This window comes from Ictidomys tridecemlineatus, chromosome 7 (genome assembly GCF_052094955.1).
Source record: "Ictidomys tridecemlineatus isolate mIctTri1 chromosome 7, mIctTri1.hap1, whole genome shotgun sequence".
Lineage (NCBI taxonomy): Eukaryota > Metazoa > Chordata > Mammalia > Rodentia > Sciuridae > Ictidomys > Ictidomys tridecemlineatus.
In genome coordinates, this window is record NC_135483.1 from 78,397,604 (window position 1) to 78,541,782 (window position 144,179).

Consider the following 144,179-nt stretch of genomic DNA (forward strand, 5'->3'; position numbering starts at 1 on the left):
ATGGCTGAGGTTGCAAACCAAAGATTTTAAAACCACCATTTTGCCCAAATATGATTTTCTTTCAACAGCATTGGAAGCCCACTCATAGGAGAAAAAAAAAATATATATATATATATGAATGATTTTATATATCTCAGATTGAAAGTTTACAATTTGGGTATAGAGGAAAAACAGGAATGATAGGATTCTAAGAGTTTGGCTGAAGATGCTATACTATAAAGAGGACATGATTTCTGGACATTCACCTAGAATTACCTCTACCTCCTGGACACAGGGTTGAGTGACATTGCCTAGGCTCTGGTGATGCTCCTATGACTGAATTGTAAGTAATAATGTGTACCTATTATTTCTGAAATTTTCCATAATGCTCTCAACTATGCATTGTATTTTGTCTTTTTTCATTGTTTAGCTGAAGGATGAAGTGATGGAAATGGGTTCCCCAGATTTTCCTTTGACCCTCATGTATCACATGGGCATAGGAGAATTTGGTAGTCTGGACACACCAAGGGAGCAGACAAATTTCCCCCCAAAGAAATACACACAGAGCTCTCCATATCTAAATAACTACAGTGTTTAGATTGTAGATATTTACTAAATAGCACAGAGAGAAAATGGTTTGTCTCTTACTGCTACTATCAAAAATCAAATACAAAGTCTGGATTTCTACCTTAGCCTGGGTATAACAAGAACCTCTGACCCAGTAACAATGAGGGATCACAGAAAGCAAAGTATGGGATCAGGCTTTTTATCCCCACTGGGCAATAATGGTACCCTCTTTTCTCCACCATGCTATCCATGGATGCCATGCATAATAGCAATGAGGAAATTCTGTTTGACAGGCTGTTATCAGTGGAGACATCATGGGGGAAGAGCCACCATGCCTAGAAGAAAACTACACTCTACTGAAATAACAACCAGAGTCTCATAATATCCAAAATGTTTAGTGTAGATAGAAAATCAGTTACCAAAATGTACGGAATCACACACTACAAAAAAATCTCACCTTGAATGAAGAAAGACCATTAGTAGATGAGATGATTATTGACAAAATAAACTTATAGACTCAAGAAACTGATGGAACTCCAAGCAGTACCAACCTAAGAGATTCACACTAAGGCACCTTATATTTAAAATGAAAACAGAATACAAAGAAAAATCTTACAATAAGTGAGAGAAATGGCATCTTACTTATAAGGGGTAAAGAATTAGAAGGACAATACATATCCCATCAGAAAGCATGAAAACAAAAAGACATACAAAACTTTTCTTTTATTAATAGAACTTGTCACACATATGATTATCCTAAAAGAAAATTACCTCAATAGAAAGAAAATGATGTTTCTTAACCTTTTTGGGAAAATTATTGAAATTCCCATCAAATTTCTGTGCTCTCTTTTTCTAGAATAACACACAACTAATATATTTTACAGGCAATAAATAACACTCATGAGACTCCCCAATAATAACTAGCAGGTTCAAAAATCTCCGACCACTGAAATTTCTGAAATTATCTGACAAAACTCAATAATCTAAATCCTCACCTAAAGACTTTTTTTACAAGGATAAATTTATTAGAGAATTATTCCCTCATAATCACTTTAACATCGTATAGCTTATACATAGAATATGTCCAAAGATGGTCATGTCCTAATTCCTATAAACTACAACTATGTTACCATATATGGTCAAAGAGACTAGTCTGTATGATTACATTGGGGTTCCTGAGATGGGAGATTATTCTAAATTATCATGTAAGACCAGTATAAACATAATGGTTCTCTCAGCAGAAAGAGGGAAGCAGTCCAAGGAGATGTGACTGTGGATGCAGATGTCAGAATGCTCTGGCCATGTAATGCAAGCAGCCTCCAGAAGATATAAGAAGGGAAAAAAACAGATGGATTGTCCTCTGTAGCACCGGGAAGGAATGTGATTGCTCCCATGGGACAGCTTGATGTTAGTCCCATAAGAACCTTTTGGACTTTCATCCTCCAGACAGGTTAGATAGTAAATGTGTGCCATTTACATGAAGTTTATGACAAGTTTTATGAAAGCAATCAGAAAGAAATAAAAGCACAAGGAAGCTGCTCTCAGAATGCCATGTAAAATTGTCAGTGATGGAAGTTCATTTCTCTTTGCCTCCCACTACATTCATCTTCAGGGCTTGGCTCATATCAAAAGTCACTCCAATGCCTGTAGTTCCTGAATAGTCCCCTTTTTCCTTTATGCCAAAAATAGCCTCATGCTTCTGTATGTACCTGATAAGGCCTAGCTCACCCAAATCATCTCATCAATTTACCCTTCCAACATTAATGCAAACACCATTACCTGATTTGAAACACCCATCCTCATCTCTTCTTTCCCTTTCTATCCACTTTGTGTTTAGTTTCATCCCAGTACTTATTGTCAAAATTTATCATGTAAAAATGGCCTCATATAAACCAAAGATCATTGATTTACTCTTAGTAACTATTTATGAATTCTAAATTCTATACTCTTTTCAGCTAGAAGTATCTGGTCAATGAATCCTGGGTTTAAAATATGGTTAGCAATGTTTCTGGCTGTCTTTTGAACAACTAAAGACATTATGGGTACTGGACATGTAGTTCAATATTAGAGTATTTGCCTACAATGCTTAAAGACCTGAGTTTGATACCCAGTATCCTATAAAAATCAATCAGTCAATCACTGTGTTCTGGTTTAAGAAGCTGATGAAGTCACCCACAAGAAACAGAGAGTCAGTTTGATTGACTTTGATATTGAACTTACCTTCTTTTTTGTGTGATTATAGACTGCATTTTTCACATGAAAAAGAACATGTGGCCATTTTAAAAATTTGCTGGCTCATGTTGATAACCTTCTAATACTACTGGTCTTTCTAAGTCAGGTTTTTAAACAAGAGAATCATGTTCTTGTATTAAAACACACACAAAAGGCTTGACCAATTTTTAAAAGTGCTTTTTCCATGATGATTACTGGGATCCTTATGTTTTAAAGACCGACTAAGTCATTAAAAAATGAACAGATCTTGGGCTGGGGATGGGGCTCAAGTGGCAACGTGCTCGCCTGGCATGCGCGGGGCGCTGGGCTCGATCCTCAGCACCACATAAAATAAAATAAAGATGTTGTGTCCACCAAAAACTAAAAAATAAATATTAAAAAGTTCCCCCCTCCTCTCTCTCTTTTAAAAAATAAAAAATAAACAGATCCTTATTTACTGGTGCTAACTGAATATTCCACTCTGTTTAAGAGGAATATTCTGTGTTTAGGAACAGCAAGAAGAAAACTGTGGTTGAAGCAAAGGGTGGTAAAGTGTGGGGAGAAAGTAGGAAGCAGCAACATTCAAGAATGGGAAGTCTTCTGTGGGCCATATTGTGAGGAGACGTGACTCTTTAGTGAGGCAGAGATTACAGAAGATGAAGAGGCAGGTTTGGGGTGGAAGATACTAAATTTATAATTGAACATGTTAAATTTGAGGTCACTGTCAGATACCCAGAAGGAGAAATAAAGAAAAGTCATGAATTGGGCATATGTGAGTGCCATATTTATGGATGGATGAAGCCCAAATTTTCCTCCATCCAATACTAAAAGTAAAAATAGAGAATAAAAAAATGAAAGCTAAGGAAGTATTGCTACAAATCTTCATTTTAATCATACTCCAAAGGAAAGTGATGCAGAAAGACAAGATAATTGGCGAGGGTAGGTGGCTGACTTTCACACTTAGAAGGCTGCATGGTCTAGTATTTTTTTTTTTTTTGGTAACTTACTGTGGAAAATGAAATAACAGCTCTGGTTCCTGTAACAATTCTCTTACCAAATGCTGTGATGCTCTGTTATAGATACAGAAGCAAGACCAGATGCACCGGGCAAAAGGCTTGTAATTAAGAGCAGGAGTTTGTAATTACCTTCTCCTCTTGTGAGAGAAAAAGAATAATTAAACAGCCAAGTTAAAGCAGATGCTCACAAAGGGCTTCTGATTGTAAAGGAGAGTCCTAGAGTCATTTGTACTTTAACTCTTGACAATATCAGGGAATTATTCTTTTCCCCGAAGTATTCACTGTTTTGTGAAATAATTGCTTCGGTCCTGAAGTAATTGTGTAGGTTGGCTTCAAAAAACACAAAGCAACAAACACATATTAAATAACTACCAGATACAGGTATGCACTAAATTTTGGTGTTAATGTCACTCAGTTCTTGTCCTCAAGTAGTTCACAGTCTATTATAATTTAATTGTTATAGAAGCCAGTGAACAGTGTATAGTAATTGATGTTTAATAATTATTTTGTTTTGTTTTTCATTTTTCTTTTTACTATTCCTACTGGTTGGGCCATAGGTTTTGGCACCAGAGAAACTTAATCTTCATCATCTGGTGATTTTAAGTGACATCTGACTTGGGACTTGACAGAGATGAGTCAGTTAGGTTACACTGTTGAGGAAGGGTGTTCTTCACATAGAAAACAGAATGCTGAAAGACCATCAGAGAGAATTGGGGCTGGCCTTTGGGGAAAATAGAAGTCCAGTACAGCCTGGGAAATGTGTGTAGGAGGTATCTAGTCAGAGTGGAGTTTCAGTAATGATGCAGGTTACCAATGTTAGTAAGGTGGTAAATGGTTTACAAAAATAGACAACATCATTGCTCTCTTTGTAATCTAACTGCTTTGTATTGTGACTTTTCAGCATCTTTTATAAAGAAATGGAGTCTCTCCAATATGGCTTGAATCAAGTCTGACTTATTTTCTTACTCTGGGCAAAGAATAGAGGTGGAGAGCTTGTAACATTTCCAAGTCTAGGTTTTCCACAATTTTTTATTCCCCATAATGAGTCTGGCTGTCATCATGTGGAGGAAAACTGGACTCTTCCACTTAATGGTCAGCTAGCTGTCAGTTGACCACAGATGCAGGAGTGAGTCCCAGGCAAGATCCACTGGGCTTGGCCCAGATAGCAGAAATTCCTCCATGTGCCCAAGCCAATTTGTCGAAAACAGACTTCTGAGCTCAAGGTAGTTCTCTGCCACCTTGCTCCAGGGTGATTCATAATGGATTCATCATGGATCAAAGCAAGCTGGTGTGAATAGGAATAAGATTATGTTGAACACAGTAGGCCATGTTAAGTAATTTAAATGTTTTTGAATTTACAAGGCAAAGACATTAGGGTGCTTCTGATCAACTTTACTTTTAATAAGAGAATTTGGATAATTAGAAGTTAAGGCCAAAAGAATATCATTGAGGAGATAACTACAATAGACAAATGACAGTGAGAGAGTAGAAGCAGAGAAAGGAAAGAAAAAGGATAGATTCAGATATATTTTAAAGGAAAACAAGCAAGAATTAATAAATTACTATAAATATTTAGTGAGGAGAAAAAAAGAACTGGAGGATCTTTTAATGAATATTCACTGTGTGCTTATGAGTTTCTGAGAGTGAAAACATATTCACTGACAAGAGCTGACATATATCTACCATCATAGAATTATAGTATCCTGCTTGCTAACCAAAAATTCACAAGTACAAAATTACCATTGGAAAGTTCTTAGAGAAGAGGTGCCTCTGGTGCTTGTGGAAGCTGTCTGATACCAAAGAGTACCTAAAATTCTGTCCTGGGTTATAAGGAAACATTCTGTACATTGCCTATTGGGTATTTAAATTAAATTATTCTTTTCATTACAAGGCTGACTTGTGGCCAGAGAGCTTTCAAAAAAAATAAAATAGATCAAAAAAAGATGAATGATTTTTAGGTTTTATTACATTGATTAATTATACTTAGATTTTCATGAAATCATGTTTTATTTTTTGTCATACTTTATTGGGAAACCATAAGATGATCAGTAGATAGGTAGGTAGATAGATAGATGAGATTGTATTTATTATGGAATTACAAGAATTGACTCATATCACTATGAAGATTGTGATGTGAAAGATGGAGAACCAGGGAAAAGAGTGGTAAAACGAAGTTCAAGTCCAGAGTTCTTAAAACATGAGAGGCAAATGGTACCACTCTGAGTCGGAGACTAAAGCTTTGTGCTCCTGAGGTTCTGATGTACAGCCTGGTAAAATGTCTTACCTCGCTCTATTAGACAAAGCAAAATTCTCTTTCCTCTGCCTCTTTTTTCCATCCACAACCTCGTCTCAAGGAGTGGTGACTTCCCTTTTGGGTCAGGGAGGCTCTACACAGTCTACTGTGTCAAATGCCAATCTATTTCAGGGACGCCCTCAAAGACATACCATGAATAATGGTTTAGTAGCTATCTATAAATCCTTTAACTATGTCAAGGTGACATTTAAAATTAATCATTACATTATATTTTAGTAAAAGTTTCAATATAGTAAGAAGATATATAAACATTTAAACACCTAATAATAGAACACCAAAATAAATGAAAAAAATCTTTTAAAGTTGAATTGAGAAATAGTTCTACAATAATAGCTGAAAACTACAACACATCAATGTTACTAATAGAAAACTCACAATATTAATAAGAAGATAGATGATGTAAATATTACAAAAAGCCAACCAGATACCACAAAATATATTCGATCTAACAAAATCAGCAACATATTTATCTAAAGAACACACAGAACATTTTCCCAAATAGAATACATGTTAAACACAAAAATTAAGTCTCAAAAGATTAAAAAAGATGGAAAACATATAAGTTACTTTCTCCAACAATAATATGACATTAGAGATAAATAACAAAATAAAACATAAAACTCATAAAATTGGGGGAAATTATTCTTACACTCTTATTCAAATTCAAAAGAAAATTTAAAAAAAAAGAGAATAAAGAAAATGAACATATGGCATACTGAAATTAATGGAACACAGCAAAAGCAGGGCTAAAAAAAAGTGTATCCTTGTAAAAATTTACATTAAAAAAATAAAAGATTAGCCCCAGTGGCTCATGACTGTAATCCCAGTGGCTCCTGAGGTTGAGGCAGGAGGATTGTGAGTTCAAAGACAGCCTCAGCAAAAGCAAGGCACAAAGCAACTCAGTGAAACCCTGTCTCTAAATAAAATACAAAATAAAGCTGGGGATGTGGTGCCCCTGAGTTCAATCGAAGTATGCCCCAAAATAACTTAATTAACAAATAAATAAAATATCTAAAATCAACAACTGTACCATTTTAGGAGCTAGAAACCTAACAAACTAACCTAAGTCTAGCCAAAGGATATAAATAGTAACTATTAGGTTAAATATAAATAAAACATAGAATCAAAATTTCAAAATATAAAATTTTTAAAATATAATACTTCAAAAAATCAGTGAAACAAAAATTGTTTTTTTGAGAACATCAATGAAGTTGATATAGTTGAAAATTGACATTATTAACATCAGTAATGAAAATGAAGACATTATTATCAGTTCTAGTGAAATCAAAAAGATAAAATAAGATGGAAAAATGAACAATTGACCTTGGTGATCATAAACCCAAGACAGAGTTCTGACCACAATAATTCTAGATGTTCAAATCGCTAAAGATCAAAATTCTTAAAGTCTAAAATCTCCCAAACTCAAAAAGCTAGTAATTGCAATCCTTTATGATTAAAATCTTAAATGTTAGAATCCTAAAAGCCCAAATTTTCAAAACAATTCCCATGGGGAGAAGCTATAAAGCAGAAGTAGAAAACGAGAATCTGGAAACAGGTTGCTGTATTTTGGGTTGCTTGCAGGGGAGTTGCCAAACTATTCAACTATGGACTTTTAAGGCAAGTGTCATTCTTGCCTTAAAAAATAAATGCCATTGATCAGAGACTTTAAATATTTGTCAAGCTCAGTGACCTTCTGAGTCAACTTGAAACCTGCTGATTGATAGAGGCTTCTCTAAGTTTATAAAATTCATTTAATGTTGAGTCAGCCTTAGTTATGGATTTTGAATATTTAAGAAAATATACTTCTTATTTTTATAATTAAGTCTAACATAGAAAAACATGAACTCTTCAATTTAACTAAACACACACACACACAAAACTTGTCCCACTTAAAAAAAAATCCAATATGTGAAATTTACACCCCAATTTTATCTGAAAATTCTAAAACTGACCAGTTTAAAAAATATATGAGCATGACAGAATATGAAGACACACAACGGAATTGCTGTTTGATTTCAGTATTATTTATGCAAATTAGTGGTTTCTATATAAGTACATGAAGAATGAATTTCCACGTGCATCAAATACATAGAAGAATGGCAGAGAAGATGGGAAAATTTAATAGAGAATGTTCATGTTAGTATACATCAAACCGTAGAATAATTGCAATAAGATCAGCATCACATAGAAAATGAATGTAAATATATTCTCTGAGAAGAGCCATGCCCTTAAAGAAAAGAAAAAGCAAAGCAGATTTCAATAATGCTGTGATATCCAAAATATATGACAAGTAATGAAAGAACCAACTCTTGTTTATATCTATATAATTCCCCATAATGTTCAATTTTTCATATGCAGATTTTTTTTAGTTTATGTTATTTTTCTTTTGCTTACTTTAGTTTTGTTCTATTTTAAATTGTCAGCATTTTTTTCAATCCCCTATGATATCTATTTTATTTTTGTATCTTTCCCATTGCTGGAGGCAAAAATTATGTAATTCTGATTTGTTTTATGCTTTATTCTTTTACATTTGACTCTGAAAAAAGCAAAACAGTTATTGATTGTGATGCAAGAATTCAAAATATGGTTAACTGTTATGAAATTTGGCCAACTCTTTTGTACTGTTTCCAAAATGTTAATATATTCTGTATGTATTCAGAGGTGTTGAAACTTCCCCAATAAATGAAGAGATGTTCCCTTTGTACATCTGCTTTTTGTGAAAGATAAAATTCCAAGAGAGCTCAGCTTTTTGGGCAACTGCAGGTGTGGTGGTGACCCATTGCTGTTTTTTTATTTTAATAGTATTTGCTCATAATTTTTTATGATTTTTATATTTGTCTCCTGTTTGCATGTTCAAACTCCCCTCTAGTGTAGTGTGGGCATTGCAATTAAAGTAACTTTATGAGCTTTCTTTGGAGACATAATTCTTTCCCTTTGCTAAACAAACAGGAAGAAGTTTCAACTCCCTTGACCCTTTCTGCTTCACCAGGTCTTTCATGTGATTTTTTTTAAATCAACTGTATATGTAGTTTAACCTGTTGGCCCTACGCATAATCATTTTCTCAGGAGAAGCTGTGTAAGACTGATCCAAACTCATTATAACATAGTGTTTTACTAGTAACTTTGAGTATGAATCATGAAGACATAAATTTATAATTATTTTGAAATCTGAAGAATTCTTCTTTTATTTTTTATTTTTACTTTAGAATCTTACTTTATCTATGTTAAGGTTATCAATGGGATCACTCATATTTTTCAATTACTTTATATTTAAAATTTGTCATGTTTAATCTCTCAAGCTATTTTATAAGTGACTTGAGACATGAATATCTGAAGAAGAAAAACTTTCTTCATTTTTAAAACTGGTCAAACCACTTATTGAAGCATTCTAGAAACAAGAATAAAAAATTCTGTTTGAGCGTCAAAATTCCCTCTATGCAAGAATTCTTAGAAAACTAAATACACTTTTACCATACAATTCAGCAATCATGCTCATGGCTAATAACTCAAATGAGTTGAAAACATGCCCTCACAAAACCTGCATGCGTTTGTTTCTTGAAACTTTATTCAAAATTACCAAACCTTGGATGCAACCAAAATGTAGTTTAGTGGAAAATGGATGAATAAACTGTGGTACATCCAAACAATAGGATATTATCCAGTGCTAAAAGGAAACCAGTTATCAATCCTCAAAAAGAGAAGAATGTTAAATACATATTATTAAGTGAATGCAGTCAATCCACAAATCTAAATCATTAGCTGCTTGCAGTTAGTAGTGGAGAAAGGAGGGATGGCAGGGGATCTTAGGGCAACAAAATTGCGCTGCATGTTATCGTGATGGTGGATACATACCATTATATACCTGTCAGCTAAAAAAGAACACCCAAAATGAACTTTGTTCTGAACTATGTATGAACTTTGGATAAATAGAATGTGTTCATTGTAATTTTATTGGAAAACAATGTACCACTCCGTAAGGCATTTTGGGGGAGCCTGTGTAAAGCCTGGGACAGCAGATATATGGGAACTCTATATTTTGGTTAATGTTGCTGTGAACCTGAAAGTGCTCTAAGAAATAAACTCTGTTTTTAAAAAATCAAATATTGTTAAATTTGTGTTATCTTAAAGATCAAGCTGTACACTTCATAAACTATTTTCATTTAGTTAAATTATATTTTTAAAACTTTATATAATTAGATAGTTTGTACTGATGTCTTAATTTATACTTATTTTTTAAAGAGATAATGTCAGACTCTTTTTATAGGGAAGAATTTATAAAATCCCATTTTATCATTAAATTTTCCTAGAAAGAATAAAATAGTAAATTAATTAATTCCAATAGAGCCCATTGATCTTAGCCTATCTAACCCAATTAATGTGCTGTAGAAATACCAGTTGGGGAAATTTATTATAGTTTTAAGCCATTCTCCTTGGTGATAAAATAACTGACACTTCATGCTAATTGAATTTTTTGAATTTTTGGCTAGTGGATGAAGTGTGGCAGCAAACTGCCAACATCCATAGGCATTTTGTTGGAATTTCTTTTGGCTGGAAAGATTCATCTGAAATAAAAATATGATGAAAACATTGAGCATTCCTTTCCAAAATTAGACTCTTTGTCTACATGGATAAAGTTTTCGTTTTATGGCTTTATAAATAAAACTTGGTATTTTATTTTCTAGTACCTATTTATGTTGTTATTCTGATCAGAAACATGAATCCATTATTATTCTTTTTTCTTTTCACTCTATAAAATAATGTGATCATGAATACAAGATATGTGAATAAAAAATCTTATAAGCACTATTTTTATGGTATTAGCTTTGAATTTTAATGAAATAAAACAGTACTACATTCCAGTTCGTTTATTTTGTTTACTTATTCCTCAATTCTGTTCTTTTTGTGAAAATTGGTCACTTTTTGAGGTTTAGAAAATCTGTACATAATGTGGGGTTTTCTCATTAGAAAAAATTATACCATCAGCCCATAACATTTTTCTTCCTTTCTTTCCAAATTTGAAACTCATTAAAAAAAAGTGAAAACAGCTGAAGAATGTTTCCCAAAAAAATCAAATAATAAAAACATTTTAAAAAGAAGAGAGAAAATCCTTTTCTGATCCTTAAAGGTTTGTAAAAAGCAGGAAGATTGCCACACTAGACATCTTGTAAGTTACTGAATCTACCAGAGGAAACAATTTTTCTTAAATCTAACAATATCCTGCAAAGTCGTAGAAATACCAGAATGCTCAGTTTGCCTTTTGACCTGGGCATTCCAAAAAAACTTGCAAAATTTACCACTACACTGATTTATGATGGTTTCCAACAGCTGTACTTGCTTTAATCCTTTTTATGTAACCCAAAGGATACTAAACTGCAGATATTCATTTCTTGTTAGAAAAGCCCAAACTCATTCTCATTCAATGAAACACTGGTTTGTTGTAACTGAACAAGTGTTTCCCAGTTTGTAAATTATTTCTACACTTGAATAAAATTGTCTTTACTTATATTTTAAATATTGTTGGTGATATTCTCGTTTATACAAACCCAATGTCATTTTTTCTAGCCTTTTTGCTATTGCTAGTGTGTATATTTAGGATAATATTAAAAGGGTTTTGGACATGTTAGCCTTTTTCTTGACTTTAAAGGGAATAAGTGATTTTAAAATATGTGATCCCATTCATTTGTTTGCAATCTATGATTATAGCAGTAAGGTGCATTTAGAATTTAGTCATGTAAATAAGAAATCACAGTTATCTCTGAGTCTCCTTTTCTAACAAAGGAGAGAGAAAATGCAAATCATTTACATATGTGATGAAAAAGTAAATATCACAACAGACACTACAGAAGATAATTAGAAGTTATTTTGAAAACTTGTATTCTGGTAAAAATAGAAAATATCAAAGGCATCAACAAATTTCTAGATGTACATGAGTTGCCCAAAGTGAATCAGGATGATATACACAATTTAAACAGATCAACTTCAAACAAGGAAATAGAATGTACCATTAGAAGCCTACTAACCAAAAAAAGCCCAGGTCCAGATGAATACACAGCTGAGTTCTACAAGACCTATAAAGAAGAATGAATACTTATACTCTAAAAATTATTTCATAAAATAGAAAAAGAGGGAGTACTTCCAAACTCATTCTATGAGGCCAATACCACCCTGATTCAAAACTAGGCAAAGACATATCAAAGAAAGAAAACATCAAACCAATATCTCTAATGAACATAGATGCAAAAATATTCAATAAAATTCTGGCAAATCAAATACAAAAAATATTGTGCACGATGATTAAGTGGGATTCATCCCAGATATACATCGTTGGTTCAACATAAGAAAATCAATAAATGTAATTCAACACATAAATATTCTAAAAGATTAAGAAACATATGATCATCTCAATAGATGCAGAGAAAGCATTCAACAAAATACAGCACCCCTTCATGTTCAAAATAATAGAAAACTAGAGATAACAGGAGCATATCTCAACATCATAAAAGCTATCTATGCTTAATCCCAATCCAAAATCATTTTAAATGAAGAAAAATTGGAAGCATTTCCTCTAAAGACTAGAACAAGATATGGATGCACTCCTCTCTCACCACTTCTATTCAACATAGTTCTTGAAAGACTGGCAAGAGCAATTAGACAAATGAAATTAAAGGAATACAGATAAGGAAAGAAGAACTCAAACTAGCACTGTTTGCCAATGATAAGATTATATACCTAGAAGACTCAAAAATTCCACCAGAAAACTTCTAGAACTAGTAAATGAATTCAGCAAAGTAGCAGGATACAAAATCAACACCCATAAATCAAAGTCATTTCATTATTGGTGACAAATCCTCTGAAAGGGGAATGAGGAAAACTACCCCATTTACAATAGCCTCAAAAAAAAAAACCTTGGGAATCAACTTAATGAAAAAGAGTAAAGAGCACTCAAATGAAAATTATAAACACTAAAGAAAGAAATTAAAGACCCTAGAAGACAAAAAGGTCTCCCTTGTTCTTCGATATGCAGAATTAATATTGTCAAATTTAACCGTAATTACCAAAAGCACTATACAGATTTAATGCAATTCCAATCAGAATACCAATGATATTTCTCATAGAAGTAGAGAAAGCAGTCATTCAATTCATCTGGAAAAATAAGAGACCCAGAATAGCTAAAGCAATCCTTAGCAAGAAGAGTGAAGTAGATGGCATCTTTATACCAGACCTTAAACTATATTACAGAACAATAGTAATAAAAAAACAACATGGTATTGGCATCACAATAGACTGGTAGACCAATGTACAGAATACAGGACACAGAGACTAACCCACATAATTACAGTTATCTTATATATTAGGCAAAGGCACCAAAAACATACATTGAAGAAATAAATAGACTCTTCAACAACAAATGGTTCTGGGAAAACTGGAAATCCAGATGCAACAAAATGAAATTAAACCCCTATTTCTCACCATGCACAAAACTCAACTCTAAGTGGATCAAGGACCTAGGAATTAAAATAGGGACAGAAGAAAAAGTAGGTCCAAATTTTCATCATCTCAGAATAGGCCCCATATTTCTTAATAAGACTCCTATAGCACAAGAATTAAAATCAAGAATCAACAAATGGGATGGATTCAAACTAAAAAGCTTCTTTTCAGCAAAAGAAATAATCAGTAAGGTGAATAGAGAGCCAACATCTTGGGAGCAAATTTTGACCACTTGCACATCAAATATAACACTAATCTCTAGGGTATATAAAGAAGTCAAAGAGTTAAACACCAAAAATTAAAAAAAAAATTAAAAATATCTCAATCAGTAAATGGGCCAAGGACCTGAACAAACACTTCTGAGAAGACGATATACAATCAATCAACAAATACATTAAAAAAGTTCATCATCTCTAGCAATTAGAAAAATGCAAATCAAAACTACTCTAAGATTTCTTCCAACTTCAGTCAGAATGACAGTTATTAAGAATACAAACAGCAATAAGTCTTCATAAGGATGTGGGGAAAAAGACACACTCATACATTCCTGGTGGAACTGAAGATTGGTGCAGACAGTATGGCAAGCAGTATGTAGATTCCTTGGAAAGCTGGAAATGGAACCATCATTTAACCCAGCTATTCCTCTCCTCGAATGATACCCAAAGGACTTAAAAACAGCATACTACAGGGACACAGCCACATTAATGTTTATAGAAGCACAATTCACAGTAGCTAAATTGTGGAACCAACCTAGATGCCCCTCAGTAGATAAAATTATAAAGAAAATATGGCATATATACACAATGGAATATCACTCAGCAATAAAAGAGAATAAAATCATGGCATTTGCAGGTAAATGGATGGAGTTGAAGAAGATAATATTAAGTGAATTTAGCTAATCCCCAAGAAAACCAAAGGCTGAATGTTTTCTCTGATATAAGGAGGCTAATTAATAGTGGGGTTGGAGGGAGAGCATGGGAGAATTAAACAAACTCTAGATAGGGCAAAGAGGTGGGAGGAGGAGCAAGGGGCATGGGAGTAAAAAAAGTGATGGAATAAGATACATGTTATGACCCTAAATACATGTATGAAGACACTAATGGTGGGAATGTATTTTTTTTACCAGAGATACAAAAAAAAATCATACTCTATATGTGTAATTTGAATTATAATGCATTCGGTGTCATATATAACAAATTAGAATTTTAAAAAACCTTGTGTCTTCCTTAAAGAAACATATTTTTCCTTCCTCTAAATATATTTTCTCCCTTCTTCACTCCTTTCAAGGGAAGTAAATAAATCTCTTAACCACAACTTTGGGTAGGTCATCATGGAGCATACCAGCATACTCTTATATAAATAAATAAACTATTTTTTTCTTTTGTCAGTTTAATACACAGGCCTTCCAGTACAGAATCTAATAGCTTATAAGAAAACATTTCCTCCTTACCTAGTTTATGTTAACTTCAATTTTTGTCTACCTTCTTTATTCAATCATATAATAAATTATAACCTTTGAAGTTGAAATGAGGGTATTAAGGCTATCCATTTTTAATAATAGAAATGAGAAACTGTGCCCTGTTGCATTAATACTAACTCACTCGCCTTCAAATAATCTGGTATTTAAAGACATGCATCTGAAATTTAATTATGTAGTAGAAGATAGTTTGCTTGATTAACTTTAAGTAGGATAGAAAAAAGAATGTGACAAGAAAAGAAAGAGAGACTATGAGAAAAAAATGAAATAAATAGAAGGAAAGAGAGAAATACAACTCTGCATAAAAGGAAATTTCAGCAACTTTATAGACCTCATTAAAATACAAGAAAAGAAAATATCCAAAGCATACTGTACACAATTTAACACCAAAATCCTCATCAACATAAAAAATGTATGCAAGTAATTTAAAAAAAAAGATTGAAGTATTGCATATGAATCAATTTAAAGCTCTAATAATACTTATTGTTGTACTACACAGAGAAGTAAAAAAAAGTTTAAGGAAATTTTAAATGTAATGAGATTTATAGTATTTACACTAAGTAGTGTATGATGCATTTTAATTAAGATTTTACTTTATTTTTGTGTGTGGGTGATAGAATTACTGAACTGTTTGTATCATGATCTACTCTGTACTACAAAAAAAATGTTGCCTATAATTCTAAAATGCAAAGAACAAAACACCTGTACAAATTGAACACAGTGACTGCAGAAGACGAGAAATAAGCAGAAGTGCACTGCTCTGCAGCCCCAGATCAACTGATCCTGCTCTCTAAACAAAAACCAGAAAGAAGATGTATTCATCTGCTGAGGGAAGAAATATTCTATATATGTCTGTTAAGTCTAAATTATTGATTCTATTATTGAATTTTATAGTTTTTTGTTTAGTGTTTAGAAGATCTATCCTGTGTTGAAAGAAGTGTGTAAAGTTCCCCAGTATTATTGTGTTGTGGTCTATTTGATCCTGGAAATTGAGAAGGGTTTGTTTGATGTACATACCTGCTCCATTGTTTGGGGCACAAATATCCATGATTGCTATGTCTTGTTGATGTATGAATCCCTTAAGCAGTATGAAATGCCCTTCTTTATCCCTTCTGACTTATTTTGGCTTGAAGTCCACTTTATGTGATATGAGAATGGAAACACCTGATTGTTTATGCAGTCCATGTGAGTAATACATTTTTTCCCATCCTCTCAACTTTAGTCACTGAATGTCTTTTCCTATGAGATAAGTCTCTTGAAGACAATATATTATTGGGTTTCTTTTTTATGGTTTGTATCTCCATGACTTCTCAGAAAACACAAAATATAGAGATGCTACCCTGGATTCTATCCGATCATAATGGAATGAAATAAGAAATCAAAAACAAAATAAGAATAGAAGCTATTCCAAGACATGGAGACTAAATAATATGCTATTGAATGACAACAAATGGATAACAAAAGAAATCAGAGGAGAAATAAAAAAAGTCTTCAGGTAAATGAGAACAATGATACAACATATCAAAATCTCTGGGACACTGAAGGTAGTACTAAGAGAAAAGTTCATTGAATTGATCTCATTCATTAAAAGAATAAAAAGTAACAAATAAATGACCTAACATTACATCTCAAAGTTTTAGGAAAGAAAAAAAACCAAATCAACAAAAAAGTAGTAGAAGATAGGAAATAATTAAAATTAGAAATGAAATCAATGACTGTGAAACAAAAGGAACCAATCAAAAAATGATACAATGAAAAGTTGTTTCTTAAAAAATAAAATAAAATCTATGAACCCTTACCCATGCTAATGAAAAGAGAGAGAAAACTCAAATTACTAAAATTCATGATGAAAAAGGAAATATCACAACAGAAACAATTAAAATGTAGAAGATAATTAGAAACTATTTTGAAAATGTATACTCCAGTAACAGAAAATCTCCTAGACGTCAAAAAATTTCTAGAGACGTATGATGTACCCAAACTGAATCATGTGTACATACACAACTTAAACAAATCAATTTAAAGCATTGAAATAGAAGAGACACCATCAAAAGCAATACCAACCAAGAAAAGCCCAGGATCAGATGGATTCTCAGCTGAGTTCTATAAGACCTTCAAAGAAGAATCAAAATCAATACTCCTCAAATAATCATGAAATAGAAGAAGAGGGAACCCTTCCAAACTCATTCTATGAGGCTAGTATCATTCACATAACAAAACCAGGCAGAGACACATCAAGGAAAGAAAGCTTCAGACCAATATACCTGATGAACATAGATGCAAAAATTCTCAATACAATTTTGGCAAATTGCATACAAAAACATATTAAAAACATAGTGCACTATGATCAAGTGGGGGTTCATTCCAGGGATGCAAGACTGGTTCAACATGCAGAAATCAATAAATGCAATTCATCACATCAATAAATTCTACATTTAGAGGACCCCAAAAAATTCCACTAGAAAAATTCTAGAACCAATAAAGGAATTCAGTGAAGTAACAGGATATAAAAATTAATATCCATAAATCAAATGCATTTCTATATATCTGCAATCAATCCATTGAAAGAGAATATAGTAAAACTACCCCATTCACAAGCATATATATATATATATATATATATATATATATATATATATGAAATACCTAAGAATAAATCTAACAAAAGAGGTGAAAGACCTCTACAATTAAAACCACAGAACACTAAAGAAACATTGAAGAAGACCTTAGAAGTTGGAAAGATCTTCCATGGCCTTGGATAGACAGAATAAATGTTGTCAAAATGGTCATACTATTAAGAGCATTACACAGATTTAATGCATTTCCTATTAAAATTCCAATGTCATTCTTCATAGAAATAGAAAAAGCAATCATGAAATGCATTTGGAAAAAATAAGAGACTCAGAAATGCCAAAGCAATCCTTAGCAAGAAGAGTGAATCAAGAGGCATCACAATACCAGAGCTTAAACTACACTATAAAACTATCATAACAAAACCAGCATGGTATTGGCACCAAAATAGACATGTAGAACAATGGTAAAGAATAGAAGACACAGAGAAAAGTCACATAAATACAATTATCTCATACTAGACAAAGGAGCCAAAAATATACATTGGAGATGATAACCTCTAAAACAAATGGTACTGGGAAAAGTGGAAATCCATACATAGAAAATGAAATAATGAAATTAAACCCCTATCTCTCACCATGCATGAAACTCAACTCAAAGTGGATCAAGAATCTGGTAATTACAACAGAGACCCTGTGCCTAATAGAATAAAAATAGGCCCAAATCTTCATCATAACAGCTAGGAATGACTTCCTTAGCAAGACACCTAAACTCGCAAGAAATAATATCAAGAATTAATAAGTACGATGGATTCAAACTAAAAAGCTTCTTCTCAGCAAAGTGAAAGAGCTTACAGAATGGGAGAATATCTTTACCACTTGCACATCAGACAGAGCACTAATCTCTAGGAAATACAAAAACTGAAAAAAAAACTCAACACCAAAAGATAATAATAATCAAATCAATAAATGGGCAAAGGAACTAAACAGCTACTTCACAGAAGATGATATATTATTGATCAACAAATATATGAAAAAATATTCAACATCTCTAGAGATTAGAGAAATGCCAATTAAAACTACTCTAAGATTTCATCTCACTCCAGTCAGATTGGCAATCATCAAGAATACAATTACCAATAAATGTTGGTGAGGTTGTGGGCAGAAAGGTACAATTATATGTTGCTAGTACAACTACAAATTGGTGCAACAACTATGGAAAGCAGTATGGATATTCCTCATAAAACTTGGAAGGGAATCACCATTTGACCCAGCTATCCCATGCTTCAGTTTATATCCAAAGGGCTTAAAATCAGTGACGTACTACAGTGACACAGCCACATCAATGTTTATAGCAGCTCAATTCACAATCCTAGATGCACTTAAACAGATGAATGAATAAAAAAATGTGGTATATATGTATACACAATGGAACATTACTCAGCCTTAAAGAACAATTAAATTATGGCATTTGCGGGCCAATGGAGGGAGCTGGAAAATATCAGGCTAAGTGAAATAAGTCAAAACCCCCAAACCAAAAACTGAATGTTTTCTCTGATATGTGCATAATGATCTATAATAATGGGGGAAGCTAAGAAAGAACATAGAAACTTTGAATTGGGTAGAGGGGACTGAGCAGAGGGGAGGAGGAGTAGGGAAAGGAAGGATGATGGGATGAGACAGACATTATTATCTTATGTATATGTATGATTGCAACAATGATGTGACTCTGCATTCTGTACAGCTAGAGAAAAGAGAAGGTGTGCTTCATTTGTGTACAATAAACTGAAATGCATTCTGCTGTCATGTGTAACTAATTAGAACAAATCTTAAAAATTTTTAAAAACAAAGAAAAAATGAGATATTGGTATTAAAAAAGATTGGAAAACATGGTTTTAATGGACTTGAAAGTGGCTTTCTCTTTCTAAATTATATTATCAGATTCAACAACATTATTAGAAACTATGCTAGTAGTTATTTCAAACAAATGTACAATCCATGTTTTATGAATGTAATGAATTTATAAATACTGTTTTTCAATCTTTTATGAAAGAAAAGTTGATAAAATCAATGATTAATGAACACTTATAAAATACTTTTTTGTAATTTTTTTAATTTTTTATTCTTTTTTATTATTAGTTGTTCAAAACATTACAAAGCTTTTGACATATCATATTTCATACATTTGATTCAAGCAGATTATGAACTCCCATTTTTACCCTATATACATATTGCAGATTCACATCAGTTCCACATCCACTTTTTTACATACTGCCATACTAGTGTCTGTTGTATTCTGCTGCCCTTCCTATCCTTTACTATCCCCCTCCTTATAAAATACTTTTAAGAAAAATATCAAAACTAAGTCTGATTCAGCCTCTAGATTTAAGTCAATTTACAGAAAGAAAAATTAACTAAAGAAACATATAAAATGACATCATGAAAAAATAAGTGGGTCAGATCAAGACTGCAATTTTCAGAAAAAAATATGCTTCTGCTTATATATGAGTAATTATTTATCAATTAAGTGATATCATGTGTGAATTAGAAACTTATAAGTCCAAATTTTATAAAATGTTCTTAATGTATAAATGAAATAAAATTTGTCTAATGCTTTTAATTGTTGAAATGGTCTATTGAGCATATGAGGATTCATTATTTATGATATCTACTTTTGTCTCAGTTTTAAAATTTTTAATAAATAAAATGTTTAAATCCTATGAGAAAGACTTCTGTGTTCATTTTATTAATCTGTTTTATCCCATGACTCACTGGGTAACCTAACATCAAGGTAGAATCTCTTAGAGACAATGTTCCTCATCAGAAATACAGGCACTCTATTTCTCATTTTGCAAGAATTCTAGAAGCATTAAAAATATTGAAAATTAAACAATACATGCAATACTAAAAAATAAGTATAGGACCATTCACAAAGAGTTGAATCCAAGCCTACCTAAAAGAAAAATTAGTCTAATTTCTGCCAGAATGAATTCTATCAGTGGGAAATGTTCTTTATGAAGATTAACCTGAGCCTCACAAGTTCTTCAGTAAACAAAAACTTTTGAAAATTCACTAATTTATTTTTCAATAAATAATATGCCAACATGAATTTAGAATTAGCTTGAAGATTGATAAAAATTCCCATATATTTTCTATATTTTGAACATTGAAAAACATCTCTAACTCATGAAGCTACATTTACACAAACACCTGAGACAAATGTTTCTAATACCAGATAATATACTTTTTTGATAATTTCATGGGCATGCCCTTAGAAAAGTGACCTTCCAAGAGTACTATTGCAGGATATATTCACTAGAGTTAGGTGTAAATAATCCCTCCATACAAAATGATCTCTATTTCTGCATTACTAATTTGCCATACATGAATTCTAGATTTTTGATGATAGCACTCAGTTACCTAGTTGAGATAAGCCTATTTAATAATACTTAGTTGGATTCTTTTTTAAAAAAACATTATGAAGATGAATAATTCACAGCAAATTTATTCTTTAATCTGAGTATTCATGTATTTGTGCTGTGCTTCCTTGAATTATGTCACTTTGACATTTTTTCTAGGTTATAACAATATCATGCTCTCTACTATTTCTTCCCAGAAACTCATCTGAGTTCCTGACAATTACTGCAATGGAAATGAAGCTTAAGTGGGAAAATACTAAGCTGATTCTCTGTATGAAATATGCCTTTGCCTTACTTAGCATCTACCTCAATCCTGACTACTGAAGAATTAGCTGTTCTTTTCAGAACAGCTTCAGATTTGTTAAAAAATTTTCAAGGTAATAAAGAGTCTATAAATATCATTTATCCAGTTTCTTCTGTAACTAACGTTAGTATTTCTCACTTTTCCTACATTAGTGTGCCACAATTTCGTTCCACTTTAACTAAATATTATCAGAAGCTCTTGTTGTCAACATGATTTACCACTGTTAAAGCTGATATTGACCATTTGACTGAGGTTGGTTTGTCAGGGTTTTTTCCTCAGTGGAGTTATTCATTTGGATCCCTATTCAGAGTTTACTTTTTGGAAGAAACTCACTATACATTCTTGGCACTTAAGAGGTGAAGAGTTAGTATCCACCTCTTGAAGAGGAAATATGCAAAGTATGTATATAATTCTTCTTTGTGGGAGTTTTGGTTATCCTCTTTCTTTTGTTTACTTATTTAAAAATATTTATAGCATACATATCTATTTTATACTTTGAGCTATAATCTAATATTTTATATTTTGTTGATCAAATATTCTACTTTTATTATTGGGAGCCCCTTAAATTAGCTTGGGAGTCTTTTTGACTCATTTTTGTTTCTTTATTGCACTTTCTTAACATTTTGAGATTAGTGGATGCAGTGGTCTCCTCTTGCTTAATTTCTGTCTATTCTGAAATCAGTTCTTTTTCCAAGAAACCTTTGCTCTTTTCCTTTAATTTCTGGGAATAAGCTCTGTTTGATGTCACAGAGTATCATCTAATTCCTCTATACTGATGGAGCAATAAAATATGTGTTTGCTAACCTGTGTATATGAACATACCTATAAACATCGGTCTTTACCCATTTGTATTTTTGTTAAACTAAACATAAATTTTTACTGATATATGCAATTCTCATCTATTACTACATTTAGATTACTACCTCTGTTTGTGATCTTTCCTCCAACAGTGAGAATCCTGGCTCCTACCATTCACCTTTCATTTATTTAGTTCAATTCCTACATAGAAGTAGAATGGCTTCAATGTTCTTAACCTTTACCCGTATGGATAATAATTTGCTAATTGGAGTACCGAGATTAAAAACTTTCTTTTTCCTTTAGTGTACAGAAAACACTTAGTTTATAAGATACACATTTCTCTTACACCACTTTAACAAGGTTATTTCATATATTTCCAGTTAGATCAGATGCTTTATTCAAAGTATACATTACATCTTGGGATCACCTGATTTCTTCCTTTATTCTCTCCCTCTTTCTCTTTGGATTGCGTGTTCTCTCTCTCTCTCTCTGATATTCATGTTCACTTTTTTTTGCTATTAAATTTTATCAGTCTCCCTACATGTGCTATTTAAAATAACCAGTACTATCAAATATATATATATATATATATATATATATATATATATATATATATTTGATATATGTGTGTGTGTGTGTGTGTGTGTGTATTTTTTTTTTCTGTGCTGGGAATTAAACTTTGGAGTATTATAACACCAAACTATATCCCCAAAGTCACAGAGCACAGGCCTATCACTGAACTAAGCCAGCCATAACAGTCCTTGTGGTCACTCCAAAAATGTTGCTAATGTATTGCTCAAAGTAGCAAGGTGTGATTTTAATAGAAGGGATTAGAAAATGAATGATTAGAAAATGAAAAAAGCAGACACTCTCAAGGTCGAAACAGGAGAATGATGAGTTCCCTGCCTGCACCCCCAGTTATATTGGAAGATTCCAGCAGGAAAGTTTCTGGAGTCCTGCTCAGATCTGCCTCTTGAGTTTGGATGGACACCGTAGGAACTACATGAACTGCCTGGAGGAGTATGGTGTTCAGAGTGAGAGATTTTAATGTAATTGAGTCCTAATTGAGTCCTTATATTTTTGCCTCAATTTCTTGTCCCTTTAATTAGGTCATTACCCTTTAAATAGTTGTTAGCAAGCTTTATTTGTGAGGGTCTTTATGATTTGGTCACTAGAGTGATTAGGTGTTGGCACAGAGTTTCATAGTTTGGTGATATGGGAGAGTCCAGATCAACTGGTAGAGACTCACTTCATCTTAATACAACAGTTTTTCTTAAGGGAATGTAATTATGCCTGGGGGACATTTTGACATACCAAGTACCATGCTCCATCAGCTTGCTTGTCAAATTTCCTTGTGGTTATTAGCTTGGATGTCACCCATCCTGATCCTTATCCTGCTCATCCTTTCATAACTGAGTAGCTTCTTAATTCCCAAAGGTTTGTTTTTCTTATTTTGAGACAGGGACTTACTGAATTGCAGAGGATAGCCTATTGTAGAGGATACCCTATAACTTGTGATACTCACACCTCAGCCTCCTAAGAAGCTAGTATCAGAGGCATGTACCACTATGCCTGGCCCAAAGTTTCCTAAAAATTCCTGAACCTATGTCTCTACTCAGGAACATTTCAGTCCTATAAAACTTAAGCACGGAGGGGATCCAAGGTGGCAGAATATAGGAGATACTGTTTCTGGATGCTCTGTGAACTTAAACCAAAAAAGCAGTCAGTCAGGCGGCATTTCCACAAGGCCCCACTTAGACGGAATACAACATCTCAGAGCGGATGACAGGATCCCTATACAGTGAATTTTTGCAGAAACCACTAGAGCTGCAACCACCTACACAGAAATCAGAGTATCTCTGTTCCAGTAAGACTCTGGACTCCAGACCCGAAGCCCACAGAGCTAGCACACACATGGCTCTCAAGTGGTGTAGCAGAATCACCAAATCAGCTGCGCTCAGCTCCCACACAGGCCACAAGGCTGTATCTAGCCACAGCACAAGGCCATCCAAGCTCCCCGCACCTTACCATACACCCTAGAGCTGGAAACAGGCTGACTCCATCTTAGAAAAGCTTTCTCTCCATTTTTGGGTGGGTGTGGTTATCAGCGTAGACTTCCATTTGAACAGGTACCTGGTTTCCAACTTCCTCCTCCTCCCCCCTCCCCAGCTGAGATTACTTAGCACAGTGACTATCCAGCACAAAAACCACTCTCAACTGAATGATAGTGCAGTGGGACCAGGGCGCTGCCCACCTGGTGCAAGCCTGAGGGGTAGAGGTCCCACAGTTGGGACCTGATAAACTAAAGAGGGGAGGGGTCTAAAAACCTGGAGCAAAACAGAGGGACCAGGATTGGGAAGCTCCAGGCAAGAGAGAGAGGCAATGGGGGGGGGGGGGCGCACAAATCATCTCACTCTGGTTACCTACACTACCCTGAGGACAGACTCCAGCTTAAAGTAAACAGCTCCACCTACTGGAAGAGAAGAGAAGCAGGAAGCAAATGGAATTCTAAGAGTATTTTTTTTTTCCTTTTTATCCTTCTTCTTTCTCCTTTACACTCTGGCCCTCACCACCCCAACATATTTGAAACCAAGAACTTTACATGAAATAGAACTTTGAGAACTGAGTCACTTGAATAATATAGAGGAATTGCATAAGTTTCCCCCTTTTTAAATTCTTTTTTTCTTCTCTCTCTTTTTTCTCTTTCCCTTTTTTCTTCTCTTTCTTCTTCCTTCACCCTCCAAATTTTACTATTTTAACATCCTGCAATTTTCTAAATACATATGTATGTTTGTTTTTATGTACTGTACTGTCCTCTCACATACTTGTCTACTCTAAATTACCTCCTGTCTATTCCCTTGCTACTAACCCTCTTCATTAGAGTTCCCCTCAAATTTCCTAAGATATATTAACCCCATAGCCTCACATCTTTCCCCCTTAACATACCTTCCTATGCCCAACTCCCAGTTCACTATCCACCACCAGAAACTGTACACCTTTTATGAAACTACTGATTATATTTTAAATAATAATTGAATCCAACATTTCTGGACATTGAGACTAACTATAAATGTCTTAATGACAATAATTTGTTCAGAGGTGATGTCTGGTGATATTACAATCTGTTAAGATTGTCCTTCCCCACAGGAGGGATCTTGGAACCAAAAAAGAGCACTACAATATATAGGATAAAAACGATAACACACCAGTCCCACAGAGCGAGAAAGAAAGAAAAGTGAGCAACATGAAAAGACAAGGGAATAAAGTACCACAAACAATTCAAGACAACACATCATTAGAAGAATTGAAAGCTACAGCAGAAAAATGACAGTGAAAGATTTCAGTATATACATGATTAAAATGTTTTGATATCTCAAAGAAGACATTAGAGAACAAATACAGGCAATAAAAGATCACTTTGAAAATGAGCTACATACACTAATCCAAGAAGCAAGAGATCACCTCGACAGGGAGATAGAGGTTAAAAAAAAAAAAAGAAATCCTTGAAATAAAAGAAATAATAAACCAAATTAAAAACTTGAATGAGAGCATCACCAAGAGATTAGACCACTTGGAAGACAGCACATCATACAATGAAGATAAAGTATATCATCTTGAAAAGAACAAAGTAAGCACAGCAAAAATGATAAGGAACCACAGGCAGAACATCCAAGAAATATGGGATAGCATAAAAAGACCAAATTAAAAGTTACTGGGGATAAGGAAGGCATACAGGTCCAAACCAAAGGAATGAGCAATCTGTTCAATGAAATAATATCAGAAAACTTTCAAGACATGAAGAATGAAATGGAAATCCAAATCCAAGAAGCCTACAGGATGCCAAATGTGCAAAATCACAAGAGATCCACACAAAGACACATTATAATGAAAATTCCTGACATACAGAACATGAATAGAATTTTAAAAGCTACAAGAGAAAGGAATCAAATTACATACAGGGGTAAACCAATTAGCATAACAGCAGATTTTTCAACGTAGCCACAGAAAGCTAGAAGATCCTGGAACAAAATATTTCAAGCTCTGAAAGATAATGGGTGTCAATAAAGAATCTTGTATCCAGCAAAATGAAGCTTTAGATTTGAAGATGAAATAAATCCTTCCATGCTAAAAAAATGAAAAGAATTTACAATTAGAAAATCAACACTATAAAACATCCTTGGCAAAATATTTCATGAAGAGGAAAAGAAAATCAACAATGAAAACCAGCAGAAGGAGGTAATACACTAAAGGAAAAACTAATCAAATAGGAAAATCAAGTCAAGTTAAATAACAAAAATAAACAAATATGGCTGGAAATACACACCAGGTCTCAATAGTAACCCTAAATGTTAATGGCTTAAACTCACCAATCAAAAGACATAGGCTAGCAATTGAATTAAAATAAGATCCAACAATATACTGCCTACAGGAGACTTATCTGTTAGTAAAAGACATAATAATCATAAATATATGCCCCAAACAATGAAGAAGGTATGTTCATCAAACAAACTCTTCTCAAGTTCAAAAGTCAAATTGACCACAACACAATAATCATGGGTGACTTTAAGACACCTCTCTCACCACTGGATATATCTTCAAAAACAAAAGTTGAATTAAGAAACTATAGAGCTCAATGACACAATTAATAATTTAGACTTAACCGATATACATAGAATATTTCAGCCAGCATCAAGCAGATACACTTTCTTCTCAGTAGCAAATGAATCCTTTTCTAAAATAGACCAGATACTATGCCACAAAACAACTCTTAGCAAATACAAAAAAAGTAGAGGTATTACCATGTATTTTATCAGATAATAATGAAAAGAAATCGGAAATAAATGACAAAATAAAAATTACAAATTTCTGCATCACATGAAGACTGAACAATATGCTACTGAAAGAACAATGGGTTACAGAAGACATCAAGGAGGAGATTAAAAAAATTATTAGAAGTAAATGAGAACATAGACACAACGTATCGAAATCTCTCGGACACTATGAAAGCAGTAGTAAAAGGAAGATTCATTGCATGGAATTCATTCCTTAGAAGAAGAAAGAGTTAACAAATAAATGACCTCACACTACATCTAAAAGCCCTAGAGAAAGAAAAACAAAGCAGCAGCAAAATCAGAAGAAGGCAAGAAATAATAAAAATTAGAGCAGAAATCAATGAAATTGAAACAAAAGAAACAATTGAAAAAATTGACAAAACTAAAAGTTAATTCTTTGAAAAAATAAATAAAATTGACAGACCCTTAGCCACACTAATGAAGAAAAGGAGAGAGAGTACTCAAATCACCAGCATACATGATGAAAAAGGCAATATCACAACAGACACTACAGAAATACAGAAGATAATTAAAACTTATTTTGAAAATTTATACTCCAATAAAATGGAAGACATTGAAGGCATCAACAAATTTCTTAACTCACATGATCTGCCCAGGTTGAGTCTGGAAGATATACACAACTTAAACAGACCAATATCAAGTGAGAAAATAGAAGAAACAATCAAAAGACTACCAACCAAGAAAAGCCCGGGACCAGATGGATACACAGCCAAGTTCTACAAGACCTTTAAAGAAGAACTGATACCAGTAATCTTTAATTTATTTCAGGAAATGTAAAAAGAGGGAACACTTCCAAACTCATTCTATGAGGCCAATATCACCCTGGTACCAAAACCAGACAAAGACACTTCAATGAAAGAAAACCTTAGACCAATATCTCTAATAAACATAGATGCAAAATTCTCAATAAAATTCTGGCAAATAGAATACAAAACCATATCAAAAAGATTGTGCACCATGATCAAGTGGGGTTCATCCCAGGGACGCAAGGTTGGTTCAAAATACAGAAATCAGTAAATGTAATTCATCACATCAATAGACTTAAAGATAAGAATCATATGATCATCTCGATAGATGCAGAAAAAACATTTGACAAAATATAGAACCCCTTTATGTTCAAAACACTAGAAAAACTAGAGATAACACGAATGTATGTTAACATTGTAAAGGCTAGCTATGCTAAGCCTCAGGCCAACATCATTCTAAACGAAGAAGAAAAACTGAAGGCATTTCTTCTAAAATATGCAACAAGACAGGGATGCCCTCTCTCACTACTTCTATTCAACATAGAAACACTGGCCAGATTAATTAGACAAACAAAAGAAATTAAAGGGATATGTATAGGAAAAGAAGAACTTAAATTAGCACTATTGGCTGATGATATGATTCTATACTTAGAAGACCCAAAAACTCCACCAGAAAGCTTCTAGAACTAGTAAATGAATTCAGCAAACTAGCAGAATATAAAATCAATATCCATAAATCAAAGGCATTTCTGTATATCAATAACAAATACTCTGAGAAGGAAATGAGGAAAAATCCCATTCACAATGTTTTCAAAAAAAATAAAATATGTAAAATACTTGGGAATCAACTTAACAAAAGAAGTGAAAGATCTATACAATTAAAACTCAGAACCCTAAAAAAAGAAATCAAAGAAGACCTTAGAAGATGGAAGGATCTCCCTTGCTCTTGGATAGGCAGAATTAATATTATCAAAATGACCATACTACCAAAAGCACTATATAGATTTAATGCAATTCCAATCAAAATTCCAATGGCATTCCTCATAGAAATAGAAAAAGTAATCATGAAATTTTCCGGAAAAATAAGAGACCAAGAATAGCTAAAACGATCCTAAGCAGGAAGAGTAAAGCAAGTGGCATCACTATACCAGAACTTAAACTATACTACAGAGCAATAGTAACAAAAACAACATGGTATTGACAACAAAACAGGATGGTACAGAATAGAGGACACAGAGACTAACCCACAAAACTCCAATTATCTCATATTAGACAAAGGTGCCAAAAACATGCACTGGAGAAAAGATAGCATCTTCAACAACTGGTGCTAGGAAAACTGGAAATCCATATGCAATAAAATGAAATTAAACCCTTATCTCTTACCATGCACAAAACTCAACTCAAAATGAATCAAGGACCTATAAATTAAACCAGAGGCTCTGTGTCTAATAGAAGAAAAATTAGCCCTAATCTTCACCATGTGGGATTGGGCCTCAACTTCCTTAATAAGACTCATATATCACAAGAATTAAAACCAAAAATCAATAAATGGGATGAAATCAAACTAAAAAGTTTCTTTTCAGCAAAAGAAACAATCTGTGAGGTGAATAGAGAATCTACACCCCGGGAGCAAATTTGTACCCCTCAGACATCAGATAAGAGCACTAATTTCTAGGATATTTAAAGAACTCAAAAAGCTAAACACCCCCCTCCCCCCAAAAAATAACCCAACCAACAAATGGGCCAAGTACCTGAAGAGCAACTTCTCAGAAGAGAATATACGAGGTTCCAACATGGCGGCGGGTGCGGAGAGATCAAGTCTCTGACCTCTTCAGCTGTGCGAGCATAGGGAGTCGTAAACAATCTAAATTCTGTTTTCTCAGGATCACTAGGCAATGCTGAGCTGACTTGGATCTGGGGAGAACAGTCTGGACCTCTCAGAACACACACTGAGCCCGGATCGGCTGAATTCAAGCTCCCGTTCACCTGCTTCCCACAGACAAACAGCTGTGACTCAGCACTAATCCATCTGGCTGAAACAACTGGTCAGCCCTTCTGATCCTACGGAGGTAAATGACAACCGGGCCTTCATAAGTAGTGGCCACAGGTTTGAAACGGGGCTTGGGAGAGACAGTAAGGACCCACCTGTTGCATTGGTCACCCGGCAAAGGGAAACGAACTGTCGCCATTTGCAAGAGATATCACCATGGCAGAGAACTGACATTATCAGACTGCGGGGGAGGAGATAACTTCATTGAAACCTGTGGCTACAGGTGTGTAACCCCCTAGCCTTCCCTCTCCACACATCAGAGAAATGTTAAGGGCCCCTCCCAGCTCTCCCGTGAGCGCCATAGCCAGACCCAGGGAATCAGACGTGGAACGGGACCCAAGGCGCAGAACTCCCGGCTAGCGCTCCCACCAGTGCTGACAACTGAGGTCTCTTGCACCAGCTACTGGGGGCGTGGCTACCAGAGGACAAGCAAAATTCGCTGAGGATTCTCAGCCCCAAGCTCTACAAACTTAGGGTCTGAAAGAATGGCAAACAGAAAGAGTGTGCCCAGTCATTCATGAAAACAGGGCTCCCGGGAGCAGCAGACCTGGCATGTAGCCAGTATTGTGGTGAACGGCACCAGTGAGAGGGGCCTGGCTAGAGGAAAAGTGGGGAAGTGACTAGACACAAGAGGAGGCCCTAGGCACTCAGGATTGGAGACTCGCCCAGTCTGGGAGGAGGAGCTGCTGCACAGTGATTGGTTTTCATTTATTGACAGGAGAGGCTTGGCCTGGTGGGCACAGCGCCACCTATTGGAAGAGAAGTTAATCAAACTCTAAGACTGCATTTATTAGTTTCTTTTTTTTTTTTTGATTTGGGTTTTTTCATTTTCATTTTTCTTTCTTGCTATTTTTTAATTTTTTTTAATTTTTTTTCTTCTAATTTAAATTTATTATTATTATTATTATTTAATTTTTTTTCTTTTTTTATTTCCTATTTTTTCTTCTTTTGTCTTTTCATTTCTTTTCAATTTTATTATTCCCCCTTCCTTGAATTCTACCTGCTTACTCTCATTCTCTTTGGTGACTTCTTCCCTTCCCTTTTAATACCTTTCCTCCCAAGCATCAAATAAATTTATAGGAGTAAACAGTAACTCAGCAGTCAAACAGAACAAGAAGTAACATGTGCAGCTTGAAAAAGCAAGGAAGAAAAGAAGTACAAACAATGAAGGACAGCCTAAATATTCAGGAGGACCTAGAGTCATCATAAAAATGGTCATATAAAGAACTCAAGGAATACCTTAGACAAATGGAATGGAACCTTAAAGAGGATACGAGACAGCAAATTCAAGCAGCGAAAGAACACATTGAGAATGAATTACATAAACAGATAAAAGAAGAAGTTAAGCATCTTTATCAGGAGATAGAGATTATAAAAAAGAATCAAACAGTAATTCTAGAAATGAAGGAAACGGTAAACCAAATTAAAAACTCAATTGAGAGTATCACTAACAGAGTGGAGCAAGTAGAAGCCAGAATGTCAGATAATGAAGACAAAATATATCATCTTGAAAAGAGTCTAGCTAACTCAGAAAGGCTGGTAAAAATTGACGAGAAAAACATCCAAGAGTTATGGGATAACATAAAAAAACAAACTTATGAGTCATCAGGATAGAAGAAGGTACAGAGATTCAAACCAAGGGAATGAGTAACCTGCTGAATGAAATAATTACAGAAAACTTTCCAGAAATAAAAAAGGAAACAGATATACAAATTGAAGATGCATACAGGACACGGAGCACACAAAATCACAGTAGACCAATGCCAAGACACATTGTTATGAAGATATCCAATGTACAGAACAAATAGAAAATATTAAAAGCTATAAGAGAAAGGAGGCAGATTACATTTAGGGGTAAACCAATAAGGTTAACAATGGATTTTTCATCACAGACGCTGAAAGCAAGAAGGTCATGGAACAATGTATTTCAAACACTGAAAGACAATGGATGCCAACCAAGAATTCTGTATCCAGCAAAATTAAGCTTCAGGTATGACAACGAAATAAAAATCCTTCATGATAAACAAAAGTCAAAAGAATTTGCAGCCAGAAAACCAGCATTGCAAAGCATTTTGAGCAAAACACTACACGTGGAAGAAATGAAAAACAATAACCAAAACCATCAGTGGGAAGTGCCTCCGTAAAGACAGAGGATGAGGGGAAAGATAATCATGGAGAAACAAACTAAATTTTTTAAAAACAGGATAAATAATCAAACATGGCTGGCAGTACAAACCACATATCAATAGTAACTCTAAATGTTAATGGCTTAAACTCTCCAATAAAGCGACATAGGCTGGTATCATGGATTAAAAAAACAAACCCAACAATATGCTGCCTCCAGGAGACACATCTGATTGGAAAAGACATACTCAGGCTGAAGGTGAAAGGATGGGAAAAAATATACCACGCACATGGTCCTCGTAAGCAAGCAGGGGTGGCCATCCTCATATCGAGTAAAATTGACTTCAAGGCTAAGTTAATCAAAAGGGATAAGGAAGGACATTATATACTGTTAAAAGGAACCATTCACCAACAAGACATAACAATTATCAATATTTATGCACCAAATAATGGTGCTGTGACATTCATTAAACAAATTCTCCTCAAGTTCAAGAATCAAATAGACCGGATGGGTATACAGCGGAGCTTTACAAAACCTTTAAAGAAGAATTAATACCAATACTTTTCAAGTTATTTCAGGAAATAGAAAAAGAGGCAGCTCTTCCAAATTCATTCTATGAGGCCAACATCACCCTGATTCCGAAACCAGAGAAAGACACCTCAAAGAAAGAAAACTACAGACCAATATCTCTAATGAACCTAAATGCAAAAATCCTCAATAAAAATCTGGCGAATCGGATTCAAAAACATATCAAAAAAATTGTGCACCATGATCAAGTAGGATTCATTCCTAGGATGCAAGGCTGGTTCAATATACAGAAATCAATAAATGTTATTCACCACATCAATAGACTTAAAAATAAGAACCATATGATCATCTCGATAGATGCAGAAAAAGCATTTGACAAAGTACAGCATCACTTTATGTTTAAAACACTAGAAAAATTAGGGGAAACAGGAACTTACCTCAACATTGTAAAAGCTATCTATGCTAAGCCTCAGGCTAGCATCATTCTGAATGAAGAAAAATTGAAGGCATTCCCTCTAAAATCTGGAACAAGACAGGGATGCCCTCTATCACCACTTCTGTTCAACATAGTTCTTGAAACACTAGCCAGAGCAATTAGACAGATGAAAGAAATTAAAGGCATAAAAATAGGAAAAAAACGAACTTAAATTATCACTATTTGCGGAAGACATGATTCTATACCTAGAAGACCCAAAAAGGTCTACAAAGAAACTACTAGAACTAATAAATGAATTCAGCAAAGTGGCAGCATATAAAATCAACACGCATAAATCAAAGGCATTTCTGAACATCAGCAACAAAACTTCTGAAACGGAAATGAGGAAAAACACTCCATTCACAATATCCTCAAAAAAATAAAATAAAATACTTGGGAATTAACCTAACAAAAGAGGTGAAAGATTTATACAATGAAAACTACAGAACCCTAAAGAGAGAAGTAGAAGAAGATCTTAGAAGATAGAAAAATATACCCTGTTCATGGATAGGCAGAACTAACATTATCAAAATGGCGATATTACCAAAAGTTCTCTATAGGTTTAATGCAATGCCAATCAAAATCCCAATGGCATTTCTTGTAGAAATAGATAAAGCAATCATGAAATTCATATGGAAAAATAAAAGACCCAGAATAGCAAAAGCAATTCTAAGCAGGAAGTGTTAATCAGGCGGTATAGCGATACCAGATTTCAAACTATATTACAGAGCAATAGTGACAAAAACAACATGGTACTGTTACCAAAACAGGTGGGTGGACCAAAGGTATAGACTAGAGGACACAGAGACCAATCCACATAGTTACAACTATCTTATATTTGATAAAGGGGCTAAAAGCATGCAATGGAGGAAAGATAGCATCTTCAACAAATGGTTTTGGGGAAACTGGAAATTCATATGCAACAAAATGAAACTGAATCCCTTCCTCTCGCCATGCATAAAAGTTAACTCTAAATGAATCAAGGAGCTTGATATCAAATCAGAGACTCTGCATCTGATAGAAGAAAAATTTGGCTCTGATCTACATATTGTGGGGTCGGGCTCCAAATTCCTTAATAGGACACCCATAGCATAAGAGTTAATAACAAGAATCAACAAATGGGACTTACTTAAACTAAAAAGTTTTTTCTCAGCAAGAGAAACAATAAGAGAGGTAAATAGGGAGCCTACATCCTGGGAACAAATTTTTACTCCTCACACTTCAGATAGAGCCCTAATATCCAGAGTATACAAAGAACTCAAAAAATTAGACAATAAGATAACAAATAACCCAATCAACAAATGGGCCAAGGACCTGAACAGACACTTCTCTGAGGAGGATATACAATCAATCAACAAGTACATGAAAAAATGCTCACCATCTCTAGCAATCAGAGAAATGCAAATCAAAACCACCCTAAGATACCATCTCACTCCAGTAAGATTGGCAGCCACTATGAAGTCAAACAACAAGTGCTGGCAAGGATGTGGAGAAAAGGGTCCACTTGTACATTGCTGGTGGGACTTCAAATTGGTGCAGCCAATTTGGAAAGCAGTATGGAGATTCCTGAGAAAGCTGGGAATGGAACCACCATTTGACCCTGCTATTGCCCTTCTTGGACTATTCCCTGAAGACCTTAAAAGAGCATGCTACAGGGATACTGCCACATCAATGTTCATAGCAGTACAATTCACAATAGCTAGGCTGTGGAACCAACCCAGATGCCCTTCAATAGATGAATGGATAAAAAAAATGGCATTTATACACCATGGAATATTATGCAGCACTTAAAAATGACAAAATCATGGAATTTTCAGGAAAATGGATGGCACTAGAGCAGATTATACTTAGTGAAGCTAGCCAATCCCCCAAAAACAAATACCAAATGTCTTCTTTGATATAATGAGAGCAACTATGAATAGAGCAGGGAGGAAGAGCAGGAAGAAAAGATTAACATTAAACAGAGACATGAAATGGGAGGGAAAGGGAGAGAAAAGGGAAATTGCATGGAAATGAAGGGAGACCCTCATTGCTATACAAAATTACATATAAGAGGTTGCGAGGGGAATGGGAAAATAAACAAGGAGAGAAATGAATTACAGTAGATGGGGTAGAGAGAGAAGATGTGAGGGAAGGGGAGGGGGGATATTTGGGGATAGGAAAGGTAGCAGAATACAACAATTACTAATAGGGCATTATGTAAAATTGTGAATGTGTAACTGACATGATTCTGCAATCTGCATTTGGGGTAAACATTGTGAGTTCATAACCCACTTCAATCTAATGTATGAAATATGATATGTCAAGAGCTTTGTAATGTTGTGAATAACCAATAAAAAACCAGAATTTATTATTATAAAAAAAGAAGAGAATATACAATCAAATCAACAAATATATGAAAAAATGCTCATCATCTCTAGCAATCAGAGAAATTCAAATCAAACCCACTCTAAGATATCATCTCACTCCAGTAAGAATGGCAGCTATTATGAAGACAAACAATAATAAATGTTGGTGAGGATGTGGGGAAAAAGACACACTCATACATTGCTGTTGGGATTGCAAATTGGTGCAGCCAATTTGGAAAGCAGTATGGAGATGCCTTGGAAACCTGGGAATGGAACCACCATTTGACCCAGCTCTTCCTCTCCTTGGACTATACCCAAAGGACTTAAAAACAGCATACTACATTATACCCAAAGGACTTAAAAACAGCATACTACAGGAACACAGCCACATCAATGTTTATAGCAGCACAATTCACAATAGCTAAACTGTGGAGCCACCTAGATGCCCTTCAGTGGATAAATGGATAAAAAAAAATGTGGCATATATACACAATGGAATTTTACTCAGCATTAAAAAAAGAACAAAACCATGGAATTTAAAATGGATAGCATTGGAGAAGATAATGCTAAGTGAAGTCAGCCAATCCCAAAAAATGAATGTTTTTTAAAAACATTTTATTTTTATTTTTTGAAACTTTTTAGTTATATATGACAGTATAATCCATTCTGATATAATTATATAAGCATGTAATGTATCTTATTCCATTTAGTGCCCTATTCTTGAAGATGTAGCTGATGGTGAGATTCACTATGATGTCTTCATACAGATGCAGAGGGAAATTATGTCAGATTCATTCAATTGCCTTTCCTTTTCCTATTTCCTCCCCATTCTAACCTACTGAACTTTCATCCACTCCCCTTGCTTATTGTAGGTTAGTGTCCACATATCAGTGAAAATATGCAACCTTTGGCTTTGGGGGACTAGCTGATTTCACTTAGTGTGACAGTCACCAGATCCATCCATTTACTGGCAAATATTATAAAGTCATTCTTCCTTATGTCTGAGTAGCTCCACTGTGTATATATACCACATTTAATTTAATAAATCAAACTGGGCTGGAACTTACTACTTCAAATGAATCCTTTGCTCTTATAACATAGGAAATATGGGATAGAACCAGAGTCCATGAGGAGTTTAATACTCAGCCCTTGCAATTTATTGAGCCAATATCAAACTATCATCATATGTGAAAGGCACGGCAGAGTAAGAAATGCTTGAGACACATTCTGGAATAAAGTAACAGAACCTCCTCATCTCCATCCATAAAGTGAAGAGAAATTGGCAAAAATTTCAAAACAAAAAAAGTCTTTTTTGCAGCCCTTGAAAACAGGTTTGCAACGATGTTTGTTTAAGAAAAACAGTTGAACAATGAACTGTGGCCTTTACATTTTCCCATCTTCAATCCTAGTCTTTAGCTGTTCAATGAATTTTGAAAACAAAAAGCTCTTTTATTACAGCAGTGTCAGCTGGTAGCCTAGCAACCACTGAAAGGGGAGAGTGGGTCTCGACATCACCAAGGTCCAAGGACGATCACTGACCTGGGTGGCACTCTGTGAAGAGCTGCATTCTGGGTCTCCTCCCTCTCTGGCCTGACTCAGAGCTTGCTCTTTACAAATGACAATGTGTTTAAGGTGTTTGCTGAAGACACCATCAAAGTCATGCGATTCAGTCAGCCACCACAGTTTGGGTTAACAAGAAGCTGACAAACACTAAAAAAAAAAAAAGGTGAATTTAGGGGGGCTGTTAAAACCTCAACATGTTCTTGAAATGCAGATAATGAAACAGCAATTAAGTGATATATTACAAAATAAGTCTAGAAACGTCAAGAAACAAATGACAACCATAAAAACAGCAAAAACAACAATGTTTTAGTCAGCTTTTTTGCAGCTGTAACTAAAAGACTTGTCAAAAATAATTAGAGATGGAGAAATTTATTTGAGGGATCACAGTTCAAGAGGTCTCAGTCCATAGACAGTTGCCTCCATTCCTCAGGGTTTGAGGTGAGGCAGAACATCATGGTGAAACGGTGTGAAAGAAAGCAGATCAGAACACAAAGATCAAGAAGCAGAGATACGGCTCTGCTCAAAAAAGACGAATTATAAGCCAGGTGGGTGGCACATGCCTATAATCCCAGGGGCTCAGGAGGCTGAGGCAGGAGGATCATGAGTTCAAAGCCAGCCTCACAAATCACAAGGCACTAAGCAATTCAGTGAGACCCTGTCTCTAAATAAAATACAAAATAGGGCTGGTGGTGTGACTTAGTGGTTGAGTGCTCCTGAGTTCAAGCCCAGGTGTCCCCCCAAAAAAGGACAAAATATAAACCCTAAAGGCTGACCCCAGGAACCCAATTTTTCCACCATCAAACCACCTGCTTTCACTTACCACCCAGTTAATCCCTATCAATAGATTAATTCATTGATTGTCTTTCCTAACTGCTTCATTGCATCTCTAAACCCTTCTGTATTGTCTCATAAATGAGACTTTGGGGGATACCTCACATTGATATCAAAATAAACAAACCTCGTAGAGAAAGGGAAATCTTATTTATAATGTTATCTCACAATACAGTTTAAAATGCTCATTTTCAACAGAAATAAACTATGATATCCATGGAGAGAGCAAAGCATAGGCCATACATAGGAGAAACAAACAAATAATATAATCTGTCCCTAAATAATCTAAGATACCTCACTTATTAAAAAAGGCTGACACATGTTAGAAATATGCTCAAATAACTAAAACAAATATGCAAAACATTAGAAAAAAACTATGAGAATGTTATCTCATCAAACACATATTGGTCTCAAAGAGAAAGGAGCAAGATAAAGAAACAAGAAATATTTGAAAAACAAAAGTAGTCAACTTCCTAAATCTGATGGAAAAAAAGAATTCATGTTCAAGAAGCTTTAGGAATGCCAAGTAGGATATACTCAAAGAGATCCACAACTATGGTGGAGAGTTGTTATCAAAGTATCAACCAGAAAAGACAAAGAGAGAACCTTGAAAGTAGCATGGAAACAGAGACATACTGTATGGCTGAGATCTGCAGTAGGATTAACAGATGGTCTCTCACCAGAAACAGAGGCCACCAGAGTCCTCAAAGAAAAAGACTGGCTGGAGCTTCATATTCAGCCTTTAAACTGAAAAGGAAATGAAGCCATTTCACAATAAACAAAAAATTATACGATGTTTTAGTGATCGAACTGACATACAAAAGAGACATGTAGGTCTTTCAGGGAGTCATTAAGACTGATATTTAAAGACACTAGGTAGTAACTTGAACATATATGAAGAAATGAAAAGCAACAGTGAATTTATGTTCATAAAACAGTATGAAAATTAAAGACAGTATAAACATACTTTTGTTTGAAATTCTCAATATCCTCTCAGATATTGAAAACAGCTGCACAAAGCAGTTATTATAGAACTGTATTGATGGACTGATGAGTATAAAAACGTTATTTGTATCACAAAAATAATACAAAGATGAAGGTGGTCATAGGACTATATTGGTTGAGACTTCTAGTATACTATTGAAATTGTGCCTATTAGTCAAAACTGAATTATTTTAAGATAAAAATCATAATTCACATAGAAACCACTAGCAAACTAATAAAAAATATAAATAAGAAACAAGGATATTCTGTATAATCTAAGTTTAACTTGAGAAAGTAGAGTCATGAGAAAAAGAACGACCAATATTGAATATATTTTGAAGACATGTATAGATTAAAAATATCAAAATGAAAAGTACACATTTACATCAGTAAATGAACAATATATAAATAAACATTTTATTTGAAGGGAAGATATTGACAGATGTGTATTTTTAATTAACTTTTCTTTTTCTATAAGAGACATGCTTTTAATTTAAAAACACAACTATGTTGTAAATCAAATAATGGAAAAATCTATAGCATGAAAGTAACCAAAGAGAACTGTACAGTGATACCTACTACATTCTTTGAAAAAGTCAAAGTAAAATAAAACTTTTCTAGAGACAATAAGATACATTTATAATGGCAAAAGTATCAATGGTCAGTGAGACATAAAACTTACAAATCTTCCAAAATGTGTGGATACTTTGTACTTTTTAAAGAACTACTAGAACAGAGCAATACAAAAGTTCTATAGGAAACAATGAATTGAAATTAGAAATAAACAAGAAAATTTGGGAAATTTATTCAAAAAGTGAAATTAAGCAATATTTCAAAATAACTACTAAACCAAAGAAGATATCACAACATTGAATTATTGAACTGATTTTAGGGAATATTTAGTGAACATTGAACACTGAACTGATTTTAATCAGGCCAATTAAGCAAGAAAAATAAAGACATAATACCTTGATTGAAAAGTAAATGACACAATTTTTAATTGAAGATAATATAATCTTGTACACACAAAATTCTAAGAAGTCTGTGGAGATGAAAAAACACTCTAGGGCTGATATGCAAAGTCAATTGTATTTTTATTTATTAGTTATGAAAATCAGAAAATTAATTTAAGTAAGTTAATTCCTCTTAAATAACTTACTTAAATTAATTTAAGATTAAAAATCATAAACCCTCTAAAATAGCATCAAAAATTGTGAAATAACAATACAACTCTAAAATAAATTTAAGAATTATAGTCTGATATCTATAGAATATGGAATGAAATTAAAGAAGATAACTATATAGAAATGAAAGCACAAGTATATGAATTGTAAGCCTAAAGTTAAGATATTATTATTTCCTAACTTGAAGTACATATTTCATATTATTCCTATCAAAATCTGTTTCTCTTTTTTGGCAGAAAATAACAAGCTTATCTTAAAAATTATATGGAAATATATAGGATCCAAAAGAGCCAAAATAATCTTTAAAAAAATAACAGAGTTGGAAGGTACACACTTTTTTGCTTAAAAACAGTCCTAGCACAGTGGTGTACACCTGTAACCCCCGAGGCTTGAGAAACTGAGGCAGGAGGATCACGAGTTCAAAGCCAGCCTCAGCTAAGTGAGGTACTAAGCAACTCAGTGAGATCCTGTCTCTAAATAAAATATAAAACAGGGCTGGGATGTGGCTTAGTGGTCGAGTGCCCCTGAGTTCAATCCTTGGCACAAAAAACAAACAAACAAAAAACACCGAACTACACAGCTAAAGTAATCAAGAAAATGTGGTACTACAATTACAATTACAAATAAACTTTAATTTAGTGTAAATTGATTTTTAACAATGATGCTAAAGCAGTTCAGTGAAGGAATGCTGTTTCTAAGAAGTAGTATTGGTACAACTGAATATCTACATGAGAAAACCATGAAGTTGATTCTTACCTCACATCACAATCATGACCCCTATTATTTACACAAAAGAAATAAAACCAGCATACTCTATTGATATACACATACAAATGTTTGTAACAGAGTAATTCATAATAGCCAAGTTACAGAAACCATCAACAAATGGATAACATGTGTTCACACGCACACACACACACACACACACGAGTTTTACTCAGGTATAATGAAGAATAAAATTATGTCATTTGCTGGAAAATGTTTGGGACTAGAAAACATCAGGCTAAGTGAAATAAACCAGACTCAGAAAGTCAAGGACTGTATGTTTTCTTTCATGTGTGGAAGGTAGAGAATAAAACAGTGTTGGGTATTCATAGGAGAAAAATGAATTTGGACCTTACCATAATAAAAAAAATTAATTCAAGATGGATCATAAAATATAAGTACTAACTCCATAAAATTCATGTGTCAGCCATCTGCCAAGAAGTTTAAAGGACTGACACTTTTTATTCTGGTTCCAATAGAGATTAATAGATCAGCTTGCCACCATTGCAGAGGATGCCAATAGACACAGGACTCCTACATGTGGGAGTAAGTACTTCACTATTCAGCAAGCACCGTGAACTTCATCCAACTTGCCTTTAGCTCTCATGCAGATGGGCTAGGACAGAGGTCTGTACACACCCAAGTTGTGTAATAGGAGAAGAGACCCAAACTTAGGCCACATGGATTTATAATAGGGTGCAGAATTTATACCTGTCCTTTGCTCTGGCAAGAGACATTCTATCTTACAAATGTCCTTTGTAAGACACCTTTCTAATGATTTTCTAGAATGAGGAATAGAGAAATATGAGACCCAGGGAGAATTGTTTCTCAAAACCACCACGTCCATATTCCTGGAAGAATTGAGGCAAAAGGCTAATGTCACACTCCATTTTTGGACTCTTCATTTTATACAGTTTTCAATAAGCCTTGGCTAACATCTAACTTCTTATTGGCCTGAATTAATTAACAGGACAATGCCTATTGTAAAGAAGGCTGATAAAGGTCATTTTCTACAAGACACAGTGCCGCCTAAAAAATAATTGGAATTCTAAGGAAGGGGAGAGTAGATATTGGAAAAGCAACTAAGAGTGTCTACCTCTGAGTTTATATCTGTATTACCTCCTAAGGTGATTTCTATGGATATGGAATTTATATTTATCTTTTCCTCAAGCTAAAAAGCTGAATCTCTCGTTTGTATTATATTGTTCAATAGCATTCACTAAGTGTTTATTGACTAAGGCAATGTTTCGAGTAGTAAATTTTCTGTGGTCACAAAAAATGCAGAAAGAAATTTGAAGAGTATTTTAGCAAGACTTTCTCTTAATTTAAATGCTTTTAATTAACTAGAAGCACTTGTATAAAATCATCTTCTTCCTTATATTTTATTCTCGTCAAATAATGTCTCATTTCTTCCCTATTATGTTTTCACTTATTTCATATATTCATTAAAGAACTCAACTGAAGTAAGAAATCTATAGTTGTATGTAAAACAATATGTAAACTAGCAAACATTATCTTGGATGTATAGGCGTTTTATCACAATTACACAAATTATATGGATTCAAATTTGTATAATCATAGAGAATATAGCTCCCTATGTATCGTCAATCAGATTCAGCATAGAAAAAGAGAAAGAGAAATCCATGAAAATAGCTATAACATTACCTTACAAAACAATATTAAAGTTAAGATCCACATCAATGACTTTTCTAAGCCTTTATATACAGATATTGAGAGTTATTTTTATTTCTGCTTTTAGGATCTCATTCTGTTTTACATGATCAGGTGTTAATTTTATAACTGGGAAAAAAGTTATTTTGATTTTTAAAAATGATATGATACAATTATAAGCCCTAGAAGAGGAGCTAAAATATTGTTTCCCTTAATTGAAGGTATGGTGTCAGACAATATGCAAAAGGAAAAATAAATAAAGCGTAAGAACAAAGAATACATTTTTAAAAATGACCATTATTTAAATTCCAAGACTGTCTTTAAAAATATATACAAATGCAAATTGTTAACATTTGTAGTCATATATTGAGCTGTTTTATTTTTAAATGTATACATACTAAAGCCAATACTATATAAATATGAGCAAAATTATTATACAAATAAAAGACAAAATAAAGATCCTTTGCAACTATGAATGTACAGGCAAGGAACAGAAATTGAGATCTCAGAAGAAAATTACCTTGAGTTTTCACCAGTATCTACTGATGATTAATTCATTTATTTATGTTTATGTATAATAATCACTTATTTGCATTTTGGAACTTCCAATTTTTCGCACTTAACAATGACTATAAATACAAACCCCTCTACAACACTCTGGTCTCAAGGGTTCTCATTTCTTATCTTCTTGAAGCATGAAACAATGGAAATACAGAAATGAGAAAAAAAATTGTTTGGTATCAAAAAATCCATGCTCCTTTTCTTTGCAAACTGCATTTGTTTGATTTGACTCGATTTGTTATATTTGATATTCCAGGTTGTATAATTGATTCATGCTAGGAAATAAAATATGAGAAATGAAACACTTTGGAAGAGAAATATTTGACTTATGAAGTCATAATGGATTGAAGTAGTAAAATGTGCAGATGTATTCACAACACCTGCGACAGAATAATCTATAAACATCAGCAAACAAGATGAATCCTCCTTCCAGTCCTTGAAACCAAGCCCTCTTCTCTCCATGTCGGTAGCCTCCTTCTGCTCTCTCCATTGGTCATCCAATGTGCCTTTTTCTGGTTACTTTCCTTTAACATTATCCAGAATGTCTGCTTGTAACTACACTGTGTGACAAGACTGTAAATTGCAGCATTTTGCTTCCAACATAACAGAGACCTTGTCTCAAATCCTGATTGTCCGTGTGCCTGTTTCTCTTCCCAAGGTGTTCCCAGATTAACTTTCACTTCTTCATCTAACTGGAAAACAGAATGACATACAGAAAGGAAAGCACACATTTGAGGTTTTAGATACTGCCCAGTATAGTCAATTGGCTCAATACTGCCACAATGAAATACCTGGAGGAAACCATCTTTATCAACGACAAACAAAGACCTTATTAGAGTTGTCTGTGTGTGTCCTGAATAGTTGGGAATTTACCAATGCTTGAGCAAGTCTGTGTACTTAATTACTTTGGAAAGCACTATAGTGCTTTATTGTGATGATAAGGCTGCATAACACATCTTCCCAAAATTCATTGCCCAAAACCATTAAATTTTCTCATGCAAATATGTATTGACCAGAGTTCCATCTGGGATTAGATGGGCTAGGTTTGATTCCTAGATGCAGGTGAGGTCTGAGTACAGTCTCTCTCCCATAGTAGATGTGGTCTGTTTGATGTATGTTCTTCTCAGACTGGTGGCAGGTATGAGTAGATGGAGTCGTTCTTCTTATCGTATTTGTTAACATCCCTCCTGGAAAAGACCAAATCAAACATCCACGGGAAGAGGAAGTGTACTTCAGCTTGTTGGGGTTGAAGCAGCAAAGTCACCTGGAAAGGAAGATGGACACATGGCATGATTAAGGCTTTGTAACAATAATGCACTTAGCTTTAAGCATGGGCATATATAACAATTTTAAATCATACTTAACTGTACAATAGTTTACATACATATTTGTAAGAAAGGTGCTTTGGTATTTCTCCCTGAAACCATAATGCATTACAATTTTAGTAGCAATTACGTAAACAGATGTGCATGTAACTCACAGGTGGCAAGTTCTCCTGCACAGGCATTGACAACCATTTCATTTCAAATTTGAGTATCACCTGGCTTTTCCATGGTGATTGGCATCCACTTATCACTCTGTTCTGTGACATTACCTGATTACGTCTCTTAGACACTTTTTGTCCTGACATCTTTTCACATGAGTTACCAGAACAGGTATCTTAAAATCCCATTAGATTTTATGATTGCACAAGAGGGAAAAATCATCTTCTGAGAATTTGAAGACATTCATTTTGCTCCGACAGCTGTTCATCCCATCTTCCATGTCAGCGGCACATAGTTTATACAATCCATAAGGTAGATTGTAGTGGCATATATAATTGCACAATTAGAGAAAAGTTGTAATGACATATTGATAAATAATTGACAATTATTTGAATATTATGGAAACAATGTAGACATTTTAGCATTAAGTGCATGTTCCTCATTGTCTTATCATAGCTATGTATGCTAAATAGAAACAAATTAAAACAACTATTAGTTACCTTAATTCTCTTTTTTGTTATTTAATATTATTTTCCTTGAAAAATTTTAAATCATTTAATTTATTTGCTACTCTCTTAAAATCTATTGCATATCAGTTGTGCAAATCAGAGAGAAAAACCTTATAATAGTACATGTTATTTAAAAAGTGAATAATTTTATTTAGTGCTCCAATATCATAACAAATTTATTATGGATGACATTGAAATGTTCAAACTTTTTCATTTTTAAAGGAAACTTCAAATATCAAGCTAGTGAAAACAAGATTTTTGAAAAGAAAAAAATCTAAAGAGGCAGATTCAATGATTAAAAGATACACAATACAACAGCTGATAAAATATAAGATGCAATATCATTACACAAACCTCTCAGTAAATACCATTGCATACACGTCACTCACTCATGCAAAGTGGTGGTTATTCATATAAATAAAACCCACATTTATTAAATCACAGAGATCATGTAATGGGGGTGCCTCAGGGCTTTGTAGAAACAAATATGTACACAGAAAACTGTATAAGATAATTAAACACACACAATATATATATTAAGGAGATTTATAGCATATTAAGCAGGCCAGGTGTGAGGAGGGCAAACGTGAAATAAACCTGGGATCATAGCTTCACTATGTGTAACAATTTTATAAAACAACAAAACAATGTTTTGAGAATAATTCTCCCTAGTGAATCACACCAACTAATACAGAACAGATTAAATTCTACTATGATTCCTGTATATGCACAGGTGCTCATTAGTATCCTGAGCCTAGGGACACTTCATTTTGATCCAATACTATAAAAGAGAAGCCAGAGTCTATACCCTATAATTTATCATATTCTATTAAAATGCATACTTATGAATCAAATCAAGACATAAAAGATCATTAGTTTTGTTTTCTATTGCTTTAGTAACAAATTTTCACATACTTAGTACCTAAGAATAACAACCATTTATTAGCTCACTCTAGGCCAAAGTTATTCTGGTGCTTGAAACAGCTCTCCTTCCTCTTCTGGTTGTAGGAGTTCTGCGATGGCATTAAGTCTTATGCAGGTTAATCTTGTTACACTCATAGACTGCACAGATTGGGCATCTTCAGGAGTCTTTGTCTGCCTTTCAAACATAGGTGACATTACTTCTTCAGAATGAAAATCTGAACACAAGTACCCCTGAAAAGTAATTCAAATTATGAATTCTTTAACTTGTCAGATATTTCTTTTTAAAAAAAAATTTCATAGAAGAGGATTTATCATATGCTTTTAGGAAAATAATAAAAGCATAATGCTTTCTTTCCCCCTAGGGGTGAGTGAATAACAAATTTGGTTTAAAGGAGGTGCCAGAAATAATGGTAAGATAATTCCTGGGATTCTGGGAATCACATAAAATGAAGTGGATTTAATTTTCGTGAGCAGCATGTGAGAAAAGGGGAATGGTTCTATCAAAACTGTGATCTTGGGAATTTAATTTCAATTAAAATGATAAGCCTACAACTTTTACTATGACTGCTTTGTAGCCCCCGGTGTATCTTATTAAACAGAGAGAATGTAGTCAGGTGAACTAAAACCAAGATGGAAAGTGGGTGAGGAGAGAAAGGGAAGAAATCCCCACTTTCTATCCTCATCCATGGTCCCCCAATACTTATCAGCCTGCTTGGGGAGAAAGGCAGGAGAAGATTTAAATCAAACTGGAGGCTGAGTTTGAACTGAATTAGACTCTGAGTAATTAAATGTGATGGCTGAAAAATTATGGAAATTTCACAGGATGTAATTAAGGGCCAAGAAAGAGAGATTCAATATGCCATTAAAAAAATAATTAGGGCTATCCACTCAAAATAAATGATTAGGTAGATGGAGAGGGTGTGGGCAGTATGAAGGGGCTGGTGTTTTATTAGCATTAGGAAAGAAGGAAGCAAAGGAGGACTTGTATAGCTTTCATTTTGGAGGCAAGGGGGAAACACAGGTCTTTGGTTCTGGTTTGTAAACAGTCAAGATAAGTGTATGTGTGTGTGTGTGCGCGCGCCTGCACACGAGTGCCCGTGTGTAAAGAAAAAGGTAAAGAGAGAGGGAGAGAAAACATGTGACTACTCGGTTACTTATCTACCTATGTACATCAGAGATCTGCTACAAACAAAATGACACCCATGTCCAGCATCAGAACCCAGGATGAAATATTAAGTTTATAACTCATGAAAACATCTAGGTACTAGCTGTCTTCTTTTTATAGGTCTCTGATAAAAAGTAGAAATTAAGAATTTTAGAAATCTTAAAAACCTCTTTCCAGGTGCAGTGTCATCCCAGAGGTTTGGGAGGCTGACACAGGAGGATCCCAGGTTCAAAACCAGCCTCAGCAACAGCAAGGCACTATGCAACTCAGTGAGACTCTGTCTCTAAATAAAATACAAAATAGGGCTGGGGATGTGGCTCAGTGATTGAGTGTCCCTGAGTTCAATCCCCAGTACCCCCCAACCCTCTCCCCAACCACAAAAAAAAAAACAACAACCTCTTAACTTCAGAAGTTTAAAACCTTTGAAATTATACCATCATCATCATTTCAAATACTCAATCGGCACAACATAGCTGTAAGGGGATGTGGGTAGGTTGAATAGGTGTCCATTCTACATGAAGTGAAGACCTGCTGGGCACAGGATCCAGAGGCCAACAGCATCATTTCTGCTCAGATCACTAGCACTGTGACCTTGGTCAGGTTCCATGTCACTTCTAAAGTTTAATTTCTAAGATTCACGTGAAGATAAAACTAGTGTGACAAAAGATGCCTGTGATGCTGTGGTCACTCACAGACGCTGCCCTATTTAATGTTGTGTTTTATTGTGCAGCCTGTGCCTGGGTTTGAAGCCCACGGTGCTGTTAATGGGCTCCTTATGAAGGCCCTTCCACATGAATGTGGCCTAGACCTAGGGACTCTCTTCTGAAGCTTGTACAGTGTCAGAAATGCTGGATGCCCCCGACTTGATTCGATTATTGAATGGCTGTAACTTTTGCCTTGAGACCCACTTCACACTTTCATATAGTCTCTCAGCTACCAGGCCAAAAAGGAAGCACAGTGCCTTGAGAAGTGCCGACTTATGGAGAACCCAGGTGGGAAGAAACCAGAAGCCCCCCCTAACAGGTCAGTGAGGATCTGAGCCTGTCAGCAGTCATGTGCATGAGCACAGATACAGATCTGTCACCCCTGTCCAGTCTTGAGATCACTGCTACACCACCTGTGCCTTTGTAAGGGGTCCTATGAAGAATCCTTGATCCACAGGACCTTGCTAAAGAGTTGCTTTGCCAGTGGAAATGGTAAATGGTAAAGGTCTCTTGTTTTGACCCAGGTTTGGATGTCATTTATTACAAATTAATAAATAACATGTATAATCTTCAAATTCAAAGGGTATTATGCTTCCATAAAATGTGTATTGCAAATATGAGTATATAGATCAATTTTTGCTTATAGACAACAATAATTATAATCAAAAGTCAGATTTCTGAATAGTCTGGAGTATAGCACTACTTTCATAAAAAAGATGACAAATGTGTTTGCATAAAATTTCTCCATATTTTATGATTCCAAAGTCAGAGTGTACTTCACAGTGTGGAGGGAGACTACAGAATACTCAGATCACTGAGGGCCAGGAGGCCCTTTCATCCCTTCCTCAGCTTCTCTAGTACAAAGACACATGGTATTTTTTTTCTTTTTAATAGAGTGTTATGAAGTCTCCTGAGGAAGTTTAAGATGCTGATCTTTTGCAGTGCATGTTTCAAAGAAAGTTTATACTCTGAGATTCTTAAATTTTACTTCGTTTTTTGTAGAAATAACAATGATCAAATATCTTATTAAAGATAAAATTTTTTAAAAAGAGCAAATATCTCCAGGCATGGGGCTACATGCTGATAATGCCAGCAAGTTGGGAGGCTGGGGCAAGAGGATTGAAAGTTCCAGGTCAGCCTCAAAAACTTGCGGTGGCATTCAACAACTTAGTAAGAACCAGTCTTTAAAAAAATCAATAAATAAGAAATAAAAAAAGTAAGAAGGGCTAGAATGTAGCTCAATGCTAAAGTGTCTTGGGTTCAATCTCGAGTCAACCCCTGCCCCGCCCCGAAAAAAAAAGAATATTGTAAAGAAAATCAAGGACACACAAAAACAAGATGCAGAGACAAGAAAATAAGTGGCTGTTCCTCCAAGTTTATTTATCTCAAAAATTACATAGCTCGTTAGTGCCATGACTACATCATGGTTTAGTATACCTTTAATCCCCAGGTGCTAGATAACTGAGATCAAGTCCAGGCTAATTAAAACACAGAAGCATTTTTTTTCTCCAAGGACATCACCATGGAAACCAGATAGTGCACCTGTATAGTTATCTTACTACCTTCAAGGAGAAACTGCTGGGCGTTCCAACCTTGGGAAACAGAGTGCCTGTTACCCCCTGCGAGTTTGCTCACCAGAAGAACGCTTCCCTGTACATTTCCAAGGTCAGAATAGCTGCAGAATATATTTGTTGGCATATCAAAATGCTGTCAAAACATTGACAAGCATGGTTTCAGTAATTGTACTTCATTTTAAACTCAGGGATGGGGTGTAGCTCTGTGATACAGTGGACATACTCTAGGCCCTGGGGTTAATCCATTATACCAAAATTAAATAAATAAATGAGAGTCAATTCCCAGATCGATCACTTACTTATGGGCTATGACCTGAGTCAAGTTACTTAGCCTCTCTGGGTCTTGAAGCACTATCTGTCACATGAGAAAAATAAAAGTGTCCTCAGATGTCCCTTAGCGGTAGAGCACATGAAAGAGGCACTGAGTTCCATGCCCAGCACCACCACAAATACACAAATAAATTCAAATTACTCTCAGTATTTGTGAATGACAGACCCCTGGTGGTGCCAACCATGTCCTGGTGCTCACAGACACCTTCATATAGTCTTCTTTTTAATATGGGTGGTATGCATGATTTGCTTTTTTGTTTGTGTTTTAGTTTTCCTGTTATCGGAGATTGAATCTACCACTGTGCTATACACCCATCCCTTTTGATTTTATTTTGAAACCAGCACTCCCTAAATTGCTCAGGCTACCTTAAACTGTGATCCTTCGGCCTCAGCTTCTGAAGTAACAGGGACCACAGGCATGCAAAACCAATTCTAGCTTGTTATTTGCTTTTAATGAAAAAAAAATGTGGCACAAATGTCCCTTCCAGAATTACATTATTATGTCACAGTTTATCCTAGCAAATGGTCCTAAATATTTTATTGTTGGCTTGATATTGGAAAATCCCATGTTGCAAGGAGTTTTAGATACCCTCCAGGAACTGAGGGTGGCTTGGAACTGAGTGCTGACAAAAGAGAGTCCAAGTCACACTATGAAAAGGGATAAATTTTACCAGTGTGGGGATCTGTAAGCATGCTTCTCCAACTCGGCCTCCAGATGAGAATGCAACCTGGTCACACCCTGATTGCAGACCAATGAGGCCTAGAGCAGAGGCAAGACCTAAGTAGGCTTGGGTCCTGAGTCCAGGATACTAGGAGGTGATGAATGTGTGCTGTTTGAAGATTTATTTGTGGTCATTTGTTTTTGCAGCAGGAAAAAAACTAAGAGAAACTAAGTAGAAACTACACAGCAATGTACCTCTAAAGTATTTTTCTGTCTCTACATTATCACTTCTCAGTGATTTTGTCAAAGCAAACAATAGCTTCTAGATGTTCTATTTAAATATGCAGTTTTTAGATGTTCTTAAAAATGTTTTAAAAATCAAACTATTATGCATACTTTAAAAAAATGAATCAAATCCATGTATATTAAGCTTTTCTAGAGAAACAGAACCAATAGATTGTCTATTTACCTAACTACTTACCTGTTTCTCTATTTTTCTCTCATCTATTTATCTATCTTCTCTAATCTATCATAGCTATGCCTCTCTATCTCTCTCTTTTGTATTTATCTATCATATGCATCATTTATCTATCCATAGATTTACACAAGTATGAAGGTTAAGAAATTTCAAGATCTGCAGTTATCGTAACTGGATCTCAGAGGTAAGGGTATAAATTAGTTCTAGTCCGAATGCAGGAGAATATCAATGGTTAGTTCAGAAATCAGATCATCCAAGTTCTCTCTTACTCAAATATTTTGTTCTCTTCAAGTCCTCATTTGGAAAAGAAGCATTCACATTAGGGAGGGTATCTGCTTTATTTGATCTACTGACTCAAAAGTTTCTATTGCCAAGTGCAATTGGGGCACCCCTGTTACCCCAGAGCTTGTGAGACTGAGACAGGAGGATTGCCAGTAGAAGTCAGCCTTAGCAAATTAGTGATACCTTAAGCAGCTCAGGGAGACCCTGTCTCTAAAATGAAAGGGCTGGGATGTGGCTTAGTGGTTAAGCACCCTGGGTTCAATCCCCAGGACTCCTCCAAAAAATGTTACTGTCATTTAAAAGCACACTCACAGACACACCCAGAATGATGTTTACCAACACATATTAGGAACACCACTGCTTGTCCAACATGATGCATATAATTAATCATTACATCATCTCAAACAATTGAACATAATAAGAAGATAGTACACCTCTCTTTATAGCCAAGATTCATGATTAATTTTTCATTCTACTTTTTTTTTAATTTTTATTTTTTTTATTGGTTGTTCACAACATTACAAAGCTCTTGACATATCATATTTCATACATTAGATTGAAGTGGGTTATGAACTCCCAATTTTACCCCAAATGCAGATTGCAGAATCACGTCGGTTATACATACACAATTTTACATAATGCCCAATTAGTAACTGTTGTATTCTGCTACCTTTCCTATCCCCTACTATCCCCCCTCCCCTCCCCTCCCTTCTTCTCTCTCTACCCCATCTACTGTAATTCATTACTCTCCTTGTTTATTTTCCCATTCCCCTCACAACCTCTTATATGTAATTTTGTATAGCAATGAGATTTATAGTCTCGACATATTTTTCTACAATTCAAGCTTTTTTTTTCAAAATTACCATTGTAGGTTCAATGTTGTCTTTGATTTAAAAAACAACAACAACAACAACAAAGTGACATGAATATTGAAGGGAGATCCATAGAATAAGGAAAGGTACCAGAGGTGGGAGGAGGGGAGGGAAAGAGAAGGTAAAGAGGGAATAAAATTGCTAAAAATTCATTTTATATTGTGAGTAAAAACACATAACAATGAACTCCAGTATCATGTAAAAATTATTTTAAAAATTAAAAAGGAAAACCAGAAAGAGTTCATGTAATTTGAGTTGAAGGCCAGATATTTGTCTCTGTGTAATCCTGTAACAATGAACACATTCCCTAAACATACAAGCTCTTACTTCCTTACTTCAGCTCTAATCACCTACATTATTATTGTGAATAGCTGTTTATTGAACATCTATTTATTTCTGTAATACACCAGGGCTCTCTTAACATTCTTTTCGATCCCTAAAATAACTTCACAAAGATGAAGCTATTATTTTCATTTTATGGATGAAAAAAAAATGAGAGTTATTAGGAAATTTGTCCATCTATTAAGTGAAAGAATGGGAATTTGAGTCCCAAGTCTCTTTTTTATTAGTAGAAGAGTTCTCTTATAATTTTAATTAAAAGTATTTTAATAATCAAAGCATATTAAAAATGAAAATAATTATTTGTGTTTGTCCCTAGTTTTTATTCTTTAATGATGGATCATTCAATAACTACTTCAGGATCTAAGCCCAAATGAGACAAAAACCCCTACACATTAGTCAGAAATAATCTTTCTACTGTAAGGTTTCTCTTGGTTGACTGATAAGAAGAATAATAAAACCAATTTTTTCATGCTTTGAATTTAATAGTGTTAAATTGCAGCATTCAATACCCTTTATAATGTCTTTCAATTTACATTTTCTCACTACCAGTAATTTTATTCTCAAAATCTGTATCAAAAAGGAAAGAGAAAGAAGGGATTTAAAAATAAATCTGCATTTGTTCCGGATTTATATATTAATTCCAAAGGATCATAATGTTTCTCATTAGTGACTTACAAAGGTAGTAGAGCATCTACTTAAAACTCTTTTTAATTACTTCCATCTACAATATTAATTTAGCATAGATTATATAATGACAGTCACTGAATTGCTATGCACCCTATTTTGTAATTCAGATGCAATATATTGACTTAGTGAAGGTTAATGTTTGCTCAAGATTTCTAGATTTATCTCCACATTTTTTTTTATTTCAATTTAGAAATTCTGCCTTTCCATGCCCTTCGGTTACTCAATTACAGTGAGCAACGGTCTGGAACTGGCTTGAAGAGCTTTGGGAAGCTGATTGCTGGTATCTCCTCTCAACTTCTCACCTTCAGTGATGTCACATACCTCACTTGAAAACTTCATGGTGGTGTAGATAAACTGTAGAAAATGACAAATGGTGCAAATAGTTTTGATTTTTAGGTAAGACAGTTTACCAGCTTACTGCAGATTATAGTTCATGGGAAAAAAATAAAATAACACAAGCTACATTTTACTTATAAGAGAAGGAAATTCAGAAATTGACAACTCTAAGACATACTAAATTTGATGAACATATTAAAATACGTGCAATTTAGCATATTTTAGTTGAACGAGTGGTCTTCCAAGCCACTGCTATGAGAAAATTACAGAAAAATTTGGGCCTGATTATTGGTCATTTGGTAAAGAGAATCAGTTTCAATATTTGTTTGGTAGGCAACATGTCTATAATGCCAAAATTCAAGGCCAGATGTAGGTCTGTTTTGGTTTACCCAAACTTTTTACAATTTATTTCTAAAAGTTAATTTTTCCTCAGTCAAATTTTCCCAGTTTCACTTATCATCATAGGTATAGAAGGAGACAAAGGCCAAACCAAGAGATAAATACACCTCATCTCAAATTTTATTCAGTGACGATTTCAGTTTGCTTTTCAGTATCTGAAATGTGAGTTTATTCAGGATAAAGCAAATAATAGGTAACTGAGATGAAATAGTAAAATATTTTTACACAAGAAACAAAATACATGGCACTATTTTGACTAGTAATTGATTACAAGCTGTATGTATGCCAAGAATAGTTGAGTGGAGTTTCTCTGAATAGCTGAAAGAGATAAATGTTCATGGTGAAATGGAATGTGTTATCTACACTAGTTTGGCTGCTATCAATAAGTACTGAGGTTGCCTATTAGGGTCTTGGAACAATCATATTAGCAAATTAGCTCAATGCAGAGCCAAGCTCAGTTTGGACATGTATCTTCCTGGTTTTATTCTTTAATAATATGGAGTTCTTCAACTCTTATAGCAGCTAAATGGCAAAAGTCTTACTTCAACAGCCACTAATCTTGGATTGAATGTTTTAAGTACACATGCCCTCTAAATAATTCTTTTAGTAGCTTCACAGGTTTGCATTTTGTATGATATTTTACTGCATTTAAAATCTCATCTTGAGACAGAAAATGAGTCATTTAATTTTAATAGAATGAGGCCACAAAGGGCATCAACAATGAGTAATGTTTATCTTGAAAAATATTCTTCTTCCTATTAATTACCATAAGAAAAATGAAATGAATTCATCATATTGGAGTCTTCCTTGAGAATTAAATCCAAAATAAAAGTCCATCAAAGCACTGTATATTTGTGATTCACTATTCATCAATTTCATTCAGCTCATTAAACTTACAATAAACCAACAATCATTTCTAGCTCAAATGCAAGTACTAATAAATATTATACTTGAAGCTCTGGCAAACCATAAAGGGATAATACTCCAAATTAAAGGCAGCATTTGAGAAAAGCTAAATCATATCAAATTGCAGTTATTGACTTAAATGATCCATTGAAATGTTTAGGCAAGGTAGCTAGACTAATTGTCTCTGTGCTTCAGTACTTTATCAGCTCGGGGGAGTGCCTAAGTTTGGCAAACTAGAGTCAAAGGACACCATACTCCAGACCCCATGCCTGTTCAAGACATCTGACATGGGAGCACCCTCACTTCACACCACCTGGCTAGACATCTGGGGGTTTCGACTGAGCTTTTCAAATTTGATAATTCTCTAGAATGTTCCACAACTCAGAAAAAAACATGCTACAATTGTGTAGAGGCAAAAAAGTGTGACAACTTTCCTCATCCATCACAAGGGTCGTGGTTAAAAATACAAAAGACTGGTCAACAATAGAAAACCATAACACATTCACTTAATCAACTTCTTATGTGATAGGGGAGATTTCAGGAGTGAAGACCCCAAAACCTAAGGAAAACTGCCTACTTTTATGCTTAAACTGTCTGTGTGGCATTCCTTCCCCAACCCCAGGTATAGGACAGACATGCATAGAGAAGGAAAAGTTCAGAAAGAAGCTTCCTAGATATTTTTTTTTCTTTTTTCTGTTATTGATGATCAAACCCAGGGCTTCAGGCATGCTAGGTAAGTCCTTTACCATGGACCTTATACCCCCAGCTCTTTTTTTTATTTTTAGATAGGATCAAGCCCATGTTGGGCTTGAACTTGCAATCCTCCCAAGTAGTTGGAATTATAAGTGTGTAGCACCATGCCTGTCCATTCTAAATTCTATGACTTGCTTTCAGAGAAAAGGATTCTAGTTTTTAATGACTCACCTTGAAGAAGAGGAATTCTGGTTTCTATAACTTTTGAAATAGATTAAGACCTGAAAACACGTGAACATAAATAAACTAAAGAATAAAGTGTTTAAGTTGTTTTTCAGGAAATGTCTCAAGAATTTACTCAAGGACGGTTTGAAACCAACTTTTCAATATTGGACATATTGCAAGACAAGCTGGCTTACTTGGTCAATAAAATTTTGATGTTACAAACTCAAAAACCTCATGTGGAACATGATAACAACCTCCCCAAAAGAAACATGCAACTGGACAGAGGCCTAAGGACCATCTACCTGTTCTCACCATCCACCCACAAGTGATTTATCCCCTCTTTTTTCCAGTGAATTCCCCCAATACCAACAGAGAGGTATATTTGAGCTCCTTTTTAGCTCCTGGCCTTCTTGCCAGCTGACAGTACAATAAAACTTTCTTTGTGGAAACAAACAAACAAAAATGCCATGGTGTCGTGTGTTCTGTGTGCATCAGGCATGGAACCCCTCCTCATTAGTTTTGAGGGAGAAAGAGGGATGGGATGTATCTGTGTGCCCTCAACAAAACTAAAAATTTTCCTCTTATGATAATCCATAATATAATAAGCCATTCTGCTTCTAAACAGGGCACACTGTTTCTTTTTAACCCTCTGGAAACATTTGAATGAACACTCTAGCTTTACCTGCTTCTCGTCACTTGCTTTCAATACTGATCTCAGAAGTTACCTATCTCAACAGTAGAGACTTCTACAAGCTTTGTTACAGATAACACCTCTCATGTGTGGTCGCCTGGGAAATGAGAGTTTATGTTGTTTTCCTGAAATGTGGAAATAGTCTGTTCTAGCTCAAACAGATGAAACCACTGAAACTCCACTTGGGTCTTCACGAGAGTCTGACAGCTGACCTTTTGAGACTCAGGGGTCATGCTAACATCTCCATTTTCTGAACAGGTATTCTAAGAAGAGCCATAATTGTTCAAAATTGTTTTTTTAATTTCTTGTTATGTATTAATTAATATAGAATGGTGGGTTTCATTCTAGTATATTTCTATATAACTATAACATAATTCAATCAAAACCCCCACGCCCTCCCTTCTGTCTTCCCCATAATCCCCTTTCTTTATCCTTATGATCTCCCTTCTTCATTCATAATTTCCTCACAGGTTTTGGGTTTTTCTCTTGCCTCCACTTGTGAGTTAAAGCCTATAATTCTCGTCTTTCTGAATTTGCCTTATTTACTTAATATAATGATATATGATAGAACTCACTAAGATACAATAAGCTGTGATGATGTTTTATCAATTCCTAAACCATATACTAATATATAATAAAAATGAATTGAAAATGTTCTCTACACCTCTACAAACCAAAGAGAATAACAGGAGAGTACTAATATAGAATAGGCTAAAATTTTAAGTGATAAAGGAAAACTAATTTTTAAATATACAAAGCATAAAAACAAATGAGAAAGAAAAACAGGCAAAGAAGATGGGAGGGAAGAGAGACAAAAAATATAAAGCAAGATGAAAAAGAAATAAAATATAGAAAGTGAGATTATGAAAATTAGAAAGGAGAAAAGTATAGAATATATTTGTAATTAATGAATTTTTAAAAAGAAAAAAGTACATAAAATTGAATGAAAACATGGCTTATCTATTAATGAGGATTAACAAAACAAACAAGCCAACATAGAAAATGATTCAAGTGAAATCAAAGACTAACATTAGTAGGCAAAGATTCCTCCTTGCCAGGTTATTTCAGGTGGAGATACTTCCTAATCTTCCATATTTGGTATTTACTAGGTATTGGGGACAGAGCAAATTTTCAAGCCTTGGTGACATATTCTCTGAATGTCTGTGCACATGAAGGTAGTGACCAAATAACCAACTCTGCCCTGTGTATATGTGTGTGTGGTGGAGGGGCATTGTGTATTTATTTTTTTCCATGTGTAGATCAGCATTCTGTTTCAAAACTTATATTGAGGGCTGGGGATGTGGCTCAAGCGGTAGCGCGATCGCCTGGCATGCGTGCAGCCCGAGTTCAATCCTCAGCACCACATACCAACAAAGATGTTGTGTCCGCCGAGAACTAAAAAATAAATATTAAAAAATTCTCTCTCTCTCACTCTCCTCTCTCACTCTCTCTTTAAAAAAAAAAAAAAACTTATATTGAACTCAGGATCCAAAGTCTATCCATTGGAACCAAACCCTACCTAATTCAGGTGTAAACATAGGTATGTCTGATAGCATCATGGCAGGAGTAGGCATCATTGTGCTCTTTTCTGGCACTGAAGGGACAACCCTAGGGTGTCTGAGGTCTGATGGATGGGGGTAGAATACTCTACCATAGTGAGAAGCTTTCTGTACTGGTGGAAAGAAAAGTTAATCTCTGAGATAGTTACAGTGTTCTTACCCCACCCTTCTCCAGCTCCCCTAGAATCACTGCAGTGAGCCAAGGTGCAGAAGAGCCCACTGCTCACACAGAAAAGATGGTGTCAGGCTATGCTTTACCCAGTGGAAGGCTAAGAGAATCCCTCCTTGTGTGGGTAGAAGATGTTCATAATCCCAGGGCAGTTTCAGTGGACTGAAAGAGGTGCCAAGTACCCAGGCAATGGAGTACAAGCCACCCAGGTCCACTCTTGGTGGTCAGGAGGCTTTCAGCTAAGTGATGTCCATGTCACTGTATGTATTATTTAGTCGCCTTTCTGCAAAGATGTTCATCTGTGACAATAAAGGCCTCTAACTCCAAGAGACATAAGAATGCAAGAATTTATCTTTCCCAAGATCCTTCTCACCCACAAAGTCCAATTGACTTCACATGTACCAAAGCTCCAACTTATTAAAAGTATGGTATTTTTTCTGTTCATTGGAGTCACCCTAGCATAAAGTATATGCTAGAATAAAATATTAGATGTGAGAAGAGAGACCTACCATAAATGTAAAAAGTATTTCAATGTGTTAGGAAATTCAAGAATTTACTGTCAATTCCAGGAATCTTGGAAAAAGCTAAACTTCTCTTTGGGTAAAATTAATTATTCACTACATAGATTCCAAAGAATGAATCTAACTTTAAAACATTTCTTTTCAAAGCATCTAGAATTATCAGTAACTCAACATAAAATTGTCAAAAGTTTAGTTGGAATAAAGAAAGAAGGAAAATAACATTTCTATTTTTCACAAAAACAATATCTATCAAAATTATTCTCTAACTATCATCTATTTTTTTCTCATCATTTAATGTTTTTTTCCCTTTTTAGGTAATAAAAATTTCAAGGTTTGCTGTCCCATTAAAGTTTATCTATTAAATATTTTTTATTTCTTTCTGTCAACCTCATTTCTCATTGTTCTCCAATTTAATTACTTTTATTCATTCAATCTAATCTGTTAGTAAGCACAAATTTATATTATAAGCTTTCTAACTCACTATGACACAACAAGCTGTGTTTATAATTAAAGATGTTCTGTCAATTCCTAAAGCCACCTTCAGCCTTATCATCCCGGTGATAATACAGATCTTTCTTCAGGAAAATCACAATTTCCTTTCAAGGTGGCATCTGCCTGGAAAGTTAGGATTTGTCTGCATAAGATAGGAGGGTTCTGTGATTTTTACCTAATATGTGTTGACCATAATTTAAAAGATGGAATGTTCAGCCTTGAGGTTCTGATGCATAATAAAAATCCCAAGAGCTATGATTGCTACATAACAATGCAGAGTTGCTAGGAACAGTGTTGCATGCCTGAAATCCTAGGGTGTCAAGAAGTTGTGACAGGAAGATCACAAGTTTGAGGCCAGTCTCAACAACATAGTGAAATCCTCGGCATCTTAGCATGACCCTGTCTCAAAACAGAAAAATTTTAAAAATGACTGGTGATATATCTCAGTAGAAATCCCCAGTATATATATATTACTCCATCACATGCATATAAGTATATATATACACACACACATGCACACACATGCACACACAAAAACCTATAGTGCTTTCCCTTTAAAATCTGGTTTTATAATCATGGCAAATTATGATGTTTGCAAGATCTAGAACTTAGGTACATAAGGGTCATATTACCTTAGCAGCAAATCTCTTGAATTTCACTACCCTTTTAAAACTCCCTAAAAAGTATCATAGGGAAACCTGCAATTCCTCAGTTCCTCAACTCTTGTACTCATCACCCACTCTCTGGAATGAGCTACTCTGAATTAGCAGCCCAGTTCTGCCAGGTAGAGTGAGGATCTAAGATGGTTCTGGACAACATTCATATAATGACAAATGTGCCTAACCTGAAAAATAGTTGTGGCAAATTCTATGAATGCCCCAGCTACCATTCCCCCATGCTGGAGCTGCAAAATATTTCCTTCCTTTGATTCCCCTGATAGCCAAGAGAGAATTGTTTTCTTTTTTCTATCACTCCTCACAATGCTGTTGTGCAAGGTCACTTTCAAATGAGTCATGCCATGTCTTTGATCTCTGGTGTTTCTGTACTCATACACACCTCAGGCTTCTTAAAATTGGGGGATTCCTTTAAGTGATATATCACTCCACTATTTTAGTGCAGGGGAGTTATCACCTACCTGCACCACCGATGGTCCTAGCAGCACTGATTACCCTACCTCTTTTGAATGTCCAGATTTAATTCCCCCCTCCACCGAAAATTTTTCCCTCTCCCCATGCTGAGAAATCTGAATTCTTGGCTTTATGTCACAGAGCAACCAGGAAAGCAACCTTTTCTAGTTCACCATTTTGAAGGGTCCCTTTCTCTCTCTTCACTCTCCTTAGCTATATGCCTCTTGTTCACCTGATCCTGATGACACCTATGATTTGTTGCAAATGACAGTATTGTCTTACTTGTGTCTTTATTATGAACGGGATGTGTTCATCCTCTATCTCCTACTTCTATTTTTTTTTTCTCTTCCCACACAAACATTATATCATACACCAATTTTTTTCTATCTCTGTTCACAGCATAAAATTATAAGTCTGTTTGAAAACTTACAGTTTTGACTGGGGGCAATAATTGATCATATCATCTCTGTTTATTGTCACAATTAGCATAATTGATGCCAGAGTATGAACTATTTTATTTGATATCATAATCTGTTTCCATTGTTTCCTGTTAATATCTGTCTCCCCCTAAGATGTGAGGTATTGGAAACCTTCTGAGTCCCTATAAGTCCACAGGGTAAAGTCTCTACTGCCTCAAAACCATACTGTCAAAGGGACAGACACACAAACAACAAGAAAAATCAAGAGGAAAAAACACCTCAAACAAACCAATATATTTCAATAACAGAATCCATCAGCACCACAGTGGAAGGAATGACAGAGAATAAGTTTAGATGTTCAAAGTTAAATTAATCTGCAAGGTAGATAATAACATAAGGAAAAAAAATACAGGAAGCAAAAGAGAGAGAGAGATTCTTAAAAAAATAAAATAAAATACAGCAGAAATTCTCAAGATGAAGGAATAAAGAAATCAAATTAAAATTCATTGTAAGGCATCACCAGCAGACTAGACCAATTGGAAGACAAAGTTTCAGGCAATGAAGGCAAAATATATATCTTAGAGAAAAAGGTTAACTATGGGGAACAGATGTTAAGAGAACATGAACGAAAATTTCAAGAAACATGGGATAGCATGAGAAGACCAAACTTAAGATTTATTGGGATAGATGAATACTTGAAGATACAAAACAAAGGGATGTCTAATCTTTTCAATGAAATAATATTGGAAAATTTCCCAAATCTTAAGAATGAATGGAAAATTAAATAAAGGACCTCAAATACACAAAATTACAACAAACCCACACTAAGACACATAATTATAAAAATGCCCAACATACACAATGACAAAATTATAAAGGCTCCCAGAGTAAAATATCAGATTATTTTTAGAGAGGAACCAATCTGGATCTTGGCTGATTTCTCAACCTAGACCCTTAAAGCTAGAAGGTCATGGAATAGCATAACATATACCAATTTCTGAGAGAAATAGATGCCAAACAAAAATACTACAAAATTAAACTTCAGATTTGAAGATGAAATATAAAACTTCCACTATAAACAAAAGTTAAAAGAATTCACAAGTAGAAAGCCTGAAATACAGAAATTCTCAGCAAAATATTTCATAAAGAAGAAATGAAAACATGAATGAGAAAATAACAAAGAGAGGAACTACACCAAAGGAATAGTAAATCAAAGGGTAAACTAATTCAAATTAAAACCAGAAATAAACCCAAATGACAGAGAATAAAAAATATTTCTCAATAATAACATCAAATGTAAATGGCCTGAACTCATTCGTCAAAAGACATAGACTGGCAGATTGGAATAAGAAATAAGACCCAAAAATATGCTGTCTCCAAGTGATTCACCTTATAGGCAAAGACACCCACAGACTGAAGGTGAAAGTGTAGGAGGGAAAAAAAAGTGTCATTCACATGAATCTGGTAAACAAGCAGGGATTTCTATCTTATTATCAGATAAAGTGGTCTTCAAGTCAAAATTAGTCAGAAAAGACAAAGAAGAACAATTCATACCACTGAAGGGATTTATACATCAGCAGTATATAATAATCTTAAATTTTTGTGCCCCAAACAATGGAGCATCTACATACATCAAACAAACGCTTCAAAATTCAAGGATCGAATACAACACAACATAATACTGGTCGTTTTTAACACGTCTTTCTCACCACTCAATAGATCTTCAAAACAAAAATTAAATAAAGAAGCAACAGAACTAAAAAATACAATTAATGATTTAGATTTAACAAACATATATAGAATATTTCCTCTATCAATGACTGAATATACTTTCTTCTCAGCAGCACATAGAGCCTTTTCTAAAATAGACCATATCTCAGGCCACAGAGTAACTCTTAGCAAATATTTTTTAAAAAATAGAGATAATACCTTGCATTTTATCAGATCACAATAGAATAAAACTAGAAGTTAATGATAAAATTTAAAAATAGAAACTATTCTCACAACTAGAGACAATAAAATACTTAGAGGTAAATGAGAATAGCGACAAAGCATCAAAATCTCTGGGACACTATGAAGGCAGTTCAAAGAAGAAATTTCTTTGCATTGAACTCATTCATTGAAAGAATACAAAGTCATGAATTAAATAATCCCTAGAAAAAGAAGAGCCAATCGACACTAAAAGCATTGGAAGACAGGGAATAATTAAAATCAGAGCTAAAATTAATGAAATTGAAACAAAAAAAACAAATGTTTGACAAAAGAAAATGATGGTTATTTTAAAAATAAATAAAATTAATAAATTCTAGCCAGTCTAACAAGGAGAAAGAGAGAGAAATCTCAAATACTAAAATTTGCAATGACAAAGGAAATATAGCCATGGACACCACTGTAATGCAGGCAATGATGAGAAAATACTTTTAAAATCTATTCTCTAATAAAATGGAAAACACAAAGACATTGACAAATTTCTAGAGACAAATGAACCACTCAAATTGAATCAGGAGATCACTTCTGATACAGGAATAGCCCAGAAAACCAAATGTATAATCTTCCATACATTTAGAGATGATTACTAGGAAAAAAATTCAAAATGTTAAGTTGAAAATAGTTGGAAAATTTCTATATTACAATCTGCATTTTTCAAAAGAATTTGCTCCCTAAAAACAAAATTTTGTATGTTTTTTTATTTCAGTAACTGTAGTGAAGACTTAATGTTAACAGAGTCCTTAGCCAGAAGGGAGCTGACCTTGGGGAATCCTTATGTACTGTGTCCAGCCACTCACCCCAAATATGAATCAGAAAAAGTAGTGGTGAAGTAGGAAAAGAAGTTACTATTCAATATAGCTGTACGCCAAGATAAGAAAACTAGCATCCTCAGTTCCTCTTTCAGAAGCACTAACCTGAATTTCAGGTTTGAATAAGGAAGGGCACAAAAGTGAGAGAGGGCAAGAAGTCTGCATAGTCAAGCAGTCTTGGTTAATTTGTGATCTGATTGTCTCTCTGGTCAGCAGTAAGAAGTTGCTGCTCTTTGGGGTTAGTCTCAACTTCTGCCTCAGGATGTTTATCCATCAGATCTGTTATTCCTAGAATCTAAGGTGACTTCAGGGAATGACTCAGGAAAAAATATAGGCAGAAAGGCCAGATGTCATTAGTTCTTTAGGTTTAGGGAAATAACTAGAGACTTCAAGGCATCACTCCAGTGGTCTGGAGCAGGATGTTGTAAAAGCTTACAGTTGATAATCTGTTGATAATGTTCTTGTAATATCTCAGAATCATCTTAGTCTTATCTTGGTGCCTCTAGCCTTGAATGGAGAGGACTTCCAGCTATACCCAAGGTTTAAGTCTGCAAAATAGACAAATAAGAAATGAAGGCAGACATGCCAAGCTTCTATCCTGCCATTTTAATCAGCTTTTTGGCTGCTGTGACCAAAAGACCTGAGGAGAACAATTTTAGAAAGAAAAGTTTATTTGGAACTCACAGTTTCAGAGATCTCTGTCCACAGATGGCTCGATTTCCTTTGCTCTGGGACATAAGTGAGACAGAACATCACAGTAAAATAGTGTGGCAAAGGACAACAATTCATGATGTGGCACCAGGAAGCAGAGAGACACTCCCTCACTATGGACACCCGATAGGCATACGCCAGTAACCCACCTCCTCCAGCCCACCTGCGTATAGCTACCATCCAGTTAATCCCTATCAAGGATTAACACACTGATTAACACACTTCATCTCTGAACTTTCTTACACTGTCTTACAATGAGCTTTGGGGGGACACCTCACATCTAAACCATAATACCTGCTCTAACTACCCAATGGAAATCTGCAGGCTCAAGTGAAGCGTAAGGACTTTTAGCAAGAATAGCCCCTAAATTCTTGTTACTTCAGCACCTCCAGCATTTTGAAAAATAACTTTGAAGACACAAAATAAAAGCAAACGATAAAAGTAATAAATGTTCTTACCCAAGATGTGTGCAATGAGGATTTGATGTGGTTGCAGTAGGATGAAAGTGCTTGGAAAAATAAAACACCAAAATTTCATTTGATACCAGCTTTATTTTTAAAAAATATTTTCCACCTTTATTAAAAGTCTCTAAAGTTTCAGGAAAAAATGTTTTTGAAGTAAGGTGATATTTATCATTACTATCAATTCAAAGGAAAAATACAATCTCAAGTTTTAATTATAATTATGTTCCCATTATATCAAATAGAACTGGACCTCTACAAACTGATAGACAACACAGTTAAATAATATCCAGAATATTTCAAGGAAAAATATACTCAATTTAAATAAATTAGCATTTAGGGGTTTTAAATCCAATGGAAGATATTATAATTTCTTTTTTCTTTCATTGTATAACTGAGTAATTTTCTTTCAAAATTTCTGAATAATTCATCCTCTGGATATAATGATGTACTATTCCATTTGCAAAGCAAAAACTAAATTATTGCAAGTCATTATGTGAAACAAATACAACTCATGATGAAATCACAAAACAACTTCACTTTGGTTCCTTTAACTATATTTTCTGGTTATAGTACTTACTGACTTGCCCCTGGATAAAATCTAGGGCAATTTTCATTACTTTTTGTTCTTTAAAGGTAATAAAAGTTTGTCCAGGCAGTAAAAATTATATGTAGTTAAAGATGATAATAATGTTAAATTACATGAAAGTCACTGTTCTGCTCTATATTCTTTTGAAGGCATCAGAAAGAGATATTTTTTTTTCCTGGTGCAATATTCTCCATTAGCTAGTAGCAGGCTTTAAGAAACTGACATATATTAATAATGGATTGGTCTTCCCTAGCACTTTTTTTTTTTGGATTTTTCAGAGCTCATAGCTTTTGCCACCACTATCATTTGCATTCCGTAAGTAGAGGTGAAAACTCTCTCCTCTAATTGTTCACCCATGTTATGTTCTGTAATAAGAAACCTCAAATCGAAGAGGATTAATATATAAAGAGACAGACTATAATATATATGAAAGATCCTAAAATAGTCTCTTCTCCTAGCTCTACTACCAGAGGAGCTTGATGTGTTTTTCTTAGGTATGGATTATAAATCTGCTCTTGCTACACATCTATACAAACTGTCCAATGTGAACCAACTGCAGCTTTCTCTCTAAGCCTCAGATACACTCATGGAATTCCTATTAATTTATGTTTTGTATATGGAACCACAGAATGACCCACAGCGCTCTCTCTCTCTCTCTCTCTCTCTCTCTCTCTCTCTCTCTTTCCACTTAGTTCATACTCTTCTTTCTTGTCCTAAGTAAATGTACAAATATGATTTTATTTCCTCAAACTCAGAAGTTCTGCATGGTGGATCCAAACACCTCTTTGGAATGAGGTTTTTATCATTGGAGAATTAGCCAAGCCCAAGTACATTTTCTAAGTAATCTCAGATTTGGGACACAGATCGTGTACTTAGAATAACGTATTTTTATCCTGTTTGAATTGTTTGATAGAAAAGATTCTTATAACTGAAAATAGGTCTCTTCAGTATAACTCAGAATAAAACAGGTTTGCAAATAACTAAGCAAATTTCATTGAGTATCTAATCTTTGCTAAGCATGAAACTACTTGCTGGGAAGCTAAAAATTGTTGCTAGTATCAACAACTTTGTACAACACCAGGGGGGAATTGAAAACAATGATGGCACTGGATGTGAGGGTAAAAGTGGAAAGTACAAATGGGAGATGATACTAGATTTAGATAGGAATGCAATCCTACTAACTGGATCAAAACTGGTTAGCACTGCCCCCTCAATAAAAGGCTAGCATTTCTCCTTCCATTATCACTTCCAAAACCAATTCATCACAACTAACCAACTTTGCATTTCTTGAATAAACTTCATTTAATTAGTACATGCAATCCTTTCAATATATTGCTGTATTAGGTCTGCTCTCTTTAAAACATATTCTCAGAGGGAGAATATTTCCCTTTCTCCATCTTCTGTACTTTTTTCTTTCTTTCCATCCTTCCAAATCTACCATTCATCAACCTTTTTCTCCTTCCTCCTCATCTCAGTTTGAAAATTCTTGGTGGCTTTAGAAATACAAGTTTTGATCAAGACAAATAAAATTTGTGCACCACCTCCTTCTAGGTTCTGGAAGAGTGTAAGCTACGTGCTATTTCTTCATTAAATTTGTGAAAGAACTCTTTGGTGAAAATATTGAGGCCTTAATTTTTCATTAAATGAGGATTTTTATTTTGTTTTAATTTAAAAAGTCAATGTTTTTACTTGTTATAGCAAAATTTGCTTTTGTTGTTTTTACTTCTACTGCTGGGTACATTTTAAATTTCGAAATTTAAATTTTATCACTGTCATCAAATTGATTTGTGAAAAACTGCTCACAAGATCTTTTTATTACTTTCTTCAGGTCTAAAGTTTGCATAGTGGTACTTAGTTTTTATTCATGGTAGTAGTAATGTTTGCTTTGGCTCCTTTTACCTTGATAAGTCTTAATAAAGGTTTATCAATGTTATTAATAATTTCATAAAACAAGCCTGGCAAGTTAGCTCCTGCCTGTAACCCAGCTGGCTGGGAGGCTGAGGCAGGAGGATGGCAAGTGCAAGGCCAGTCTGGACAAGTTAGCAAGACCCTGTCTCAAGGATGTGACTCAGTGGTACAGCACCCTAAATCTAGTCCCCAAGATTGGGGGAAAAAACAAAAACCAAAAAAACCTCTAGCTTTGTTGATTTTGTGTATTTACATGATGTTTCTTTTGTATTTATTGCGTTTTAAATTTTCTTTAAATTTTTTGCTCTTTCTTGCTTCTTGATATTGACTGTCATCAATTTTCACTTTTCTTTATGTTCAATTTGTACGCTTAAAGAAATTCATTTCCTCTAAAATTTTCTTTGATCATGTTCCATGTATTTTCATATATTCTTCTCTTATTCAGTTCAAAATTCTCATTTTTTATTATGATTATATTTGTTGTTATTCATAGCCTATTTAGAATTAGTGTGCTTAATTTTTAGATTTGGAGATGTTTTAGTATTCTTTTTGTTGATTTCTAGTTAATGCCACTCTGATCAAAGAACATTCTGACTGTGAATTAAATCATCCAATTGTACTTGAAATAAATGTGCATTCCACAGTATATTTTCAACAATTATGTCAATTAGATCAAGTCAGCTCATCACATTGCTCAGTTCTCTGATGATCTTAAAGATAATTTTCCTTGCTTGCTGCATCTGTTACAGAGAAAGTATGTTAAAACCTCCAAATGTTATTTGTTTAGTTCTCATTTTTTTGACAATGTTGGATTCATTTGTGCCGAAAATACTTTATCAATTACCTACAAATTTAGGAATATATGTCTTCCTATTGCATCAATTCTATCAACATGAATTATAATACTTTATTTCTAGCACTATTAGTAATATTAAACATAAATTTTGTTTTATCCATGATGAGTCAGATCACATTTTTTTTCTGCTGAGTTCTTACATGGTAGAGGGCTAAGGAAAATATTCAAGATCTTTCCTGCCCATTTGCCTTCTGTGACCTTTGCACACCCTTGATAAAACATCTAAAGAATGTGGGTTTGGCTCACTCAGGAGTCCTAACTCAGAATCATTCTCTGATCACAAGGCTATCCCTCCCTCCCTTCGGGGATCTGTCCAGACCTGGGGGAATGAAGTGTCTTTGAGGGGAATCTCACAAATTGTGAGAATGGTGCTTTCTTTGTTCTGACTTGCATTTAAAGAGCCCCACTGGGAATAAGCTTTTGAAGTCTCACTGTAGAGAGCAGAGTGTGTTCTGCCCAGGTCTTCCCTGTCAAGACCCTGAAAAGCTACCCCAGAACTCCACAGCTACATTACTTCAGGTTTTGATGTTTCCTTGATCTCGTGGTATATTTTCTTGTCTTTCTCTCTTGCCTCTTTCACTTTTGTTTTTGCTTTCGCTTTAATATTATCACAAAAATAAATGCTACCTTTGTAGAGAGTATCTTTATCTCGTCTATCAAATCCAACCTGCCAATGTCAGCAGCTGCAAACCTATGTAACATGTTAACATGGCACATGGGATCTATTTCCTACCTTTACAGATTCAACAAATTTGTACTCTTATCTTTAAATTGTGTCTCTTTTTAATTGTGATTTCTTATTGCAATTAACATGATAATGGGTCCTTGCTGGGATAAACACTGGATAGTGCCTAAAATAGCTTGTTGTTCCAAGTGGTGAGATAAAAAGCACTCCAAAGAAGGTGATGATGAGGGACATGGAGACTGGGAAACTGGCCACTTCCCTGTTCTCCTCTCCACTTAGTTGAGGATCAAAGCAGAATGGCTTTGGTTGTAAAGTAAAAGAATGGACCCTTCAACCATCTGAAGAAATCCATCTGTGCCGTGGGCATGCCCCCTGTCCTGAATAGTCCCCCTTCCTGTAGGCACTGTGTGATCCTACATTTTGTCCTAGCTTGCTGCCGCCACGGTGTTCATGAGTGATCAAAGGTCCAAATCCTCTCCATATTGTTATTCCTCTGGCTTAGGAAATAGTGCCCTGGGGCCTCTGCAGCAATGGGTTCCCCATTTTAAATTCTGACAAGTTTTTGACTTTGAATTATAATGTTTTATCTAATAATACTTAATATACCACATCTTTTTTTTTTACACCATTTCTTATTCGCTTCTTGTGCTGATTTTGTCTTTTTAATACAATGCTTTATACTGTTATAACTGTTCTTATTTTTCAATGATGGTGGCATGATTTTGAAAAACAAGTAAGAGCCTGCTTCAGGAAGGGAGGCAAGCTCCAATCACTTGGGTTTTCTCACAGGCAGACAGAAGAGTCAGAGAACTTTCAAATGATGTCCAGTCTCTCTGGTACTATTCTTCTTTCTGGTTTTGTTTGTTTATTTTCTAATTGTCTTGCCTTTAAGAATGTGTAGCATCTTTAGTTATTATACCAAACATAATGTATAGAATTCTTGAAATTCCAGAGAACATATCTCACCCTCTTCCCTTTGGCACCGACATAAAAGGGTGGATAAACTTCACAATTAGAAATTGACATAGGGCAGGATCAGGGGCCCATTCCCATAAGATAGAGACAGCCTTTGTGGTATCCTGTTTCAGAGCTTGGTCTCTGGCTTTGATGGCATGTCTGAAGCTCCCTCAACAGGAGAGCCTGTGGGAGACTGAGCCACGAGTTCAGAAGCTCCAGCTGTTCTCTGGCCTCCCATAAAGAGTAGCTTAAAATGTAACAAGTCTCTGTTAGAGATTAAGTTTTTCTCTGAGCACATGATCAGGTTTCATTGTATTTAATTCTTACATTTAGGAGATTTCCATTCCAGCTCCCCAGAATCCTGCAGAACCTTCTGCACTCAGCAAGTGTTCTGGGGAAATTGTCCCAGGTGCTAAACCCTGGCAAGTTTTGAATTTGTTAATACCCACCACCTTCACTGAAAACACTTTTCTGAGTTCTCTTTCTTCCAGGAGAACTTTTCTGTCTTATTTGAATATAATTGTTCTCAACCAGAATAAGAAAATGTCTACAAGAGAAAAATTGTCAAATATTACTAAGTTATTGAATTTTAGTTCACCAATCTTTATTTTTCAAGACTATGAAATCATTACAATGTGACTTTACATTTTAACTCACTTCTCCTATGTATTGTAGCAAGAGCCTTAGTCGGCTATGGCCTGCTAAGTCTGACACAGAGGAATTAGTAAAATTTTAAAGCTGTGTCTACATGGATAACTCAGTTTAACATCAGTGATTTTGCCTGATCTCCACTCAAGTCACATTTTTAATTTATAATCCACAGTAAGATATCTGGCTCCTCAAAATATCAAACCTAATCCTTGTTAATGATATTCAAATAACCCATCCATATCACTAAAATCAACCATTCTATCAATCCAAAATGCTGGGTGAACTTTGCAGTTTGACTATGGAGATATAGTCAAAATTATGTGGATAATTATATGGTTTGACTTTCTCACTTAATTTGCAGGTTGTTTAAATAACTGCAAGTAGAGAAAGACTTGTAGGTTCTAGTCATCATTATTTCTTTTCAACAGTTCATAAACAAAATTTGTCTCTGGTTGCCGTAATTAGGAGAAAATAAAGCAAGTATAAACAGGATTTAATCAGATATTCTCAAAGTATCCAACAGTACTATAGGAAGAGAAAAAAATATTTAGATTTCACTATGTACTAAAAACACACTCACTGATACACATTTAAGAGAATCATCATCCACCTTTGGAGCTTTCCATCATAATTTTTTCCCCTGTGTAGCAAAAGTTCCTCAGAAGCTCACTGAATTACTCTCTTTATTAATAACACTCAGAGCAGTGCATGTTTTTCCAAGGACAGAGATACATCTTCCTAGCTACACAGTGACGGTCCCTCTATGCTTGACCATCAGGTCATTTCAGGATTCTTTTGTCAAGAGACTACTAGGCAAGAATACCTGTCATCACCCTCACAGGCATAGTTGACCCTGGTCATCAGGAGAACATGGATCTTAGATTAGATATTGAGGGCAGAAATAAACACACATGGAGACTATATGGTCCATAGATTGTTCATACTCTTCAGTTCACATTTGAAAGGAAGTGTAAAAGTGAAGCAATCACACTCTAAGAAAACATAATGACAGCGTCTCAAATCTTAGGGATGAGGGTTCAGATCCTTCAATAAATAAGTCTTTCTCAACCAGCAGAAAAGATAGTTGAGGATGAAGTGAACCTAGAACACTGACAGTGGAGACAGAAGATGAATGTCATCAAGACAAACTATAAGAATGGGACCATAAGTCATATCACAGAAAGTCTTCTCATGGTGGACTGCAGCTCTTCCAGAGGAAGAAGATTCTCTGTGAAGCCAGTGAATGCAAGCTGCAAGGTGGCAGACTACAACGTGTATTGCCTTCAAAGATTTCTGCTGGAGCTTTGACTGCTGAGGACGCCCCATTGAGACACTGCTTAGAATCATTCTGCTTGAAAGGGTACTGTGCCTCATACAGATCATGCTCCTCTCCAGGGACAGGCAATATCCAATGACTGATCCAAAGAATGTGTTTTTCCTCCACTCAAGATAATTCTTAAAGACCATGCTGGCTCCACCTTGTTGTAAGACCAACTGGGTCTCTACTCAACTCCATCACAGTTCCACATGGTGTCTGACTGATGAAGTTCTATATTTTTCCTATAATTTCCTATTAAACTTCCAACCTCTAAACCTCTGCCTTAGAATCTGATTTCCAGAAATCTGACCTTAACATGATATTAGCAGAAAGAAATGCTATTACGTGGTCAGAAGGAGGTCCTTTAGCTAGCTTTTTCTAAAAGGAATCAAGGGAGCCCTTCTAAAAGATCTCGTGTAAAAACAGGTGTATACTGAGGTTGCAAAACCAGGACCGTGAAAGAAGACATCCCAGGCAGGAAGACCAGAAATAGAATCCATGAGGATCCTAGATCCTATTGTGATTAGGAAGTGATAAGAAGAGTAGCAGGAGAGAAACCCTAGTGTGTGAATAGAGAGAAAGGGGCCCAGGCTGGAGAGGCCTGAGATAGGGTGGGTTTTGTATCCCTATGACGCTGAATAGGAGCGATTCATGCCAAGAACTCAGAGTATCCGGAATTGGCAAAAATATATCCTCCGTCAGAAACCTTCTCTTCATAATAAAAGAATCTGTGGCATTCTAATACTATGGACCAAAGTGATGGATATTAGTGTTTTCTTCAGGGTCCAGAACATGTGAGGGCAAGGCCTATGATTCATCTTGCATATTTCTGGATTTGTTTCTGACTCCCCAAATATACACAGGGAGAAAGGTTACTGAGGATGCATGCTTCATGCAGTAGTTCAAACATGGATATCAAAGAGAAAGAAGGACCACCAGATTAGAATTCTAGGAGCTTTGGAAGAGACTGGAGTAAAGTTACAGATTGATTACGACCTTTATTCTTGAGAATTTACAGAAAAACAAATTGCATAAACAATATTATATATGCAAATGTTCGTGCAATTTGTATACATGTGTATATTAAAATAAACAATTGTGTGTGTGTATGGATTAGAAAAAAAATTTATCACCTTGCTTGAATTACTGAGCTTTCTATGAGCTTCTAGAGTCCTCTAGTGATTTCTATTTCTCTTTTTATTCCTTACAGTAAGGAAAAGCAGTAGTTTCTACACTGGCAAAAAGAAATCAAAAGGAAGCAAAATTCAAAACCAAAATAATTTGCCTTTCAATTTGCACAAGATTCCTTCCAACTTCTGATGGCAGGGAACAGCTGGTAAGCCTTGTTCTTGGCACAGAGCCAAGTCACCACTGCTGCCATTCCTCATCTAAATAGTAGTAACAGGGAGTGGGGAATGCAGACTTGCTGCCAAAGATTGCTTGTCAGAGATAATCTGAGAACACAAGAATGCTCAGCCTGCTACATTTCATTACTCCAGATGATGTTTAACTGTAAATTGGAGCTCACACTGACCCTCTGGTAATGAGATCCCTCTGGATCTGAGAGCCTCTGGGTCTTTTTTGCCTATTTGCATGTGTATTTGTTTCTAGTATGTAACCCTGGCTGCCACAGAGATGCACTCCTGGTGGCCCAGGGTCAAACTGCAAACACTGAATTATGTAAATGTAAAAGTATATGATATTTATATGTATTATATATTGCATGTTTATATTTCATACTGTGTATTGTATATTACATATAATCAGTACAAATACACATACATATACAGTGAGGAGAGTGTTAGTGGAAGATCATGTTTATATTATCTAAAACAGTTTCTTTCAACAACAATATAATAGCTTTCCTGATGTAAGATTATAATGCTAAAAAACTCTTCTTTTAAAAGCTCACTTGTACTTTTGCAAATATTTCTCTTTCAAAAACCGTGGATACTTTATGTGTTAGGCAAACGATAATATAATTTCTGGCTTCCTGGGAAATCACAGAGCTTCGCCCTAGCTCTGCCATTGTGTTCTCTCAGAGGGGTTATTAGAAGTCAAGAAAATACATTCTTAAAACGATCACCAAATCCTTTCCCCAGAAACACTGAAATTTAAATTGTCAGGAGAGAAAAAGATAAATTCTTTTCAATGCACAGCAAATAAATAACATTAAACATTATAAACCCATGTTTCAAAGCAGTTCAAGATTTCCAACCAGATAATAGACCCAGCAAAATCGTTATGATAATGTCAACAATGAAATTATCCATGATGCTTCATTCATTTACAATTATCATTATAGAACAAACCCCAAATATTTCTCTCTGTGTGCTACATTTTCAAATTGTCTCCTAAATGTTTCTTTGGATGTTTTCAATAGGGAAAATGTAGTCTTCCCTGCTCTCTGTAGATTAGATACCACATACAACTACACCCACACAATCTCACAACCACATGAATATATGTACCCATAGTCACTACAGGAAAGGGCAATACAGATGATCCAAGATAAACTCTTTATGTCACATTTGTCAAAATGAAGACAAAGAGAACAGCTTAATTTTCCTATGTCACAAAGAGACTTACCACAGTACCAAGAGAACACAGAATTCTTGGGAGTCCCAGAATCAGCTCTACATACTTACACTAAAATACTTCTGCTACAGACCAAGGTTAAATTAAGCATGATTAGATTAGAATAATTAAACTAACTTCATGCTAGTAAGAGATAATATGTAACTAAAAGCTTGACAGTATCACAACAAAAATAACAAGTCTGAAGGAAAATCTCTCTCCTTTTCCTGAGGATTTTCTTACTCAATTTTCCTCTGAACCAAAGAAGGGGCACTAGCTGCAAAGCAAACGACTGGTTATCGAATCACAAATAAGCCAGACTGAATTGTGTGTTCAGCAACTAAAAGTATGTTTGGGATTTAGAATACAAATTTTTGCTCAATATTTTGGAGAAAAGTTTACTTCTTAAAAGTAAATTTAAAAAAGCTCTTCTTGCCCTTCACCAATGACTGACTTGAACTTAAATTGACTGCACATATTTCAAATTTCATCTTTTTTTCCCCCAAGTTCTGTTTTTCTCTAAGATATGTTCTGAATGATTGCATCGTGTCTCACACCTCTGAATGCTTCAGGTGCAAATCTCAATGATCATCCAGAATCATTCCCATGCTCACTTTTGATAACACTGCTGCCTCCTGCAGCCCACATAGAACTCCCTGGTCATCCTCCACTACATCCTACTGCTCACAGAAACATTTTGCTGTATGCTTCGGAAATCATTCTCTGCAATCTCCAAATTCTCTGATACTCCCCATCTACCTTCTCATAGCATGGCCTCCACTTTATAGCTTTAGGAGAAAGCTGCTCTTATCTCCGGGTTCCTGTTAATCTGTCTCTCTTTGTTGCCCATGCATCTCAGGATCTGAAGGTGACATAATGTCCTTCTATTTACCTGCTGCACTTTTGAAATATAGCCCACTTTGCAGTACTCAAAAACAACCCTGGCAGGCTCAGCCACAATTTTTATTTTTACATGTTTATTTTTCAGCACGATGGCACACTATGAGAAGAGTTCTGAGGGTGCAGACAATTTAATCTAATAATAACCCGTGAAATATAGGTAATGCTGAGAATGGAAGATGAGAAAGACTATATGAATAATAGAAAGAACTGAAGGCAATGAACTGCAGAAAATTGAGACAGGAGGTGATGATTGGTTAGTGGAAGGTTTGGAATTAGTATTTTGGTGCTGATACCACTTCTGACTGGCTTATGTCCTGGATGTGAACTTGAGAATGGGCTGCTGACATAAAGTGAAGGGAAGCCAGGCATGGTGGAACATGCCTGTGAGGTCAGCAATTTGAGAGGCTGATGAAGAAGGATTTCAAGTTTGAGGCCAGCCTCTGCAAATCAGAAAAGCTCTAAAAAACTTAGTAAGACCCTGACTCAAAATTTAAAAAAATAAAAAGGGCTAGGATGTAGCTCACTGCTTTAAAGCACCACTGGGTTCAAACCCCAATAGCAAATAAATAAGTGAATAAATGAAATTGAAGAGAAGAAAATAGAGAATGAGAAAGCCAAAGAACTGAGTATCTGGGGTTGTGAATGGGGTTGCACTTAGAGGCTGGTTGCTCACAGTGGCATCGTTGTCAGGACCTGGACTGAGGTAGCCAGATGCTAACATTTTAAAAAGTGACTAAGCGTCAATGACTAAGTGTCATTGAGTTCTGTAGAGGGTAGAACAGGGAAGAAAGCAAAACTATGAATATGAATATTGAAAGAATGAGCCTTAAGTAACCTGGACTTTTTTCCTATTCCTTTTCAATGATAAATATGCATTGAAAAGTTTAGCATTGGTCACAGATTTTTTTTTGCAACTATTAAAAAGATGGTGAGATTTTTGCATTTTAATCTACTAATATGACACATTATATTTATTGATTTTTACATAGGTTAACAAACCTTGTATTCCTGGGATAAAACTCATGTAGTCATTGTTAATAAATCTTCTTTATATATTGCAGGAATAATTTTGCTATCTTTCTTGATTTCTGCTACTGATTACTGATCATTCTTTTCATATGGTAAACATCTTCTCATGGTTGTTGGCTGATCATATCAGTGATTTTTACATTTGCATTCTGGCTATATTTCTCCTGATATTTCTCTTTCTCACCCTGCTGAGGGGTAGGTATCTCTTGAGTAGATACTGGTTAGAGTTAGTTAAGTTTCTTGGATGTGCATATTAAAATTTTTAATCAAACTTGGAAGTTTGTAACCATTTTTTCTGCTCCTTTCTCTTTTCCTCTTCTGGAAATACTATGATGCATATGTGGATAAGTTTCATGCTGTTCTGTGAGTCTCTGAGGCTCTGTTCATTTTTCTTCATTTTTTTTCTTATTTTTAGAGTAGATGATTTCAATTGATCTATTTTTTAAATTCCCTGATACGTCTACTTTCTCAAATATTCTTTTCTACTGAATTTTTAATCTCAATTATTTAATTTTTAAACCTCAGGGTATCAGATTCTTTTTTAAAAAATACCATTTCTATCTTTTTTCTTCATCAGTATTCTGATACCTTTCTCTAGTTCTGTAGGCATGGCTTCCCATTCTTTGTTGAACCTACTTATAGTAACTGACTCAGAATCTTTTTACTGGTAGACTCAATGTCTGTGGTGTTTTAGGACATTTCTACCAGTCACTTATTTTCTGTGCATAGGACGTGGTTTTGTTGTTGTTGTTGTTGTTTTTGTGTGTGTGTGTGTGTGTGTGTGTTTAATGAATGCCATACTTTTGTTGTTGTTGTGTTGTGTTGAAACTGGATATTTTAAACCACATTATATGGCAACACTGGAAGTCATTCCCCAGCCCCAAGTTGACTGCTAATCCTATTTACTGTTGCTCTCTTCACTGTTGCTTGTTTTGGGATATAATCCTGGAATAACTGCGTACAGTGTATCTTCTTCAGATGTGGTTGTTAAATTCTATACTAAGTTGGCTTAGAAATTAATGACCTTGTAGGAATTTTCTTAAATGCCTTAAAACAATGTATCCCAGCTTTGCCAAGCGGCTTTTCATGTGTATTGACTTCGTTTCTTTTAACACAGTCAAAGGCAGTTTATAATCCTACCTTCGTGTCACTTTCTGCTTCCTGAGGGTCAGGCAGAGGTTGCACTTTAGGGCCTGTCTAGTTCTTAGCATAGCCCTGTTCACCAATGTGACACTCTAGATTCTCATGAGAATGTCAAACCTCTTCAGATCCCCCATGGGCATCTCATTCCAAGTTTTTAAACTTCTGGTCAGCCTTTTGGTAGCTCTCTCTGGCAGGACTGCCTCAGATCGTTATGACATGAATCATTTGGCACTATTTCTTTTTATCAGATGCCCTGTGAAGAGGGACTGTTCACTTAAACAGAGCTTTGAATCAGGCCACATAAAGACAAACCCTGAGATTCTTCTAGATGAAGCCTTTTGGAGAACTTGAATCTCATTGTGCACCCTGCGGTGGTTTCCTAACTGTTGATTTTCACAGCTATTATATTTAAAAAGCTGCTAGGTCAGGTCACTTTGGGTTTGGTGGCGAGAGTAAATAGGAATTGAGCTGGTTAAGAAGCCACAAACTTGCTAAGATGAAATCGATTCTGAGATTTAGAAAATTGTTGAATTTGACAGCTTTTGCAATGTTCCCAGTGCCTGCTCATATCAGTGATTTTTACATTTACATTCTGGCCGTGTTTCTCCTGAATATCTCTGTTTCTCACCCTGAGAAACTCTCCCAGGTCTGCTCTCTCTTCTCCTGTCTTCATACTCTCACCTCCTTTGACAAATCAGAGTGAACATCCTCCTTCATTTCATTAGCAGCAACTCTACATCTCAACCTGTCCCGGGTTGCCTCACCTTCCTGAGCATAAGAATAAAGGGTTTGCCCTCCTTGGCCGAGACTCATCTTTCCTCCAGTGTTTGAGCCACTTTATGGCGTTTCCAAGGCTTTACTTGTTGGATTATCCTCTTTCCTTCCTGATCTTCCACATCAAATCTACCCTTTGATTCTCATTTTTTCCTTCTTCTCATCTTCTATGCTTCCTTCCTCCTTCTCCAGGAGACCATTTCAGAGGGCTCCCTACTTGGATGAATTACTAGAAAAATGAAAGAACATGGCTATTAGTGGCCTAAAAATATCATGATTCACCTCAAAAAGTAAACATTTTGTCATCCCAACAAAATTAGTTGCCTTTAAATTTTTTTTTTCACTGTCTGCCTACCTCAAATGGATACAAGAACAAAGCACCACTTCTTATATCAGGAGACCCAAATGCCTGACCACAGCCTGCCTCAGCCTCTGATGGTGTAGTCTCCTTTTTAGCCTCATCTGAAGTGTGTCTGCAGCTATGAACAGAGATGGTTGACTTTATTTCAGTTGCTCAGATGCCCTGAAACCTTTTTCTACCTTGAGCCCTTGGTGAGTATCCTTCTCCCGCTTGCCATGCCTAAATTGTAGGCCTTGGGAATTTCAAAATAATTATTTATCTAATTTTATCCAATTCTACAATATACATATATATGTTTTTTTTTTCTGAACAATCAACTAATGAACCTTAAAATTATATAGACATACATAACTGTCCATGTAATAGTTCATGGATTTTTATTTAAATTAAATTAATTACTGAAAAATATCGTGGGAAAATGCTTGATTCCAGAGAAATCTATTGCTTCCTAATTGGGTGATATAAGGTAAATTACTTTGCCTCCATAAACCTTAGTTTATTGGCCTATAAAATTAGAATAATAATGATACTTTCTAGGGTGGTTGTGAGAATTAACTGGAGTAATAAATGCATACTTCTTAGGTGCATACCTGTTTGACCACTCAATAAACATTAACTATTCTTTTTATCACTACTTTAAAATTAAAATGATAATAATAAGAACAAGTAAAATCAAAGTTTTCACCTACAGGTCATGAGCAGTTATTGACATAAAAACATTTATTAGCAGTAGTATAGTTTAAATATTCAGATGTAAGCAATCAGTCTAATGTCATATGAATGGATTTAAATTAAAATTAATGCTGACTTTCTGTGTTAACAGTTGAAGTTTCTGGAATTAGACAAACATACAAAGAATGCTGTCCCATCCTTAAAAAATTATCTCATAAAATATAGTTGCTTGTACTATTTGAAATGCAATTCCTTTTATTTCCATTCACTTTTCCTTGACTGTCTTTAGAGTAAGGGGAACTCAAATTTATATGGTAACTATTTATGTACTGCAGTAGCCCAGTTGTGTTCTATTTCATTCTATTCTCTTGGGAATTATAATTAGAAGATTCATTATTCTTGTCTCATAAGAAACTAATTTGTAAATTAGAAAATTTAAGTAACTTGCAAAAAATTGCATAGTAATTTGGAGAGTTAGGACTTAAAACTTAGTAATGCTAATTCTTCTTCCCTTCTCTTGGTGCTATATTTTCATGTTATTTAATACTAGTAATAAATTTCCAGGTGATTTTAACAAATAATTGTTACTGTTGTTCTTGTGACATTTTAAATTACTTTTTCTCATTATTCTACACTCAATTTTGAAATTATCGATATTTTATTTATCCTTTAGTTTTTAGCATCAAAGGCACTTTTCAGTTTAAATGAATTTAAAGCACAATAACTCCATTTTTATAGCAGTTGATAATTCCTGTCTGTACTTATTTATAAGAAAGTTTTATTTTCACTTCTTCCAAAATGGATGTGCCTGATTGACAAAAGACTCCTTTCAAGACCTGGATTAGGGCTCAGATCACTTCTATTTGGAGGCCTGGGTACCTTCAGCAAGTGGCTTCCAAGGTGATAAATTTGTCTCCATCATGTCAGCAGGAGAGGAAGGTATATCTGTGTCAGACATGACAATATTCTTCATAATCAACTCACGTTATATTGAATAGACGACAGTCATGGGATTGGAAAACAGAATTCAATGTGTGTTTTGAAAGTGAATTTGTTATGTGAATATTTAACCAGTCTTCAACATATAACATTATTTTTAAAATGTATATACATTGAAAATAATATTAAAAAGTAAATATTTCAGTTAAGTTTGATGCTAATCTTCTTAAAATTTTCTTTTAAATTTTCATGGGCACAGTCATAACAAAACCTCCTTGATTTCCATTTCTTTCTCTTTTTGTTGTTGCTGTTGTTACCGAGGATTAAACTCAGGGGCACTTGACCACTAAGCCACATCCCTAACCCTATTTTATGTTTTATTTAGAGACAAGGTCTCACTAAGTTGCTTAGCACCTTGCTTTTGCTAAGGCTGGCTTTGAACTTGTAATCTCCTGTCTCAGCCTCCCCAGCTTCTGGGATTATAAATGTGCACCACCAAGCCTGGTTTCTTTATCTATTTTAATTATATAAGTCTCTTGTGGTTTGTTGACAAGCTGAATTTGTCAATTGGTATCATTTTATTTTCTCATGATTACTACTGCAAATACTTCTGATTTAGTAGATAGCCAATAGATTGCATAATTTTTGAAGTCTGTATGTATTTTAAAATATATACAGATATACTTGGAACTGAAATCTTGAAAACTGAAAATTTTCATTGAAATTCTAACCAAAGATTCTATCAGTCTTCTCTTTAATGATTCTCCTTTTGCTTTCCTTTCTCTGATTAGCAATAGGAAAAAATACAGAACATTATACACATTGTCACCATTTTGAGAGAAGGGCATAAAGATTTACCAAGTTACTCTTTAAATCCCTTTAAATTTCAATAGACTAAGTATGCTAAGTTTAGTTAGAACCCATAACAGGCATTTTAAATGAAAACTCATCCTTACAATAAACCAAGAATATAATTCTTGTACTAGAACCATCCCTAGAGGGACTTTCTTGCAATGTTCTCCTGCAGTTCCAATAACATTCTTTAAATGGTGGTGCTAATTTAAAGAAATTTAAATACAACACTTAGCATTTCGTTTGCATTATGTTTTTGTTACAGGATATAAACCTTAGTTTCTAAGAGATTACTGTTTCTAAATTCCCTGGGATCAACACTAAAGTGTATAAAGTAGCTCACCGCATCAAAAACATTTGCAACCTAATATAAAAAGAAAATATAATATGTCCAAATGTATGTGATTTAATTTAAGTTAAAAGAAAAACCACAACAACAACCATACACACTGGATTTAGAAAGATAATAAAAATATCTGAATGGGCCAATAGGATAGGTAGGTTATTATTGTACACAAGAAGTTTTTTATTTTTTTCCCCTAAACCATTTTGTAATAAGAATATAATCCAAACTCAGATCATTACTGTAAGTTCTTCTTTTATATAATATGATCTCAACGGCCCTTCAAAATTTCATAACAAATTTCACATTATTTGCATAAAGATTTTTAATCTAATATGCTTGAAATATATTTTTTCAATTTAAATTTTTTTTTTATTCAACTCACTATATGTGATCTGACCACCCTTAGGGTAATTCTTTGGGCTGAGTGGAGGGTAGGGGAAATGGAATTTTACAGTAAAAAAGTATCAGATATTGCCATCTGGCCAATCTCTTATAAACTATTGCTATTTCTAATCTCATTTACATAAGGCTTATGTTTTTCTCCTCTTTTCACTTTGCAAAAATGTCCTTTTTTCTGGAAGATGTGATACTAGAAATCTTTATGAAGGCAAAAGTTAATACATGCTTTTGCCTGGGTACCATTATGCTGATGTTTTTAATATAGAATGATAACAAAAAAATGACCTAAAATTTCTCTCCCTAATTAAAAAAAATTATAGGAAATTCATCTGTATCCACTCCATTTTATTAGTTGGGTGAAAATATATTCCCTTCTTTTTAGTCAGTTTCTACCTGGTTTGATGATATAGATATAGATATAGATATAGATATAGATATAGATATAGATATAGATATAGATATAGATATAGATATAGATATAGATATAGATATAGATAGATATGAATGTATGTGTGTATATGTGCATAATGAAATAGTATTTATTTAAAATTCTTTAACAGTAATAATAACAACCACCAAAACAATAAAATAATAAAAGCAAAAACTGACCATTTGCAAAATGAAGACAATAAGTAAAGATAAAATGAAACTCATGCTGTATTAGATTCCATGGATAAGATATAATTACTACAAGCTACCACCCAACGCTTCCTTTACTAATATTTACTACTTTCCCTTGGAAAAGACACAGTTTTCTTTGCTACAGTTTTTCAACTCTTGAATATGTATTTTTTCTTTTTTGCTTTCAAAAGTCACAAATAAGGAAAGAAGAGTAAAACATTTCTTTCTTATTCTATTTTATGAAGTTTCTGTCCCACTCTATTAAGTGAAATTTTTCTAATAAGAGTCAATACATTGTCATTGTACAATAAACTTTTCTTCAATGCCATAGAATATAAAACACCCAGAATTTAGGTGTGTCTGTTGGGGTTCTTTGATTGTAGCAAGCATATTACTTTGGCGAACATTGATAACAGTAGAGGTTGTGCATATTGGCCTTAAGAGATATATGAGAACTCTCTTGTATCTTCCTCTCAATTTTCTCTTTGGACTTAAGACTGCTCCAAATATAAACTCTCTTAAAATATTAAAGTTAAAAAATAAACTATTACAATTATTTTATATTTTTCTTCATGAACATAACATATAAGAGTCAATCAATTACCATTAAGTTTATAAAAATGATAAAATAATTTTACCACTATGTAAATGCTCAAATACATTTTGGAATCTCTGTGCATCAATGAGAAATAATGTTGAATTTTATTGGTGGGCCTTGTTTTTGGTCCAAAACTATAAAAAATATATTTTAAATTATTTTATTTTAGATTATTTCTCCTAGGCTCTTGAAAACTACCTCTAAGTTAATTTGGTTCTGGGGACATTTTTTTGAGGTCATGGCATAAAAATTTTCAAAAAAAAACCCTTACTTATAAATTATTTCCTCTCTTTCTATTCTATTACTGTGCCCTAAGTAGAGTCTTTGGGTTTCACCATGCATCTTTATAGACAGACTGTAAGACAGACCCCCAATGACCCACACTTCCAGAATTCACACTTTTTGCATGATATACTCTCTTTGAGTGCCTCCTTTCTACCAATAGAACACGGCAAGGGTAATGTGGTGTCACTCATGTCAGACTTCATCTTGCTAACACACTCCTATGAGAGGTTTCCCTTCATGGCTGCTCAATGAAAGGACTGGGCTGGGTAGGCCATGTGGCAAGGAAGGCACAGAAGCCTCTGGAAGCTGAGAACTGCCACTGCTCTGAGAGGAGGAAAGCCAGTAGGAGCAGAGGGTTGTCTTTAGAAGTGGATGATGGCCTCCCGAAATGCAGGGTGGTCTCTGGTTGTGTAAGACTGCTTCCAGGAGGTGACTTGCATCTCAAGGAATGGAAGATGGTCTTTAAGAGTGGGGGGCTCCCTTGAACAGTAGATAGCACCTATGAGTGAAGAATGGTCTCCTAAATGATAGGACAAGAGGGTAGTCCTAGAAATGAAGGGTGGTTTTGAGAGGGGAGTGTGGTCTCCAAGAGGAAAAGGTCACCCCTATCCATGGAACACTATCTCTAGAAGAGAAGGGGAGCTGCCATCTTTTGGTAGAAAGTTTCTAATCAGAAAGAAATTAATTCTGACAACAACTTGAGTAGTTCTGTGAGAGGACTTTTTTTCTCACTAATGCCTCCAGATAAGATTCCTTTTATCATGAAAACTTTAATTACAATCGTGACACCATGAGCAAAGGACCTGCTTAATTGTGTCCGGACCCCTGAAGCACAGAAACTGTGAGATAGTAAGTGTTATAATCTTAGCTATTGAATAGGTAGTAGCAATAGATGACTAACCCAGAATCCCTGGGGAAACTGAAAGGAAACAAAATGTGGGGAACCCAGTTGTAGTGCATATGACAGCCCTGCCCTGGGCATTCAGACTGAGAAAAAGCCTGGTTAGTGTTTATGTCATGGGACAAGATCATAACCAGGAAATACTTGAAGTTGTTTTGTTGTTGTTGTTGTTGTTCTGTTTTGGTACATGGGCACCCTGTGACCCAGCTACATTCTCAGTTCTTTTTATTTGAGTCTGGCCAAGTTGCCCAGGGGGCCTTGATCTGGTGATCCTCCTGCCTCAGTCTCCCAAGTCACTGGGATTACAAGTGTGCACCAACACAGCCAGCTGAAATAGTGAATTCTTCAGGTGGGGACTACAGCAAGCTCTTTGTTAAACACTTATTGCTTAACAGAAGCATTGTGCTGTGTGGAGTTAGGATTGGAGTCCCAACTAAGAATAAAATCATCTTTTAAAATGATCTCTAATGTTGATACCTAAGAAGCAGAAACCAAAACAGGGATTTAGGTTCATTGGGTTTTGAAATGCTCTCTCAAAAAAAAAAAAAAAAAAGTAAGACCGGAGAGAGGAAATCAAGCTTAGAGATGAGCAAAGATGAGACTTGCCTTGAAATGGAAGATGCAGGAGCTCTTATTCAGCCATTCACTAGCTTCTAGTTGAGACCAGATCCATATTAGGGAGGATGGCTGCAGAAATCTGCTATATAAGGTACAACCCATGTCAGGAATCTCTAGCAAAGAATAGCTCAGGAGTGTGACCCATGACCTAACACCGTATCTCCCAACCCAATATTTGGTTTGCATATTTCTATGTGACTGTTACTGTATTCCCCAAAGGCTCTCAGATGACTTCTAAATACATTTTTCTTTTCTTTCCCATTGTAAACTCTGAATCCGTTGCTAGATTCTTAGTGTAGAAGATATTGAAAGTGTGTGTGGGGCGGGGGAGGTACCTATAGGAATTATTTTTTTGAATTGTGATATTCAAGTTCATAGGACTAAATGTTGGTCACCCAGGTGACCTCAGATGTCCTTGAAGGGTATGATTAAGAACATTTCATTTTAAATTGTATTATTTTATGAACATGGCATGCAGGGCATCAGCTGCTCACGTATGTAGCTACTCTGCCTCTTATTAGAGGATACAGCCCTGGTCATATTTTGCTGGTTGTTTAATCCCATTTTGGGGGGTCTGATATTGCTGATCACTGCATCCACTGTTTGGCTTCTCACTTCTCAAACAAAACTAACCCCATGTACATTTTCTTACATATATGTAAATCCTGAAAGTAGCTTCTGTTTCATGGTTGAAATCTCATTCATGCATATATTATTAAGAACTCATGGAATAAATGAATAAGGTTATGATTTCATTGAATAAAATTATTCAACAATTTACTTACTGTTAGTTTATATGCCACTGGAAACTACTGTAAGCAATGCAGACATTCATACTTTGCATATTAAATATTTATCTGTATATCTGATCATGGCCTTTGGATGGTTGCAGAGCCAAAAAGTGTGGGTGTTTTAAAACCTTTGATATATTATGAAGTTATTTTTCACTAGGACTAAGCCAAAGTATGTTTTAAGGGCCTCTAGCTAAATTTGGGTTCCAGTTCCAGAGTGGTTAACAATCCTACTATAATGGGAAATTAAGGGAAACTGGGTGGGAGTACTCAGAGTGTGCCTTTCATATATACTTTACCTGGCAGATGGAATAATTCTGAATTGTTCAAACTGTGACCTAAGTTTTTTCAGGAGGGGAACTTATGGTTCTTGTATGACCTATTTCCATATATGCTTGCATGATCATTGCTTTGCTGCCAGAACTTCAAACTTGTGATTTGCCCCACAATAAAACCTGGCCCTGGGTAGCCCTAGTTCCTCAAATAGAAGGCACAAGTTCAAATTCACTTCCTAAAAGGTGACTTAAAAATCAGTGGCAATACACAACTAATTTCCCATGAGCTTTGCTATAGATAACTTCACACTGTAGGAAACAAGTTCAAAGACTTTTTATACTTACAGATCTTGGGCAATGAGGGCACAATGAGTTGAAAGAGCAGTCCTCTATCCAGCTCACAAGAGATAGGGAGTGAGGAGGCAGAGAGACTATACACGTAACTAGTGGGAACAGGATAGGGTTACTTTAGACACTAGTATACATGCCTGAATGTTTCCCTTAAAGGAAGAAGTAGGACAGAAGGTTGGATAGATGCCTCTAAGTCCTTCTTTCTTGTCAGGAGGTGAACCACATGGGTGTGATGTAGAGCCAGAACTGTGTGCAACCCAACCTTGCTACTTGGTTGAGAAAGTTTAAAACAGATTCAGAGGCAACATGAAGCTATAAGAATTCATTACAAGGTACACTGCAATAAAGATTAACTATACCCATTCTTTTAAACCCTCCACTAGTTTGATAAGTAAATGGTTCTGGTTCCGACCGCTATATGACAAATTATACAATAATCATTCCTTATGCTCCTGGAAACCATGGTTCAGGAATTTAGCAGCGAAGCTGGTATGCTGTCAATGATGGAGCAAGGAACAACAGTGCCTGTCAACCAGCCCCTTGTGTGAGTTCTACAGTGAACAGCAGGCCAGTAGAACATCCTGTGGGTCACTGATGTCCCCTGGAGCAATACCTCAAGAACACAAAAGGGAGCTGTGTGGCCTCTTCCAACAGCCTGGGAATGAATCACGCAGATCATTTTCCCATACTCTGGGTTGAAGCTGGAACATGTCTTCCCCAAGCCAAGGGCACAGGAAACAGCAAGTTCACATCTAAGAAGTGCATGTGGAATGGGAAAATTTGCTTAAAATCTTTAGGAAACACGATTTACCACAAAGAGGAAGGAGACCCTTCCTTATCACATGTCAGCTTCTTTTTAAGTTTTATCTTCAGATTAAAAATAATAATGAAATGTTGGAAGTCACAGAAAGATTTCTAGGGAACATTTTAATAAAAAGCATTTAAAAATAGAGAAAGAGATGTCTCTTTCTTGGTGACACCTTTATTATAAATGAGTAACACTTAAGTACTAGCATTCATATCTCATAAAGATAAGATGTGGTAAAGAGAAAACATGCAAATAGAAGTACATACGGGTGACTCAAATGTACTTACCGATGATACCAATCTTCAGCTCTAAGGGTACCTTACCCAGGGGCTCTAAACCAGCTGGAGAGAAGGAGTCTTTGAAGAAATGTCAGCCGATGCAAGAAAACTGCCTGATGCTAAAATGTCATGAAAAATCCCAGCTCGACCTTCATCTGAAGACTGTCTAACTTCCTCTGTTGGAAACATACTGAAATCTACACACTAAACCCACATACAGCACATCTGGGAAAATTTCCACCCTTTTCAAATGAGAACTCCGCCACAAATCTGCTCAGTGCCCTCTGAAGATGTGACATTTAGTGGCCTCCTCCTTAAATATATCAAGCTCCCTTAGGCTTTCTGTCCATGTGACTTTTACTTCAGTCTGGCATGTATTACAGACAGTAACAAGGAAGAGGCCGCGCATTTTATAAAGAGAGAAAGGAGCATATATAACATATGAGAAAAAAATGTTTCCTCATAACACTATTGTAATAAACTGCCTAAACCTAGGGCGATAATTCATCCAGTCATCTGTGATTTCCATATACTTTGGGGAAATTATTTTACATATTTGTTGTGGCAACTGCTCTAACCACCAAAATGCAAAATTATCACCAAATAATCCACTACTTATAAGTTAACTCGTCTAAGGAAACTCAAAATCAACTAACCTCAAAATCAACTAACAAACTTGTCATTTGGGCACTTAGATATCAGTGAAATTCTGCTTTGGATGTAGAATATATGATAAAGTCCATGTTGTTGTCGTCACCCACATTTCCCTTTCCCATTCCTGCAACCATTAGGTATGGTGCACAATATTTAAAATGACACTAGTTAGAAGTAACTAGGTCATTGAGGCAAAACCTACTAGAAGTAAAAAGGACAATTTAAATGAATGAAAGTAGGACTTTTGAAGAGCCACAGAGCAGTAATTCAGTCATGCTTTTGTCCTACTAACTCTGTGAAATAGGACAAGTCACTTAACCTCTCTAACTCCTCACAGAAACTGGTATACAGAACTGGAGCAAAGGACCACTGTTAGACTCTGTCTGGGACCAAATCCTGAACTTGAATCTGGACTCAGTCACCCATTAGTTCTTTGGCACTAAGTTTCACAAACTGGTTGTGTTTCTGTTGCCCCATTTAAATATGAACATGACATTTCCCTAATAAAGGTTTTGCATTGAATGAAATTAATGTATTTTTCTATGCAAAATGCAAAACACTTATCTTATAGAAATGCAGTAGGAGTAATTGTGTTAATGTATATGAAGCATTTAATATGTGATAAATGACTTGTATTTTAAGTGTCACAATTCCTAAGTACTTAGCAAAATTTATCATATCTTAGAGGCTCTCAGTAGATGGGAGTCATCACAGGATGTGTAAAAGTAATCCATCATAGGAAGAATTCCTGGCATTTATTTGTTTCCATTTGTCTTGTGGCACTGGGAATTGAACTCAGGAGCACTCTACCATTGTACTGCATCCTGAGTTCGTTCTAGTTTTCATTTTGAGATAGGTTCACCCTAAATTGCCCAGGCTGCCTCAAACTTGCAGTCCTTCTGCCTGAGACTCCTAAATCAATGGGATTACAGGGGTTCAAAACCATACCCAACTCGTGACTTACCTTTTAGAACATTACCATCCCTAGTGTTCAACATCTCAAAGAGCCATTTGTGGCAGAAGAGTTCTCTTGACTGGTAGGTGTTGCATCCCTAGAGATTTTACACCATGAGGAATCGTGGTGCATGTCAGCAAGAGGAAGAATTTGCTTCAGAATTTGAACTTGGTATCAGATGATTACAGGAAAGATTCAAGAAATCATGGATTTGCTCTACATTTAGTACTGATAGTAGAGGTATTTCTATTATAGTTCATCAACACAATTTGTGTCTAGAAAGTGGGAAGTCTGGAGTAGAATTCAAGCTGAATTTAGTAAAGGAACAACATATTAGTTCAAAGGAAAGTTGCTATGGTCAGAATGTTTGTGCCTATCCAAAACATCTAAGTTTAAATATAAAATCCAATGTATTGGTATTAAGAGGTGGGACATTGGAAGTTGACTAGGTCTTGGATGGGATTAGTGCCTTTGTGGGATTAGTGCTCTAGAGATCTTCCTCACCCTTTGTCCCCTATAGGATACAGTGAGAAGATAACACTCACAACAAGGGAGACACCATCACCAGATCTGGAGTCTGGAAGTGCCTCAATCTTGACTCCCAACCTTCAGAATTGTGAGCAATAAATTTCTGTGATTTACAAGTCACACAATACAATGCATTTTGTTATGGTAGTCCACAACAACTAAAATGGTGTTGTTTTATCATTTTTCTTGTTTGTACACTTCTCATTCCTTTCTATGTTCAAACATGACTATAAAGTTGTATTGGTGTGCTTGCTGCATGTCTGCTAAGAAAGTTCTTGTCTGATGTGTTTTATGAAATCCTTTCATCTCTGTGTTGTTTGGTGCTGTTGTTGAGCAATTAGTTTGGGTGTTTGCACTGGAATGAAGTTAAACAGTAGAATCTTGTAAAATAAACCACTGGGAATGTTATACTCAATGTAATTCAGTCCAGTGTCTACAAATGATGCCTAATCAAATTGCTACTTACCTATTTCTAGTTCAAAGATGGACACTGAGCCTTAAATGAAGTATTCTAAAGTAATTCAAATGATATTTTTAGAATATAGAAAACATTTTGATGTAAGTTTAGTTTGTTCCTTCTTAAATTGACATACATTTTAATAATTGGCCTCCGATGAGGCTTATTTTATATGTCTTTGAATTAAATTAAGTGGTCATAAAATAGGGAAGAGAATATGAGTACTTAAAAGAAAGACTTTTTTAGTAAAAATGTTTTTAGAAATAGTATAACTAGCGAACAGCCCCACCCAAACGGTGAAAGGCCCCGCCTGCCCGGCTCAGGAGGCGACGTGAAGGGACTCTAATCAAGCCTTTATGAAATAGCGAACTGGGAGCTAAAACCAGAGATTGAGTCAGACCAGAGACAAGCCAGTCCCACCGCTCCCTTCGGATACTCCGGCAAGGAGCCAGGGGCCCACCATAGGAGAGAGGGGAAGTCACCAGAGTTCAGCCAACGAGATTCCTTCTCAGCGGAATCTACTTTAGCAGGTGTGTGACTCCCACCAACACCAGATACAAACAACCGGGAAACTTCAAAAATCTCTCCGTGGGCGTGACCATAAGGGCCAAGGGACTCCTGACCCCCAACTCCCCCTACTGCCAGTGACGTGGGCATGACTGTACGGGCAGAGGGAAGCAGAGAAGTCTCCCCACCCCCAACTCGCCCAACCACCAACTGAGAGGCCGTGACGGTAGGGGCAGAGGGAAACAGAGGGCACTCCTGACCCCCAACTCCTCCTACCGCCAGCGGAGTGGTGGTGATTGTAGGGGCTGAGGGTAGCACAGGGGATTCTCGACCCCCAACTCACATTACCACCAGTGGTGACACCCAAGGTCTTAGCCACCAGCTTCCCAGGGCGTGCCCACCAAAGGGGTCCGGAAAAACTATTGACTCCCAGACCACAGCTCCACAGCACTGGGGCTTAGATGAATGGTAGAGAGAGTGCTCAGTTGTTCGGGAAATAGGGCACGCAGTGGGGCTGAAAGTGTAACCAGACCCTTGGGGAACCGCCTCTGATGAGCAGGACCTGGCTGCCTGGCAGGAGGAAGGGGAGGAGGGGCCATAGAAGTGAAACGGCTCTGGACCAACAGGATTGAGAGACTCCCAGGATCCACCTCACAGGGATTGCTGTCGACACATTGAGGGCAAAACTCAGCTCAGAGGGCACAGCTCTGCCTATGGGAAGAGAAGAAAATTGATCTCTAAGACCTAATTTAATTTCTTATTTTATTTTATTCTATTTTTTCTCTCCCCTTTTCCTTCTTTCTTTCCCCTTTCAAGTTTTATTGTTCTTTCCATTCTCCTCTATTCTATCTATCTCCCTCTCCTTCTTTCTTTTTAAGAGCACCTTCCTTCCCCTTCTCCCCAACTTTCACCCCAAGCATTACGTCCTCCATTACGTGTAATTGTCTAAATGCAAATAGGTGAATGTTTCGAGGCTGTCTATAGGGCTCCTAAATACCTAGCTACTACCAAGACCCTGATCCAATCGACGGTTAGTATCCCCCTTCAGTAGAGCAACCTTCTAAAGTAGCCAAGACATACTAACCCTTATAACTTCATAGCACCTAACCTAAACATAAAGTCCTAAGAACAAACAACAAATCACTATATGCATACAGAATCCGGAAGCCCTTTATAAATTGAATGAATCAGCTTTAAAGTACAATAAAGCCCAACATCTCTAGTTATAATCTCCCACCACAAAGGAGAGACAACAGAGATATACAAAGCCAAAACAAATGTATAGGAGAAAGCAGTTACAAAGCAGTCAAACAGAGCTGGAAAGTAATGTGAACATCATGAAAAAACAAGGGAAAAAAGGAGTACAAACAATGCAGGACAACTTAAGTCTACAGGAGGACCTAGAAGCATCAGAAGCATGGATAGGGAAAGAACTCAAGGCATACCTAATTCAGATGGAAAGGAATATTAGAGAAGACATGAGACAGCAAGTCCAAGCAATAAAAGTATATTTTGAAAATGAATTAAACAAACAAATTCAAATGGCAAAGAATGAGCTTTACCAGGAGATAGAGATCTTAAAAAAACCAAACAGTAATCCTAGAAATGCAGGAAACTATAAACCAAATTAAAAATTCAAATGAGAATATTACAAATAGACTAGATCAAGTAGAAGTCAGAACATCAGATAATGAAGACAAAGTTTATCAACTTGAAAAGAATATAGTCAACACAGAAAAGATGCTTAAATCCCACGAGCAGTCTATTCAAGAGATATGGGATGTCATAAAAAAACCAAATTTGAAAGTCATCGGGATAGAAGAAGGCATTGAGATTCAAACCAAAGGAATGGACAACATATTAAATGAAATAATTCTAGAAAACTTCCCAGAGATAAAAGATGGAATGGATTGCCAAATCCTGGAAGCCTACAGGACCCCAAACATTCAAAACCATAATAGACCAACTCCAAGACATATAATAATGAAGATGGCCAACATACAGAACAAGGAGAGAATATTAAAAGCTACGAGAGAAAGGAGGCAGATTACATTCAGGGGTAAACCAATTAGGTTAATGACTGATTTTTCATCACAGACTTTGAAAGCCAGAAGATCCTGGAACAATGTATTTCAAATGCTGAAAACTAATGGATTCCAACCAAGAATACTGTAACCAGCAAAATTAAGCTTCAGATTTGACAATGAAATTAAAACCTTTCATGATAAACAAAAGCTAAAAGAATTCGCAGCCAGAAAACCAGCACTACAAAGAATTTTGCGCAAAATACTACAAGAAGAGGAATTGAAAAATAGTGCCCAAAACTAACAGCAGGTGGTATCTCAGTAAAGGGGGAGGAAAATAACCAAAAAGTAAAAACTAGCCAAACTAAAATAAATAAATAAATAAACATGACTGGAAGTACAAATCATATTTCAATTGTAACAATAAATGTTAATGGCCTAAACTCACCAATCAAGAGACATAAGCTAGTAACCTGGATCAAAAAATGAATCCAACAATATGCTGCCTTCAGGATACTTATATGATAGGAAAAGACATACACAGGCTAAAGGTGAGAGGTTGGGAAAAATTATACCACTCACATGGCCCTTGGAAGCAAGCAGGAGTGGCCATACTCATATCAAATAAAATCAACTTTAAACCTAAGTTAATCAAAAGTGATAAAGAAGGACACTATATACTGTTAAAAGGAACCATTCACCAAGAAGACATAATAATTATCAATTTGTATGCACCAAACAATGGTGCGGCAACATTCATAAAACAAACTCTCCTCAAGTTCAAGAGTCAAATAGACCACAACACAATAAATATGGGTGACTTCAACACACCGATCTCGCCAGAAGACAGATCCTCCAGACAAAAGCTGAATAAAGAAACTGGAGAACTCAATAACACAATCAATAACATAGACTTAACCGACATATATAGAATATATCAACCATCATCAAGTGGATACACATTCTTCTCAGCAGCACATGGATCTTACTCAAAGATAGATCATATATTATGCCATAGGGCAACTCTTAGTAAATATAAAGGTGTGGAGATAATACCATGCACCATATCTGATCATAATGGAATGAAACTGGAAATCAATGATAAAAGAAGGAAGGAAAAATCCTGCACCACATGAAAAATAAACAATGTTACTGAATGATCAATGGGTTACAGAAGACATAAAGGAGGATATGAAAAAATTCTTAGAGTCAAATGATAATACAGACACAATATACCGGAATCTATGGGACACAATGAAAGCAGTTTTAAGAGGGAAATTCATTTCCTGGAATTCATTCCTAAAAAAAGAAAAAAACAACAAATAAATGAACTCACACTACATCTCAAAACCCTAGAAAAGGAAAAGCAAAACAACAGCAAATATAACAGAAGACAAGAAATAATTAAAATCAGATTGGAAATCAATGAAATTCAAACAAAAAAAAATTGAAAAAATTGATAAAACTAAAAGTTGGTTCTTTGAAAAAATAAATAAGATCGACAAACCCTTAGCCATGTAAATGAAGAGAAGAAGAGAGAAAACTCAAATTACTAACATACGGGATGAAAAAGGCAATATCACAAAAGACACTACAGAAATACAGAAGATAATTAGAAAGTATTTAGAAACCCTATATTCTAATAAAATAGAAGACAGTGAAGATATTGATAAATTTCTTAAGTCATATGATCTGCCCAGATTGAGTCAGGAAGACACACACAATTTAAACAGACCAGTAACAAAGGAAGAAATTGAAGGAGCCATCAAAATACTACCAACCAAGAAAAGCCCTGGACCGGATGGGTATACAGCGGAGTTTTACAAAACCTTCAAAGAAGAATTAATACCAATACTTTTCAAGCTATTTCAAGAAATAGAAAAAGAAGGAGCTCTTTCAAACACATTCTATGAGGCCAATATCACCCTGATCCCGAAACCAGACAATGACACTGCAAAGAAAGAAAACTACAGACCAATATCTCTAATGAACATAGATGCAAAAATTCTCAATAAAATCTTGGCGAATCGAATACAAAAGCACATCAAAAAAATTGTACACCATGATCAAGTAGGATTCATCCCTGGGATGCAAGGCTGGTTCAATATACGGAAATCAATAAATGTTATTCGCCACATCAATAGACTTAAAGATGAGAACCATATGATCGTCTCCATATATGCAGAAAAAGCATTTGACAAAGTACAGCATCCCTTTATGTTCAAAACACTAGAAAAACTAGGGATAACAGGAACTTACCTCAACATTGTAAAAGCTATATATGCTAAGCCTCAGGCTAGCATCATTCTAAATGGAGAAAAACAGAAGGCATTCCCTCTAAAATCTGGAATAAGACAGGGATGCCCTCTATCACCACTTCTATTCAAGTTAGTCCTTGAAATACTAGCCAGAGCAATTAGACAGACAAAAGAAATTAAAGGCATAAAAATAGGAAAAGAAGAACTTAAAATATCACTATTTGTGGACGACATGATCCTATACCTAGAAGACCCAAAAAGGTCTACAAAGAAACTACTAGAACTAATAAATGAATTCAGCAAAGTGGCAGGATATAAAATCAACACGCATAAATCAAAAGCATTCCTGTATATCAGCAACAAAACCTCTGAAATGGAAATGAGGAAAACCACCCCATTCACAATATCCTTAAAAAAAAAAAAAAACATAAAATACTTGGGAATTAACCTAACAAAAGAGGTGAAAGATTTATACAATGAAAACTACAGAACCCTAAAGAGAGAGAGAGAAAAATATCTTAGAAGATGGAAAAATGTACCCTGTTCAAAAATAGGTAGAACCAACATCATCAAAATGGCAATATTACCCAAAGTTTTCTACAGGTTCAATGCAACGCCAATCAAAATCCCAACGGCATTTCTTGTAGAAGTAGATAAAGCAATCATGAAATTTATATAGAAAAACAAAAGACCCAGAATAGCAAAAGCAATTATAAGCAGGAAGTGTGAATCTGGAGGTATAGCGATACCAGAGTTCAAACTGTACTACAAAGCAATAGTAACAAAAACAGCATGGTACTGGTACCAAAACAGGCGAGTGGACCAATGGTACAGAATAGAGGACACAGAGACCAATCCACAAAATTTACAACTTTCTTATATTTGATAAAGGGGCTAAAAGCATGCAATGGAGGAAGGATAGCATCTTCAACAAATGATGCTAGGAAAACTGGAAATCCATATGCAACAAAATAAAGCTGAACCCCTTTCTCTCGCCATGCACAAAAGTTAACTCAAAATGGATCAAAGAGCTTGATATCAAATCAGAGACTGTGCACCTGATAGAAGAAAAAGTTGGCTCCGATCTACATGTTGTGCGGTCGGGCTCCAAATTCCTTAATAGGACGCCCATAGCCCAAGAGTTAAATACAAGAATAAACAAATGGGACTTACTTAAACTAAAAAGTTTTTTTCTCAGCAAGAGAAACAATAAGAGAGGTAAATAGGGAACCTACATCCTGGGAACAAATTTTTACTCCTCACACTTCAGATAGAGCCCTAATATCCAGAATATACAAAGAACTCAAAAAATTAAACAATAAGATAACAAATAACCCAATCAACAAATGGGCCAAGGACTTGAACAGACACTTCTCAGAGGAGGACATACAATCAATCAATAAATACATGAAAAAAATGCTCACCATCTCTAGCAGTCAGAGAAATGCAAATCAAAACCACCCTAAGATACCATCTCACTCCAGTAAGATTGGCAGCCATTATGAAGTCAAACAACAATAAGTGCTGGCAAGGATGTGGGGAAAAGGGTACATTTGCACATTGCTGGTGGGACTGCAAATTGATTCGACCATTATGTTCATTGTTGGTGGGACTGCAAAATGGTGCAGCCAATTTGGAAAGCAGTATGGAGATTCCTGGGAAAGCTGGGAATGGAATCACCATTTGACCCAGCTCTGGCCCTTCTCGGACTATTCCCTGAGGACCTTAAAAGAGCACATTATAGGGATACTGCCACATCAATGATCATAGCATTACAATTCATAATAGCTAGACTGTGGAACCAACCTAGATGCCCTTCAATAGATGAATGGATAAAAAAATGTGGCATTTATACACAATGGAGTATTATGCAGCACTAAAAGATGACAAAATCATGGAATTTGGAGGGAAATGGCTGGTATTAGAGCAGATTATGCTAAGTGAAGCTAGCCAATCCTTATAAAACAAATGCCAATGTCTTCTTTGATATAAGGAGAGCAACTAAGAACAGAGCAGGGAGGAAAAGACTAACATTAAACAGAGACAAGTGGTGGGAGGAAAAGGAAGAGAGAATGGAAACTGTATGGAAATGGAAAGAGACCCTCAATGTTACACATAATTACATATAAGAGATGGTGAGGGGAAAGGGAAAAAAAACAAGGGAGAGAATTGAACAACAGCTGATGAGGTAGAAAGAGAAGATGGGAGGGAAGGGGAGGGGGGATAGTAGGGGATAGGAAAGGTAGCAGAATACAACAGTCACTAATATGGCATTATGTAAAAATGTGGATGTGTAACCGATGTGATTCTGCAACTTGTATTTGGGGTAAAAATTGGAGTTCATAACCCACTTGAATCAAATGTATGAAAGATGATATGTCATGAGTTATGTAATGTTTTTGAACAACTAATAAAAAAAATAAATAGTATAACTAAATGGAAACTTCTGGGCTCCAATGGTATTATTTATATACATTTATTTTAAAAAATTAAAGAATTTTAAAATATAAAAAATGGAGAACTATGTGTACTTCCTTCCTCATTAATATAGTCTCTTAGTCAATAACTCGTAAAGTGCCTGACCTGATACTCAAACTCAAAACAAGGATATTATTGAAAATTTTTGGATTTCTCTCCATATTCATGTAGTTTTATAATTTAATCAAATGATAGATTGTAATGCACTAGTAAGCCAAAATTATTTTGAATATTTTGCTATTTATTCCCTCCCATAATAATGGGTATAGCATGTCTCCATTTTTTATGAGTAAATTTTTCCAAAGTTCTAAAATAGTAAGGCATGTTTTACCCCAGGAATAATTCAATAAAATTATACCTTAAGAATACAATTTACAGGTTTTTTTCTTGTCTCTTTCTTCTAGGCTCCTCCTGATTATTTCACTCATTCCTTAACTTATGTAAGTTGACTTTCCAGGTGGTAACTTTAGAGTCAACTTTGTGTAAGTTTCCATGGAACATTTTTAGAGTGCAATCTGGCTTAAGTGTGCATCGTTAATAAGAAGTTAAAAAAAAAAGGCTAACAAAACTTAGCCTTCACCTCCTAGTTTCTATATCCAGAAGACAATTTCATCACTTTATCATGAACTTTTCCAAAGAATCTGTCCAGTTCAAAGTGTGCATACAATCTGCAGCTTAGGAACTTCTGCTAATATACCAAGGAACATTCCAGGGACTCTTAAAACAAAATAAAAGATTAAAAGTAGTGACTGGGGCTGGATAGATTATAGTGCTTCTGTAATGAGATTCCTCAAAATTGCATTGGATGGGCAGGTTCCCAAAGACAGGTTCTGGGGGTTGCTGCTACTGTGATGTTCCTCAGGACCAGAATGCTGGCATCTTAACCAAGATAGCCTAGAAGATTTCACAGGGTCCTGGGAACTTTAAGTCCTCCCTAGCTACAAAAGATAGCACTCACACTTGCTTCAGATTTGATATAAATAATGCAACACATTCAGTTCTTCTTTGTTAATAATATTCATGTTTCGCCACCAGGCCTTGCCAGTTGCTATTCTCTTTCTTTTCCTGTACTCTATTCTCGGTTACCAGATGGTGGCCCTAGTTCAATTGTGAATTTCCATTCTCCTTTTTCTTTTTTTTCTAGCGGCTCTTACTGATGTCTAAGCATCACCATTTCCTCAGGACAGTAATTATGAGAAAAAAAGAAGAGAAATTACAGACAATGACCCAAGTTTTAAGAACAATCTGAACATCAGTAAACTCTGCTGTTTTAGCCAATTTGTGGAAAATTTCTAGACTTTGATTGACAACATGATAATAAAAACACATCTATACTTCTGTTTGTTAGGCACTGCCCTGGGAACTTTTCATATCTAATTTAATTTACATACTAATCCCACTTGGCATTGGAGAACACTGAAACTTGGAATGTTTTTAATTTAGCAAGACGGGGTGATGTTAACTATTAGCAAAACCAATATGATGTCTATGCTTTCAAAATAATATTTACTTTAAGGACACAATGTGATACTATGGTACAAAATAATGTCTAAGAGGGAATTTCTGAACACCATTAATTTTTAGTGGTTCCTGTCAATCCTAATTCCTAGCACCATGGATTATAGAATTTTCTATTCTCTACAACTGAGCTACATCCCTAACTCACTCACACACGCACTCTACCTATCATCTACTTATCTATTTACAGCTATCTATATTCCCAACAGGAGCTAACAGGCTACATACAACTGATTTTTGATAGTATAAAAAGCATGTCTCTAAGTTAAAATGAAAAAGGATTAGAAAAGACAATGTTATATTGTGATCTTAAATTTCAGGTTATACATGATGTTAGAATTCTTGATAGCTTAAAACTTGGTTTTCCCTTTTATCTGAATAGTAATATCTATGTAGGAGTCTCAAATTAAACTTTTAAAATTGAGGTTGGCAGATAGTTGATTTTCATTTCTGGATCAGATTATCTGCATTTTCAGGTATAGCACTTTTCTACTTTAGTGTGTGTTTGGTTTATGGGCTCTCCAAAGAAAGAAAAGATTCTTGAGTCACAGTAACCTGAAAAAAAAAATAACTACGGAATTTATAAAATCTATTTATCATTTTTCCCCCAGTGCTGGGGATGGAACCCTCAGTTTCATGCATCCTGAAAAAGTACTTTACAACTGAGCTCCATCCCTCACTCACTCACGCACTCTATCTATCATCTACTTATCTATTTACATCTAATATAATTTTTATCTCCAGCCTATAATTAGCATCTTTTTATTTTTGCTTCTGGTTTAAAAATATCCAGCCCCGGGGTATGAGAACCAGATAGAGGAAGATAGACCCAGCATTGCACAGATTGCAATTTGCTGAGGACTTACAGACAGGAGTGTGTCTTGTGTGTCACCAAGACAGGTACATCCCTGAACCTCAAGGCAGGAAGAAGGGGCTTATATGCTACACTACAAAAAGGTAAGTCAAGATCAACCTGAATATATCCAAACTTTCTCAAAAACTGTTAAAGTGTACAATGTCAGTTAAGAAACAGTCTTGTTTCAGTTAAGGAACTGAACCAGTGATGGTACAAAATGCTTAGTTGACTGTCTTAACTGGTCTTCTTCTGTAGTGTTGTGGAATTTGCGTACTGAGAAACAGGGCACTGGGATGTTCCACAGGAGGCGGCGTTTATTTCGAGCAGGCACAGACTCAGTGGAATTGCATCAAAGGCCAAGTCCCTGAAAGCTGTGGAACGCAGGCTCACAGGGTTACTGAAGGGGCCCTTATGCGCACAGAGGCATTGGCTGCATGCACACACAGATACTGGCCTTTCCTCCTCCTCTCTTTCTTTGGCCTTTCCTCCTCCTTTCTTTCTTTGTTTGAAGAGGGCTCCTACCACATTACCCTTTGATGCTTAGATCCCTTTAGAATCAAAAAGCATCATGCTGAATTGATGGGTTATATTTCCATAACTTCATGATGCTTGCAGCTGTCTTTGTTTCAATGGTAACCTCTATGAATCTAGAGACAGATATTATAACCAGAGATAACAGGTAGTAGGAGCAGGCTGCCCCTCAGCCTTAAACTCACAATGCTTATGAGAGTCTTGAATCCCCCCAAAGTTGAAAAACATCCTCCAAATAATTCCCTGAGATTATAGCCTTTCAAGATCTGGACTGGGGCACAGATGATCTTTCTCAGATGATCTGTAATTCTTCTATGATCTTAACTTCATCATCAATCTGTAAGCAACAGTTGCTCAGATTGATTTTTCCACATACCCCACCATCAGAAGCAAAGTAGTAGTCTAAAGCCAAGTGGTTTTGATAGATACCATCGCACATTTGAGTACCTTTTGGGCCAATAAATTGGGGGCTTGCATGGTCTTGTTAGTTATTATTTCAACAACAGCCTGTAGCCTAAGGATATGATTTCACATGTAGATGGGAGTTCGGTATTCCCAGGTCCCACCCTCTGCCTGGGTAGCTGGACCATAGTAGTGAATTATGTGCTCAGGGGGCCTTCATCATCTTTCCAGGCACTGATGGTCAGGCCTGCTACTCTCTTTGGGCACCTTGATCTTCATATACTGAGAACCCCAACTGCTTCTTTCTAGCTAATAGAAAGAGGAAAAAGGAGGAGCAAGTTATCCTCAGTACACAAGATCCAGCCCAGAACTGGGCCCATGTAGCATAAGCAGCCCTTCCACACATCCAGAATAGACCATATAGGGCTTGCCATCTGGTTTCTATGGTGGTGTGATCCCAGGCCTGGTGAGGTTAGAGAAATTTGACATGAGGGTGGGGATTCAGTTCTGTGTGATGTAAAGATCCCCAGCACAGGTTTATTTTATGTTTGTTTTGTTTTGTTTGTTTTGGGTAGTTACATTATATATATATATATTTAATTTGGGGCCTAGAAATGTTAGAGTTCCAACTGAAGTGTTAAACTGTGTTCCTTCATGGGCAAGAAAATATTTTCCAATAATTGAGGTTTTGAGGAACAGAACTCCACTAGTTAAATGGGGAGACATGGTTCCACTACAAGGCTCATGGGTATCTGGTTCTTTAGCCTCCCACAACCGTTGATTCCCCCATACTAGTTCCTCCACACACATAGGAAGAAGAGATGTTCAGAGATTGAACTATAGTCTCTGCCAAGTTTAAGAGTGTGTTTCTGGTTGTGATAGAGAGTGGAAGTGGGCTTTTCTCCATTTCCTCATAAAAGGAATAAAAACCTGGTGGGAAAAAGACAGAAGTGAAGTTGTGACCCTTTGGAAGTATAGTATGATACCTAGGTCAATACCTCATCCAGCTATACATATGCCAATTTTCCTGTTTTTCATATTGTTTTCCATATTGAGGCATCAGGGTCAAGAGTAGAAAAATTAATGGGGTTACGGGCTCCTGTTTTACAGTTGGGTCCAGCAACACTCTTTTGAAACAGGATAGTTTTGCTTTCATTATGCCAAGTGGCCCATATAATCCAACTCCAAGAGGGGGAAAATTGGCATAGCCAAGTGCCAATGATATAACCCACTTGACATTTGCAGGCTGTTCACATGTAGATCTTGTCTTTGAGCCTCCACTTCCTCTCCCGAATTAAGGCTCCTCCTGATGTAGGAGACAGGATGGCTCACAGAAAGTGCCCAAGTCTTGTTCATGACCCCACAATCTTCAAAGAGTATAGACACTTGGTTGCTTCAGATTACTAAGCTGAAATTTATAAATGAATGGACCCTGTTCCAGATTGCCTTCCCCTGGATTTTGGACTTTGAGCCATTCCTCAGTTGGGGAATACTATGGATTGAAACGAGTAAATTGATCCCTGTTGGCAGACAGAATAGGTTGTCTTATTATACTTGCAGGTCCCTGAGACTGTTCCCTGTCAGGAAAAATGGGTATCATAAAGTAAGGTCGTGGTGATGCCTTATCCTGATCAAGTCATGAAAAGGCCACGGGATAAAGGGCTTAACTCTACAAATAGGAGCCACATCAGACACAGCCAATTGCAATGAAATATCCTATCAAAAGGAGGTTAAAGAGAGCTAATAGAAACCTTTCAACCTAGTGTCAGTCAGCCAGAGCAGTCTCTGCTAATCCTACAGCAAAAATTAAGGCTAAGACTGCAACAACAGACATGGGTAAGGGGTGACAGTGCCAAAGCACTGGAGGGAAAAGACTAATATTGGAGATAAGGACAGTCCATTCTCTCTGCACAGGCGGTTGATTTCTTAAGCTTCTGCCGTGCTTAGATGAGTCAGCCTCCAAGGTGACTGAAACAGGGCTGCTGTCCCTGGCGTCCTCCCAAGATGCAGCATGCTTATTCTGGATGGTCAGCTTGCACAGTGCAGCTGGATCTGGAACATACTCCCAGTCATGAGAAGCTGGTTTCACTCTGCTGTTATGAATACAGGGGACCACCTCAGTCACCTTCACTGCAGTAGGAGTGGTTAAAAAGAAAGTGAATGGACCCTTCCAAAGAGTCGATGGGGGTTGGATATTCCCTTCTTTTACCCAAATAGCATCTCTGGTTTAAAGGGGTGGCATCAGTGGTCAGGTTCCTGGGTAGCCATTCCCTCACCCAATGGTATAGAGAGGTCAGGGCTGAGCCAGGAAACTGCATCTGCTGCCTCAGTGTAATGTTGCCCAATTTCTTGAGGTCTCCTTGTATACCCCTAAAAATGGGAGGAGAGCATCCATAAAGAACCTCATAATTTGTGAGCAGGGAAGGCCTCTCACCCATCCTGATCAGTACACACAAAGATCCACAGACATTTAAAGCCTGGAGCTCACTGAGGCCCACAGCTGTATCTTCAAATGGGGCTCCTCCAACACTCTGTACCCCACGGGAGTTCTTAGGTCCCTGACACAGGTGATTCTAGGCAAATGTTTCACGTGGTTCGCACACCATTCAGGCTACACTGGAGAATAGGGGAATGTGGAATGTGATTACAATGGGGCCTCGAGAGCCTTCTGGACAACATGGGTCTCCTGGGGAACTGCTTGATAAAGGCTGGGGCTAGAGCCTCAGGAACTGCTATTCAGCCATCTTCAAACCCCCACCGTCTCCCTGGGAGGCAACTTCCATTCACTGTCAGTGGACTAATAATAGGGTTGTCTAAGTCATAGGGCTGTTGGTTCTTTTTTTTTTTTTTAAGTGAGAGAGAGAGAGAGAGAGAGAGAGAGAGAGAGAGAGAGAGAGAATTTTTTTTTTGATACTTATTTCTTAGTTTTTGGCAGCCACAACATCTTTGTCTGTATGTGGTGCTGAGGATCGAACCCGGGCCGCATGCATGCCAGGCGAGTGCCCTACCGCTTGAGCCACATCCCCAGCCCAAGGGCTGTTGGTTCTTACCCCACTTGGCAACAGTGTTTCCCCTTTGATGTCCCAAACAATGTATGACTGCCACCTTTTTAGAAGCTCTCACAGAATCTAAGAATTCAAGGATTTTTTTTTTGCCATGCTTTAATGTCTTTCCCTCTTGAGTTGATGAGGCCCATTTTTATATAAAGCTCCATGTTCTTGGAGGGTGGTGAAAGCATGTTCTGAGTCTGTGGACATATGGACACATATCCCTACTGCCAGCTGAAGGACTTGGGTTAGCATGATGATGAGTTCATCCTTTTGTGCTGAAGTTCCTTTGGGAAGAGGTTTTACTTCAGTAGTGGAATTGGGGGTCACTAGAGAGTACCCAGAGAGGTGTTCTATCTCTTCCATAAAACTGCTACCATCAGTGAAGTATTCAGCATCAGGACCCTTGTTCATAAAGTCCAGTATTCTGGAAAATATGTCACCCATGACTTTGATACAAGTCATGATCTGGTGTACCTAGCCTGATAGGCAGTAGAGTCATGGGGTTTAGAGTCCCTCAAGGTGGATGCATGGGATTTCATGCACAGTTAGTCAGCCAATATTGTGTCTTATACTTCATTAATATCAGTACTGAGTGTGCTACTCAGACCATTGATTCTCATCCCACAGTCAGCCTCTGAGGCCAGGAGGGCCATGGCCTCAGATGCTTGTAGGCAGGGTGGCCAGCCTTGAGCAACAGAGTCAAGTTGTTTGGAGAGGTATACCATTGGATGATGCCGTGACCCCAACATCTGGGTCGGGACTCCCACTGCAACACCAGAAAATCTTGGACATGTCTAGGAGTCCCAAGTCTTGCATGTTGGTGAGCGCTTACTTGATCTACTCAAAGGCCTTTTGTTGGGCTGGTTCCCATAACAAAAGTTCTCACCCCACCCCCTTTGTGGCCTCCTAAGTGGATTTTGCTAAGATAGAGGAGTCAGGGATCCAGATTCTACAGAAACCTGCAGCCCTGAGGGATTCTCAAACATGAAGTCAGGTTGATAGAACCAGGATTGAGCAGACAGCTTGTTTGCTCTCTGGATTAAATTGACATTGTTTTGGGGATAGGTGAAAACCGAGGGGTTTGACTTTCTCTTAACAGATTGGGACTTTTCCCTTGAAAGCTTGTAGCCAGCTTCCCCTGGGAGTGTGAGCTGTTGTTGTGACCCTTTCATACCAACCTCTGGTGCCTGTCTGGTCATCAGTAGGTCACCCACATACTGAAATAGCATACAGCTATGTTTTTCCACTGGGAGGTCTATTAAATCAGAGGCTCACAGGGTGCCAGCAAAGGTTGGAGCATTTTTGAATCCTTGAGGAACTCTAGTCCATGTCAGCTGGCCTTTGTCTCCATTCTCAGGATTTTCCCATTGGGAGGTGAAGTTTGGTTGACTTAAAGGGACCAGGCAGATACAGAAGAAGGCATCCTTAAGGTCCAGTCTGACGAAAAACTTTCAGCAGAGATGAGGCTCAAAATAGTATAGGGGTTAGGGACAACCAGGTGTAGGCTCTTGGTGGCTGGTTTTCTGAAAGGTAAGTCCTAAACCAGCTGATAGTCATCCATGTCCAGTCTCTGGACAGGCAGAAGAGACATGTTCCAAGCCAACCAGCAGGGTCAGGATTCCATACTTGAAAAGTCTCTCCAAGGAGTCTCTGGATCCAGTTCAGTGGCTTGCAAGAAATAAGATATTGTTTTGGTGGGCAGGCCCAGTCCCTGGCTTTAGTTGTACTACCCTTAGGAGATGTTTGGGGCCAGTCCAGGATGGTATTGAGTCCACACCCAAGGCATCTTCAAGGGAATCTCAGGTCCCCTGTTGTGATTTTTTCATGAGAACTGTAGAGTTGCCACTCTTCTCCTGGGTAGACCATCAGAGTCAGAATTTTTGCTTCTAGATTTTTTTAGGGTCAGCATGGCTTGGCCGTAAGAGTTGACATTTATCTGGACCTGCAATTTCCTAATAGGTCCTGATCTGTGAAAGCCACAGGACAGTCTAGGAGGTATAGGAACACAGGAACAACTTCATCGCTGCCTAAATTGCATCATGAAGGCAGCAAGAAGGGGTAAAGAGCTTGGCTACTCATCCTCCCACAGTCGTGGATTTTCTTTATGAGAGATTAGATCACCATGAAATGTTCTGCCCTGGTATTAATGATCAAGCCCCCAGTGATTTGAACCAGAGGGTCCTGGGGAGGCCTAACAAAATGTAGCCATGTCTTCCTAGTCTTTTTCATAGTTTCCCCTGGTGGCCAAGCCAACAAAATTACCCTCAGGGGCTTCATAGGGTTGCCGTGGTGGTTGGTACTCTCCTTAAATCACTTGACCTCCACCATTAATCTGGGGACTGGGTGATAATTCTCTGACTTCTGTGAGCGCTTGTTCTTTTAATGACTTTGTGATGGCAGTGAGCATACCAGTTCCATCTTCATCTCACCTCTAAGCAAGGTGGTTCTTCTTGCCAGTTCTTTCTTTGGCCTTGGCTTCAGCCCAACAGAACTCTTATCCGGGGACATCTTGACTAGTCTACTAGTATGGTGGCAAGCAGACGTACCTTCCTTTTCATTCTCCCTTCTGCCTCATACCAGGCCTCTTATTTTAGCTGATAAATACTTTTGTCACTGCCTCCAAGAGTTGCCTCCCATTTATTGCAGTCAAGATCATTTTGCAGTTGACACTGGGTATCTCCCTGTGCCTGACTGATAAAAGCTGCATTAACCATTTGCTGATTCGTGCCAGCTTCTGGGCCAAAAGAGGTGTAAAGACAGAACACTTTGCATAGCCTCTTATAGAACTGACTTGGGCTCTCTTCTGGTCCATGGAGTACCTCTGAGGCCTGGCTCATAATAATGCCCATCTCCTTCCTTCCTGTATGCTGCCCAAAGAAGCTCTTGATCATGCTCAAACATCTGAAGTCCCTGTTCATCGTTGAGGTCCCTCTCTCACTTCCCCCACTGTATACCAGCCCTTTTGTCTCCCCTATATGGGGAAGCAGAGTTATTATTCATGTTCCTCAAGAAGTTGACAGAGTTGGGCATGTGCCCAGAGGGCACCATATTATCTTCTCTTTGTCTAGGGAACAGAGTCACACATAGTTACTGAATCGGCACTTGTCCACACACAGACACTGGTCATGCCCGGTTGCTTGATGATCCATGAGCACACAAATACTAGCTGTGCCACCTTATCTTTTCTTTATTTGAAGTGGGCTTTAATCACAGAAGTGTCTGGGATGTACACAGAATCTTCTTGTAAGAAAAATGATCATTACTATCAAGATGGTTCTGTTCATGTCAAAATGGATGCTTGCAATTTCTCTTGGCCATTTTAGGTAGATTTTGCATTTCTATGATCAAAGTGCCTGACAGAAATAACTTAAAGGAGCAAAAGTTTACTTGGGGCTTACAATTTCAGAAGTCTCTGTCCACAGTGGCTGTCTATTCCCTTGCTCTGGGCCCAAGGTAATGTGGAATATCATGGGAGAAGAAAGAGGCCAGTGGAAGAAAGCTTCTCAGCTCATGGTGGGTGAGGAATCGGACAAAGAGTAAAAGGGGAAGGAGCTGCAGGGAAGATGCACCCTTCCAGAATGTGGGTTCAGTGACCTACCTGCCTATAGTTACCAGCCAGTCAATCCATTCAAACTGAAATGAACTGATTAGGTCACAGCTTCTTATAATCTAATTGTTCACCTCTGCATATGGCTGCATTAATTGGAGCTTTCAGGAGACAAGAAATTTCTAAATTATAACATTTACCCTTGATCCCTAAAAGCTCATGTCCACATCAAAATGCAAAACTCATTTATTTCCTGTCCAAGAATAGTTCAGCAATACCCATGAGTCCAAGTTCAAAGTCTCCTATGAGACTCAAAGCAAACTCATCTGTGAGCCCACGTAAAAATCAAAAGCCAGTTATATATATATATATATTCAATATATAGAGGCACAGAGTAAATATTTCCATTTCAAAAGGGAGGAAGAGGGGCATTCAAAGCAAGACTAAAACCCAGCTGAGCAAATAGATTCAATAATTCTGCATACAGCCTCCAGAATACATGGCAGAGAGATGTGATCTCCATTAGGTAGAGGCTAGCAATGAGCAGTGGTAGTATGGCAAAGTGACAGGTTTAAGTCACTCCTGAAATTTTCATAGAATTACTGCCAAGGCAGATGGGCAAATAATTTGGAGCGGATAACCTGTAAGACAACATCAGCTCATGACCTGGAGAAAAATCAAATAAAAGTAAAAGAGACAATGGGTGGGTAAGGAAAGTATTTATGGGACTAACCCTTAACAGGACACATAAAGGTCAAGATAAAACTAGAAGTTACGGTGACATGTGTCTCCTCCTAGCTCAGAAGGGGATATTTTTTAGTAGCGCAGGCACGTTAAGTTAACTGATGACCAGCCACTAACTCCAATGTCACATTGACATAGGATGGACTAGGATAGCTACCAGGACACTTCTAGAGAGTAGTACCAAGGTCACCAACTCCACCACCTGGGGTGAGGAGGATTGGAACCCTGATAAACAGAAAAGTGGTCTGCAGTTCTCATGGCATATATGAAACACTAATAAATTCAGAGACAGCACTATCTCCTTGGTCAAATTTTTTTTTTTTTCTCAGCAACAACACATTTTCTGACAGTCTTCACAGGGTTTGAATAGCGTCATTCCTTTGGCTTTGCTAGTTGCAGCACAAAGGGACTAACTCTTAGCCAGGCTCCCTCTACAGCAGTTTTTCTTAGCAGACAGTTCATGTTACTGGCATTTCTTATTCTTTTAAGCTTCAGGTTTACCTTCACAGCTTCACGCATTACCATCTCAGGGGCAGCCTGTGGGGTGCTGGACATTGCTACACTTTGCTGGGCCTCCCAAGCCTTCATCTGAAATCTTGGTGGAAGCCTTGGTGACTCTTTAACTTTAGTATATCCTGCATTCCTGAAAAAGCCACATCAAGTGGATGACACCAGGGTCTGATGCCAGGTCACACTAACCTTGGGCCCCTGGGTCACAGCTGCAGCAGTGTCTGTGTGCTACTTCCTAGAATCCCCTGTGCAGGCAGCAAGCCCCTGTGATCTCTTCTCAAAGGAATTTTCCCTTCGTTACCCTGTACTAGGTGTGGGCTTGCAAATCCTTGAGGCATATTTTTCTATTGTCTCTATAAAATACTTCAGTTGATTTTGAGGGGCTGTAAGCTCTTCAACAAACACATCTTTCTCGGTTCCAGCTTTTCAAGCACTTTTCTGGCCAAACTGCACATTTTTATAAACTTTTAACTCTGTTTTCTATTTCCATTTCTCACAGGAAACTTGGCTAAAAGTCATCAACAATATTCAAGTCACTGCCTGAATGTTGTGTTGCCTTCAGATTTTCTTCACTAGATCAATTAGTTCATCCATTTTTTTTTGTTTTGTGAGATGTTTTTGTTATTACATTTTGCTCTTTTTTGGGGGGCCGGGGTTGGCTAGAATGGGTAATACTGAAAGATCTCTTTCCTAAAAATTAATCTCAGTTCTTTGGTAGTTGAATAAACTATTTTTTTGATAGTGGGAATTGAATAAACTATTCAATAGCTCATAAACTATTTTTTTGATAGTGGGAATTGAATATAGAGGTGATTTACTGCTGAGTTAAATCTTCAATCCTTTCTGTTTGGAGGGGAGGTCTACTTAAGTTGCTAAGGCTGTCTTTAAACTTGTGATCCTCCTATTTTAGCCTCCCAAGTACCTGGAATTACAGGTGTGCACCATCATACCTAGGTATGCCATTGCTTTTAAATTCAGCTTCACACAAAGTTGAAGGACATGGGCTAAGTATAGCCAACTTCTTTGCCATAATATAACATGAGTGAACTCTAGTCCAGTTCCCAACAGAGTCCTCATTTCCCTGTGAAACTTGATGATCACAGTCCACATTCCTATTGGCATTCTGGACTTTTGCACTCCCACCAGAATGGCCCATTAATCTTTGCTTACAACATTCTAAAGATTTTCCAGCCTGCATCTCTAAATTTTTCAAAATTCCTCTCACAAACCGGCTCCAAAGCCTTCTGAACTGTGTGGTCAAGTTAGTCAGAGCAGCGATCCAGTTCTCTGATTCAGTTTCCATCATTGTTGCCTTCAAGTGACCCAAATCCCCAACAACAGCAACCTAAGGGAAGAAAAGTTGATTGTGGGCTCATGGTTTCAGAGATTTAAGTCCATAAGCAGCCCCACCTCTGTGGCTCTAGGCCAAAGGTGGAGGAAAGGCCCAGTGGAGGAGAGCTGCCCTGCGCTTGATGGGGTGAGGAAGCAGAGAGTGAGAGAGGAAGGGTCTATAGAGATGGTAAACCATTCCAGGGCATGCACCCCCATTTCCCCCCTCCTCCAGCCACATTCCACATGCCTATAGTTACCACCAAGTCAGGTCATTTACATCATGAAGGACTGATGAGGTTACAGCCCTTATGATCTAATCATCTCACCTCTGATTATTCCTGCATTCATAAGAGTTTTTGTGGCCTAATATTTAATTTTCCAATGAGCATTTAGGATCAATCAGTCATATTTAGTTGCTACATAAGGAATATTAGACTCTTGTGCAAAATCTGGTCAAAACCCTTTATTTACTAAATGATAAAATATAATCAAAGAACAAAAGTGACTTGTTTAGGACTACTAGAAATTCTCCGATAAATTTAGGAAGAAAATTATGAATCTGTTTGCTTCCGTGTGAAGGATATGTTGCCAAATTGTACAAAAGGAATAAATTATTATTTAATTGAAATTGAACTTCTATTATTTTCTACCGAATGAATCATTGTTTTATTATGTGCCACTTGCATTTAGTCTCTGTATTTGAACAGTAATTCATTTGTGTGTGTGTTCCAAATAAATTTTTAAAAGTGAAACATTCAAAATGAGAATTAGGTTTTGACATACAGACATACATTTTTCAACAGAAAAGTAAGTAACAGAACAAAAATAATTTGCACTGCATTAATATTCACATTTGTGAAACAAATAACTTCAAGGAATAGTGGCAATGATCATGTGTAGCACTGAAGTTTTGATAACATCAGGATGACAGGACACAGTGGTCACCAAGTGTTGGGGGTAGGACATTTTCTCATTCAGATCTTTTTACTTCTCTTTCTCAGGAGAGTGTAAGAAACAAATCAAGGCTTTTATTTTTTGTTTTAATAAACCAGATCCAGATCCATAAGATTGAAAGAATACAACAAGCACAGGCCTGAGAGAATTCTGGAAAATATGACATGGTTTTTATTATAATTTACATTAATTTTTCCAGTTATCAAAGCCAAAATAATTGATTGAAGAAAATCTCTGTATCAAGCAAGCATAATCTCATGGTATATTTAAATAGCTTTAGTTTATATTTAAATAGTCTAGTTTTACATTTTAATGTTCAGCTGGAAAAATATCAAATTGTAACAAATATATCTCCTTATGGATTATTAATATTTTTTAAATTTTTTTATTAAAGAATAAAAAGGGATAATGTCAGTCTCACTGGCATCAGGCATGAAAGTTCAGAATGTTTAATCTTTGGAGTGAATAGGGACACTGGTACTAAATATGATTCAATGTTTGTTTTGGCATTTAAAATATTTCCCAAACTGAGAGATTTTGGAATTAAGACATGCAAAACCAAAGTTTAACCCCACGTAATTGGAAATCACTCAGTACAATCATAGAGGGGGGATGTGAGAGGTAAAACATCACAATCTCTTTACTATCCATTTTTTAAAAAATGAGGACCAAATAAATGGTGAGGTGATTTTATCACAGCTGTCAGAAAAATAGAGCTCAATATTTACATTTCTGTAAAAAAATATACCTCTCTTTATAATACACAGTTTATCCAATTAATAGGTATTGAACAGTTTCTATATTAAGACACTATGCTAGGTACCCAGAGGAAAAGGCTTTGAAAACATAAATATTTTTTTTAAATGTAAATATTGTAGTAGGTGACGGAATTATAAATAGCTCCTAGAGGAATTAAAAAAACACAAACACAAACAATAACAACTTATCAATGTGGTAGCAATGTATGTGACATGGCAAAGAGACACCATGGAAGAGTATGTGAATAAATATAACTGGAATAAGCAGTGATATAAGACCTATGTGTTTATTCCCACCATTTTAGAGGATCTGTGGGAGAAAATATTTAAGAAGATTTTATGGAAGGAAGGAAGGATGGATGAGTTAATAGAAGGAAGGAAGGAAGGAGTGGGTGGGGTGGGGGAAGGAGAGGGAAGAAAAAAGGAATGAAATAATTAAATCTTAAAAGAAACTAAGGGGGCTGGGGTTGTGGTTCAGTGGTATAGTGCTCGCCTAGCATGTGTGAGGCACTGGGTTGGATCCTCAGCACCACATAAAAATAAATAAATAAAATAAAGGTATTATGTCCATCTACAACTAAAAAAAATGTTAAAAAAGAAAAAAACTAAGAATAGCTAGCTGGATAATAAGGACATATTTCAGAAAGAGACAAAACATATATAGCATATTGTGAAATGGTAAATAATTTGTTGTTTATGATCTTGAATATATGTCAAGGGATAACACAGGAAATGATGCTCAATCTACTGGAAAGAGTGGGATGGTGGGTGTTTGCTAACTGATATGAGAAAGTTAGATCCTCTTTTTCAAGTGTTAGAATTCTAAGCTTTCAAACAGAGGTCAGGGATGGCCACATATATTTTACAAAGTTTGGATGCAGAGAATACATTATAGAACCCAGAGAAGACTTACCTCATTTGGATGAAGACTTGGTCTATCCTCCCTCAAGGATCTAGCAATCCAGGGAGAGGCACACTTACAGAGCTGTGAACAAAACAGGGTAGACAGTGAGAAGGACATCTCAAAGGACAGAGGGGGTGTTAACAAAAATATGTGCATCATTACTAGAAAAGTTGAAAAGTCGTTTATTTAAAAGAGTCAACACGATTTTGACAGATTAGAGTTCAGAAGAAGCAGGTAATCATTGAAAATCAGCCTGATTAGAGCACCTCAGACAGATGCATTTGTATTTCTATGTTTCTAAATCTATTTTGTAGGAATTTAAACATCTGTCCTGTCCACAGCCTACTTGTGCCAGGGTAGTACAGTAGGCTGCTGAGAGACCAAAAGAAAGTGCCCAGAGACGGGATGTGAGACATATGGTTTATGGGGAAGACTTTCAAGAGATCAGGAGACTGAGAACAGATAGCACCTCTGTCCATTAGAGAACTTCTATTAGCTGCATCATAGGCCAATGAAATAAATAAGGGCTGAAGTGTAATTACAAAGAGATTATGTACATACATATAATATGAATTCCATCTTAAGATATGTAGGGATAAACTGAATACAAGTCAAAGCTAGGAAAGCAGGAATCTTGACAGACACTTCAGAAATGGTGCTTCCAAAATTGAAGAGATAACGATAATTCATGTCACTTTAGTTGTTTTTAACAGTTTTGATTTTGTTGGTTGTTTCCTCAAAGTCAAGAAGATGAGAGATTCAAACAAGCTTATCAAATTGAGTCTTTCTACTAAAAAACTGATTACTTGCTCCATTCAAGTGGTATGTTTGAAGAACTGTGAAGATATGAAACCAAAGAAAGGGCAGAGAATCCTGACCAGGATTCAGGGTAGGGATGGGGCCTTGTTGGAACACAGCAAGAATTTCCAAAGACTTTTATCAGGAAGAGAAGTAAGAGAGAGAAGTGGTTTGGAAAAGAGAAATGTGGTAAGAGAAACATATGATTTAATGTGTCAAAATTTAATATATTTCTATCCCTTCTTTTTTATTAAAATCAGTAAAGGTAGAAAAGTTGGTTGCTACCATGCAAAGAGTTTGTGGGCATATAAATGAAAGAGAGAGAGGAAAGAACATGCATGGGATCTCTAACTGGGCAGTCACCACCAACGCATCAGATTCTCAGGCCTTTTGGGCAGAGACTAGAACCACATTACCTGCCTCCCTTCAATGCCAGTTGACAGATTGCAGATTGTGGGATCTCCAACCTCCATGATCACATGAGTCAATCGCTCAAACCAAATCTTTCTCTATATATCTACACTCACATGTATATTTATATATCTCTATCTGTGCTTACACCTGTACCTATATCTTGTTGTTTCTTTGGAGAATCCTGGCCACTGTGAAGCTATTGGCTAAATCAACTTAGATTCTTATCTTTTCACCCATCTGTCTTTTTTTCTAGTGATGATATAATTAACTTTCACGTTTTCTAGAAAAGATTGTTTTGATGATTACATGAAATAATTCATTACTTTTGGTTATCAATGGATAAATAAATGAATGGACAGATGTATGGACTTTGGAACTACTGACAGCAGGAAATGCAAAGACAACCCATTCCCTCTAGAGTCTCAGCGTCCCTTGTTCCCACACCTTCCTCTAGCACCCTCTGCCAACTGCAGCAGGATGGATGAAAATTGTATGTGGATTTCTGGAGCTAAGGAAGGGAAGCGACATAAGCTCTTTTATGTTTTCAATTTATTGATTCTGAAACAGTTGAATAAATGTGAAAAAATATTCACTTTCTTTTCTTCCAAACAGTAATTTTGCCGTTTAGGTTCTGTGAAAGAGTAAGTGAATACAGTACATAAAATACTCATGTTAGACATTCCTGACACAATATTTCATAGCCCTTCATGAGATATTGATCACCACTTTGATAAAGAGCAATGCCAGGTAAGTATCAATTTTCTTTCAATCTTTCTGAATTTTAACTAAGCTTTCTGGGAAACTCTTCAAGTCCTCAGGGAACACAGGTGATAAACAATAGATACATTAATTTAAAAAATTAATCTTCTGGAGCAGGCTTTTGCTCAGAGCTAACTTGCCATCAAAAAGCAATCTCCTTTATAAGTTATAGAGTGTTAATCTACTTCTTTATCCTCATAATTTATCTGCTTTATTCTTATATGATTCTATTCTGCATATCAAACATTGAGTTTTCATCTGAACTCAAAGTTTCTTCCCTGTAATGTGACTTTGAAATTGCAAGTAGAATCCACCTTTGTATATTACTATGCTTTGGTTGTAAATTTAAATATTTTTTTCATTGCTAAAGTGAAATTTGAAAAAAAAGTCAGTCTACCAATAAGGGCTTAACATTGCAATTTATTGATTTAAATACTTAGTTAAATACCTATATTATTGGAGGGCATGTATGTGTTGTGTGGTGTATGTGTGTGTGTGTGTCTATCTATCCATCTCTCCATATATATGTATATATATATATATACATATATGGATAGATAGTGGAGTAAGAAGCACCAGGAGTCTCGCTATCTAGATGGAAATTTCACTGGTAAAATTCATCTGATTTCATCTGACACATGCAACTATTTTGAAACTCTGGAACCACTGACAGTTTGCAACTTCCAGGGGAAAGCTTCCAAGGTAAAGAGCAGTGAATGTCAATCAATTTCAGCTCTTACACTGGAGCAGCTATCCACTATAACTTCAAGCCCACAGCAGAAAACCATGCACATGTTCCTGCAGCAGCTTAAGCACATTTTTGCTGGAGAAGAGGTTAGCAAAATGAATATCCTCTGAATAGCTGGGATCTCTGTTCTGATTACTGTGTTATGATCACAGATGTGTGGTAAGAAAGAGATGGTCATCACTGTTGAACTTCATCCTCCATACTAGACTAAAAAAGGTATTTAAACAACCAGTGCTTCCCCCCCTTTCATCTTTCCTATATTTTTTTTCCTTTTGGGAGCCAAACATTAAAGGCAAAGGCACTCAAAAGGAAGGGTATTTTGGGGAGAAATTAGAAATGATTGTACATGCCCAGGAAAAGATCCTGGCTCAGAAAAAAAAACCTGAAAAGACATTAAATTTATGCTTCAGGCTGATCCTTGGCACAGAAACAGACACAAAAATTGTTTTAAAATGAGAAGGAGGGTATGCTGAGGCTGCAGCTCAGTTGTAGAGTACTTACCTAGTATGCACAGGCCCTAGGTTGGATCTCCAATTCTAATTTAAAAAAATTCAAGAACAAAAACAAAGTATCACAAATATAAAACAAAACAGAAAGCTGCAAGTCCTGGAGAAGGGAACCCCATTATTAGATTCAAATGTCTAGTTTTTAACAATAACAAAAAAATCACAAGGCATAGAAAGAATCAGGAAAATAAGTCTCAATCAAACCATTAAGCAACAGAAGCTGTCTCTGAGCAAGACCAGGTAGAAGGCCTGCTAAACAAACACTTTTAAACAACTGCTTAAAGATGCTCAAAGAAGACATGTAGAAAAACAAAAAGATACTATATTAAAATGTTAATAAAGGGACAGAGAAAACTGAGAGTAAACCAAAATAAATTCTGGAACTGAAAGTACCACAATAAAAACTCCCTAGATGGATTCAAAGGTCGATTTGAGTAGTGAGAAGAAAGAATCAACAGAGACTGAAAGCAATACAATGGAAATCATGGAGTCTGAGGAAACAAAGGAAAAAAGTTTGGAGAAAAGTGAACAGCATCTAAGGAACCTATGGTCAACCATCAAGCAGTCCAAGATATGCACTTCAGGAGAAGAGAGGAGAAAGGGGGCAGAGAGATTATCCTGGTATTCCTGGTATAAAATGTGGTGACTCCATCTTTTCATTCTATTGCAACTGCTAATAAAAGATGCCATCACTTTTTTTCTCACTTCCTTTGTGTTGTCAGCAACTTTAACATAATGGAAATATTTGACTGGAGTGTATAGTCTACAAAGTGATGAAGGTTTCTTCTACACTTTTCCCAACCACTGCCCCCAACCTCACTTCACTGGACATAAGGAACTATATAGTCCTTCAATAGGACAATGCTTTAAGTTGACCTCTTATTCCATATCATCCAGAACAGGTATTGGGATATATCAGGCCATCCATAAGGCACATAAGCTATAGCTGGAATTTCCCCTCAAAGCCACCGAGTGATATACTGCTCATATATTTCCCAGGTCAAATGATGCAGTGTTCAATGCTGGCTACTATAATATGGCCCTATGGCCTTTACTATGTAGTTTATAGTAAGATTCTCTTTTTAACTTGATCTCTTTAAATAATTAATGTGAAATTAAATTATAATTAATTATGTTTAAAAATAATTTATTCAGTTCAGCAAATATTTTTAATGATACCTGAAGTATTTTCATAATAATTTAAGAAATTTTATGGTTATAATTTATGGTATAGGGATATTTATATTGAAAATATTAAATTTCTTGGATATTTATTTTTATACATTTATTATATTCATTAGTTTACTGACTTATTAGCAATTACACATTTTTCAAGTATGAATATTTTAAATGCAGGAAAGATGGACAGATTAATATCTGGGCAATGTTAATGTTGCAGTTTTCTCAGTTCTTCAGTCCCTTGAGAATAGAAGTTATTTATTTTTGGAAAATTTCCCACATGTGTTATTAAAATTTACTTTGAATGGTCTTCCAAACATTTTGTTACCTGTCTTCTCGTGTACTTTCCTTTACCTAGTGAATCTATGGATCTATAACAGGAGGTGTGTAGATTCCCAAAGTGGCCTGAAGACATGAAAACTGGGTTTTTCACATTCAATTTTTTAAATTTAAAAATGAATTAACATTACTAGCACTTTTAAATGCCTTGCCATAGAAAAAGAAATATTAAATGCATATCTTGTTTCATAAAGTCTGCACTCTTACTACTTCTTATTATAAATATACATGCTGTAATCCTACAACAACTTCCCAGAGATATTAACTTATTAAGGAAGATGGAAGACTATCTACTCCTTTGGCCATTAGATATCCACATGCATTCCCTTTCTTTTTATCTTTTATTTGTTTAAGTTCTTTTTAGATATACATGACAGTAGAATGTAATTTCGACATATTATACATACATGGAGTATAACTTCCCATTCTCATGTTTGTACATGATGTAGAATTACTCTGGTTGTTATTCATATATGAGTGTAGGAAAGTTATGTCCATTTCATTCTACTGTCTTTCTTATTCCCATCTCCTGCCCTTTCCTTTATTCACCTTTGTCAAATTCAATGACCTTCTATCCCTACTCCTCCTTATTGCGTGTTAACAAATGCATAACAGAGAGAATATTCAACCTTTGGTTTTTTGGAATTGTCTTATTTCACTTAGAATAATATTCTTCAGTTCCATCCACTTACTGACAAATGCCATATTTTCATCCTTCTTTAAGGCTGAGTAACAGCCCATTGTGTATATATACCACATTTTCTTTATCCAATCATCTGTTGAAGGGTACCTAGGTTGGTTCCACAATTTAGGTATGTGAATTGAGTTGCTTATAAACACTGATGTGGCTGCATCACTGTAGTATGCTGATTTTAAATCCTTTGGGTATATGCTGAGGAGTGGGATAACTGGGTCAAATGATGGTTCCATTCCAAGTTTTCTGGGGAATCTCCATACTGCTTTCCAGAGTAGTTGCACCAATTTGCTGTCCCACCGGCAATGTATGAGTGTACCTTTTTCACCACATCCTTGCCTACATTTACTGTGACTTGTATTCTTGATAATCTGTGTGTTCCATTTCAAACATGTAAACATAGGCATTACATCTCCAAGGGAGACAGCCTAACACTGAACTCAGCTCAAAGTATAGGAGACAGTTTCTCTATAAGTTTCCCATTCTTTTGTCTTGTCCTTTTATGAAATAAACAACCCAGTTATCTGCCTCCTGAACATATACCCCAAGGGGATGCATGATCAGAATGATTACAAGACACTTTCCAACTGACTACATGGAAGTTTGGGGAAACACTGTATTCACTGTTTCACAGAGATGATGAGACCCTGGTGATGAGGTATATGAGGCACCGTTGGCCAAGATGCATGTGGAAAGACCCTCCATTAGAATCCTGTTCCACACTTTGCAGGGAATTTTCTTTTCCACTTTTTTTTTTCAGTCTGACTTTACCAACTTTGGAGGGCTTCCTTACACATCTTCCTCCATGGCCACATCTGATATGAGCTTTGGAGATCTGGACCCCAGTGGATGCCAAACACATTCACAGCTCCTTTCTGATGACCAGAGTTTGAAGCTCAATGGCCATCCTCTGTAAACATAGGATTTTTTAATAAAAGAAGACAAATATTGGGCTTCTGATTTCTGTTTCCTGCCAATTCCATGCATCAGTATTCCACCTACTGTTCCTTCATAGGCATATTCTCCAGGCCACCTGAACATTCTCTCTGTGTGTGTATGTGTGTGTTACTTGTAATGGAACCCAAGGGTGCTTTATCACTCTGCTACATCCCCATCTATTTAATTTTTTTTCCCTTTTGAGACCGGATCTCATTGAGTTATCCAGGCTGACCTCAAACTTGTGATGCTCCTCCCTCAGTCTCCCAAGTTTCTGGAACATCTTTATTTCTTCACTCCTATGTACTTTTCTTGAATGTAATTGGGGGATGCCTCCATGTCATCACAAGCAACAGGGCTTAAGTGAGGAAGAATCAGCTTTAATCTGGTCTTTGGTCCAGAGTTATGTCCTTTGTTTTGATTCATTATTTCATAGAGACATTTTTTTCTCAAGTTTTTCCCCAATATTATCTCTTACTATTTGGAATCCAGAGCAGTAAAAGTCTTCAAAGTAGCAAGGCACAGATTTCTGTGCTCTCTTTTATTCTTCACTTTCTGATTTTAAAGAATTCTGATTTTTTAAGAATTTTAAAGAATCAGTTATTGCCTGAGTAATTAGCTGTCTCTTCTAGAATAAAAACAACATTAAAAAGGCATTAAAAACATAATCCATATTGAAAAAAAAAACTTTTTGAATGTTTGAAAAGTTTTTATCTCCTCAATAATTAACAGTTTTATTTTACATGATTTTAATTATTTTTTCTCCTTGTAATTGTTTTGCACATAATTCTCATTAGGAAGTCTTCCACTAACGTTTAATTTGAAGGCAAGAGGTATAAATAAAGGGGTTGTATTTGTATTAAGAGTACATGTATATAAGGAGAAGTCATAGATATTGTTTTAATACTCACATTTAATAAAATTATCTTAAATTCTTAAATATGCACATGGAATAGCTGGATCAGGAACAGAGTTCTTTCATTTTTATTTATTTATTTTTGCAGTGCTGGTAGTGAAATTCAGGGACCTTACAAATGGTAGGCATTCACTCTACCACTGAACTATACCCTTAGCCTATTCTTTTATTCTTTCTTTCTTTCTTTTGTACTGGAGATTAAATCCAGAGGCACTTGAACACTGAGCTACATCCCCAGCCCCCAGCCCTATTTTATTCAGATAAAGGCTCTCTTAAGTTGTTTATGATCTTGCTAAGTTGCTGAAGTTGGCTTTGAACTTGCAATACTCCTCCCTCAGCCTCCCAAGCTGCTGGAATTAAAGGCATGTGCCACCGTGTTGTCAGTAAAGAGACAAATTACTTACTGAAAATTTATGGTAAAACATGAGTGAATAGGTCAGCCTTGGGGTGACAAAATGAGAGTCAGGTCAATTTTTTGGCCCAAGCAGAGAAGTACCCAATAGGATAGGAGAAGATTCAGGGAAAAAAAATGACATATCTCAGTTTTTAAAGGAGTGTTTTTTTTTTGGTGCTTAGCTTTTTGAGTTCTTTATCTACTCTAGAGATTATTGTTCTATCTTATGTGTGAGAGGTGAAAATTTGCTCCCAGGATGTAGGCTTTCTGTTCACCTCACAGATAATTTCTTTTGCTGAGAAGTAACTTTTTAGTTTGAATCCATTCCATTTATTGATTCTTGGTTTTAATTCTTGCACTATAGGAGACTTAGAAGATGGAAAGATCTACCTCACTCTTGGATAGGCATAATTAATATCATCAAAATGACCATACTACCCAAAGCACTATACAGACTTAATGCAATTCTGATCAAAATCCCAATGATATTCCTCATATAAATAGAAAAGTAATCATAAAATTCATCTGGAAAAATAAAAGACCCAGAATAGCTAAAGCAATCCTTAGCAGGAAGAGTGAAGCTAATGATTCACTACACCAGACCTTAAACTATATACTACAGAGCAATAGTAACAAAACAGTATGGTGTTGGCACCAAAAAAGACTAGTAGACCAATGGTACAGTATAGAGGACACAGAGACTAACCCACAAATTACAATTATCTTATATTAGACAAATGTGCCAAAAACATTCATTGGATAAAAGATAGCCTCTTTAACAAATGGTACTGGGAAAACTGGAAATCCATATGCAACAAAATGAAATTAAACACATATCTCTCACCATGCACAAAACTCAACTCCAAGTGGATCAAGGACCTAGGAATTAAGCCATTTTCTTTCTTCCCTTTTCTGAATTTTGATTAGTAGATCCTAATCTTCATCATATGGGATTAGGCCAGAGAATATTCTTTACAGATAAAAGCAAAATGTTAAATAATCTCTATGGAATACTAACACAAGAGAACATGATAAGAAAAACATAAAATTATTTATTAAAATGGAATTTTTAAAAATTCTTATTAAGTAAAAGAACAACTTATTAAAGACAGAAAGAAGTTGATGGCTAAAATACAGAAAGGAGTTACATCAAGTGTCTTTAAAACACAATGATGATAATTTTTTCATTTAAAAAAAGAAAAAGAAAATTTGAAGTATTTTCATTAATCATATTCAATAAGAATATGTTGGTTATTTTGAAATTATAGAAATATATAGCCAATTGTAAAGCCACAAATAAAATATGGTTTTTAGATTAAGAATAGAAAAGCACAATATGAAATTGAAATGTTAATTTAAAGTGTATTTTCCTCAATTTAAATTGGAAATAACAGGTGAAATCCACAATTCATGTTTCTGTCTGCCTAACCCAAGTATATGACAATATTATATGAATTTGTCTGAAAGCTTTGTAGTTAGACCTTTCATAAGAAATTCTGTGATCAAATTACAGTTTTTAATGTAGGGTTTAGAGAACAAGATTTGCTTTCAACATTTCCCCCTTCTCTGTTGATTAAATATGTGTTTAAAAGTTATGTGTGTGTGTGTGTGTATGTGTTGTGTGTGTGTGTGTATACATATATATATGTATATGTAAAACTATAGTTGTTATATCCTTAAGAAATTTTGCATTCCTATTTCCTAATAATGTTATACTCTTATAAATTTTGTCTTTATTTTTTTCCCACAATTTACATAATTAATATTTTAATTTGGCACACTTTCTTATTATATGTAATGCACATACATTTCAGGTTGCTCTTTATTTCTATTTTAAAATCTAAAATTATTTTCATCCCACCTGGATTACTGCCTTTAGTATTTTTCATTGTTCCTTTAATTCATCATGCTTTCTGATTCATGTTTCTTAAAACATATTTATTTCCTATTAAATTTTCAATATTACATGACTTAAATGTGAATAGATTTATTTGTGAGTAGTCACATTTTTTAGCCTTTTAATGATGTCATTACCTTGGTTTCTTGCTTTGTGTCATTTTTAATGAGAAATTGACTTTAGACTTAGTTTTGCTCTTTGGAAACAGAGTGCTGTCTTTCCTTACCTATTTGTAAGGCTTCTCCTTTTCCTTTCAGAACTTCTATTCTGATGTAACTGTGTAGACACACATACACAAACACACACACACAGAGTAATATGAGAGTAATAGAACTTTTCTCTTGGTGAATGACTTTAATCAATTTAGCCAAACTTTTTGCCATTATCTCTGTTCTCCCACATAATTTTGGGGAGAAATCTTTGAGATGTTAATTACAGAATTTAACATTTTCTGCAGATATCTCTTTTTTTAAGTTTCTGTTTTCCCTTGTTTATGTGCCTCCATTTGCATATTTTCTATATGTATGACTTCTTTTCAAGAATAACATTTTTAACAGTACATATATACCTTCCATGTACTTATACTAATTACAAGTGCCTAATTTTAGTTAATATATCTTCAAATTTCTAAAGTTTTTACTCGAAAATGTTATGAATTAATATTCTTTGGTGAATGTAGCCATATTTTGATATATTTTCTTTACTTTCTTCTTTGTAAATAATGTAGCTATTTAAGGGGCTGGGATTGTGGCTTAGCGGTAGAGCGCTCGCCTAGCATGGGTGGGACCCGGGTTCAATCCTCAGCACCACATAAAAATAAAGACATTGTGTTGTGTCCATCTACACCTAAAAAATAAATATTAAAAAAATATATATAGCTATTTAAAGAGCTGATGCTAATCTATTGTTTGAATTATCTCTGGCTCTATTTTTCTTTTCTTTCTTCCTTTTTTTGTATTTTATTGCAGTTCATATTATTTATGTGTCAGTAATTGATTGGATGTCAGCTATTTGCATAAGCAAGGTTCAAAATGATGCCATTTTCTTCTACACAGGTTTTACCTTTTGCTGTACTAGCCAGACAAAGTAGGAAGGGATCTCTTGCTCTAGTCTTGGACTGAGATGAATCAGGATGCTGTACTAATTGGGTAAGCTTCCATCTTCTTTGGTGTTTCCCTTGCCATTAGTGTGAATCTTACTCAAACTTCCAAATGACAAAGATTTATGCAGGCAAATCCCTCCCCCCCAAATAGTTCCAAAAATGTAATTCTTATTTCTTACTAATACAAGATTGCCAAAAGAGTGCTCTGATTTTCAGAGGGCTAGTACTTTGTTTTTTAGCCACTATTCTACAGCACTTGAGAATTTAACAAATTCCTTTAAGAAAAACTGTCCCACTTTCTGACTAGATCTTAGTCTTTTGAGACCTTATTAATTTCTTTCTCTCTCTCTCCATGGGAAAAGCATCCTGTATTGTCTAAGTTGTCCATCTCCTTTCGTCAGTGCTGAGTTGGAACATGGCTTGTAGGCAAAAGTGTCTGCAGCTTAGAAGTTCCCCTCTTTTTAGTAACCCCATGTCACAACCTTGCCTTCCTGTTCTTGTCTGGCTCAAGAGACCTCAGTAGATGTTGGACCCACGTAAACAGATTTTATAAAAATCATCTGGAATTTTTTCGAGAGCTCTCATCGTGATTCTTGATCAGAGTCAAGCTGTTCTGTTATACTGTGAATTGGACAATGTGGATAAACATTATAGGAAAGCACAGAATTCCTGGTATGAGGCCATGGGAGGAGCACCACATCGCTGGGAAGTTCTTGGCCATTTCTTTAGATGTCATCATGGCTTACAGACAGGGGTTAAAAGAATTCTTAAAAGACTCAACAGGGGTGCATCCTCACATGAAAAGTGTGCAGAATTCTACTGAACAAGGGGTTAAGTTTCCTTAACAAATAAATGGAAACAAAGAAGGAAGGATTTGGAATTGTATAGTTTAATGGAGATTTAGGAGACCTATAAACCAAATACAGCATGTTAATCTTATTTTCACTCTGATTCTAAAAAATCTAAAAATATATTTCTAATCCATTTGAGAAAATTTGAAGATTAACTGTATATTAGACAACATTAAGGAATGATTGCTTAGTTGTTAGATGCAGTTATAGTACTTGATATGTTTTAAAAACTGTTGTTGCTTAGAGATAGATACATACTGAAATATTTGTGTGTTCAACTAAATCTTAGAATTGTGCTAAAATATTCAGCAGGAATAAAGGAATGAAGAGTTTGGTGTTGTAAGGATGTGATGGTGTAGATGTAGGTAGTATCCCCCCATATATATTGTTACAGGCTTGGTCACTATGGGGGTAATCTTTGGAAGTGCTGTGAACCTTTGAAGGTGGGTTCTTCTGGGAGGCCCTTGTGGAGTATCTTCAAATGGGATTGTGGGTTTCCGGGTCTCTTTTTCTGTCTCTGCTCCTGCATTGAAATGTAATCACTTGCTTGCTTCAAACATACATTCCCATCACTGGCATTCATACCTTGAGCTGGTACAACCAAGGGGTGGTCCTCTTCAAGCCTGCACTACCCTGTGTGGATTTTGAGCCTCCAAAACTATCAGCTAAACAAATTTCTCTTTATTTCCTAAGTATCCTACATGTGGTAGTTTGTTATAATGCCATGTTGACTAATATAAGGCAGGTTAATAATACTGTCTTCTCATCCTTCACAATGTTCATGGATGAGGTGTTCATAATAAGAGGTGGGTTAAATAGAGAAAAGTATACGCATTTATTTTATTTAAGTTTTATGTGACAAAGGAACCGTCAAAATGAGGTCTTAAAAACAGAAAAAGACTGTGTATTTCCATGCTAAGTGTGATGAAGACTGATGGTTTTGCAGAAATATGCTTAGAGCTAGTGATTATAAGCTAGAGAAACATGGCAAAATCTACTTGTTTTGATTAAGTCCAGTAGCTCTGCGTATTCAGGATATGGATATGCATCTTCTCCTAAAGGGAACATAAATCCTATAGTATAGGGAGGGAATCTCGGAAATAAAGATTTTATGAGCTGTTTTAGTGGTAATTCTTTTATGACCTACTTCAGGAAATAAGGGATGAAAGGAAATGAAAATGCCCTTTCTGTTTCTGAGTCTGCAAATACCCAGGTGCCATATTTTGATATTCCAAAACATTTAGAAACCTTTCAGAGGTTAAAGATGGAACAAAGTTACTCTTATGTTGGTAATTAGAACTGTTGAGTTGTAGGGTAATGTTTTTATTATTCTATTGTCAGGTTATTTGAATATACTTGGAAATTTTCGCAACAAATTTTTTTGAGAAAGTATTTTTCCTTTCATGTAAATATGCTCCTATGGATTGTACCATTACTACTATTCCATATGGAATCTCAGTCCTCTCCCTTCTCTATAGTGCTATCACAGGGTGAGTGCTTGGGAAATAAAAGTTTCAACATTGTGTTGTGTGACTGATGTGAAGTAAATTCTACTTCCTTGAATATAAAGAATATAAAGAATATAAAGTAGAATTGCTCTTAACTATATGACCAGTGAATGTTAGGCTATTTTTGCTGTTGATTATATTGGAAGCATTCTTTTATTGGAAAGGAAAGATCATGATCTCCTTTACAGTTCAAAAGAGAAAAGAAAGAACAAAGATTACCAAAAGAAAATGCATAAAGAAAATGCAGCCAAAATACTAGCATATTAATAATTTCATTAAATATTGATGGACCAAACATTGAATTCAAAACAACCATTGTTAGAATGTGTACATTTTTTAAAAAAAAAATCCATTTTTGAATCAGTTTGTCAATCCTCATCAAATTCAGGAATTTTGCCATGACGCACTAATAGCATAGAACAGTCATCCTTTAAGTATGCTAATAGAAATCTTTCTCTACTCCAGCCCCAAATCCATTTGTTCACAGACATTCAAGTTCAAAAGAAGATAATTGCCACCTGTGGGAAATAGTGAATGTGTTTCTAGACTAAATTATTTTTTATAAAAATTCATATGACTAATATACATAATGAAGGTGTCATTGTATGCTTCCCTTCTCCATTAATGACCAAAAAAATGTATATGCTTTTGGGCTTATTTGACCTTTTCATGGTGCAGGTAGTTGATAAAGCCTGGTGTTTTCAGAGGGTTCATAGTAGTAACATAATTTACTTCACTAAATCTTAACAGCTGACAAAAGAATGCTCAATCAGTTTCTGTTTCTTCATTTGACTCTACTTCAATACAACAAAACAACATACACAGGCAGAAAAAATTGTAAACAAGAAAAATTTGAGTATCTAAATGCTTCAAAGAGCAACCCATTGACTTGTAATTAAATTAACCTGATTACTATTTTCATAGTAATAGACAATTAAAATTCTATACAATCACTCCATAAATTTGCTCCTAGTGGTGCTAAAATTAACTGATTAATCATGCTTAGGCTTATATTTAATTACTATGGCACACACAGAGCTGAATTTATTTCAATAAGATTTTATTCCAAGTCACTATTTCCCATCAGAAAACCTTGTGATAAGGAAATACAGCTCATATTTGCCAAAAAGGGAGGGGAGCATTTTTTAACTTTGTTGAGAACAAGTAAGTGGTGGCTTTTGTTTATCAGTAGTATCACTTTTCATTCGCCCTTCAGGATTTTTTCTGATGTTGATTTTATAAGAATTATATTTCCATCATCTATTAATAAGTGTGCTGCTCAGAGGCCCCTTCTGTTTTTTCCAATTACTAATTTTGTTGGTTGGAAATTGTCAAATCAATGTTTGGAAAGAATACAAAACAAGGAAACACCACACATAAAAATATTATACTTCTGAACATTATATAGTACAGAATGAAATTTACATTTAATTTTTCCTATAGAGGTATATTAATGCTTTTTTAAAATCTAAACTCATGTAAACATAGGTATACATATATGAATGCCCACTCATAGGAATCAAAATATAAATGGAAAATGAAGCGATAAACTCTTTAGAAATGTGGTCCTAGAAGCAAATGCTTTAGAAAAGTAAACATGCTGAAAAGAAAATGAATATGCTTCAAAGAAAATTGTTAATGCAAATCATAGGTTTAGAAAATCAGTGTCACTCAAAATAGCAAATATGTTTGGTATATATAATCTACATAACTACTTATAGAAACTATAGTAATTAAAAGATATGATTTGCTCTTTCTTTTTTTTACATATGTGTATCAAAAAATTATCTATAAAAACAAGAATATGAAATATCCATTTTGTAGGAAGGACATTGCCTCTTTCCCTGTTGCTATCTTCAGTGATATTTTTATCAAGTCCTTAGTAAAGTACATTTTAAAAAGTGATTACAGAAATTCTATTACGGGTTATAAGGAATCGTTCTATACAATAGCACTAAACACAATTCAAAGTGGATCAAGGACCTTGTCATTAGACCAGAGACCCTGCTGTGCATACTAGAAGGAAAAGCAGGCCCAACTGTTCATCACATAGACCCAGGAGCAGACATCTTCAATAAGACTCCTATAGCAAAAGAAGTCAAGTCAATAATCAATAAATGAGATGGCATCAAACTAAAAATATTCTTCACAGCAAAGGAAACAATCAAGAACATAAAGAAAGAGCCTATAGAATGGGAGAAAATCTTTATCACCTGCAACTCAGAGAGAGCATTTATCTCCAAGATGTACAAACAACTCAAAAAACTTAACACCATAAAAACAAATACTCTAATCAATAAATGGGCAAAGGAACTGAACAGGCACTTTGCAGAAGAAGAAATATGAATGGTCAAAAATTATGCTGGGCATACTGGTGCACACCTGTAATCTCATTGGCTCCAGAGGCTGAGGCAGGAGGATCATGAATTCAAAGCCAGTCTCAGGAAAAAAAAAAAGTGAGACCTTGTCTCTAAATAATATACTAAATCTGAGGATGTGGCTTACTGGTTGAGTGCCCTTGTGTTCAACCCCTGGTACAACCACCCCCCACACACAAAAAAAGAGAAGAAAAAAATGTTCAACATATTTAGCAATTAGAGAAAAGTAAACTAAAACCATACTGAGATTCCATCTTACTTTAGTCAGAATGGCAATGATTACAAGTAACAATAAATGTTGGTGAGATGGTGAGGAAAAAAATATTCACTCATACATTGTTGGTGGGACTGAAAATCAGTTCAATCACTCTGAAAAATAGTATGGTAATTCCTTAGAAAACTTGGAATGGGACCACCATTTGACATAGTTATCCTACTCCTCAGATTATGCCCAAAGGACTTAAAGTCAGCATATAACAGTGATGCAGCCACATCCATGTTTATAGCAACTCAATTCACAATTGTCAAGCTATGGAACCAAACTAGGTGCCCATCAACAGATGAACGAATAAAGAAAATGTGATATATATACACAATGAAATATTACACAGCCATAAAGAAGTTAATGCTGTTAAATAAATGGAACTGAAGAATATCATGCTAAGTGAAATAAGCCAATCCCCCCAAAACAAAGGTCGAATGAAAGGAATAATAATAAAGAGGAGACAGAGACAAGGTGCAGAGGCAGGGAAGGTGGCAGAGTAGCTCTTTGTCCAAGCTGTCACGTTTATTTATACCAATAGGTTACATTAAGTCATTAGTACCATAACCACATTATTGTTTAGAGTACCAGTAAGGTTGCTTATTCTGTAGTTACATTTCACAGTTACAATATGCAATGTCAGGAGCTTTGTGCAGTTCTTAAGAAAGTCCATTGTCTGAAGTTAATGTTAGGTGGGCGTCTCCAGAAGCACCAGAGCTTGATGAAATAGTGTAGTTATCTAGCAAAGAAGTTGTTCTATTCCCAGGAGCTATATGCCTGCAATCAAGGTCAAGGCTTGATTAGTCTCTAACACAGAGGCATCTCAGGGAATTGCCATACTAGCTGGACATTGCACATATATTAACTGATTATTAGATCCTAAGAGAGATTACAGAGCACTCTAGGGGGTGGAAAGCAGGGTGCCTGTTACCTACCCCCTGGCGGGGGGGTAGTTTTCTCACCAGGGGATTGCTTCTCTGTGCATTTCCATGGTCAGAATCCCTACAGTTGAATGTTCTGTATGATATGTGTATGTTAACCTATAATGAAGAAGGGGAAGAATAGAAGTTCATTGGATTAGACAAAGGGAAATTAAGGAAGGGGGAATGGGGAAGAGAATATGTCTCACCAGGGACTCCATGACAAAATGAGATGGATTCAAAGGAGCTGGCTCCAATATTAAACTAAGAAAATGGAGAAGAAATCACAGGATGTATACAGAAATGAGTCAGATTGAGGGTGGAAGTGCTGTGCAACCTTAAGGGTCCTCTTCCACACTGGAAGGCAAGAGAGAATGAGAACCCAGAGCCCCTTTATTTATAAGGAAAAGACAACAAAGAATTTTTGATACAATATTCTACACCAAATAAGGCAGGGGATAAGGTTTCAAAGGTGGAGTCTTGCTTCGTGATGTCTTGTGGTCAGCAGATTGACATCTTGGCAAGTCACACCCATCTCAGGTGCTGTGTGGGATCACAGGAGAGCCAGAGGAGAGGCGCACTTGCAGCATACATCCAAATCAGGCGTGCAATGCCATACCTGTCCCCTCAGATAGCTACCATGCACATAGCTCACACACAGCCTATGGATGGCTCTCGACAAATAGAAAGGACAGTAGAATGAATCAACAAACCTTTCCTAGGCTCATATATGAATACATGACCAGTGTAACTCCACATCATGTTCAACTCCAAGAATGATAACGAAATTATAATGGGTTGCATCCAAGTATGCATAATATGTCACAATCTATCCTATTGTTATATGTATCTAAGAACAACAAATAAAAAATACAAAGAAACACAGCCTTACATGTATGAAAGGCAAGTTATAATAGCTTATTGCATTTAAGTTGCCTTCTCTGGAGAAAGGTCCCCTAAAGAAAAGTCATTCAAAGGGTTATGAAAATAGAGAATTATTTAGTGAATTTTAGCACCTATGTTATTGGATAGAAGCCAAATAGGAGCATGTTAACTGACAGAATTTAGGGGGGTGTTAGATGAAACAGAATCAAACATGCAATAACAATGCTACTGAACAGCACTGGCTCTGCTCCAAGACAGAATATTACACACACAAGGGAAGATGTAGACAGAAATTACCTTAATCTGTGGAGGATCTTTGTCATGTGTGGACAAAGTACAAGCTCTTATAGGCCACACTGACTACTAGTATAATGTACCAAGGACTATAAGAGCAAAATGAGTAGCAAAAACTAAACAGTAGTTTAAAAAACAGTGAAGGAGGCCATTAAAGGTAACTCAACCTTCTAAAGGATTAATGATCATTAAATTGTAAATTTAAGCATAATAATAATTTTGAAAAAAAAATGTTAGACTTATCCATATAAGATTCAGCTATTATTTTTATTTTCACATTATAAAAAAGTGAACTCAATGATCACAATGCTGCAGTCATCCATCTAATGTCCTACAACACCTGGGAAAGCAGTTTCAAACTTATATCTACCTGTTTTCTGATACCATGGTTTTATTTGTTTGTCTTGCTTTTAAACATTCCATCTTCATAAAATCTAAAAATGAAACAAATATTTGTCATTCAGGACTGATTTAAGTCATGCTTTGGTCACTAGAACCCCAGAATTCAGGAGATAATAACAAGAATAGATGGTTCACACCACATGTCTATCACTAGTAGCTTCCTCCAGGGTTTCTACTACCACAATCAGGTACTTGGAGCAGCCTCAATCTGGTACATACCCAGTGGTAAGATACAGTGTCTTCCTATATACTGCTATTATAACAAATTACTCCAGTGTTAGGGACTTACAGCACAAATCTAGGATCTTACAGTTTCCTAGGTTATAAATCCAATCTGGATCTCACCTGGCTCAGATGGAGTCTAATCTGGGCAGTGTCCCTTCTCGAGGATCTAAATGAGAAGTCATTCCCTTGCTTTCCCCAACTGCTCTAGATCACCTACTGCAGAAGTCTAAATGGTGGCTCCCAAAAGAGAAGAGCACACCCTAATCTCCAAGATGCATGATTCTTACCACATAGGATTAAAAATGGTCATTTTAAACGGTAAATCATGTCACCAAGGTAATGGCTTTAAGAGGAAACACTTATCCTGAGTTATCTGAGTGGACTCTCAATCCAATAACTACCACACCCACCAACAAGAAGGTGGTATAAAGATGGACGCAGAGACTAAATGATGTATCCACAAGCCAAAGAAGCCAGAAACCATAGGCAACTGCAAGCAGCAAGGAAATCAGTCTCCCTGCAGATGTTAGAAGGAGCACACCTCTGCTGAAAGCTTAAGTTTGGGCTTCTGGCCAGAAAAACCAAGGGAGAATCAATTTCTGCTATTCATTAGAGCAGTCCTAGGAAACTAACACTGACCTTCCTTGGGTCACAGCCTTCACTCTCCATCTCCAAAGCTAACAATGGCAGGTAAAGGCCTTCTGCAGGTGCTATCTCTCTTGGTCTCACATTAGTGACATTTTTCTTCGACAACAGTCAGTAAATTTCCCCCCTCTCTTTAAAGAATCAATGAGTGCATTCTTTAGGATGGTCTCTTCCTTTCAAGGTCCTCACCCTTAATCACTCTTCAAAGTTCCTCTTGAAATATAAGATGACATAAGCACACATTCTAGGAGTGAGGCATGGATGTCTTGCAGAAACAATACACCGCCTGTCACACAGAGTGTCTTGATCCTTTTTTCCTGAAGCAACAAGCATTATTTCTATTCACATTTTATTGACCAAAGCAATTTTTATGGTGTGTCTGAGTTCCATAATGTAAGGATCTATAATTCACATGTAAGGACTACTGAAGATGAGAATGATGATATACTGTACCAAAGAGTGCCTAATAGCTTTGCCTTCGTAGTAGGACACGTGGAACTACTGAGGATGTTCCCTGCAAAAGATTTTAGGACACAGGACATACGGACGTTTAGAATGAACTATGAAAAAAAAAAAACTTAAAGATACAGAAGACAACAAGATGGACTTCTTTCCGGGAGATAAATTTATAAATACTATAATAATAAATAAAGTGAGAGGTCTGATAAGAGAGGAGTAAATGGTATTTCAAACAATCCAAAAGAATTCACTAGCTATTAGAAGAAGACACTAAGGTTGTCTAGGAAAGGTGGACATAGGAGTGGAGATCTTACAGCCAGAACCTCTTCTGTTCAAATAGGATTCAGCTTCATCTCCATGACGGGAAGGTATTCCTCACTTCCACTCTCAAGTAAGTGTGGTTTCCATAGTAATGTGTTCTGAGCTCCATACCTGTGCCTCTACACTTTTGAATATTTTTTATGTTTTCTCTGTTCTTAGAAATTGTTTTGTGTGAATAACAAGGCTCACTGAGATTGCTTAATATACTGAATTAATTAAAGGATTAAAAAGTGAAAAACACAAAATCTAAACTTTGAGAAACATGGGAGCCAGTGAAAATATTCCAAAAATATGATGTAAAATAGCAATAGAGTTGGACAAAATACTAAGAGAGTAAAAGAAATTAAAGGTAGAAAATATGTAAAGACAACAAATGTTTACTAAACACAAATCCTTTTCTTCACTTGAACACATATCATCCACTCAATTTAGGTATTAAAAGCATATAAGAATTAAAATAATTTTTTTAAAAAAAGCACATAAGAAAGGCTCCTTCCCAGTAAATAAGTTACCATGTAGTAAGTCTTGTCAAAACACCAGCCCAGTTTACTCTATCTTGGAAAAGCACAGATACAAATTAAATGTTAAATGGACACGGAAAAATAACAGCATGGATTGTGAGGTTCACAGTTAAATAAGCAAGTCAATCCAATTAATATCAAGGTTAAGGAAGTAGTCAAGAACTTTCTCTATTTATAGTAACCTTTCTTGTGTCCCACACAGTGTAACTAATTTTACTGACACCTAAACAAGGAAAACATCAGTCATTTGAACATCCATTTCAAAATCATAAGATATATGCATCAATCTCAAAAAAAGAAAATATTATATCCAACATTTTAATCACTGGCTCCCATGTTTCTGAAAGTTTAGATTTTGTGTTTTTTATAATTTCACATTTAAAGTGTAACTACAAAGTCATTTACTAATTTAAGAATTCATAGATGCTGATACATTTTAAATATTTAAATAAATCAAAATATTTTTAAGACAGGAAATTTTTTATTCAAACTAGAAGATCTAACCTTTAAACAGATTCTATCGTCTAGGCAGTTGAAATCACACATTTACTGTGGTCTGAGTCGCTTTAATTTTCAAAATCCATCTGTCTTCAGTTTTCTCAGTCACAGCAATTATGAGCAACATGTGTAACTTAGCAAAAATTCTAGAAGCAATGCATTGGCTCTTCCAGAATAAACACTCTCTCAGCAGTCCTGGTCTCCCTGCACACTGATCAGCTGCATGGACTGGGTCTCATTCACCACAGAGATTTGCTTCACTATGCTTCTGTGGGTTTTCACGTATTAAGCTGGGCATTTTCTAATATAAACTTCTATTTTTAGGACTTTCTAATAATTTGGATGGAAATATATTTTGATATAGAACTGCACAAAATTACAACTAGAGAACATCTTTGGACCAGATTTAAATTTACAGGAAAAAAAGAGAAAGCCATTTTGGCTGTTTTAATTTATACAAGTGTAAAGACAGAATAGAAAATGTGCTAGACCCATGATTTCAATTCAAAATGCTTTCTATTACAGCCAAAGTAGTTTATAAATTATCAAACCTTCATGGAAGTGTATGCGTAGCCAGCACCATGTCCTTCACCAGACCTGTGGGATGTTCCTTTTTATTTACTTATTCAACCCAAAAGTCATCCAAACAAAATATTCTTTGCTGGGGATTTGGCCATCAGTCAGCTAAAGGTGCTTTTTCAACGAATCACCAGGTCCCAAACATTTCTTCATATAAATAACTACTCACATTTTGTCTATGTAATTAGTTGCAGTCTGGTTCTTCCTCTTAAAGTCCTGTATGTGTATTTAAATTTATTTCATATAAAATAAGGGGCAGTTTAGAAATTCAGTCATTGTTGCCACCAACAGCACCCTTCACTGTCATTACAAGGCAATAGAGTGAAAGTTCTGCCTCCCGAAATTATTCCACAGTGGTGTCGCCTGCCAGGCAAGATGGTAAATCCAAGATATTCAAGAGCTAAAGAACTGGGAACATGCTTCTGGAACTTTCAGCACCAGAACCACATCACCTCACCTCAAACTTGACTCCATGAGCTGCTATCACAACTGCACACCCTTGAGCTGCGGCCAAGGTCAAGGGTACATCCTGCCTACTTTTAAGTACTGTCATGAAATGAATAACACACATCTTCTCAACACTCAGATGGTTTTCATGGGGGTTAGGGATTTAGTTCATTGGAAGAGAGCTTGCCTAGAATTTGCAAAGCCCTGAGTTCAGTCGTAGGCCCTGAAAAATAATATTTTTTTTATTCAACCTTTTGGTAGAAAAGCCCAAACCTGTCCACACCTGCTGGCCAGAGAAAAAGCATGTACATCACGAACAGCACTAGAAACTGCACTTCCACTGCTGGAAACTCATGTCAGTATCTGACACTTGAGTCTAAATTCATGTGGAATCCCAGCTTTGGGGTAATCTGGTAAAGTTTTGTGTTTAGGATTTAAGTCCTTACAGTAAAAGAAGGCAGATTAAAAGATAGTTTTTTCGAAAATCATTTGATTGTCAGGCATCGTACTTTACATAAGGATTCAGTACATAGCTGTCTATTTACACACACATACAGAGGTGTTATGTATACACAAAGGTTCTAAAATAATAGTAACACCCACCACGTGTGATGCACCCTGATATATTCTTTTCTTCTCCGTTCTGTATTTTCATACTTGACACCATTGAGTGAATTGAAGTCTCTTCTGGATGGTGAGAAATGTGTAACTCCTAACATGTGTGACAACAAAGGTGTCTAATAACCCCATACAAACATTGTCTTATAGAATATGTAGCAGTTGACAATAATAATTACTGCTAATTCTAGAAGTGCAATTAAAACATAATGCCACTGAGGGCTGGGGCTGGGACTCAGTGGCAGAGCGCTTTCCTAGCATGTGTGAGCACTGGGTTTGATCCTCAGCACCACATACAAAAATAAGCAAATAAAATAAAGGCATACTGTTTATCTACCACCACAAAAAAATTTAAAAAAAAACATAATGCAAATGATAATGAGAAGGCTACTTACTAAGTATCTTATATTTTTGAAGCATAATGTCACATGCACTGCCAAAATTCACAATTTCCTAAGCACTTCTATGAACACTTTTCCAAAAGGAAATTGGTCTTGTTTCCATTTCACAGATAATGAGCCTGTGAGCCAGCAAGGTTTCATGACACACCAAAGGTGACATAACCAGTTAGTAATGTATCTTGGACATGAACATAGATTTATCTATGGTCCAGTATTGCTAAATTAGCTACCGAGCCTGACTTAGTATATATAATAAATGCTCAAACCTTAATTTTTTAATACTTAAAATCACTAGCTTAGGGCTATTAAAAAAACTTATGGCATCAAAAGTTCATAACAATTCCTGGACACGTCACATGCTTTCTATATATTTATGCATTTGTTAGCAAATTTAATTATCAAAATACATATAGTAATATGTACCTAAAAATTCTTTTAGGATAGAAATGATGCTTTGATTACTCCCATATCATAGATCAGCACACTGAGATCAATGAGGTAATTAAAAGCTAAAATAGTACTGGGGGTTAAGCCAGGCAATCCAGTTAGATCCTAGTATTTACATAAACACACACACACACACACACACACAAACAAACACACACACATGAATGAAGAAGGTAACCATTCAAGGACAGGAAGTCATGGCTGTCTAATAACACATAAAAAAATGTTCCTTACTCATTTTTTAACAAAAGTTTTGAAGGTCAGGAAAGGAGAAGGCCTGAATGTGGAAGTAAACTGATTATACATATCTATGTAGAAGAGATAAATGAAGAGAAATGAGATAAGTGAGAATAAATGTAGTTAAATGTAGAGAATGAGAGAAATGCAGAGAAATGATCTGCAGCCCAAATGTAGAGGGATCTGGATGCTGAACTAAGAAGCTAGACTTTGTCTTGTCAAAAGTGAGTCATTTAAGGAATTGATCAGGAAGTAACATGATCAAAACTGGTTAAAGATATACCCTGACTATGTAATGCGGTGACTTCTAACTGGAAGCCCTTTCTCCTTCCCTTATTTTAGAACTATCAAGTGTCCTGAAAAAGGCTAGTTCTTACTCATTTTTAAAGATTTATTTTGAACATCACCTGCTGTTGAATATATTTTTAGAATTTGGAAGCCTTTCTTTCCTGATGTACAAATTAGTAAGTCGTATTGAATTCTTTAATGTAAATAGCTTTCTTTCAAGCTTTGAAAGCAGTCATTGGTGCACAGCGCCTGGCAGGCAATAAATATTCAATATATTTATTAACCAGAATGAATAACCTTAACTGACAATTCCACATGTCCATCAGATAAGTGTTTCGTGTCTCTTCATTGCACTGATTCTCAATGTCTAGATGCAAGTAGTGAGCTAGTAAAAAATATATATAGTCACATTGGAGCATCATTTATATTTATAAACTGTGAGCATCTTGATATATATTACAGAATAAAATGACAATATACATGTTAAAAGCTTATTTGTATCTCCTAAAATTCATAGGTTGAAGTCCTAACCCTCTAGTATGTCAGAATGTAATGATATAATTGAAGATAGGGTCTTTTAAATTATTATTAAGATAAAATGATGTCATATGGGTGACTTTAATCCACTATGGCCAACGCCCTTATTTAAAAAAAAAAGTTAGGTCTCAGTCATGTGTAGCAGGAAGACTGTATGAGGACCAAGGAGAAGGCAGCCATCTTCCAGCCAAGGAGAGAGGCCCTAGAAGAAATCAATCGGCCTCACCTTGATCTCTTGACTTGTAGCTTCCAGACATGAGAAAACAAATTTCCATTGTTTAAGCCACCTGAAACCAGCTAAGGCCTATAAAAGGCAAGACATAAATTCCCTAAAGAACCATGTGTCCTGAAGTTGTTGTTCAGGAAGTACCTCTATAATTCACTCAAGGTCAGCTTGAAATCAGTTTTTCGAGAACAGATGTGTACAAAAGAATTCTGTTGCTCTGCATAGTGATGTTTGAATGCCACAAACTCACCCTTTCTCCCTGAAAACGTAACTCCCCAGAAAAGACACGTGACAGTAAAGAGGCACGATCCGCCTTTATGCCTGTGCAAAAGAACCGGAAAACTTCCCCTTCTCACCACACAGTAGGTAGCTACTCCTCTCTGGGTTACTGAAACTTCCCTCACTGTCAACCTATGTGACCATAGATTTGATCCTTAATCTTATTCCTGTGACAGTCAATTCTCAAAACAATCTCCTTTGCAAAAACCTGGTGCCACAGTATTGGCTTCTATGCATGTTGGGCTGCTGCAGAGAAGCACAGAAGCCCTTGCTCAGGAACACACTCAGTCTATGGTGTTTTGCTACAACAGCAGTTACAAATCTCTACATTAAACATTAGAAGGTGAAGAAAATAGCTTTCTAAGTCAGTAACCACTAATTCTTATGTTGAGTATGTGTAAGCACATATTACTTCAATTACTGAAACTCTGCCTGCTGTAAAACTAACTTTTCTTGCTACTTTTGAGCTGAGAGGGCAGTGTTAATTCTGGAGCATGTGCAGGAAAGAGAAATACCATTTCTCCTCATACTATTCTGCATATACCATCTTTTTCTAAAGTATGGCTCTGCATTTGGAGGGGGAAAACACACACAACATTTTCCAGTAACTACAGGCATTCTGGCAAAATGTGCTACTTTTTTTTTTTTTTTTTTTGTACAGGGATTGAACCCAAGGGCACTTAACCACTGATCCACATCCCCAGCTTTTTATATTTTATTTTGAAACAGGGTTTCTCTAAATTGCTCAAGGCTTTGCTAAATTGCTGAAGCAGGCTTTCAACTTGTCTCGGCCCCTTGAGCCGCTGAGATTATAGGCTTGCACTACCATGTACTTCATTTTGATCATTTCTATTCATTTATCTTGAAATTTATTGACATTTTTTTTTTTTTGCAATTCTGATTTATTGTTAAGCACTTCTGGTGTGGGTAGGGGTGTGGGAGGGTGGGGGAGTGGGGGGGTATCTTTTCCATATTAAACTGTTAAACTGTTTTACCTGTTAAAATCTTCATTTGTCATTTTTGTTTGTTTTTTTGTTTTGCTTTGTTCTGTCTGATTGTCCTTTTTTCCCCATCCCACATATTTTTCTATAAACTCATAAGCATAATTATGGCAAAATTTTCCCATAATTTTTAATATTGGAATTCAAATGATTAACCTTAAAAAATATTTTTCTTAGGATTGTAGGTCATGTTTTCTTGCCTTTTGCCTTGGGATTATTTTATTTTACACATAAAAGTATACATAGAAAAATCATGGAAATTGAATTCTGCACTTGCTTCTTTGACTTGCTTTGCTTTTCGAACAGACCGATCACTCTTTAACTATCTTTTGGCTAACCCGATGAATTAATTGAAGGTTCATATTGCATCTGTGGTCAGATTTACCCAGTACTGAACCATGATTTCATAAATAAGTGCTTACCTTAGGTTAGTCTGTCGTCTGTCTTCTGAACTCCTACAGTGGGATAGTTTGACTTCCAGATATTATCAGTGTTTAAACTAGGAGAGTCATAGTCGTTCTTTCAGGTTTAAACTCATCTTTGCACCAGAGATCCAAAATGTACAAATTTACAATAAATCTCTTACTTAAATTTCCAGTGATGCTTTAGTTACTGGTCTTTGGTAACAGTTTTACTTCTTACCTCACTGGTCATTTTTTCTCCATCCTCTTTACCGTATGCTCCCTTTTCTGAGTCTCAGTGTTGAGATACACAGTGTTTTAAGAACTCATATTTTTTCAGCCTAATCTCATCCTTTACAAAACCTCATTCAGTTCCACAGCTTCACAGGTCAACTATTTTCTAATGAGCTATAATTCCATGGCTCCAACTTTACATCTAGCTCTAGTCTTTCACCAGGATTCCAGAGCAGTCAACCTACTTGCCTATTCACCATGCCCCCTCGAAAATCTGAAGCCCTTAAGTGGTCACATCAGAACCTTCTCTTACTCCCTTTCCTTTTTCTTGCTCCCACCCACCCCAGAAGCACTGTTTGTTGTTGTTATTGTTTGTTTTGTCAGTCACCCTTACCTTGGCAAAGTCTCTACCATTCATTGTTTCTTGGACAAAAATACATCAGAGATATTTTGATTGTTTTCATTTCTCTTCACACACACACACCAAAAAAAAAAACACTTTAAAATCAGTAATTTCTACCTTCAAATGTATCCCCCAGATATGAAATCTTCCACTCCCTCTGTGTCTCACTCCCACAGTCCAATTACTCATTGCTATGATACCATAATAACCTCTGACATGGTCTCTCCCTCTACCCTTGGATACACCCCCCTTCTCTATTTCCCACATATAGCAAAGAGATTAAAAAAAAATTGAAGGCATGGCTTGCATATAAGCAACTGCACTGTCAATGTAATCTTTGAAATAAATCAGAAAGTTAATTTTCTTTTACCAAAATCCTTTATCAGTCTCCAAGTGTTCGAAATTTTGTGTCCAGTAGTGTCCTCCCAGGTGCAACCTTTCTTGCCTGTCCTTGCATTTTTACTGTGGTCCTATTGGCCTCTACACAATCCCACTCTTTGCTTCAGGTCTTTTGTATGTGTAGTTTCTTGGGAAGCCTTTTTCCCAAGTATTCATATGAGTCATGCCACCACATACTCAGGGCTTTACTGACCTAACATCTCTTCACACAGGCTTTCCTGACTACCTATTCTGACACGAACAATGTCTGTCTCCAAACTTTCATGAAACTCATTTTTTAGAGCCTCTTCTCTATATGAATTTATACTACATGCAATTATTTGCTTTCTCTCTCTCTCTCTCTCTCTCTCTCTCTCTCCTCAAAAAGACTTTGCTTTTTAATTCTTATATTTACAGGTCTAGAACTCTGGCTGATGTGTTCTCATTATGCAAATGTAAATTTTTTATAATAGCTAATGTGCATTGTGTATGTATAGAAGAAGTTGAATTAGATTGTCCTCAATATAAATCCATTCATACTGCTTTAAAATATTTTAACTCTGCCTTACAGGAAGGTAGATTTAGAACCAAAATAATGGCCTCTGGCTATCTATTTTTATAGAATCGCATTGTAATACCTGAACTGTGCCTCCGTGTATTTATATACTACACTATATTCTCAGAACCCAGCTGGCAGTGATAGAGAGAGAACAGGCAGTTGTCAAGCACTCACTTTGGAAAAACATCCTACAACAATTCTACTAATCAGTGTTCTCTCAGTAATGTGCTTTCAATCAGCAAAGTATTTTCAAAATGTATTTATAATTTCCTAACCCATAGAATAAAGCATAAGTTATCCATAAAAAGAATGATTGGGATTTTCAAAATCAGCTTTTAAAAATAGCTCTGTAAGGGTGAATGCATATGCAAGAATTATCCTTGCTTGTTAATACCAAGTGGGGTATTCTAGCTGCGGAAATAAAGAGAATTGGAAAATGTGTTTGTGGTTTGTTTTCCATTAAGTGTGTGAGAGTGGCCTAATCTATACCTATGTTGGGATTATTTTAAATTTAGCCAAAATAAATAAAAGTAAAGAAACATATGTATTTGAGAGTCTAATTCCATAGGTTGACTATGAATTTACTAGATGCTTAATTATGTTAAGCGATTTATGATCATTTAAGTGGTTTTAGTCTCAGGGAGGCAGGATTTCAAGATGATCTGAGCTATTAAAGGAAAGACTTATGTATCCTATGACATTGTATTTTGCTGTCAGAAAGATTGTGTAGGTACGGAGAAAGAGAAAGAACAAAATCAAGAAAGGAAGGGAGGGAGAAAGAACGGGAACCTTTACACAGAATTTAAATGTGTTTTTCAGCACACCCACTGTGTGCTAATGAGCATGAAGAGCAATGCACTTCATTTAGGGATACCCACATGCCCATTCAGTAATTCCAATGATTAGATGACACAGCCCACCCAATTCTAATTACTATCACAATATGCTTTCCTGTATAGAGTTCCCTATATAGAGATCAAGCAAATTTGAACACAAGGATTTTCTGGTCCTTGCATCTTTACTCTTAGAAATAGGGGCTTTTGTGCCCAGGATGCTCTGAATCATTGCCAAAGTCTGCTCAAATCTATTGTTTTATCACAATGGTCACTGGATCTGCAAAACTGAAGAGTGGTCTTCAGATCATAGTGACATCTACAAATTAATAGCATTCTTGGCATTCTTTTCTAAGAGGCCAGCTCTTCTTCTAAAACAATATGTCAACCCAAATACCTCCACTTACACTGTGAAACTGAGTTATAACCTTAGCATTTGAAGATATTCAGTGAAATATTTATAATGAACCAGCGAAAGATCTGGAATTGCTGAATAAAATAAGAAATGACTAAAACAAGGCAATGAATCATTTTGAAAAGTCTACATGAGACTGCAAAAATAGCACCGTGAAAAATAAACAAAATATATTTCACACAAATTCTAATTCTAAATAAATTTTTATATTCCTTTGTAAAAAAGGAATAGAAAAGAAACATAGACATATATATACAATATACATATATGCATGTATATACATAAAAATATATACACATATATAAAAAATACATGTATAAAATATGTGTGTATTTTCCATGTATAAAATATATAAACAAACATGAAAACGAATACATATATCTGAAAAAAGGATATATCTATATGTTTCTGTTTTATTTCCATGCATATGATCTATAAATTTATACATATATCATATATATACATTTCATATATAATAAACATGGAAAAGGAACATGTTTTGTAGGATTTTCATTGTGATGTCTTGTGTTAGTCTTTTCTTAATTTTATTCATATCTTTTACATATTTTCACACAAATTCACTCACATATTAATCAAGAATGGGCAACACCATTCTTTTGAATTATGGTAATCTTTAAGTAGATATTTGTCAAACACTTATGATTAGTCAAACACTTATGATTCCTTAAGAAAAACATTAAGAGTAAGATAAACAGGAAGACATTTTGAAAGTTAGGCTATATCACACTTATTCAGAGAAAAGACTCATTGGTGGCTTCTTGATCTACCAATGCCTTCATATTAAATAAATATGGGACACTGGAAATTAATCAACTGTAAACTATCTTATTTTTCACTGTGAGAGATGCTTTTTTTTAAATTTTACAGTATTATTTCTTAAGGATAATCCTTAACTTTGCAGGTGTTGTCTCTCTCTCTCTCTCTCTCTCTCTCTCTGTGTGTGTGTGTGTGTGTTTAAAAAAATATATAGTGTTTTACCAAACCATCCATCTTCCTTTCTCTGTTACTTAAAACATTCAGTTTTAGGTAAAAGAAGTAAATTTCTTCTGGTACTATTAACTTTTATTCCACTTATGTTACTTTATTTTTCTCTTCTTTCTCCTCTCCCCTCCCTGCACTAAGCACACTGACAAGTGGCAACTCTGCCTTTGAAGTGCAAAGAACTGCATCAATCTATAATATTGTTTATTCAGACCTTTGAATCCTTGGCTTTCCCCTTTAGGGTCAGAGAATTAACAACTTTAGTAACCCAGGAACTTCCAGGGCGCAATGTAGTTATAAAAGAAAACACTAGATTAAAAATCAGGAGAGGAGGACTAGAGTCTGGTTGTAGCAAAATTAAATCACATGACCTTGTATAAATTAGGTGGTCAGTATAGGCTTTACTATTTTCATTGGTAAAATGGGCTTATCAATGAATAACCAATCCAGCTACAATTTACAGTTCCTATGAGTATTTAATAAGAGAAAAATGAAAGGAAATACAAGGGGCCATAATCAATAGTATATTATATGATCCAAATTCAATTATAATCATATAATTTCTGTACAATATAAATGATCAATGAGTCCTAGGATCAAAGTCAGATTTAACTCAGTACACACAACACATAATACACCCCACACACCCACACACACACATACACACACACAAAGAGAATTGGAAAGACATTGGAGGTGGAATGGAAGGTAGTCTGGATTAAACAACAGCAAACACTGAATTCACACACTTATATTCAAATATTCAATTTAATTATATTGCCAGAGTAACATACAACACCTTATAATATACAGTTTTTACTACCAAGCCCTTTGGTCAGAAACTGTGGGCTTTGCAGTATGGAGCTAGAAAGCAAGCTATTCTGGGCATAAGCCTACATTATATTTTCCTACTATGTAAGTAAGTGAAAGACTCAAGTCGCTCCTAATAATGGTAAAATGGAAGCCTTTTGCACTGATTTATGAAAATATATGCAATGATAGAAATAAAATGAGTTAACATCCCTAGTCAGTTACTTTAAATACCAGACACTGTGCTAAAGGTTCAATAGCTGTAATTTTGGGAGACATATACTTATAGTCCTATATTTCTTAGACAGGTATAGATAAATTGTTAACAAATTGGAATAATAAATTAGAATTTGGAGGAAAGCAGTATGACTTCAAGTAACTCACTTTTCTCTTTCTACTAAATTTGAATTTATATTTCACAAAGATAGTTCACAAAGTCAATTTACTACCATCCAATGTGGAGTTCTTCTATGGGCAGAGTTTTAAACAAGCTAGGTAAAAAAATAGAAATACATGGGCTCCAAACCACTACACAGAAACAAAATTTCTATGAATTGAGCTCAATGTTAGCATCTTATCTGATGCATATACTTAGAATGCAGAAAATTCTATAGATTCCATCACCCTTTTTCTCTGGGCTGTCTCTCGAGGTTGCTGTGAACTATTTGTTCTATTTCTCATACACATGATGATTGGAGTCATTTAAGGAAACAGAACCCATGGGCATGTGTTTTCCAGGAGGGATTTAATGTAGAGTAAGCGTTGTTTTTTGTTTTGTTTTGTTTTGTTTTGTTTTAAGATCATCAGAAAAACTGGAAGAATGAGCTCTACCCTTTAATCTTTCAGAAGTGAAAGATTCTCAGAAACTCAGACTGACACACTGCTACAGCCCAAAATGGAGGATGCCAAAAGCTACAAACCACACCCAATCTAAGATTCAAGAAGCTGTCATACCTACCAACAACTAACACAACTACTAATATAAGATACTTACATTATAAACTTGCTACTCAGAAAAGTAGAGGAAACACCATGAGAAAACCTTGTGGTAAAAGTTTGTGGATAACTGAAAATATCAAAAGAAGGTATAATGTTTGCCTCAATTGCTTTTTCTAAGTCTCTAACAACAGGCTGCTAGTTCATATAATTCAGGCTTTGATGGAGCCTAATTTGTTTTCATAATCTTCAGCAGAGGATTTACTGAAACTGGATGATGAGTGTCCATCAACCCTATTCACCGTATTCAAAATGCATCTTTATAGCCACATTTAAATCCCAGGCAGGAGCTGGGCAAGATGGCACATGCCTGTAGTCCTAGCCCTCAGGAGGCTCAAGTGGGAGGATCACTTGAGCCCAAGAGTTGGATATCAACCTGAGCAACATACTAAGATATTTCTCAAACAAAAGAAAAACAGGCAAAAAATCCAGGTAGAGA